At 40.2% G+C, this 141,543-nt stretch overlaps 5 protein-coding genes and 2 long non-coding RNA genes across 26 annotated transcripts in view; 4 read left to right on the top strand and 3 right to left on the bottom strand.

Annotated features, from left to right (window-relative positions):
• CCNC (cyclin C) overlaps positions 1 to 18,103 on the top strand; it is an 18,381-nt gene extending 278 nt beyond the window's left edge. Inside the window, exons 2-12 of one of the 3 annotated variants that reach the window (XM_037391868.1) lie at positions 597 to 703; positions 4,546 to 4,630; positions 4,874 to 4,943; positions 6,456 to 6,507; positions 9,333 to 9,388; positions 10,622 to 10,657; positions 12,427 to 12,518; positions 13,234 to 13,301; positions 13,585 to 13,664; positions 15,564 to 15,682; positions 16,345 to 18,103. In XM_037391868.1, coding sequence (XP_037247765.1) covers positions 597 to 703; positions 4,546 to 4,630; positions 4,874 to 4,943; positions 6,456 to 6,507; positions 9,333 to 9,388; positions 10,622 to 10,657; positions 12,427 to 12,518; positions 13,234 to 13,301; positions 13,585 to 13,664; positions 15,564 to 15,682; positions 16,345 to 16,399 — 820 coding nt within the window. In that variant the 3' untranslated portion in view covers positions 16,400 to 18,103. Of the gene's footprint in view, positions 1 to 596; positions 704 to 4,270; positions 4,631 to 4,873; positions 4,944 to 6,455; positions 6,508 to 9,332; positions 9,389 to 10,621; positions 10,658 to 12,426; positions 12,519 to 13,233; positions 13,302 to 13,584; positions 13,665 to 15,563; positions 15,683 to 16,344 lie in introns of those variants that run through there. The other 2 variants (XM_037391870.1, XM_037391871.1) reach the window with 2 other exon arrangements.
• A 2,982-nt stretch (positions 18,104 to 21,085) lies between these two features.
• TSTD3 (thiosulfate sulfurtransferase like domain containing 3) lies at positions 21,086 to 23,665 on the bottom strand. Of its 2 annotated transcripts, none has more exons than XM_037392741.1 (3): positions 23,215 to 23,665; positions 22,824 to 22,983; positions 21,086 to 21,507 (listed from the first exon to the last, which is right to left on the bottom strand). In XM_037392741.1, exons 1-3 carry the CDS (start codon positions 23,648 to 23,650, stop codon positions 21,444 to 21,446), a joined length of 660 nt encoding a protein of 219 aa, XP_037248638.1. In that variant the 5' UTR covers positions 23,651 to 23,665; the 3' UTR covers positions 21,086 to 21,443. The 2 variants fall into 2 exon arrangements, with proteins under 2 accessions (XP_037248638.1, XP_037248639.1); XM_037392742.1 differs by having other exon boundaries at positions 22,824 to 22,875.
• A 3,440-nt stretch (positions 23,666 to 27,105) lies between these two features.
• USP45 (ubiquitin specific peptidase 45) lies at positions 27,106 to 87,705 on the top strand. 15 transcript variants are annotated; one of them, XM_037390838.1, is made up of 20 exons: positions 27,106 to 27,228; positions 30,792 to 30,881; positions 32,897 to 32,954; positions 35,573 to 35,682; positions 37,806 to 37,975; positions 39,575 to 39,678; positions 40,181 to 40,281; positions 49,506 to 49,651; positions 50,931 to 51,026; positions 53,124 to 53,254; positions 67,681 to 67,768; positions 71,433 to 71,514; positions 72,474 to 72,580; positions 74,645 to 74,701; positions 79,642 to 79,782; positions 81,647 to 82,316; positions 83,984 to 84,081; positions 84,460 to 84,546; positions 85,009 to 85,162; positions 86,293 to 87,705. In XM_037390838.1, the coding sequence occupies exons 4-20, from the start codon at positions 35,583 to 35,585 to the stop codon at positions 86,424 to 86,426; spliced, it is 2,466 nt and encodes an 821-aa protein (XP_037246735.1). In that variant the 5' UTR covers positions 27,106 to 27,228; positions 30,792 to 30,881; positions 32,897 to 32,954; positions 35,573 to 35,582; the 3' UTR covers positions 86,427 to 87,705. The 15 variants fall into 15 exon arrangements, 12 of the variants coding, with proteins under 12 accessions (XP_037246735.1, XP_037246738.1, XP_037246739.1 ...); XM_037390846.1 differs by lacking the exon at positions 27,106 to 27,228 and adding an exon at positions 27,672 to 29,301 and having other exon boundaries at positions 72,489 to 72,580; XM_037390840.1 differs by lacking the exon at positions 27,106 to 27,228 and adding an exon at positions 29,800 to 30,278.
• A 5,867-nt stretch (positions 87,706 to 93,572) lies between these two features.
• PNISR (PNN interacting serine and arginine rich protein) lies at positions 93,573 to 122,037 on the top strand. Of its 2 annotated transcripts, none has more exons than XM_037390837.1 (12): positions 93,573 to 93,720; positions 106,494 to 106,612; positions 107,866 to 108,051; positions 111,044 to 111,267; positions 112,927 to 113,113; positions 113,385 to 113,572; positions 114,192 to 114,329; positions 115,378 to 115,477; positions 116,189 to 116,242; positions 117,537 to 117,707; positions 120,343 to 121,441; positions 121,689 to 122,037. In XM_037390837.1, exons 2-12 carry the CDS (start codon positions 106,525 to 106,527, stop codon positions 121,717 to 121,719), a joined length of 2,466 nt encoding a protein of 821 aa, XP_037246734.1. In that variant the 5' UTR covers positions 93,573 to 93,720; positions 106,494 to 106,524; the 3' UTR covers positions 121,720 to 122,037. The 2 variants fall into 2 exon arrangements, with proteins under 2 accessions (XP_037246734.1, XP_037246733.1); XM_037390836.1 differs by having other exon boundaries at positions 120,340 to 121,441.
• A 245-nt stretch (positions 122,038 to 122,282) lies between these two features.
• On the bottom strand, positions 122,283 to 127,222 carry LOC119149550. Its single transcript, XR_005104744.1, has 2 exons — positions 127,135 to 127,222; positions 122,283 to 125,945 (listed from the first exon to the last, which is right to left on the bottom strand). It is a non-coding gene; the product is annotated as an uncharacterized LOC119149550 (long non-coding RNA).
• Positions 126,437 to 133,386, top strand: COQ3 (coenzyme Q3, methyltransferase). 2 transcript variants are annotated; one of them, XM_037390851.1, is made up of 7 exons: positions 126,437 to 126,565; positions 127,594 to 127,705; positions 128,067 to 128,219; positions 128,371 to 128,470; positions 130,101 to 130,343; positions 131,501 to 131,660; positions 133,100 to 133,386. In XM_037390851.1, exons 1-7 carry the CDS (start codon positions 126,475 to 126,477, stop codon positions 133,294 to 133,296), a joined length of 1,056 nt encoding a protein of 351 aa, XP_037246748.1. In that variant the 5' UTR covers positions 126,437 to 126,474; the 3' UTR covers positions 133,297 to 133,386. The 2 variants fall into 2 exon arrangements, with proteins under 2 accessions (XP_037246748.1, XP_037246749.1); XM_037390852.1 differs by lacking the exon at positions 126,437 to 126,565 and adding an exon at positions 127,187 to 127,458.
• A 1,100-nt stretch (positions 133,387 to 134,486) lies between these two features.
• On the bottom strand, positions 134,487 to 138,576 carry LOC119149549. The gene is made up of 2 exons (XR_005104743.1): positions 135,808 to 138,576; positions 134,487 to 135,768 (listed from the first exon to the last, which is right to left on the bottom strand). It is a non-coding gene; the product is annotated as an uncharacterized LOC119149549 (long non-coding RNA).
• Positions 138,577 to 141,543: the final 2,967 nt, after the last annotated feature.

Genomic DNA, 141,543 nt, shown 5'->3' with positions numbered 1-141,543 from the left:
GCGCGGTGCTGGGCCGCGTCTCGCCGCGGCGGCGGGGCCTGCCCACCGCGGGGCCCCGGCGGGAGCCGGGCTGGAGGGCGAGAGCAGCCGGAGCCGCGCCGTTCTCCCGCTGCCGCCGTGCCCGCCGGCCTCGCCCCGCCGTGGCTTCGGAAGTGCTCGAGCGCGCCGGGAGCGGGCCGGTGGGCTCAGGCGGCCGGGTGCGGGCAGTGGCGGTCCCAGGGCTGTGCTGTGCCTATCCCCAGCGGTGGCAGCCGAGGCTGTGCTGCGTTAAGAGCCTTGGTGCTGAGGGCGTCGAGGCGCACGGGGGTGCCGGCGGCGGGCTCGGTGCAGCGGAGGCCCTGCTGGCGTGCGGCGGTGCCGCGGGCCTGCGCAGCTGCCGCGGTTCCTGCCAGCACAGGCCGGCCGCAGCCTCTGCCGGGTGCTGGTTTTTCAGATGTCTTAACTTCGAAAGCCCTAGTGAGCGCTGCTTGTGAAGCTTGTTATGTGGCTTGGTTAACGGTCATTAGCCCTTTAGCCCCCAGCCTTAGTCGGTGGCCTGTTTGTACAGGCGACTTTGTCTCATGTTGGCAAAGCTGTTGAAATTTTTTTCCCTTCAGTTTACAGTGGATTTTGGATAAACAAGATCTATTGAAGGAACGCCAGAAAGACTTGAAATTTCTGACTGAAGAAGAATATTGGAAACTACAGATATTTTTTACTAATGGTAAAACTGTTTTATTTTTATTTCTGCCACAGAATCTGTACAGTATCTGCCATGTTTAAATGCAAGGTTGAATTGCTTAGAGAATGTAATGTTTTCACGATGGTATTACATATACTTTCACAACCTGTTTTAACAATGAGCTGCAATATCAATAACATTGTCATCTATTAGTTGTGTTAACGCAATTTCAGGAGAACTTACAGACACGTTAGCAGTAGATACAACGTTTTAACCTGTGATGGAACAAAACGTAGTACATTTTCTTATCTTCAAGAAGTTCTTACCAAAAGGAGGAGAAGTGAGCAGAAACTGCTAAGCTAGCATATTAAAGGCTCAGTGTCAAGCACTGATACTCAGACTAGGTGGGCTCTTAGGCTGTGGTAAGTATTGGAGCTGACCTGTGCAGGCCCATTAAACTGCAAAGCTTGGAAACTTATCTGTGTTCAGTTACATTCTTTAAGACCTGCGCCACAGCCTGTGTCTTGCCTCGTGACTGATTCCTCAGCACCGGGTGGCTCTCAGATTGTCTACAAGTTTTTAATAGCTGTTGGCAGGCAGCCTGTTCTCCCAAAGAGTTTGGGGCTTGTCTGTGAAGTTATCCAAGACTTACTTGATCCTGCAAAGCATTTAACCATATGAATAGTTGCATTGGAGAGTATCAGTTTACGCAGGCACTTAAACTCTTTTCTGTGTAATTGTTCAGCATTTTAAAAAAATCTCCCTAAGCAAAAAGTATTGTTAGAGTAGTAATTTGTTTGCAGGCAGCTCTTTAAACAGTTTTCACAGCAGTCCTTTAAAGTACAGAATGCTTATTTTTTCAGCTGTCTGGCCAGACAGAGAAGTTAAATGACTTTCCCAAGGTCCCTGGAAGAATTTATGTCAGTGCTGGAATGATATCTGTGGAAGATCTTTATCCCAGCGTCTCCCTTAGCTTAGCTGTTTTTGTAATAACTGGATATGCTACACATGTGATTGCTGTGGATACACCTGTGTTATTGCTTATTTGGCACCAGGAAATCAAGCTAGCAATGATTTACCTATTTGATCAATTCCTGAAATTCCTTGAGTTTAAAACAAAGTGTCATAGTTCATAATGCAAAAAGAGAAGATGGGATTCTGATATTTCTAAATCTGTATTTGTATGCTAATTTTCGCTAGTGTTAATTTGAATTATGAAATAGGCTTTTTTAATAAATGTTCCACTTCAGTATTTTTCTTGAGTAAATAAGGATTTATAAAGTAGACAGGGTGGTTTCAGTTTGTGGTTCTCAGGCTTCTTTTCCTTGGCACTCCTTGTCTCCCCTGAAGGTACAGTGTGTGACATGTGGCAGCTGGAGAACAGCTCTGCCAGTATCACCCTTGTGTGTGTAAGGACGTGGCCTACCCTGGAGGAGAGAGTGCTGCTGGGCGTTCAGCCCTTCTGTAGCAAAGAGAGGCATCTTCATGGGGGGAGGACAGTCAGGTGGGACTGTGTACTGTACTGGTGGGAGCTTGGGCAGAGCTTGCCATGTTCAAACCCTTGGTACATGTTGTATCATCACCTGCCTCTGAAGAGGGACCCTGCTTTGAGTTTATAGAGCCTCCCTTTCTTTGCTCCTACCTTGTGCATTACCTGGGTAGGAATACAAGTCTCAGCCACAGCTTGTCACATTTAGCATGTGTCTGCCCAGGAGATGGTTGTTCCTTAAAGCAACCCAAAAATTGCCTGGAGAGAGGCCGTTTCCTGCTGCCTCCTCATTGGAAAACAAGTGCAGTAGATCACCAACTGGCTGTATGGCCACGTGCAACTACTTAGAATACTGTAGAGAAGGAAAACTATCATCTTCTAAAATAGTTCAAAAAAAGGAAATTGATGTTCATTTCTCTCTTTGGATCACCGAGTCTTAATAGAGTTTTTGATTAAAAAGTGCATTAATTGATTTCCCTTTGTAGTTTAGGGCAGAAGCTGTAATGTTTGTGTTACAGGCTACTCAAGATACCAGATTTGAAACAATTTTGATTTAAAAAAAAGCCACTGAAACCACTTTTTTTTGTAAACACAAGGAAATAAATAATGCAATAGTTATATTTTAATAACTAATTATATTTATTTATAAATGTATATTTTATATAGCAATTATTTATATTTATATTTTATATTTATTAATATTTATATAGTTTATTATTTATATAATTATAAATTTAATTGTATTTAATAATTATAAAATATTTAAAAATTAATTGCAAGTATTGGACTTTGTCCCAGCATATACAAGCTTCCATTTCATTAAGTCTCTCTAGGCTCTTGTCCATTTTTTTTCCCTAAACTGCACTTGATTTTTCTCTGACAGCAGATGGCCTAACTGTTCTGAAAATCCCATGGGAGTAAGAAACATATTTGGAGAATTCTGTTTAGCTTAATATTTGAATTTTTCTGATGCCCTAGTAGTAGGACAGCTTTGTAGCCACATAGTCAAATCAAAGGGAAAAATCCTTTCAAACCTCTCAAGGTATGTTGATAAATGTTTTAACATTTGTACAGACATTGCATACCAGGCTTAACCTCCTTTCTGGCAGTATTGCTTGTGCTACTGTCACTGGCAAACTAGTCTCAGTTTGCCATTCTTCTCTTCAGGAAAAGAGTGGTATGACATGGACAGGGACTAAATGTGGCTTTGGGTAATCATAGTGGGTGACAGATTAGTTATTTTTTCCTGTGGGAAACAAAAAAGTTACCAATCACCAGTGCTGTTCAGGGTGGTTTTCTCCTCCTGTGTTCAGCCCTTTCCTAGCCAACAATGTCCTTGATATTTGTGTGTTTTAAAATGCTGTGATGTTAATGAAAAGTGAGAGTAGGGTGTACCCTGACTGTTCCCAAGGGATACGGGATAAGAGTACAAGGAAAAAAATCTGGACTTGCTTGCTTAAGTAGAGAGTAGGAATTTAGCGATGCTTGATAACAGAATTGTTTGCTTTTCCCATTGGTGGTTGTTGTCTTGATCTTGCTGTGTGTATTTTAAATATATACTTAAGTGTATTTTAAATTATTGCTTTGGACATTTCTGGTGAGGGATGTGAAAAAGAAGAGGGAGTCTTCACACAGCTGAGCCTTGCTCAGAGTAATGGCCATGAAGAAGTATGGGAAAAATAACAAGTAACAACCTTATGTTTCACTGTGCCGTTCTCTGTATCCAACCCTTGCTCTTAATCCCAGCTTGATGCATCTAATTTGCTTGGCACCTTTCCTTTGCCTGGGAGGCCAAACAAGAGCTACCTGCACAGATGACACCAGGGTTGTTTCTTGGCCAGCTGGCAGAGGACCACTGTGATGGAGCAGCTGACTGCATCCTCTGGTCTCCCACCCCCTCTCCCTAGACTAAATATGTCATTTTTTTAACACCTGCTGTCTCTGCCAAATTTACTGACCATGTTTGTGTTGGCAGCTTTAGTTGCTTGAAAAAACCCCCATCCGATCTGCATGGCACTGAAAAGCCATGGGCTTATATTTTAAGTGTTTAATTTGTTTTGCTCAAAAATGGAATACCCAAGCTTTACCCTTCTGAGATTTGTGTTGTCATCTTCTTAAAGGTCATACTCACTTCGTACACAGTGAAGTCAAGTTATCTTTCCCTTTTTGAAGGTGTCCACGAGCTTCAGGATGCAGTGCTGCTGCTTCACTTGCAGGTCTGTAGGTTTGCAGCAACATGTTGCCTCACCAGAACAATGTACCTGAAGTCAGGGAGAAGACTGTGCTGCTGCTCCTTAGAATCTCCAGCACTAGTCATGCTTTGAGGTCCTTTGCTTTTTGGTGTCAGATTGTTGTAAAAACTCAACTCAAGCTTTTGTTAATTTTTTTTTTTAAGTTATCCAGGCTTTAGGTGAACATCTTAAATTAAGACAACAAGTTATTGCCACTGCTACAGTCTACTTCAAGAGATTCTATGCCAGGTAGGACTGTTTACTATGACGGTACAAGAATAAAACATTTGCTAGGCACATTTTGGTAGCCCTTTTAAAATGCAGTTCTGTCTTAAAAACAGTGCCACTTTTGTTTTCTGGATGGTGTAAAGCTTTTATGCTAATAAAGTTAACTTAAGCTTTGCGTTTTCAAAAGGAAGTGTGGTGCTCTTAATAGATTAATCGTTCTACATGTATGAAACAACATATTATAATTTTGTTATAACATTTCAGATATTCCCTAAAAAGTATAGATCCAGTATTAATGGCTCCTACGTGTGTGTTTTTGGCATCCAAAGTAGAGGTATGAAGTATTACAATTTTTTAATGTAAAATTATGTGATGTATGAGAGAGAGAGAAAACGTTTAGGACTTTTAAATTTTTTGTCATTCTTCATGGTTTGGGGGTTGAAACCTTCTCTTTTTTTTGTATAGATTTCTATAGCATTTAAGAAAAGGACATGGAGAAGGCCTTCAAACATGTTATTTAGTATTTGATCTTTCATTACTTTGTCTGAATTGCTAACCCTGAGGGGTGTCTGAAAATTGAAAAGGGTATTTTAAATAGCTGTTTCACTGTGATAGTGTTTACATATTTACATACACTATATCTTACATTGTGTAGTGTCTCCTTTCTGGTGTGTTTTTCCTTATCTATGTTTACTCAAACTTTAAAACATAATTTCAAATTTTTTCCTTATTATCCTTTTCCCTTTCATATAGTGAGGGATCCTCAGAGTTTACCACACTTTCATTACTTGAATTAAAAGTATGTTGTAGCTTATACACTGTCTTTGAGAAATTATAAGAAGGAACTGACCCATGAGGGATAGTGGTGAGAAGGCTCCACTCCTCCACTATTAGAAGTCCACTTTGACTGTGGACAAGGGTTAGCATCAGCTGGGTGCTGCTTTTAATCCTCTGTAATGCAAGAAGTTTTTCAGCTGTTTGAGAAGTGTCTGCATAATGGAAAAAAATCAAATTGGCCAATTTATGATATGTCAGCACTAATGAATTTTACAGGAGGAACTCAAATACCTAGTAGATGGTAGAAGCAGTCCTGCTAAACCAGTGTCTACATGTGATGCTGTTGTCTGTACAAATACTGTGATACCTTTCAGTGTTTGGAAGAGATGAAGGAAAGGAGAAAGATGCAGAATATTGGAGAAAGTCGTTTTTTTAATCAGCCTATTAATTATGCCTTTAAGAAAGTACAGACGTGGAGTGTATATATACAGATGCACCTTGTATTTTAGAACAAATACAAGTCTGTGCAGCCTTCCTTATGCTAAAGCTCCTGCAACTTTAGAGGGCAGATATAGCAATAATGATTCAGGTATGCACTTCTCTAAAAGAACACTATACAGGAAGTTTTCAGCTTGCTGACTGTCTCAGCAAAGGAGCTAAGGCTTCATGGAAACTAATAAAAAAAGGTAGTTAATGACAGATTTCTAAAGGCAGTTTTCTCTCCAAGTGGGTAAAGTAGTAACAACATGCCTTCTTGAAGCCCTCTTGTCTATTTTATATGTAGCTTGTTAGCTAACTGAGCTTTTGTGGCTTTAGTAGCTCTCATAAGTGTTAACTATTCCTCACAACTCAAACAACAAAGTAACTAATCAATGAAAAACTATTTACTGAAGAGTTTACCCTATTTAACTAAAAAAAAAAAAAGGAAAGAAAAAGGGGTGGGGGAAAAAAGAAAAGAAATGCTGCATAAATAAGCCCAGTTAGTAAGAAGCCATTATTTTAATGGGATAACAGTGCGAATATATGGTATTTCAGGTGGTTCACCTTATTTACCATTCTTTTTCTTCAGGAATTTGGTGTTGTTTCAAATACAAGGTTGATTTCTGCTGCTACTTCTGTATGTAAGTATCAGTGATTTTCACTATACTTAGTTAGGTATCTCTATAAGGAGATCAGACATTTTCTTTGTGAGTTTTTTTATTTGCTTGTTCTTAGAAGGTAGCTTTTTATCAAGTCATGGGGAGGTTTGCATGTTGACTGCTAGGGGCCAGTTAAAGCCATCTAGAATAAGTAACTTCCCTTTCTAAATACTGAAACAGAAGGGTCCTTTCTGTATTAGTATTGGTTTATCCTGGTTGGAACTTAGGCCAAGCATAAATAAAAACAAAGTAATAGAATTAAACTACTGAGGTTTATAAACAGTCTCTAGTAGTAAATTGAATTCTGAACTACTCAAAGGTGGAACTGGAAACTTAAGGGTTTATTTGTCTGTTTTATAAAAGGTATGGCTCCATGGAAGTACATGTTCTCAGAATTTTTGCTAGGCTATATAACTTCTTATTTTTTTAATCCTTTTTTCTGCCATCATAAAATCAGTCTTTGCACATGGTACTTATTTCTAAAAATACATTTAATAACCTATATATTGTTCACAAATAAATGCAATAAAATCACACTGTAGTTACTTTATTCTCAATCCCACTTGCCTTACATTTCCCAGTTCCCGTAACTTGCATCTCACCCATCATGGTCTTAAAGTGATAGCTTCCTTAACTGAATGCTATAATTTGACCCAGAAGGTCCAGCTGCTCTCAATAAGCAATTCCTGGCTGTGCTTTTCAAAATATAGGTCAGCGCTTTCAAAATCCCTCTTAGCCGTTGAGGGGACAGGTGACTGGCTGCATCTGTAGCCTCCACATGCAGTAAGTGTATCAGTCCATGGGCTGGCTGTATGACAGTTCCACCACCAGGAACTGAAACACATATTCAGTGCCAGCATGACCAATACCAGTACTGGATTTAACAATAACAGTTGCTATTTTTACATCAGTAGCATCTCAAAGCACAGATAAATGTGGCAGTTTTGATGCCTCAATGAAAAAGTTAGATGGATTTTGGTAAATATGCAGTAGCTGATTTTACTTGGGCTTCTAGTCCTGAGCTGTGCTGTTTCTGAAAATCATGAATCTTGGAATCCCACAGAAGATTTCCTGCACAATTCTTCCTTCAGACCTAGAAGCCCTGCTTAACCTGATAAGTACCCTGGATTTCATGGAAGTGGGGACAAAAAGACAACAGGCTTTTTTGTAGCTTTTGGGTCTTTTATTCTACTTGGCTTTACTTTACCAGGGTTGTTACAGTAGCACACAGCAGGTTTTTCTGGAGGTCTTCATACAAAAGGAAAAAAAAAAAAAGAGGCAAGGCAAGTAAAAGAAAGCTAACAAAAGGGGTAATAGCAAAATAGTGGCCAGTTGAAAAGATTTGTTTGCTTTTTGTTAGGTAGAAACATGAAATTAGTAACACATGCTTCTTTTGTAAGGAAAATAATCTCAGATTGGTTTCTGGCAACCTCTTCAAAAGCTTTTTGCTCTGTTTCCACAGCTTACTAAAAGGACAGCTCCATATGGTTGTGTCTGCAGCTTGTTTTGTGGGAAAAATATTTTGTTTCCATATCTTCCCCCTCAAAGTGGTTTATTTTTTTACTGTGTATCTTTTCAGTTTGTGTGCTTCTTAGGAAACCTGTTTTACTCATTCTTCTCTTTCTTGAAATAATTAAATTTTACAGCCAATTGCCTAGTCTTACTGTCCTACAGGAAATTTTCTAGCAAAGTCCACCATAGGTCTAACTGTTGAAGTCTTTAGTCCAGAGGGCCGATGCTATCTTTTCATCAAAGCAAACGGCTGACTTTCTGGAGGTAGTATCAGTTCATAGTATGCTTTCTGTCATTAATACAAGGAATATTGTCGACTTCCAGGGTGTTAAATATTACCTGTTTTCCTTGGGGGAAAAGGACTTAAAATAGATTTTTTAAAAGTTTCATTTGTACAAATCTCAAATTTGTATCTCAAGTGTACTTAAGTTTTTCTTTGCTCAGCATTCTAGTATGAGATCATTCTGATTTTTGCAATTTAATGTAATTCTTATCAGTGCGCTATTGGTACCTGTTTTCTGTGTAAAATGGATGAAGATAACTAGGTATCTAAATCAGTGATCATCACAAGCTAGAAAACAGAGGATGTATTTAACATTCTTTTGGAGGCAAGTGTCTTGAATCGTATGATATGCTTAGCTGTCTCAAAGAGAGAAACACCCTTGAAATGTCTGATAACCAGTGCCTAGGACATTATTGATCTGCACTGTGGTGAGCTGACTTCTTGCTTTGCATTTGAGCCTGTTTTTTGCATATCCAAAATCTTTACATGGTGGACATGCAAGATCTCTTGGCTGAGCTCCCTCACCCTGCCATTGATCTTGCTTTTTGAAGACTGCATTAGTGGTTTAAACTCTTGCATATTGAAGGATCAAGCATATGTAAAAAATCCCACTTGAAAAATCCAGTTAGATTTAGCATTGGAACTGAGATCCTGAAGAGATCACCACATTTGGGGTGACATCAGTAGCTTGATAGCTCTGTGAATGATAACTTGTGGGAAGTTAGGTACCCATAAGCTAGTTGCTTGTTAACCAGAAGATTTAATAGTGCCCAAAGCAGCAGACAGATGACTCTGGCAGAGTATCTGTGCAAATCTGGATTTCAGGTGTATTTTCCTTTCAGGATCTTGAATTTTATAACTTTTCTTTTTCAAATACAAACCTTTTGTACTGCAAGCGGTTGTGCAACGAAGTGGATTTTAAGAGCTATATACAGATGAATTAATAGAAATGGAAAGAAGTAAAAAGTATTAATTACATAATTTTTAACATACTGATTTCTCTTTACTGTAGTGAAAACTAGGTTTTCATATGCCTTTCCGAAGGAGTTTCCTTATAGGATGAACCATGTAAGTATGCCGTTTGAAATACAACTTGATCAAAGAAATTAAAAGACAAGTAATTGTTAGCGGGAAATTAAGATAAAAAATATTTTTCATACTCATATGTCAGGTTGCTGATAATTAGTTTGGATAGATTATTGGGAAAGTTAGTTTTAAAGTAATAAATCTTACATAATCTCCTTTCCTTAAATCATTGACAGGAATGCTATAAAGAGAAGTGACGTGACTGGGTGACTGAAATAATAATTTTTATATGGTATGATAGAAAAAGAGATTTAGCTTTTTTTGAATCTTCTTGTTTACAAATACATTGCTCCAGGGAAGGTAAATAGCCCTTGCACACATGAGCAGTTTTATTTTGCCTGTAAAATGTAATGGCCTTTTAAAAATAATTTTTATTTGTTATTTAAAATTTAGATTTACCAGTGGTTTGCAAGGCATTCTCAGTCACAATGCTGAGAAATGTAATTTTTCTTGAAACCAGTTTTGACCTGTGCTGTAGTGTTTGAAAGTTAAACAGATCTCATTATTTTTAGATTGACTGTGACAAATACTACTTTTTTGTTGATTTGCTTTTCACCCAATCTAGAAAGCCAAATGATACATCAGAATATAAAATATCTTAAGACCTTGCAATAAAACTGGGCTGCTGCTATTTTATAGATAAAGGCAAATGGAAATATATTTCAGAGTACTGCTTTCCTGTAGCCAAAGCGGTCCTGTCTTTTCCTTGATATCACTAGTACATCACTAGCTCTATGGAAAATGAGAGCTGATTTAGTTGTTACAATTGAACAGAATATTTCATATGAAATTAAATCTGAAAATATTTCAAAAGGCCATTTGGCATGTTAGTGGCCTGATAAAGAGGCTCTAATGCTACAAAAGAACTTCTCTATTGATGTTAAATGTTTATACACTAGGAACGATTTGCTGCTGCCAGGTGTTGAAATAAATCAGAGAAGTACTGTCTGTGAAGTAGTCTTTCATAGTAAACTTGATCCAAAATGTTTAAATGCATTGTTACTATGACTAGAGTTAAGTTATAATCGTGGTAAGGCAATGGCTAATAATAGTTTGATTTTTCTTTGGTCTTGTAGTTTCAGATGAAATGCATTTATCACTGTTGGAAATGTGTTGAGAATTCCTGTGCATTCATGATGTTAAACTGAATGCCAGTTAATTGTTTCTACTGTCTGAAACATGCTGCTTTTTAACTGTGATTTTACTTCTTTGCAGATACTAGAATGTGAATTCTATCTCTTAGAATTAATGGTAGGTGGTGGGTTTTTTTGTGGTTTACCCTTTTTTTTTTAAATACTGTTGCCTCAGTTTACTTTTTACTGATGAATAATATTGTGAATTTTGTACTATGAAATACACATTATGCTGCCTTGTTTTTTTTCCCACTCCAATTTTAGAATGATGTCCATGAAGGTCTAACATTTACATTTTCAGCAGAATGCCATAATTACTGTGCTATTATCTAGGCTGAGTGAGGGCATTCTCACCTCTTTGTGTTGAGGCTGGACTTAGCAACAGTAAGGAGGGCAGCCTGTGAGCGGTGGGGGCAGAGTGTGTACAGCTCTGCATCCTAGTGATTAGAGCGCTGCTGGGAATGGTAAAGCCTAAGTTCTCTTTCCGGGATGGCTTCTGTTTTTAAAAGAAAGGTAACTATATTTAAGTCTTGATGCAGAGACTAGGAAGTCAGTATCCTTATTTCCCCAGATGAGTGGCCTGTCAGGAGCATAAAGGGTTGTATTTTTCTATGGCCTCCTCTTCTTGCCTGGAAGAATCTGGAGCTATACATATACGTTACAGCTTCAGCAGAAGGTGTGGGTAGTATCCCACTCAGGCTAATGTATAACCTGGTAATTAGAGACATCTTCTAGGAAGTGAGATGTGGGTTTCAGTCCTGTGAGGAAGAAACCTGAGGGCCTCCCATTTCCTGAGGCGGTGCTGTAACTATTAGGCTGGTGGATGAAGGGAGCGCAATGTGACATTTTCTTCCAGCCACTTTCACAGAAAGAAGGTGTACCTGCTTTTTGTAAGGCTTGCTATCCCATTGCTGTGTTTTCTAGGGCAGTTGGAAGAATGCAACCCAGGCTTCTCAGGGGGCTTAGTGCCTAATTTATTCATAAGGGTTGGACTTGGATGGGTTAGGCACCCAGCTTGCTGTACTAGAGTAGTTCTGCTCAAGTGCCGAGAAAAGGAGAGAGAAACCAGGGAGGAGCCTAGTGAGTTAGGCAGCAACTAAGAAAGGATGTGTTTTGGGAACAGGACACAGAGGAGGTCGGATCCAGGGATTTTTTTGTCTGTGCCTACAGTTGTTATAACTCTTTTTTTAGATATCCCATTTAGATTTAGTCCTTGATACTGGTGCTGTACACGGCAGTAACTGTTGAGTTTTGTAGGCAGGAGTTTTATCACAAGTAACTGCATTTGCAAGAAGTTACATTTTGGGGATTAACTTACTTTTCCAGTATGCTATGCAATATATAGTATGGATAATAACTGTGTTGTGCTTCAGTGTTCAGCACATGTAACTTAATGCAGCTTTTCCCTTATAGTATCCATACAGTTGGCTGCTTTCAGCGAGGGTTATTCCTTCTTGTTTACACCAAGCTGGGCCTGAAAAGAGGGGATTTGAGAGCAGTGGACTTTTTTCTTTCTTTCCTTTTTTCCAAACCAGTGTCAATTATTTTGGCATGCTTTCTGTGTATGGTCTTTAGTGACAGACTGTTTTTTGGCAGTGTTTTGTATTTCCAAGTGGGAATTACGGGTTTGTAAGCAAATGAGGTTTCAGTGTGCTGCAGATGTGGCTTTCTCTCTCTCTTAGGGGAAGGACGTTGACAGACTGGCAACCATGCTATGTAATGGTATTCTGGAGAGAGCACTGTCCTCATTAGAGCAGGGTTAGGTGTTGGAAAGCTGCTTAAAAAAAATAATCAGTAATTGACTTGTGAACCAAATGTTTTTAATATGAACTGACAAAACATTCTGCATTGTAATCTTAACTTTTATCCCACTGACATTTTTCCTAGGACTGCTGTTTGATAGTATATCATCCTTATAGACCTTTGCTCCAATATGTGCAAGATATGGGCCAAGAAGACATGCTGCTACCTCTCGCATGGTAATGAAGACAGTGGTTAACAATAGTGCCTCCTTTCAGCAAGAAAGCAAGTGTTCTAACAGTTATGCTTCAAAGATGGTTAACCAAAAGTAGGCTTAGCCATATTTGAATACAAAAGGTGCCCTAGTTAGCCTGTGCAGGTATACGTCCCTGACTTAGCGTGTTCTGTCTTTAACCCTGTAATGAGTTTACTTTGCAATGGTCTATTTTTTATTTTTAGACTAGCTCTAATAGCACAAGTTTTTACACTACTGGTGACCATGAGTAGAAGTATTGTTTCTACAAACGTTGGCTTTCTGTTGTATCTTGTAGGAGGTGGAAGCAGTATGTAGGAGCTTTTTAGCTGTGTTAGCAGTCTTGAACTGTTTTTCAAATATGGAAAGACAGTAAAAATACTACTTTTATGCTTGCCCTTAACGTATTTGTGAAACATGGATTGTTATTTTATGGTATATGTTAACACCGTCTGCAGAAAGACATTTATGGTACTATAAAAGTGCTTCCAGATAAACTTCAGCTGTGACTACAAAGGAAAAAAATGAAAGGCTTTGAGAGATTTTCATAAGGGAAGAGATCTCTTCCCTTGCTGTTTTGCCCTGCAGCTTTACTGCCTCTACCATCTGGGAAACTGGCTATTTACAAATTGACTGCAGTTTTTGAAGTCATATAGTCTAAAGGTGAATAGGTCGATACTTACAAGTTCTTTTTTATACAGGAGGATAGTGAATGACACATATAGAACTGATCTTTGTCTGCTGTACCCTCCTTTCATGATAGCTCTAGGTAAGTAACACAAGTAATGTCTCTTGTCATCTTTAAATGAATGTATTCTGTGCACCGTCTTACCAACAAGCATTCCTTAGAGTGCCCTCATAAGGTGCTTCAATTTGTGTTTCATACAGTACTGACACAGTTGCCTTGAGACTTAAAAAGTCTTGAAGAAAAATCAGAATATTAATCCCAAGTTTTCTCTGTTGAGCTGTGTAGTGTTTATAAAAAATAGAATGTTTCTGACTGTATCAAGAGTGGATCTTTGTTCAACATCCATGTTACCTGATCTTTGCAGCTTGCCTACACGTAGCCTGTGTTGTCCAGCAGAAGGATGCAAGGCAATGGTTTGCTGAGCTATCTGTTGATATGGAAAAGGTACTCTTTAATTCCTGCCACCTCTTGTGGACTGATCAGAAGCGGTAGTCATGGGTATAGAACTACTGTCTTACATATCTGTGGTACTGATTTGAACTTCATTCAGTGATCATATGTTAGGTGCTGTTGAAATTAGGTAGATCTCTTGGGGAGGGAGACAATGTCAGGTCATTCAGTTATCACCCCGCCCTGAAAGTCAAGGGAGAACCATTGCATAACAGCACGGTGTTGCTGGTGCTGCCATTTTCAGATGGAAATATGAAACCAAATATCCTTTGCATTTTTTGCCAGAAAAAGAATTCCCAGGGTTTTTCATCATTCAAGATTGTCAGTATGAGTTTGACTTTTAAATTCTAGTGCATGTGATTTTCTGATTAGCCTTTCAGCATTGTGCCTACATACTGTTCTCATTTTCTCCCAATAAATGTGCATAGTATAGCAGAGTGTAAAACATTCTTGACACTTCCAGGATGACCAGAACCGTGACTTCAGTCAACATTAAACAGGGGGACGTCATGATCATTCAGTTGAGTTTCCTGCTATTGCAAATGCTATGTCAAATAATCCCTTTCATAGACTGATAAGGTTCTGAGGTGCAGTAATGTTCTTCATCTTCACTAGTTCCTTTTACTTTTTAGGATGATTTCTTTAACCTTTGTTTAGCTCCAGCAAGCAAGCCAAACTAGTACTTATATTCCTTATCACGGTGTTTCACTCTCCACGTATTTTTCAGTCTATCTTTTTTGAAACTGATTGGAATTAAATAGCACATTATGGATGAGATGTACCATTGCCCTCTGTGCCATCAGTGTGGCCCTTTGTACCACTGATGATATCCTGGCATCGTATTTGTATTCCAGGATTCATCTACAAATTTAAGCACAGTGTGGATGCAATGCTGCATCAAGACCTCTGTGTATTATGCTGCCATGCGTGTAAAAGCAGGCTGATAATAAATTGGCAGCAGAGGAGAATCAACCTGTATTTGACAGATAAGGTTACCATAAGCTTGATACTGAACATGTTTGAATGTTTACATGTCTTGGTTCTTATGCCAGCAGTACAATCTAAGCTTGATTTTTTTACAGTAATGCCATGGGCCTCTTAGCCAACTATGACTTTTTTTTCAAGGATATATATTGTTCTAGTACTTAATCAAGACCATGTATTAAAAAGAAGTCGTCTACTTTATTAATTTAGAGAATGATGAAACAAATTATGAACCAAACATTATCCACCTTTTATGTAGACTATTGCACTAGAAATTTAATTGAAAATTAAGGTAGTTGAGGTGCAGTAGACAGATGTCCAAACTTGTAGAAAATGCTTATGCTTATAGAAGTGGAAGAAGAAATGTCAACAATTACATTCTTATTATCATCAACAACAACAAGTGTTTAGACACTCCTAGGCTCTTTGTTTGTTGGGAGGAAAGAATTCAGACCAATGTTATGTGGTTTTCAACTGTTTTTTCCCTGCGCTGTGCCTCTGCCGTGTACAGAACATTGATAATCATCAGTTACTGTATTGGTAATCCATGGTCATCTAGCTGCAATTATGCTGCTGGGTGTCTGTATTTTCCCAGTAGCATAGTTATAAGCTGTGGCAGTAGTTGAAAATAAATAAATCAAAAGCTATTTAGCTTGCAGGGGAGGAGAAGTGGTATATACAGTTGAATGGGAAGGAAAGTATTCTGTTCAGGTTTCCATTCACAGTTAAATCAAAATAATAATGGAAATGGTTGATTGTGAGACCAGATTAAATGTGGGACAGCTCTGTCTGTAGTATGAAAACTGCTGCTTAATTTCAGTTCGGGGCATGTTTAATACTTAAACTGACTATGACAAAGATCAAATCACTGTTGTGTCTGACCTTCGAATCTCTTTTCTTTCTAATTAGATTTTAGAAATAATCAGGGTTATTCTGAAGCTGTATGAGCAGTGGAAGAACTTTGATGAGAGGAAAGAGATGGCTACTATTCTTAGTAAAATGCCTAAACCAAAACCACCTCCAAACAGGTACTGTATTTCCTTAATACATATGGAAAAACTGGACTACTAGCTTAACAATGAGTAAATGTTTAATTTGAGGTATAGTATATGTTTTTACAGTGCAGACCTTTCTATTACAGTCAGCCTGATTGTTAGGAGCTAGCAAGCAGCAGAACATTCATTGTTTTATGGAGACTGTTAATGTAATTAGAATGTGATCAATACAGCTTAGAAAATAGGAGCTGCAGTGTGGGGCTCCATGGCTGGGCCAGATTCGTTGGAACCAGGCCTGCTTGATGTTGTATTTAATTACTGTGGTTAAATGTCACTGGGAATCTGCGCATGCAAATTCCTTTGCACATGCTTATGTAATGTCAACTTTGAAATGTTGACTTCAGAAGTAGATTCAGCAGACAGCTGCATGGGGATATACTTAAATTTTTATCCAAATAGATACACTGAAGTTATTAATGCATTCTGAGAATAACTTTTGCATTTTTTATGAAAATGGGCAGAATATCTTAACCTATTTGTGTATATGTTGAAGTATTTTGCTTCAAAAGGTTTTTACTACTTTCAGAGTACCATATTTTTAATTAAAAAGAAAGATAAAAATGTAATATCATGCTTCTTTTTGAAGACATGTGGGTTTGCTTTTTATTTTATTTTATTTTTTTTCTTTCAAACAGTGAAGGAGAACAGGGTCCAAATGGTAGCCAGAACTCTAGTTATAGCCAATCTTAAGACATTCCAAAGAATTCCTTTATGGACCACTTTGACTCACTCAAGACATCCTGGGATCTTTCCTGTGTTCATGACATGGACAGAAGGTTTTAGTATCATCTGTGACAAAGAACTTGAAGAATAAATAGCTTGTGTCAAGCATTTTGAAAGCTTTTTCTCTAAAACCGCATCATTTTCTCTGACGCTGGAACAAATGTACTAAGATTTTTCAGTGTAAGGAATCAAATGTTAAACCAAGCTGAAAAAGATTAACACTATCCACTCAAAACAAATAGTTCAATATTGGTTTTGTTTCTTTGAGAAAATTGTAACTTGCCATTGAAGTGAACTATTTTTAAAGCGACAGAAACCTGAAGCCTAAGTGTAACTGTATTAGTGACTTGTGTTGTCTTCATTTTGTTTGTGACTGAAGGAAGATAGTGCACTCTATGTTAAATCTATTCATTACCTTGAGTTTTGCTGATTTTTAAAAAATGAATATGGATCTATAACATGTAACAGAGCAGTCTTTCAGAAACAAATCCTAGAAGAGCATTCAAAGAATATTGTTACAGTTTTAATGAAAGCTGCAGGAAAGAAACTCAGTTTCTTTTTTTGGATTAGAAAAATGCTGGTTTACTCAGTAGATGTATTTGGATAGTTTTGCCATGAAGCGTAATAGCCCAGCTTACCAGAAAAGTGCAATATGTACAGTGATTCTGCAGTTTTCCTAAAACATTTCAATTATTAGGAATTTAAAAACCCCAACATACTAGGATTTCTTTTTTTTTGAAAGTAAATGTACTGTATAGTACAATTGGAATATTTCAGTCAAGTACAAATCTGGATATGATTGCTAATTTTTATGGTGGATTTTTTTGTACAAGATATACACTGTTAGTCTGCCTTCACTGTTAGTGTGAATTTGTGTGGTTCATTAGAGAATCTATTTAAGAGGATCAAGCTTTTGGTGAGCTTCATGCTGGCTAGTTATTTTAATTGTGATGTTAAGAGCAACGCTGTAGAATAACTGAAATGGGATTCCTTGGTTAACTATGTGCTGGAGAAAATGAGATTCCTTCAACCAGAAGGCCATATCCTGTGTTTCTTACTCAGGCAGATACCCACTGAAGTCAGGAATTGGCCTAAATCACATTTCTTTATTTTTAGTAACTTTGTTTCAAATTAAGTTCTGTACAACTTCATTTTGAATGATAATGCTGACTTGCCCAAGTATAAAAATTGAATGATAAAAAAATAAAGTGCAGTAACATTTTTCAGCTTTTTTTTTTTTCTCTGAAGCAACACATTTCACTGGTCTGAAATACTGGAGGGAAAATCTTAAAACCCCTTGTTTTAAGATATGTCTTGGTTCCAAAAACTGACCCCTTATAAAAACCCAGTTTTTGCAAATACTTTGTAATTGTCTGGTCATTCAGTGAAATATAACTGAAGTGTATGTAGCCCATTAGGCTACTAGCATTTATTTCTGTTCAGGTTATTTTCATAAAACTGTAGGTAAACAAGCCCAATCCACTGTGGTGAGATAAAAGATATATATATACATTTTGGTCTTTGCTACTCTTGTTGCCATTTGATCCATACCTTTTTATAGACATTTGATTGTTGAAGTGGAATTCGGCTATTTGCCTTTGTTTCTTGAAGTCTAAAATGTGCTATTTGTAATGTGGACTCGGGGAGTAGAAATAAATCGATGCAACTTGACCACTGTGTGGAGTTCTTAAACAGGTGCTGTTCTTGAGGTAAAGATCAGTCTTCTCGCATATACCACATAATCTGCGAAGAAAGCTAATGTTTTGAAATTAGGGATTTCACACTATTAGTGAAGAATTCTGGGTGGAATGACTAAGTTTTCTTGCTGCTTAAGAGCCTTTGCAGACTTCACTTAACACCTAAATTACTTATTTGGTGTAAACCTTAGAGTTAAAATATCAGGCACTTCTTGATGGTAAATAGAAACATCTTAAGTCATTTCTCTACTGGGGAGGTGGGGATAGTTTTAGCAGCTCTGATTCCAGTGTAAACAGTGGAAGGCAATAAGCTACAAAGGAACTGGATTCAATGATGGGTTTTAAAAAGAAAAGATGTAAATTAGAACAACAGGAAATGGAACATAAGGTGAATTCAACAGCTTTGCTACCAACCAGAGAGAAAAAATACCTTTACTGTGCTTCATTTCAAGTGAAAGGAATGCATAAAAATGAGGTATCTCATTAGAAGAGAGCCAGCTGAAAGTTTTGATAGATTATATGGTTACAGGTGACAGTGGAGTGTCAAAGCAAACACTATGCCAAAAAGACTTAAGGAAAAATCTAAAAGGAAGCAAACTGAACTGCATCAGACAAGTTACTTAACTGAAAAAGCATCATTGGAAAAAAAGCAACCTTTATCCATGTAAGGAAGATACAGAGGAAGACACAGAAAGGATCATCAACTTTAACAAGCTACAAGTAGTTTGAGAAACACCTTGCAAAAAACTACCAAGACTAATAAAACCTAAATCTACCAAGACTAATAAAAATAATGAAAATAAAGAGGTATAATACACTGGCTTTCCTATTAAAAAAAAAATAAATCTGCAACTCTTCAGCTCAGAAGAGAAAACAGAGGTCTAGAAAAATCATCAGTGGTGTGAAGACCAAGGTGGCAACTGTTCATCACTTCTGACAGAAGCAGGAGCATCCAATGGAAATGATACATGGCAAGTTGAGAAGCAACAAAGGGAAAGACTTCTCACAACTTATTGTTAAACCCAATGCAGCTTGCTGTGACTGCTGGGAGTTTGTGTTGAAAATTTACAAATACCCAAATATACCAAGACATGCAAAGCCTGAAGGAAGTATCAAAGTAATCTGAGTTGTAAATGAGAGTAATCTGGGGATTGTGTCCCTACCTACTCACCCCGTTTTATGCTTTTCTTCAGATGTTTATTACCAGTTGCTGCCAAACAAAATAATGGGCTAGACAGACCTTGATGTGACGAAATGTAACTGTTGTTTGTTTTTTGTGGCTATGTGGTTTTAGATGTTCCAAACAAACTTTGGTGTAGCTACAAAAGGAAGCATTGGCCACTTCAGACTAAGTTGTGACTAAGTTTAGTTGATTAGGTCTCCTTGCTTTCTTCATCTAGATAGCGAAGTTTGGTGGCTTGGTCAATACAGCTAGGCATGATTAATTACACATTTAGCTAAATATTTTCAGTGCATCTCAAACTTTCTGTACGATCTGATCTTAATGATGTAGATCAAAAGGCATCATTAGTCCTGGTGAGGCCTGGCACAATGCAGCCAACAGCAGGCTTCAGTTGCCCCTTTGAGCATGTGCCCACAGCACTGTGAAACTGACCACCTAGCTCATATTAAACAGGCAAAATTAATAGATAATAGCATCTGGCTAAATGAAACGGCACTGTTGGCATCTGTTATTCTTCCTATTTCAGTCTGAAAAAGACCTTCAAGAGTAAGATAGCAAGAATTGTAGAGTAATTGATCACAGCAAGATAACATCCATACTCATCCTGCCATTTTAATTTCATCTTACTCCCACTAAGTCATCAGTTAAAATAAACTAGTGTTTTGGCAATGTCTAAATCACGGTTCTTAAATTGTTTGGGGTTTTTTGTATGGATTAGAAATAAAGTATACCAATAAGACCACCAAAAAGGCAATGATATTTTAAAGAAAAATGCCCTCGTTACTCACTATTATGGCAGTAACACTACAGGGTCTCTTAATTATTAGTGAAGATGAGAGAACAGAAACCTCTCTAAGATAGAATGTTGGGGTAGCACAGCTGGCTGTGGTAACTAGAGGAGTTGTCCTCTAGAAGCAAATGACTGCAGAGAGACTGTGGAACTTACTCAAAATAAAATGCTGGTAAGATTAGTTATTTCTCTGAATTTGAGAAGGTGTATGTTTTAGATCCTCTTCTCACCATACAGACTGCACTGTCAAATGGAAGAGCTGTAGGGTAAGTTCACGTTGCTTACAATACTGATTACAGCAGAAGGTGAAATTTTAATTCTTTTTTTCAAACGTCCTGTAGAGTCCTCAACTTCTGTGCTATGACTTAAATTTTCTCAGGGCCAAAGCAATTCACCTTTCTACTTCCCCTGAACTACTAACAGCATTAAAAAACAAAAAATCCTTAAAGTTATGACTATGCAGAATTATAGGTAGGGATGGGATGGGTTGGTTTGTTTTTTAACGTTTAAGACATGAAAATTAACGTGCATAAAAACAAGGCAGGGAGTTGGACACCTCAGGTTTTCCATCCTAAAATGGTTTGTAATAATAACTTCAAATATTGGCAGGTTGTCACTTGCTACTGAACTGCTGAGGGAACTGCTGACGACTGAATGCAATAGCATTTTGTGTTTAGAAACAGATCTACATATAGAGAAGGATATACTTTTAAAATAAGGAGTCACACAACATTTTCAATAGTGAGTATTCTATCATCAGGTCAGTTTCCCTTTTTATTTTCTGACCAGTAGTGAAGTTTTGGCCTTAAGGTCACACTGCACAAACCTAAAAATCTGTACTCTACTTGGACTCTTTGAAAACACTGCAACTGTTTTAAAACTTCAGTTACACATGAAGTATAATGAACAGTGCTCAGGGCAGTTATCCCAATTCTATTAGAATACCTGCAGTTTAACTATTCTAAAGAAACTACCCAACACAGTTATTTGGAAAAGAATAATTTTATTTGCCTTATCATCAATAGTTTAAACAGTCATAAACTACATCATACAAAAATCTTGGTATGCGTAATAAGCACTTAGGTTTTTCTTCATATACCTTCACCAAAAAACATAGCCCAAAGTAAACACTGAACAAATATTATGTCCCCTGTTCATGTTGTAGTCTTTACATATAATTTAAACCAAGCAATTGATATACATGGCTATTTGGAGGTGAATGTCCATTTACACAAGAAAACAGGAGTGAGCTAGCTGTATTCTGGAAGTGGAATGCACGTAGTTTGATTGCTAAAACCAACAAACCATCCTGAAGCCTTGATGGGGCAACAGTTGGGGCAGTCATTTTTTCTCTGGAGGTTCATGTTTTACCCAGTCCTGAAAGCCACCAGCATACTGCTGAACTCTGAAAATATGCAGAAGATACAATGTCAAGAAGGACTCTTCCTGAAAAAGATGCCTAAGAGGACATGGCAATAAACCCAAACCAAAACAAAAAAGAGAAAAAAAAACATGAAGAAATTCACTGCAATCAAATACACTTGCACCTAGGTTCAATGAGCTAGATTGACATTACTTGCACTCTAATACTGCCTGCTTCCATGCAGTGTGTTCTGCAAGCCTTTTTTTCCAAATTACACTGTGCTGGAGATCAAGCATCAAGCAAGTAGTAGCAGCCAGATCAATAAAACCCATTGCCACTTCTTTTTTTTTTTTTTTTAAATGGACTCAGTGTGTGGGAGATTTGCATGTTATTACGTCCAATACTTGAGATGTCATCAAATAAAGGCAGTGCACTGATCTTTACTTCCTTGCAAACCTACACACTCTATAGATCTGACATAAGCCTGCATAAAACTGGAAAACAAAAACCCACCGTGCAACACAATACTGGCTGCTTCAATTAGGCAGCATAAAAAACAGGTAATGGAAGATATTTTACACTTATTAAACCCACATATTTATAAAAAAAGAATGTGGTTCCATACTTTTGACTAGAATTGGCATGGATATTCCAGTTAATGAATTGCAGTTCAGTGAAAACATGTACAAACAACCAATTTTTAAAATCTTCTGCAGTCTTCAGGCCAGCAAGGCACCTCTCCTGGCACATGTGTAACAATTATGCCAACTAAACGCTGCTTTTGCTTTCACTCTGTCAATCTCATTGTCTTCTTAGCCACTGCCTTCATTGCTTTACTATGGGAAACAATCCAACATTTTACTTAAAGTGAAGGTGTACTTTGTCAACAGGGAACTGCACAGATAGAACTACAACTTAACAAAGGGTGTGGTTTCATCAACTATTTAATCTAAGATTGCACTTCTACCAAAGCAAGCAGTTCTCCACTTTTCCAGTCATCCTCTGTCTCAGGACTAGTGCTTATGAAGCTGTATAAAGAAACAACATCTTGGGGAGGGACCCCTAAGAAGCAGAAGGACCCTTCAGTGGCAGCACAGTCCTGCAGCGGATTGCGTCACCTGCGGCACACATGCAGAGCTGCTGAAGGGTTGTTTCACAGGGCAATACACCACACTTTGCTGAACACCCAATGGTGTCTTTCAATGTTCAGCAGAGACAAGAGGCAGTGTCTAATTCAAATACCAGTTTAGTTCATATCCCACACTTACAATTTTACCCTTGCCCGCAAGAAGCCAAGTATAAGTTCTGCTTCATGGGGGGAGGCTGCACTAATCCCATCCTTAACACACACGTCATACCTGCTGAAACCCAAAGACGTGGCAAAACCAAGTGCTTGTTTACTTCTTGTTCCTGCCAAACAGGAGAAAACCACAAGGTCTGTCTTGGTTGGCATTTTTTGATTGTACTGCTCCTTGAACTCCGCTGGGTCCATTTGTAGAGCTTCCACTAATTCACCCACTGGGAAATATAAGGGGTGGTGGGGGAAAGGAGGTCTTGTTTATTCTCCATTCACAGACAAGCTTACACCGTAAGGCTTCTAGTTCCTCTGGAGGAAAAGGTTAGCCTCGCAACACAGCAGCAGCGGCCTAGCAAAGCTCCTCCTTGCTCAGTCATGGCCACCTACCCACAGACTTGACCGCCAAGCCAAGGGAACACCCAACGCCTCCGTGTAGCAGGTTCATAACTTACGCGGTATGTTGATGGATGCTGGGATTTTTCCGGATCTGTCGATCTCCCACCTCTCCCGCACGTCGATGTGGAGGACGCCGGTCTTCTTCAAGTCTTTGAGCTCTTGGTAGGAAAGGCCGGGCGCCCCGCCGGTGCAGAGGCCGCGGCTGGTGGCATCCGCCGCGCCGGGACCAGACCAGGAGGCGCAGCCCGTGAGCCCGGCGCAGGCCCCCACTGTCCCCGCCCCTCGGGGAAGGCCATGGCCCCCTACGAGGTTTAGCACCTTCACACGGTGACTACCCCGGGCGCCGGCAAACCTCACCCCACCGCCCGCCCTCGGAGAGGCCCAGCCGCCCGCTCCGCTCCCCGCCTCACCGGGCGCCGCCGCCCGCCACCAGCCGCTCGCCGCCCGTAGGGCCCGCGCCGCCCGCCGCCAGCACCGGCCTCCGGCCGCCATCACCCGCCTCCGAAGATGGCGGCCGCCCCCGCCGGCGGGGGAGGAGACGGCGCCCCGGGCGGCACCGCCTTCTTCTCAGTGGCGGGGGCGCGGAGGCCTTCAACCGGCGCTGGCCCGGCCCGTGGCTGGGAGGGCGCCAGCGGCGTGGCCAGGGTGGGTTAAAAGCAATCCATTTTCCGGTTTGTTTTCCTTGCGAATCCCTCCGATTTCTGACAATTTATGACTCGATGTTGATGACACAGCCGAAGAGCTTAAGGCCGGGCACCGCCAGTGAGCCCCTGGGCTCAGGGCAGGCCTGGCTTTGGCCAGAGCCGCATGGAGCCAAGCGGCCCGGGCCCACCAGCCGCGGGCGAGCCGCTTCATGAGGCAGCCCCCAGTGCGGGTGTCAGTACAGCCAGCAACTGCCGCTGCCCTGGCACGGTCATTTTCACAACTCAGCCAAACTGTTAAGAAGCCTTGAAGTACCAACTGCTGGGAGGTTTGATCAGGGATAACTAATTTTGATACCATATCCATGCAACGCAACTAAAAAAACCCCAACCTTCAGTGTTACACCTAAGGAGAAAAGGTGATTTTAGCACTGGCCTGCATCGTTTTCACCCTTGCCATTCATTGCTCTCTTACAGCCACAGGAGCTGTGGTCCAAGGGCAGTACCAGCATCCCCAGTTTGGGTATGCTTTGGTTTTGAAAGCCACCAGTCTTCCAGCACCAGGGACTGACAGCCATGTTTCAAGTGGAGAAATGAGGGCTCAATGCATTTTAAATCATTCTGTATTTACTATATACCTTTGTAGATACATTGCCTTGCAGCAGTTCCAGTCTTTAAAGGCAGACATGCTGGATCTTTTCTCTTCATAAAAGATGCATTTTGATGAGTATGTTGTTGAATCTTTACTAATGAAGGTTTTCCTTCTCAAAACGAGAACAAAATATTTCTTGGTACTGTAAAGTGTGACAAATTGAACTTGGCACATATAACTGGTTCACTAGCTGCCCTTCTGCCAGCCTCTCCATATGGCCCCCTTGACAGGCATTTGCAAATTCTCTTTGAAGCAGTAAATCTATATATGAGTCAAAAGTTTTATGTGATTGCATTTTCAACAAGGTTTGGGTAGAATAGACTTCTAGAAATTCTCTTTACTAGGTATTTTATCTGTAGTAAAATAACAACCACAGTCTCCATTTATTGCATATATCACTATAAAGTGTGTGATGTGGAGTGTCAGGACACTTGCATAAAATGCATATTCACATGATGTTGCATTTTTATAAGTTATTTTACGGCTTTAATTTGTGCCTGGATCATACATACACACACACAAAGGGAGAACACACTAGCTTGCTTGCGGAAATAGGAATGACCTACTAGCTATCTTGTGAAAGGCAGAGTTTGAAGTCAGAGGAGATCAAGTTAGGCAAACTCCCCCAATCGGTGAAAGGGGGGAAAGCAGCACGTTTCAATTCTCTTGCCTTCATGGCCTGTCATCTAGCAGTCACTCAACCTTTCCTCAGCAGCTTTCTTAATTTCACCTCTTGGGACTCTCTCTCCATTTCTGCACAGCCTCCCTCGCTCATCGCCAGTGGCACGATTAACCCGCTGCATTACCCTTACACATTCTTTATCCTCATCTCACATTTCACTGAAGCCTTTGTTGATTGAAGAAATGGTTCTCAGACCTAGTTTTTCATCAGGTCTTACTGCCTTTCTGATATTTTTGTTACCACATCTTCTTTTTCTATCATCTGCCTCCCCTCCCAACTTTTCAGCCTTCCCACAGTACTTTTAATCATGCTCTACGACTTGTTTTTGGCTGTCCCTCTCTGCTTTCTCTTTTCTTCCTTTCATGCCTCTGATTGCTGATGCTCTTTGTGTTTCTTTCTTCTCTGCCATTGACCCTTCATTGTCTCTAATTACCAAACCCCAAACATGATTCTATCTCAGCTTTGGCTTTCTTTGGCTCTGCTTTTGCCTTGTTGAGTGCTTCTGGAGGAAAACTGGGGACCTGGCTGATTCCTGTGACATATCTGTTTTCCTAACATGCAACTCTAATTTATATCCCATTTTTCTCAACATGATGGGAAACTATGCATAAAGCCTGCTGTCCTTATTCTCTGCACAGAAGTCAAACCATTTCCTTTGGGAAAAATTTTGTCACATCTTTTCTACCTCCCTTGCTTGCCTTCCCCTTCTGCCAGTGCCCTGATGTTCTACCTTTTCCACATATTTCTAGTCTCCTCTCCTGTGCTAAATTAGCATATTTCCCTTCATGTTCACTTTTCCCTCCTTCTCTTTAACCTTTTAGTTACTACTCCTGCCGTGCAATAATTCTCTAATCTCTCCTGTGCAGAGAAGGAAGGACCCACCTCTTGATCCAGTTTGTTTCAGGTTGCTGTCCCATACTCTTTCACCCCTTCACATACAGACCCCACAAACATGGTGTTCACAACCCGTGTCTGGGCTCCTCTGTTACATAGTCTGCAGCCTGCCTGCCGATCTTTGTGCTCGGTTGTCACCACTGTCACTGAAGTGCCTAAAGAATTCTTCCTACCTAAATCAAATCCTGCTTAATCTGACAACCTCTTTCAACAATACCCTTCCTGACATCTTGCCTTTGCTTGGTCCAATGACTTCTACGTGCTTCTCTAACCATTCTTTCAGTCTGCTTGTCAGCAGATCCACTACAGGTTCTCCATCCTTGGTTTTTGAGGGGCAACACAGCAAACATCTCCTTTTTGCTCTATGGTTTACCACTGGATAAGCTTATTCCAATAAAACCATCTCTCAATCCTTAATTCAGATTTGCCTTCTGTCCAAATAAAGCCTCCCTTGCTGTTTAGCCACATGTTGAGTTTAATCTCCATCCCAGTTTCCACTAGCTCCTCATCCCTTTCACACTGGACCCCCTCTACTCTGCCAGTCCCTCGGCTGGGACAAGCACCTTTGGCTCTGACCTCCCTCCAGTCACTCCCCAGTGGCTGCCCTGAAACCCCAGGCAGGGCCCAGACCCCTGTGCACAGCCTCTAGGTACGACCATCCGCACCCCTGCGCACAGGCGAGCCTGCTGGCCTGCTCCCCTCGCCCACAAACCTACTGCGGTGTCCCCAGGTCTTTCAGCCAAACTCTGATGCGGAGGTGACCCCGTCACGTCCCCCTCCCTCCGCACCCCCTGCCCTTCTCTGCACTGAGTCCCCAGGGCGCCCCGCAGGCGGACCCGCCGCCACCTGTCGCCCCTCGGCGGGCCACGGCAAGCTCCCGCCCCGCCGCCCTTCCTACCGGGAAGACGCATTTCATCCCCGACCCGGCACCACCCCCCGGTGCCACCCGCCCTCCACGCTACCTGCCCCCAGCCGCCCCCCCCTTGCCAGCTCCTACGGCGCCGGGGACAGCCCGGCCGCCCGCCCGCCCGGGGCCTGCGGGGAGCCGTCCGGGCTGAGGCTGAGGCTGGGGCGGGGAGCGGCGCGGCGGGGCCGGGGGCGGGCCGCGCCGGGCGGAGCGGAGCGGAGCGGGACTGGCTAAGGCCCAGCTTCCTCTGCCGCTTCCTGCCGCCGCGCTCGCCTGCCTGCCGCCGGTCGCGCCGTGAGTGCGGGGCGCTCGGGGCGGGGAGGGGGGAGGCCGCCGGCACAGGCCGCGGGGCGCCGTGTCCGCGGCGGGCTCCCCCTGCGGAGCCCGGGGGGCCGTGGAGCCTCGGCGCTGACGCGCGCGGCCGAGGCCGGCGTGCCGGGCCGGGCCGGGCCGGGCCGATCTGCCCCGCCATGACGGGGGCCGGGCCCGCGGCCTGTGGAGCCGCGTCCCGGGGAGCGCAGCGCAGGTGCAGCCGGGCGGGGCGCGGGGAGGGGGCGCGACACTTGTGCCCGGCGGGGGGGGTGGGGTGTTTCTGCCTCGCCGTGTCCCCGGGCCGGGAGGGCCGCCCCCGCCGCTTCCCGGCGCTCCTTCCGCGACGTTCCGCACCGGTGGCCGAGCGCAGCCCGCGGGGACGCGGAGTGGGTAGGTGCCGGCCGGCCGCTTTCGGTCTAAAATAGGTTGGCCCTACCGTAACACGAGGGCAGCAGCACCGGGCTCTCGCCGTGACCCGCAGTTTCTCTGTCTATTAAGTCAGAGAGGGTCGGTAGCGTCGCCTTTGGTGGGGTTTAAACATAAGCTCTGATCACTTTGCATTAGGCAAGTTAGCAGGTGAACGCTGTTATGAAACGGTCTTGCTGCTCTGTGTCATGAGGCTGGCGTGGTTATTTTTGCCCCGCTCTGACAGCGTGGCATATGCTGGCCTGGTGATGCCACTGCCGGCCTGCTGCCACTGCTGCGTGGCCGCGTGAAGGCAGGCTGTGGGCTCCCCGTGCCAAGTGTTGCAGCAGGCGGTTCGTGTGGCTGCAGCGCTGGCACTCTGCTACCTGAACTTTTGTTTTCTGTGAATGCAGACTGGTATGTTCCTGGTGGTTAGACGACAGCCTGGTGACAGTCCTCTTGATTAATCAGAGAGGTGGTATCTTAGACCCCTGTCTGCAACTCTGCATATTGTATTTGAGTTAATGTTTTGATTCTCTGATTCCTGGATTGTCGTTCCACCTTTTGCTGTTGATGGTATTTTGCTTTAGGACTTCATCCAGCTCTTGCTATAGGTATGTTGCTACTTGTGCAGTTAAACAGAATGCGCAAGACAGCAAATTGAACACAGATACCGAAGAGTAAAGTAAGACATCAAGAACATAGAAGCAGATGGCAATAACTCCAGGTGGCGCACTGTATTCTTGTTGGTCATCTTTAGCTACAAGTATTTCCCAATTCCATTAAATAATCCTCTCATACTAGCATATATAGCAAGGTTGTGTTTAAAGGATTCTTTCCACTCTCATTTTCTAGCTTTTCAAATGGAAGCATAGTAGTGGAACGAACATGTGCCAGATTGGTAGCAGAGTATGCCTTTGTGAAATCGCTCTGCAGTTTGCTACGGTTGTAAATATTTTGTCAGCTTTCTTCATGAAATATTGAAGAACTGGTGCTCTGTAGTTTTGTTTCTGCGACGTTCACAGAAATGCAGCTAGTGTCTCATGGGTTCTGCTGTAAGCATCAATCGTAGATCAAGGACAAGTTGTTCCACTTTAGATGTATCACCAAAGCAAACTGGGGCAGTTTGTATGGAGGAAGAAAATGGAATGAAATGTTTTGTTCTGGGTGGCAAGACTTTGACTTTCAGAGAGCTCAGACTAGTCTTCTGTAGCCCTTGATGGTTTCATTTGTTCTGCCCCATTAATTAGCTGACTCCCACAACACCCTTCCAGAGGAGATGGGATGTTAAGTGCAGCCGTTGCCTTCCTTCATCTGTACCAACTTGGCCCTTTAGGCAGGGATGCAAGGTGAGTCTTAGCATAACGTATTATCTTGTGTGGGCCTGCTGTCTCACATGCTGTGCTGCAACCACAGTTCCTTTTTTTTTTTTTAGATTTGACACAATCAGTATTTCTCTGAAGTTCATCCTTTGCTCATGTTGCCCTTTATGTGGTCTTACGACAACTGGACCACTTTTTTCCAAGTTTTTGTCCACATGGTTATCCTGCCAAGATACTGTGAGTTCACTGGTTACTCTCCAGCTGTTCCAGTTGTTACACCCTCAGATTTTCTGTGGCGATGGCACTGTTGTATTGGTGTTCATATCATGTGAGTGCATAGTCTGTCAGCTCTGCCATCTGACTGCGTTTTCACTTGTGGGCCAACATCATTAGTTACAAGCCACAGCTCTTTTTATGGTGCTTATGTGTTTGGCTTTTTGAAGCATGGATTTGTAAGAAAATCCATGTTAATTTTTCCCTCTTGGTCTATTCATATTATTTTTAATTATATTTAAGGTGGAATAGAGAACATAAGCAAAAGTTGTTTGCTGTATGAGGTTGGGTATTGATGGGTATCCCTGATAATTTTCCGTAAGACCTTTGCTGTAAGATATTAGCAAAAATATGTCATCAAAATGCTGTTCCTTTTACCCACTCAGTCCTTTAATTTACTTTAGTCATGAGCCCAGTTACAGGGTCTTTTCATTCTTGTTTCTGGACACATCTGGTTTCTGTTCATCCTTAGAAGTAATTTTTCTGTGGCAAATGGGTTTCAGTAGGAAATCTGAAAACATGAATGCTGACAGGCCATATTTAGCATGGGTGGCTGGATGGAAGTATTAATTAAAGTGAGAAATGCTATGGGATTTTTACTGTCACTTGAAAAGTTGTATCTAGTGGTCTGAGGGCTCCGTCTCATCTTTGCGCAGAAAGTACATCAGTGTCTCACCCTTTTAGGACTGTAATATAATGTCAAGATTGGCGTTTGAGCTCCAGTGACGGTGTAGGATGTGTGATGTGCCTTTGGGCTAGGAAATCTTGGAGATGACACTTTCAGAATTTCAGATGACATTTTCCAGAGGAAGAAGTGTTGCTGCCACTACCAGTCAGCAGTTCTGGTCCTTTTACTGCTCTAGCAGGCAGCATGGGCTTGTTTGCCGCAAAGGTTTCGGTGGCTGTCAAGAGTGCTGAGCCTCCTGGCCCTCTGATGGGTGACACTGCCCGGTTGCTACACTGTGATGGATGCAGTTCTTGCTCTGATTGGGTGACATTTGATCTAGCGGCGAGCCAGCCAAAATGCCACAGGTAACGCTCGGAACAGACATCCAAAATATATTAAGTTGTAGCTTATATCAAAACATGTAGCAATTCTGCAGAGGATCTGGCATTACTGACCTGTGCAAGACTCTTCTTTCTGTACTCTTACAGTTTCATGGAAGCTCATAAAGACCCTTCATGGATGTGCTAATGGAGCATCTTGGCCTTTGCATTTAATCTGCACATCAGTGCTGTTCCTCAGCCCCTTGCTTTGGTGCTAGGCTGCTGTTGACAGCTGGACAGTTCTGTTAAATTAGTTGAAAGTGATAATTTTTCACTGTATTTAGTGCATGCTGTGACTTTTCAGTGTGATGCAGGGTTTTTTTTGCATTAGCAACATAAAATGGTATCATTTTAACTTGAACATAGGACTACAAATGGTGAGACAGCTGGAATTTAGAGTACTTCAGATGAATTGAGGGACTGAGGTTAATGTATTTGCCCCAGCTTCTTTGAATTCAGGTTCTCACTGATAAGTAATTAACAATATTATTTTCACAGTTAATGGGAGGTCCTACTGGGAGAGTCTTACCCGTATCCAAAATAGTGCCTGGAGACTACCTGTAGATTCACTTGACTATATTTCATGAGGTAAGGATGCTTACATGAGCTGGTGGTTATTACACCAATTTTTTCTTGTTTGCATTCTAGCAAAGCAACTGTAATCCTCCTAGTTAATCAAGAATCAGGAAAAATGTTGTGATAAGTATTACACAGATAAGAAAAAATACGTGGCATTTGCCTGAAAGAGCTGGCACCCTAGTTACAAGAGAAGGGCAAAAGTGGGTCTTGACAGATGGATACAGTGATGTGGTAGTAGCACAGCAGGTTATTTCTCTAATGTACTGATGATCTGGTTTGGGTTTCTAATAAGCATTGTAGCGAAGGCATCATGAGAAAACTCACTAAGGTGGCACATTTCAAAATTTAGCAAGTGAGCTGCACACATTGTAGGAGGAAGGACTGAGCCTCTAAGGAAGGAGTGCAAGATGATAAGATGGGGATAGGTTTTGGGGAGTCCAGACAGTGAAGATATAGCTTGCTTCTCCACCTCTCTTGCATAAAAATGCTGTGAAGAGGAATGACCTCTTTGGGGTTTTTTTGTGTGATGTGTTCCCCCCCCCAAAGAAAAGTGAATTCTAGTGCACACTAGCCTTGTATCTTTTATTGGTCCTAGCTCTATGGAGTTCCAGTAAAATAGAAATTTTTTAAAAATACCAATTATGTATTTTGGGAGCTACACCCATCTATTTTTAGTTTCTAAATATATACTTTATGAAGAGGGTGCATTTCTAAATATAGAAATATTAATGCTGTTAAATATAGACTGTTTCAGGTATACCTTACATTTAAAATAGTCTAGGCATAACTTAGATTTAACTTAAAAAATTTAGTGTGTTGATTTCTGGCATTTTGTCAAATTTGAAGCTTTTAAAATTAGGTAGGCAGATCATTCTGCTGCTTTTGAAGTGATTTGTTCTTTCTAGAAAGATTGAAGTGAGCAGTTATGAGGAGCTTTTGATCTTAATCAGCTTTTTGTAGGTAAACTGGCATTAGGAGTCTTAAGAAGCGAAAAAGTAAATAGAATAACAAGTGATGATGATTACACTTCAAACTCTTGTATGCTGAGGTCAGAGAATCTGAACATGTTTTGCAAGGACTAGTTCTTATTTTTGTATGAAATGATTGTTTAAAAAGAAGAGATTTAGCTCCTTATATTTTTATTTTTTTCCCTATGAAACTGTGTAATTTCTACTTGAAGATTTTTACTGTGTGCCAAATGGAGATCAGGGTGGAGCTAACATACCTACTGAACTCAGCTTTTTCTACCACAAAAATCAGGTTTTTTTTGTCAGATTCATTAGTCAAGTATTTGCACTGTGACTTGATTTTGTGTCTACAAAATGAAAAATTTCCCATTTAATTTGGTTTTCCATCACAAAAAGAAACTTCAAAGCAAGGATTCATGGAGACTGCTTTCTGCATAGGGAAAGAGAGAGCGTCACTCTGCAGTTGATGGCTGTAGTGACAAATTACTCACTGAACACATTCAAAAATTAGGAGAATGGGTTGGAAAGAGGCAAACCATGGGAATATTGCCATGGTTTTTAATCTCAAGTGTATTGAGTTCATTTTGTGCAAATAGTTTGTTTCTCCTCTGCCTGCTTGTTCTGAATGGCTTGTGCCCTATGGTCAACAGGAAGGTTCCTATTGATTTTCTCTCTTGCTTTTTTCTTAGCTGTATTTCATTCTTTCTTGGGTCTGTGTTTCTTCAGGGTTTTCATTCCAGTAAAATCTCAATCTTTTATTTCCCATAAACTGAAATATTTCTGAGAAGTAATTTCTGAAACACCTTAGATTTCTTCCTTGTTTATCTCAATTAAATATAATGATCCAATTCCTGGCATAAATGTTTCGATTTGAAATGTTGATCATGTTTTAAACTGTTATATGAGATCTTTTATTTGTAGTGTTTTCTGTGTCTGAATATATGGGAAAAATGCAGATAGTACTGCATATATACTGTGCTGCTTGCATTGTAGATGCATACAGAGTAGCTCATTGCTCTTACTCTTTGATCCCACTTCCATGCTTTTCAAAATCAGGCACAAACCCTGTCTGGTTAGGTCCTTGATACGCTGAGGCTTTTCCAAGAGCTCACAGGTCAGTAAACATTGTCTGATGGATGCCTGTCTGTGTGTGTTCATGAGAACTGATCAGTCTAATGGTCCATGTTACCTTTTGTTTTGGCTGCTCTTACTGAAATAAGACTCAAAAGTCTCTGTGTTGCTTGGTGGGTTCCCAAACCTGCAGTGTGAATGCCTGCTTCTCATCCCAGTCTTCATTTCAAATGCCATGTCAGTTATGTTGGGCTAGAAACACCATTTTTCAGTTGTTGCGGGTATCAGATGACACTGTCTTTTCCACGTGTCCTGAAGGACCTGAGAGAGTGGATTCAGTGGTGGGCTGTGTGTGCCCCGATCTGGATTGTATCACCTGGCCTGTGGGCCACAGGATTTCACAGGTGGTAAAGACTTCCTTGTATTTCAGCTGGTCAGGCCCATAATTGTTCTTCCATGAAGTTACCCAAGATCTTAAAATGTACTGATACAAACGTGACTTTCATTGGGGTGAAATCTGTGGTTTGGACAGTCTTACATAATCTGTCCAAAGAGATAAAAATTCTTGTGCTGAAATGAACTCGTAGATTGTTTATGTCAATGTTGAATAACCTAAACACAACTACGTTCCTTTAGGGAGGATGTTTTTGCTGTCTTTGCTATTGACTCTTTACATAATTTAGTTAAAAATCATGGGTTTTCTACAGAAGATGTATCAGCCTTACTATTTGATGAATGTCTTGATGAATCTTGTGCTCAGTTAAGCGGCACTGTGGCAAGCAGTGATAGGTAGTTTCACATGAAGCTTGGGTATATATGATAAGGTGCCAAGGCAGAAATGCACAGTTGAAGTTGTTTGGGTCTGAAGCACCTTGTCATGTTCTAGGGATGCCATAATGCAGGGATGTTGATGTCAAGGCGTGCTAACATTTGTTGAATATAAATAGTCAAGAGCTGGAATATTCAGATCTTACTGTATGAACATGACTTTGAACCTACAAAATCAGCAAAGCTGAATTCAGTGGCATTCACTTACATGTCTGAACATTTGAAGCTTTATACTCTTAAGTGCAGGAAATTTTGAAATCTGTGACTTAAGAACATAATGTTATTTAATATAGTGTAACCTGATTGCTATGTAAATGTACCATTCTGAAAAAAATGGAAGTGCATTTTGAAAGGTTGAGGAGATATGAAGCCATTGATGCAATGAAGCCATTGATGCAATGAAGCAGAGTAAAGGTTTCTTTCATACTATATAGAAATTTGACTTGTCCAAAGTAAATCTGTAATTGATACGTTCATGCAGAAAACCTCCAGCACTAACAGTGTGTGGCAGATGTAGAGATGTCTGTCCAGATATGTAGGAACCTGGAACTGGAGTTCGGAGGTATGGATTACCTGCTTCACTTCAGTGAAGGCTGTTCAGATACCAGTGATGGTGGTGCTCCAGTATTGATATTGACGACTGTTCTGCTGATCAGCTTAATGGATAAGAAAGGAGAGGAAATACAGAGTTCAATATAGAGGTCAATTTCCATGTCTCTCAGAGCTTCAGTAACACAAAGGTCTAAATGCATATGCAGAGAGGATTTAAAAACTTAGACAAACAGTCTAAACTTTGGCAAACTTATCTCTTCGATCTGCAGCAAGAATGTATCTTTTGCTGTTCTGAAATGTTGGACATTTTAGAGGTTTCCTATACATAAATGTGGATTCACAGTTGAAAACATCTGGTACTGGTAGCTCAGGCAACATTATTAAGCTGTTTGTGGTACACAACAAGATGTTATTTTTTTTCCTGAACAGAGTAGCTCACAGGGTTGCAATGTATGAATATTTGACTATCTTACATTCACGTGCTTCGTATGTGAAAACATTTTCTTTTTAATCAAGCACATTGTTAAAAGACAACCTGTAAACTAAACCTCAAAAGCTCTTTGTGTGATGCACAGCTATACTCCTTCAGTGAATTTGCATTTGGATGAAATCTCTGAGGATTTTTTTTTTTAAAGTTTAGTGGCAAATATTTATCCTTTGATTCTGTTCCTCATAGGACTCCTTGATTAGTGACCCAAATTTCCTATGAGAAACTTCATCCGTATGGATTCTCTGATGTTTAATAGAAGGGTCAGCTTGCATGCCAGTCTGTTCTCACTCATAAGAGAGGGCACTTTCATGAGATCATGAGATTTGGAAGACTTATTTTATTGAAGTGTTTGGAAATTGCTCAAAAGCTTTTGGGGAATGTGCAAGGGTAAGTGGTGACTAAAACCTTTCATAAGGGAGATATGTTAAGGAGGAAAAGCTTTTATTTTGATGAAGTTTTTCTGGTAAGGTATGGCTGGAGCTCTGGAGTATGTTACAAAGAAAATCTCAATATCTCAAATATTTTAACACCCCTACGTGGGAGTGTGTGTCCCCTGTAGCTACAGGTATACTACATATTATGAATTGTAACTAATTGATGTTGCAGCATTCCTAAGAGTTTATGCCTGACACATTCATGTTCCTTGTTACACAGGAACTGACATTAGTCAAAGCCTAAAACTGTGTTGGTGAGATTTGAATGTGTGATTTGATCTTGTGCTTTTAAGAGTTCAAACTGACTACATTTGATGAAGCATTTAGACAATAAAGCAACCTGTTTCTCTTTCCTAGTGAGTAACAGATGCGGGTGAAAGATCCATCAAGAGCCAACCCCGAGAAACCAAAGCGAAGCAAAAGGCCTAACAGGCCACAGGATGAGGACTCTTCAGACGATATTTCAGGTAAATACTTTAGGCGATGTCTAGCCCTGAGGTTGAGGGCTAACGACTTCCTTGATGACTGATGAAAACCACAAATCAGTGGTACCATGAAATACTTTCCTTGTTTGAATTTGTAACAGAAATATCCCCAGTCAAGTGTTTATGACATGATTGGTTGTTACACTATGTGACTGCCCTGAAGGGCTGGGCAGTTGGTTGATCTTCGATGACAACCTCTTCAGAGCAGGAGAATGGTCCTTGCCTGTGTGTGGAAGGTCAGACATGTAGCAGGAGGCTGCTTGGCTGAGTGGGAAGCTTCCAGCTGAGCTCAGAGGCAAAACGAAATGGCAGAGGGTGGGTGCAGGTTTGGGCTGCTCTTGCAGGGCCCCTGAGTGTGCAAGGATGGGATAAAGTAAGCCAGCCTCAGTTAGAACTGAATCTGATGAGGGGTGTGAAGAGTAAGATGGGCTTGTATGGATATTGTGACAGTAAAATGAAGGCTAAGCTAAGTGCAGACCTGCTGCTTGAGGTGGCAGGGGACCTGGGGACACAGGACAGGGGAAAAGGCTGAGGACTCAATCCTTTGCCTCTGCTTCCACATGTAAGCCCTGCACTCGGTCCTCCCTGGTCCCTGAGCCTAATGGCAGACTGGGGGATTTAAGCATTGTCCAGAGTAGAAGACTGAGAGCTGATAAGCAAGTAGCATGTGCACAAGTCCATAGGACCAGATGGGATGCATCTGAAGATACTGAGTGAGCTAGGTGATGTCATTGTGAGACTACACTCTGTCATCTTCATGACAACAAATGGAGGAGAGCAACTGATACGCTGGAGGCTAGGTCTGCTATTCAGAGTGACCTAGATGGGCTGGAGGAGTGAGCTGGCAGGAGCTTCTCAAGAGTTCAGTAATGGCAAGTGGAGAGTTTGGCATCTGGGCCAAAATAACTGTGTGCAATTACAGGGTGGGAATCAATGGCTTGAAAGCAGCTTTGCAGAAAAGGTCCTGGTGGTCCTAGTGCACATGCTGAATAAAAGTGTGGCTTGTGCCTACTGTATGCTGGACTGCATTAACTAGTGCACAGGGTGAGGTACGTGATTCTTTCCATCTTTTCAGCACTTGTGAGGCTTCATCTGGAGTACTGTGTTCAGTTGTGGGCTCCCTGTTGCAAGAAAGACATTGACTTGTCGGAGTGAGTCCAACAGCAGGTCACCACCTCCATGTTGTTAAGGAGATTGAGAACATGATGCATGAAGAGGGGCTGAAGGGAATGGATTTTCTTTAGCCAAAGGAGTGAGAGTATGGTTTCCTTCTTTGACTGCCCGATAGGTGGTTATAGAGAAGGCAGAGCCAGACTCTTCCAGGAGGTCCACAATGAAAGGACTAAAGGCAACAGACAAAAGTTAGGGCAAGGAAAATTTGGCTAGGTGTGAGGAAATTTACTTTATTTTCACCCTGAGCATGGTCAGACAGAAAGCTGATTTTCTAGTGAGTTGGTGAAACCTCTGTCCTTGGAGATATTCAATACTCAGCTGAACAAAGCCATCCCATCAGCAACCAGAACTAAATTTATATTTGGCCCAGTTTTGAATGAGGATTTGGACAAGATTGCCTTCAGAGGTTCCTTCAAACATAGGTTATTCTGTGCTATTATAGTGGAATTTATGTGAAAAATACGACAAAGAAGAAAGCTCATTGATATTCGTGTTCAGAATGGGCAGTTGTAGTAGGGGTGCATGGGTATTTGAAAATCTTTATGGATTGAAAAGGAGGTCAGCTGCCTGTAACGTTATAGGCAAAAATAGACTTACGTAGTATTTTACTGTGACAAAAAAAACAAACCAAAAAACCAAGGAAATTAATTTTGTAAAAAAGTAATCTTTGTACTTTTGTACAAAGTAGTTTATCTGTTTTTAAGAAGTAGTGTTTATTGACTTGAAAAGGATTTTCATTATAGAAAGACTGAAATAGATCCTTCGTAAAATTCAGTATATAGGGAGCAGCTAGCTGATTTTTTGTATTTTAGTTCTTTGCTATTTTTTCCTATTGCTGAATTCATTGAAGACTCTGCTTTTAGTGTACAGGTGCTCCCTTTCATGGGTATTATTTTTAATGTATGAAAGTGAGTATGTGTTGTTTTCTCTAGGCTTAACCTGCCAGCATGTGAGCCAAGCAGTGGATGTGCACCATGTGAAGAGAGCGGTAGCTCAGAGTGTCTGGTCAATATGCGCAGAATGTCTGAAGGAGAGGCGGATGAGTGATGGTGAGCCCGTGGCACCTTCAGACATATGGCTGTGTCTCAAATGTGGCTCTCAGGTGAGCATATACTGTACATTTACAGAGGTGGATCAGCCCTGATTTTCTAAAAGATATCACTGGTGTGTATCCTTCTCTGTTTGGTATCCCATTACCTTCAGTGAACAGTGTGACAGAGTGCTTAGTTGTGAGAGTTTATGCTTCAGCTTCTTCAGTGGAGTGGGATGTGGCTTTACATCTCGTTTTTGGTTAGTTTTATGTGTGATGGTGTGGTTTGGCATCGCAAGTAGCAAGTGAAGGTCCTGCCTTTTCTCTGTTCATCGGCATGCTCTTACCACTTACAGAGAATTGGCTTCAGGAACTGTGTGGTTGCAAATGCATCCATTCACCTGGCTCATCTGGCAGAGGATTCTGCAAATGCAAATTAATGAAAAAACAAATAAGTATATTGCAGAATCAACTTGTACTGTGGACGCTCAATTGCTAGATTTGATTGAAACCAGGGAGAAAGGACTGGGCTGGAGTGAGAGTGCTGCTTTTTGTGGCAGCTAGCCATTAGATTGGATCAGTTGTGATGTCAAATTGTGGCCTCAGAGTTTAAGATGACACAGGTCCTGACCCCAAGGGCTTGCACAGGTTTCTACCCTGTGAGTGAAGTAAAGCCTGATACAGAAGAAATCAAGTTACAGGCAGTGTTACACTTTATTCAGCTAGTAGTTGCCTAAACAAAGCATTTCACAATTTTGTTAGACTTTCAGTAGGTTTTAGTGTAGTAAGGACAGAAGCAAACTCCTACAAGTGTTATCTGAACAGATTTAATTTTGGAAAAAAACATGCTATTTGCAGGCTTCAGAAGATAGTTAAATAGATCTGAGGAGGACTCTCATGTCTTGTCTCTGAAAATTTATAGATAAGGAGGGCTTTTAAAACAAGTTAACTCTGTGTGCTTTTTCATGTTTTTGCTGTTAATAGCCTCCAAAGCTCATGCCTCATTTAGAGGCCAGTCCTGAATCTTCTAAGTCCCACTGTGTAGATACTGAAAAAATAGCAAATACTTTCTCTTGAAGTTGGTGTGCATAAATGGTGTGTTCTGAGTAGCTTTTTAGTACAAAACAATTTATGTACCTTTTGTGTTTGCTGTCTGGAAAGCATTTGGAAGTCTGGAGCAGTGGGTGTTACCTGTGCTGTCCTTTCCTTGATATTTTGTGGACCAAATATTCTACATATTCATTTCATTCACATCTTTTTAGAGAATTCTAACTTCTGTGAATGGCATAATTTTCTATTGATACCTATTCAATACTTATTCAAAAGCTAGGAATTGTTTCTGTTAAGTTAAACCAATAATTTTCTATACTTTTAACTGATTTTTTCCAAGTAGAAAAGATGAGATTTTGGTTTTGTGTTGTCATGGATTTTCCTTTATTAGTAAAAAGAAAATTTGTTCATTTAAAAAAAAAAGTTATTTGATATCTTTGTCACACTGGATTATAAAGAATGTTAAACCCTCTCAATCCTTGAGAATGCTAAATGAGTATTTAGGGCAATATAGCTTTACGTCTGATTTTGAAAAGTGAATCTTTTGTAGTTTATTTACTAATAATACACTCTTTTCATGCTTCCCTTTTTTCCCCTTTGTGTTGATGTGTCTGTTTTTAGGGATGTAGTAAAAACTCAGAAGGCCAACATTCTCTGAAACACTTCCAGACAGCACGCACAGAACCCCATTGCATTGTTATCAACCTCAGCACATGGATCATATGGTAAGAATGAGTGCGCAGGTGTTTGTGTATGCTTGTATATAAGGACTACTCATATCTTAAAGCAGTGTCCTCTCATGATAAAGAACGATTCTGAGAGATAAAATGAATACTTTATAGAGAGGAAGGGCAGGCTTTTTGGAGAGAAAATTACTTTGTCCTTAGGACTCTCACAGGGGTCACAGATCAGTACTAGGCTAGAAGTTTGAGTCCATTGTGCTCTGTGGAGAGTTGGCTGGAGCTTGTCCTTCCTGCTTGTTTCTGTATGATTATTTGCAGGACTATAGACTGAGATTTTTTAAGTCTCTAAGTATCACAGTGAATTGAGACTGATTTATCGAAGAGCATATATGAGATGAGAGAATTCAATTTTATTCCTCTTTTTAGTATGAAAAATTGAAACCTAGAGCTTAAGTAATTTGTACAAGGTTGTTTGAGAGGTTTGTTAGAGCTGGGAGGTGCATCCAGATATCCTGAATTCTAGTTCATTTCTTCTTTTGTTTAGGTGTTATGAATGTGATGAAGAGCTGTCAACACATTGCAACAAAAAGGTTTTGGCTCAGATAGTTGACTTTCTTCAAAAACATGGTTCCAGGGCTGAACCAAGTAAGTTTACACAAATAGTTTTATCTGGAGACATCTGTAATGTACTGTCTAAAAACAAACATTTCAGGTTTTGAGTCATGTTAAACATAAAATTGAAAAATTATGTATGGTGTGAGTATAATGCAATTTGTAATTGCACAATTACTTGGGCAAGTAATGTCTATCAAAACATAATGTCATTTCTTTTCTATAGTATGATTACATTTTAAAAATATTTTGGGCATTGTAGGACAGTTTCTTCAAATTTTGTCTTTAATGAAGAAAGTTTATTTTACAGAAGACGTTACCTTACATAAGATGCCATAGAAATTAATGCACAAAAGCTATATAGAAGCATAAGTAAATTGAATTTTCCTCAGATGGATGTGTCACACTTTACATTTTTCTGATTTAAATTTGTTTTCCACAGTAGTGAGATTTAAGTGGATTTTCTAGTTCTCTGTTGTTGGATGTAATGCTTTCTGTTAATTTATGTTACTGGGTTTTAATTGGTAGTATGCACATTTCTATTAATAGAAAATATTATTAAGTTATTTTCTTATGTTAGGAGCCTACTATATCTTCTCAATGTATGTAATAGTAGATAGAACTTGGTAACTGTGGCCCTCAGCTGTCTACTCGTGATAATGTTGATGATATTCATCCTTGCTGTAACACACTCGGCAGCATTTCTGGCTTGTGACTTAGAGAGTGCATTGGATTCCAGATTTTCTTGACAAAACACAGTTTAGGGTAAACTTCTAGAACAATTGGTTGCAGTTTTTAGCAGAGATAATCAACTACTTAGAGGTAAGTATGGAGAAGCATTGCCTTACTTGAATTAGACGTGGTATTCCTCAAGCTGCATGTGCATAAATTGGTTTTAAGAGGTGTTACATATTTTTTGAGGGGAAAAAAATGAAGGGTCGCTCGGAAATACAAGTTGTATGTTAAACTATTTAATTGTAATAAATTGGTAAATTGCTTCTTTTTGCTTAGAGTAATGAAAATACAGTATGTCATTCATTTCACTTTTGTTCACAGCTCACATTTATGTGTAGTAAATGGGTGTTGCAGCTTGCTTGTAGATGAAAATGCTGTAGTGTTTGTTTCAGTTAATTTAATGGAAACAATTTCATTCTGTTTGTGTATTGCTGGATAAGACTTTGCTATGACTCTGTGCTTCATAGTTTAGATTCTTAATTTGTGACATTTAAAAATATCTGGTTTTCAGAGTATAGCACTTACAAGTTTTCTGTGAAATATCTTAAATTAAGCAACTGAAATTCCAAACTAACTCAGGAAAAGTAAGCTTAAATTAGGCGCAGGATTTTTTAAAAATCAGATGTTTATAGCAGAGCAGGGCAGAATACACTGCTGCTGTGTATGTTTTTGTGTTTCATTTTGATTCTCTGTTTTGAAAATGCATATATGTCCTTTTAGTATTCACCTGATAAAGACTGGAAACTCTTTTCTATAACTGGAAACAAAATTGTACTGTTGAGGGCATGAACATTTTTTCTTCCCCCTCCCCCCTTTTTTTTTTCCTATTTTGTTTAAACCTGTTTTCCCTTCAGTTTCTGAAAACAGGTGTTGAAATGAAAAACTAGCTAGCTTCAGTTTGTGGTTGCACATTTTGTGGCAGCAGTGCACTGATTTGGCCCTGCTTGCTTTGGTGCCCTGGAAAAGGAGGTTCATGGCAGTGATGTAAAAGGTGGTTGGGTGCCAGTGGTGATGTCAGGTGAGCAGTGTTGTGGGCAGTGTGAGGGTCCTCCTGCAAAGCGGTGGGACGTGCAGGACAGTTTTACATTGATGACAGACTGAGGAGTCTGCTTTCCCAGCGTCTGGGACCGCGTGTTACCAGTCTGCGTGGTTATGCTTCCTCCTTCAAGTTCATGCATGTGCTTGGTTTTGAGTGTGTGGACAGTTGCGCTAGTGTCCTTCAAAGCTAGAGAAGTCATGCACAAGCCTTGCAGGGTGGCCGCCTCAGCAGCGAGAGGTCTGAGCGTACGGAGGTTGCTTCTGCAGGGCAGTCGTGTCTCCTGCTCCTTGCTGGGCAAGGGCTGAGGCTCATGTGCAAGCTTCACGCAAAAAGTGTGTGCATGTACTTCTGGTAATGTTTTAAAGGTGGAAGTCTGTGACCCTGTTCATGTGGCAGAGTATGGCTGCGCTGAGTGGTTTGGCTGCCGTTCTTTGAGAGCTCTGGGAACGTTGGCCCAAAGATAATTTGTTGGGTTTTCTTAAGTGGCAAGGAAAAAAGGAAAAAGCTGTTTGGCATGGTCTGTTGCTTTGGGCCAGGCTTCTCGCTGGAAGAGGCTGGGAAACAGCTGTGTGTTGATAAATAAGTGGTGTGAGAGGGAGTTCCCAACCAGAGTTGGCATTCCTCTTTCACTTTGATAAATGTAACTGCAGTGTCTTTTCTGTTTTATGTCAAATACTTGGGCTCACACACTTGCTGCTTCCCCTAAAGGAATGTAACTTAAGTAGGATTTTTTTCTTTTCTTTAAATTAGACTGCCTTTAAGGTTTTTAAAGTTTTTTAAAAAAATAAAATCAAAATGTAATTCATGCTGTTGTCCAGAACACAAAGGACATGAAGTCTAACAGTGAAAATCATCTCTACTATTGATAACCTAGGTTTTGAGTTTTAAAGTACAGCATTTTATTTCATGTTACAATGATATTTTCAATGTAACTGTCATCCTTTAAGTTATTAGTTGGTTTCGAATTTTTAAAAAATATTTTGTATATTCAGTATATACTTATTTTATTTATATGCATATATAAATATTATATATAAGAAGTATAAATAAGTATATACATATCATATTTATATTTTAAATATAAAATAATTTTAAATAAATGAAAATAACTTGTGAGAAACAATTAGTGTAAAACTGACAATTAATACTTTGTATTTCTCACTTAAAAATTTTGTCTTGTGCTTTTTTCCCTTTGCTTTTCTGTTTCTTTCTAAAAAAGCAGCCAAAGTGAAGATGCGTAGTTTTCATATCAGAATGTGGCACTGTAGCAACAATTCATCCTATGTCTGGATCTCTTTCTATTGTAACAACTGGTTGGCATGGTGCGTCATTAAAATTCAAATAGCATTGTGTAGAAATTTCTGCAGAAATGCATTATGAGCATGGATATAAGTTAGCAGATGAGGGCTGCTAGGGTTTTTTAAGTTCTTGAAAGTGCAGGAGTCATTTAAAGATAAAATAATCAGTTTAAACATGGAAGGGAGGGTTATATAGATTTCCTAATTAATGCATCTTGGAAAATAAACAAAAGCAAAATGCTTGTCATTTGGTACTAATGTGGTGGAATAGTGTGGCAGCAGGATCCCTGCTTTTCACTCGGTCTCTTATAAAGATTCAAGTTCACTTCAGCTGTAAAAATGTGCAAATTACATTACTACTACATGACTGACTTTTGTAATTACATTAAGCGATTGAGATAAATCCCAGTGCTGGGTTCCCAAAAGAATGCTTGCAGCTGTGTGATTTTCGCATCTGATCCTATGGTTTGTTGTACCCAGCAATGCCTGCTTTTTTTTTTTTTTCTTCTTTTCCTTTTTTTTTTTTTTTTTAAGAGGCGTCTGTGTGGTTAAGAGGTCATGTTGGGCACAAGATGGAAGAATAAAGCAAGATTGCTTTCTAGGGTATACCACCCAGAAATTTGCTTTGTGAAAAAGGTTAGCAGGCCATGATGATTTTCACAGAAAGGCAGGTGCAGTATTGTCTGTGTGGCACACTTGTGAACTTCACATGGACATAATGCACATGTAGTACACAGAAACCATGCTGAGACATTGCGATCTGCATGTCTGCTCATTTTCTGGAGAAAATAAATTGTTTTGCAGTCTTAAATGTGAATATTACACGTATTTTCCTTTATAAAATCCAAATTAGATATTGGTGGAGACATAAGATTGCATACTTAATTATTTTTTATAGAGCAGTTAAATTGGTTTGTGTGGCAATAGAATGGGAAGGAAGAATATTTATTCTCAGATTTTGTAGTTAAATTTATTGTTGGGAAGGTCAAGCAGGGGAATTGCTAGTAAGTTCAGCTGCCCAGATTTGCCAGTTAGAAACTTGATTTCTTTTTTAATGGACATAATTGATGTAAAATAGAGACTAAAAGATATGTAATTATACAGTACAAGTAATAGGTGTTAATTTGTATGGAAAAACAAATAGTATGATGAATAACTTTTCAGATTTGCATTTGTCTGTGGATATTAGCAGTTGACAAAAGATCACACTGTAAAAATGAATTGTGTTCTTTCATAACTGATTTTTCACTAAGTGTAGTTTGGAGCTTGAAATCATATCAGTCCCTTCTGTCTACTTAAAAGAAAATTAACTCGCAAAACAAAGCAGAGTGTGTTGATTCTCCAGATCTGAGATACACTTCAGAAAAAAGACATTTTTTTTGTTGGTTATAAATTTTCTTTCAAGTTTACTTACTTGTTAGGGGCTGCTGTTAATTATACATGTTGCAAAGAAATGAAAAGTGAATCATTGGCAAAAAATTTTTTAGACATTCTATCCTTTTTATCCATGAATTCTTCTCTTTCCTGTCCGCATACTTACTTCCTTGTGAAGTGTAGCGTAAGTCATCTGAGTGATGAGAATTGAAACTGGTGCTGGAATAGCTTGCTCTTTCACACTGTGCAGACATGTTTTTTTGGTTTATAATGTTCTGGCAGAATCAGAGAAATAAAATTGCAGTTTGTAGTCTTTTAATTTGGTGGGATTGTAACACTGCAAGAGAAATAGGGATTTTAAAACATAAAGCTAGTGACCATTTCAGAAGAGAACTGTGTTGTTTTTCTAAGGGGTAGATTCTTATTGTCATACAGTGTTGTAAAAAAATAAAAACTTTGTAAATAAAAAAGGAGTGCCAGACAATTTAGTAGCATTTCATAATACAGCATGATGAGAACTTGGTAAAAGAAAGGCAATCTATTAACCTTGCTTTTACTGGGAAGACCTTCAGCTGAATTACCAGAGTTGTGTTCAATGTAAAAGCCTTGACCTTAGAATAAAAGTACATGTTCTGGAACCCTCATTTTTAATTAAAAAAAAAAAAGTTGCATTGAAAAGATGAGCAAAAATGCTTCCTCCCCTGTCTGAAATAAAAATTGGTTGTAATTTATCTTTTTGCTTGCATACCATCTGCACCCCCCCGGCACAGCTCAGTTTCAGCAAGGGTGGTACAGAAGTCCATGTGCACTGCAAATGTTTGAAATACTGGCAAAACAATTTGATAGGGAACCTGTGGTAAGTTTTCTGAACGTCTTTTACAAGTGGATGTGTCAGCACCATGTGTGTTTGTACACCTGGTACAGTGACTTGCTCTGATTCATGGACTGTATCATGTCTATGTTAACATTTGGCTTAGGAATCTCAGTCATATACCTATCAGGCTGGTGCTGTGCAGCTGTGGGACAAAGTGATGTTCCCTGCCTCCAGAGAGCTTACAAGACAAGACTACAGGTGAGCAGAAGTAGGTAAAAAAATATGCTGAAGAGTGGCAAGAAAAGGGTGCATTGCAGGCAAGAGCTGTAGTGGAGGACCAGTCTCTGACCACTGTCCTCTCCTGTGAGTCTGGTGGAGAGGGGGTTTTCTGGCATGGAGGAGAGAGCAGAGTGATGTTGGGAAGCTTTGCCGAGCATGAAGGCTGTGCCTATGTGCAAATGCAGCTGTCAGAGAGCTTAAGGAGGGAGCAGTGGAGGTGGATGTCGTGGTGGGACCAGAGGCAGGCACTGACCTGGTGCCTAGGAAGAGGTGGTTAGTAGGGTGTGATGAGCTGGATGGAGAGCTGGACAGTGGGTCTTGCAGAGTGCACCAGCATGTTGTCTCTGCAGCCAGATACACTTTGTCAAGGGAAAAGAAGGTTGTGGTGATCGAGGCACAGCTTGGGTGAGAGTTTTCCCTGTGTGACTGGATTAGAAAGGCCACCTCTACAACAGAACTGCAGGAGTCTGAAGAGGCAGAGTCTGAATGGGTGAGCCCCAAAACAAGTTGCAGTCAGATGTGCTGTCCCCAGTGTGGAGGGACAGGCCTACTTGGGGCTGATACCAGTAGTGCCTGAGAAGGGCAGAGAGGTTGAGGGTCACCATATCAATGCTTTAAAAGAGGTAATGGTGAGCTATGGATAGAAACTGATCTATGACTTTAATTACTTTTATGCTTTTCACCCACCTTGCTGTCATTAACATTAACAAGGTCCTTTGTAACTGGTATTACTGCATGCAGACAGATGGCTTGGACTACTTGTTATCTCCTGTTTGGTCAAGAGCTGAAGGCCCTTGTGGGCAGCAGCAGATGACAGTCATTTCAGTGGAATCCTTCTGCTGGGGTCCTTGTTGTGTCTATACTGGCTTAAAAGTCACTTTTTGTATCCAAAAGCCCAGCTATTAAAATCTTGCAGGTTGCAAGATTAAGTCGGCGAGAGTCCATGAAACAGTGCAAATTCACTTTAAAAAATTACATATTAGCCTTTTGATTACTAACATGCTTGCAGCCTTGGGTTAATCTTGCAGAAGGACCCTCCGGTCCCAATCTGTAGAAGTATTAGCTATTGCAGTCATTACCAGCATCTTCTAATAAGACTGACCAACTCTTCACATGTCAACTAAACATTCAGCTTCAGGCCTGTCTGTCATTTATCACAGAGCTGGGGACACTGAGCAGCGTTAAATTAAAACTGCTGTCCCTCCTGTAGCTCTGTATATGTCCTTAAAAAATATCTGCATGGAGTGAGTGAGGCAGCAGATAACGTTTGGAATGGCAAAACAATACTTTCCTGTGAAGACTTTCATGGATACAAAACACCTAGTAAAATGTCATGTGGATTGTATGCGTAAAATTATTAAAAAATCAAGAGGCAGTAATTAAAACTTCCTGAATGAAAGGAGGTTCCTAGACTTGAGTAACAGCATGCAAGCCTTTTTTTAATTTACTGCTACTTCTCCTTATCCTTCTGCTGATTTTCAGCTTTGTGGCAGTTGGATGTCTTGTTCTCATTTATTGTGTTTTATAATTGCATATTCATCCAGCTCTTATTGCAAAGCTGGATGCTTTGGCTTTGTTTTCCCTCCCTTAAATAATTTATATGTAAGGTTCAGCAAATGGAACCTCGCTACTTGTGTGAAGCTGCCATTTAACCATGAAGTGAAATGCTTTTATCGAGTTTGCCCTGCAGATATGGTCCGCTGTGGCAGTGCTGTCCATATTTGGTGGCTGTGCAAGGAGAGCCAGGTGGTGCTGTAAAGCATAGCACAGTGAAGCGTGGACAGATCTAGGTTTGACATTTGTCATCCTGTACTGCTAAAGGGAAGAGAAAAATCTGCTTTTCCATATGCTTATGCTTTAATTTTTGCCTGCAGTTTTGTCCAGATGGCCTTGTGAACATTGTTTACTTTAAGATGCTGTCCCAGATGTTTTTGAATGCCGATGGATAAATGCAACAACTGTGGTATACTAATACACAAATTATTTACACAATTTTGGCTTCCCCCCCCCCCTTTTTTTTTTCCCCCCTCCTTTTTAACCATCTCTTCTCCACAGCACCACTCTGTGTGGCACACTTTTCTGAGGTGAAGAAGTCTCTATTTACATAATTAAATTTCTGAGAGTGAGCAGTGCCTTTGAGTTGCAGACAACTGAAGCTCCCTTTCTCCTGCTGCGGTTCATTTGGAGCTCTTGTGGGTGGGCAAGTCTCAGACACTGTAGCGTGCCCCTTGTAAGCCTGTCAATTAAAAGGTGTTGCTGCATGTAGCCCATAAAACAGTGATTGTTTCAGGGTGTGAGCAGCTCCCAAGCTGTTTGTCGTTTGTTGCATTCAAAACCACTTCGCTTTCTGAAGAAGAACTTGGTCTCTTACTTTGCCCTTGTACTGTCTTAATTTTCCACATGAGTGGAAAGGAGAGTATTTTAAAGCTGTGTAAGCAGTATTACTAAGAACATGTAAAAATGTTTTTAAACAGCAAAGCACCTTTAACTATGTTTTGACAAACTCGGATACAATTTGGAAAAATAATTATACCTTGATGGCACTACAGGGTGCAGACAGACTGCATCAAAGCTTGTTGCTAGATACAATAGATATTTTAATGACTTATTTTTTATTTAATTATATTTTTTCATCTTCTAAGCAAGAAGCTACCTAGGAGTGTACATAAAAGAACCTTTTGGCATGAGCGTTTCATTAATGTAAATAAGACTGTTAGCTATTTCTCAAGAACACTTTAATGAGACTTCAATGTGAAACTCATTAGAACAAATATATGAATTCATATGTCAAGGCAGAGATTGCAGCATCGCAGTTCTTGGCATCTATTAAGTCCATAACTCGTTTACATTGACATGCATTGTTAATCAATATTTAAGACACTGCAGATGTCAGTAGTGTTCATATTTAGTCCTGCAACCATGACAATATGAAAGTTGCTAGTAGAATTTGAGGCTAAATATTATTATCTCAAGTCTTCCCATTACCTCTAGGCTACAAGTTAATGACTGTCTAACTTTGCTGCCCCTTATCTATTTAAATAATAAGGGAAATAGGGAGATATGTGGATGTTATACTGGTAGCATATTCCATTGCAGTTTCATAAAATTTTTGTTGTTTGAAATTAAAACACTAGCATTGCATATATGTGGGTTGTGTTATCAATTCCTCAGGCTGTGACAAAGGGAGGTGGGTCAAGGAGCAAATGTGGTGTTAGGGAAAACTATTAACAGAAACTGTTGACTGGGTTGGATGAGGCAATTCAAACAGCACCGTAATTGAGAAAGACTTGCGGCACTCAGGTGGTAACTTTTGCTTATGTCTCATCAAATGCACCAAAAAGCAGTCCTTGTGTGGTGTTTCCAGTGTGTTGAACGACTGTATATCTTAACTGCCTGTTGTTAATAAACTAACAGAGCCTGTTTTACGTTATTTATTGCTTGGGTAATTGAAGAAGTTACAGTCTTATGGGACAGTGTGATTATTGTGGAAGGTTTGGTTGGGTATATGCACTTGTTGGGGGGATATTTTTTCCCCAGGGGTTTAACTGCTGATGGTTTGTTTTGTTTTGTTTTGTTTAAAAGATTGCGTAAAGCAGCTTAGAGTACCATCAAAGTATCTTTCTGCATATGTTAAAAATGATAAATGTAACCCATGGAAGGACTTGATTGATTAAACTGTGTAATTATATAGTAATATTAATCTGTAGTTTAATTACAGGTTCATCAAAAATCATACGACTCCGTGAAGAAAACAGTGAAACAAGTGAAATACTGAAAGGAAAAAGTTCTGCTAATGGTGCATCAGTTCCAGTTAAAGGAATAAATAATTTAGGAAATACATGCTTTTTTAATGCTGTCATGCAGGTAAGATGGAAAAATCATACAGCTTTCTTGTAATAGATTTCAGAAGTGATCTGTATAAACGGTGAACTTCAGAAGAGGTTCTGGCTGTTACCAGTTTTCATTCTGCTTTCTGAAGGACCTTTTCAAATTTTTTTTATTCCTTGCTATCCAAGCAATATTTCTTGTTATAACAAAAAAAGAATTCCTGGATCAGTAGCATTTTTCACAGTAATGAGACAAATGAAAATGTCAAGTGTTTTACACACTGCATATGTGTGTGGGTTGTACTCTAGCATATGGTTTTATTTGTAGTTCAGCATTAGGCAGTCATGAGTAATGCACAGTATTTACCATACTGGTGGGTGTGAAAAGTGGTACTTTATGCATAATGTAAATGTCTGCACAGTGCATTGTGATAATTTTAAGCCCCTGCAATGGGTGCAGTTATAAAAGTACTTATATTGATTACGTTGGGTTTTTTTTTCCTGACCAGAATAAGAGGAGTGAGCTATACTAATAGACTTTTATTGATGTTGAGTGTATAATTAATCCAACGTCCTCAAAAAAGGCAGCAGCCTTAGTGGGTTTTGTATTGGACTATCCTATTGCTTGTCAGTTGAGTGGAGACATCTGTATGTCTGCAGGCAGGAGTGAACAAAGGAGAGAAGACTGCTACAAAGATGTTCTGAAGTGGCACTCTTTACCTTGTGTTTATGGTGGTGATTACAAACCTCAGCAAAGAAATAGTAAATTTGTAAGGAGCAGAATTACTGCACATTGTCCTCTATCCATACTTGGGGCATTGTAGAAACCTAAGTGATCTGCAGTCAAAGTTAACCAAAAATAAAGAAACAAAGCTGAGATATGTTGAGTTGGTTTCTCTCTTAAATTCAGAGAGGTAATGCTTTTCAGTGTGCCAAAGCCTTTGTGCCTCTTGGGGCACAATGAGGGGGACTGCAGAGCTTAAAAGAAACAAATATTTCTGATACTAATGTGCTCACCATAAAAAAAAAAAACCCTCAACCCCGAACCTTGTTGTTCAACAAAACCAACAAAGTTATTACTAGGAAATTGTTTTGGAATTACAGAAACAGAAGTAGATAAAATTTTAGAAAGAGTGCGAGATCAATGATTTTGGCTCTTATAAGGATTATACCTGCTTTTTCTAGTGGTCTGATTTAAACCTCAGTTGTACATTATGAAATATATCTGGTTTTGTGTGTCCCTGAAGCTATAATTTGTAACTAAAGAAAAATGTATAGTTGAAAGGTCATCCTGTGTTTCTTGGTTTTTTTTTAAGAACTTGGCACAGACTCACGTACTAAATGAACTGATGTATGAGATGAAGGAGAAAGGAACAAAGCTAAAAATCTGTCATACTTCAGACTCCCAATTGGTGAGTATGAAGTGAGGAATACAAATCAGGGGAAATGGGGGAAGAAGCTGTAGGATGGAAAACTGCATCTCTGTTAAAGACACACTCTTACCATTCCATTTCTTTTGCCTTTTAATTGTTTAACTGGTTTATGATACCAGTGAACTCACTTTTTTTACAAAATTTAATTACTCAGCTCTGGAGGAGGAGTAGTAATCACTTCCTTTCACATTTTGTGACATTGACGTAGCAAATAATGCCTGACCTTGAGAAAGAGTGGCTGGATTATTTTTGTTTCCCATATCATTTTTTTCAGTACGAATGTGTGATACAGGAAATAGTATATTTGGTTCTAGAAAGTGTTCATGAAATACTTTATTCCAGTCTGTCCCAGCCCTTCATAGATAAGGCTTGTAAAATTTATTATGTGCTTTAAGGTCTAGAGGATTAAACTGAGAAAAGCAAAATTTCAGTGAGGACCACATTTCTTGTCCTCAAGCTCATTGCAGGCATATGGGAAAGAGACTGCTGTGGTTATTATCAAAATAATACTCTGCTGTTCCTGTTCATGTCTTAGAGACTTGGGTTTTCATAATATGTTGTTGGCAATAAAGATAATACCCTTGTCCCTCTGCTAGCTAAAGCGAGCAGTTTACAGAGGATGTTTTTTTCTTTTTCCTCTTTTTTTCTTTTTCTGCTGTTTCTGGGAGTTTCTGGTGGCAGTGAGGGTTGAGGGGTGGGATTCTGTTCCGGATACCTCTGAAATGAACATGATTTCTGTATCTTGCTGTTAGTGATGTTAGTAGCTTCTCCCAGCAAGAGCAGTGTGAAATTCACAGCATTGCTGTCTGTATTTCCTCCAGTGGCAGTTCTGAGCGGCAGCATGTTTCACCAAGTTATCCTGAGCCACAGCAGAGGTCTGGAGCTTGTTTGTGCTCAGAGGCTTAGAAAGCCAGTGGTACATTGGCTTACACTTGATGTGAAACTTGCACAACCATAAGGTTGAAAGATTTATTTTTTCCTTTAATGACAATGCTTGCAATATAAGTAAGATCTTTGGAGCAAAACCTGTGTTTTCTAGTTTTTGTATGTCAACACAAAATTAAAGGGCAGCAGTAGTCTAATAGTAATGTAGAAACTCCCAGTTTTCCACTTGGTAAAGGGCATTTTTCCACCTTCTGATAGTCTGTATAATGCAAATACTTCATATTTGTGTGTATCCATAGCGCTTATGTTTTGTGTGGATCTGCTTTCTGGATAAGGCAGCTTCTCTAACTGTTTGTCTGGCAGTTGTAATCTGTTTTTGCAAGAGTCGGGCCAGCTCGCAGGAAGCACTGTGGTCATTTATGGACCTGGAGCGTTAGGGAGGACTGGCGATCTTGTGTCTCTGTTGAGGCACACGTGGCATGTAAGCAGTGCAGGAATATCTCCTACTCGAAGACTGGCTTAGATGGCTGATGGCTGGCTCCTTCCAGCCCCAGGACCTGCTGTCCAGGGTGAATCTCACACCGGGAGGGGCTGTGTGGGATGCGCCTCGTGCCTGTCCCCCGCTGCCATGGCGGATCTGTGGGGTCTGCTGTTGGCTCCTGCTGTGAACCACGGCTGGTCGGCCTTCCCAGCGCCTGGCTCCTGGAGGAACAGCATATGTTCCAGTGGCTGTAGGAAGTGTGGAAACTTTGGTGTGTGGCTTTCCTAAGGTTAAGTAGACTGAGTGCCACTGAGCTCTGTCTGATGCTGGCCGACAGAGGAGGTCACCTGTGTTGTCTCTCCAACTGAATTTCAGTGCACGTGGTAGTAAGAGTAAAGCAGGTAATACAGGAGGTAGTCTGTTCTTGTGAGACAGACTGGCTCATTGGCATGCCTGTTTCCAAAACTGGTTACCAACCAATTTGCTTGACAGAAATAGTTTGGTTTTGCAACTATTACTGCTTAAATAATAAGTTTCCTTTTCAACTATTCCAATCATGTAGGTGACATCAACATTAAAAAACCCCAACAAACCAAATACTTTTAAGAATGAAAGTTATGTTGTTCTTTGTCATAAATGTACTAACTTGAAATAAGTCTTGTGTGTCATTAACTTTGAAATCTGATGTGCAATTTACCTTTGCTTTGAAGGATCCTTTGGTGGTAAACCTCTCCAGTCCAGGACCTTTGACTTCAGCAATGTTCTTGTTCCTTCACAGCATGAGGGAGGCTGGAAGAGGCCCTCTTTCTCCCAAAGTGCTGTTCAGCCAGCTTTGTCAAAAGTATGTATTGCCGGTATCTTTTACTTTATTTATTTTTAATTTCCAGTGATATGTTTCTCAGTGTGCCATGTCTGTTGCCTTTTCTGAGGTGCCATTAGATTTTTACTGGGCAGTCCAGAAAATGTCATCTTCATGTTTTAGAGTGGCAGGGCTCCTTCTTGTGCTCCAGGGTTGTGCCTGCTCTGCTCTTCATGAAATATATGGCCCAGTCCATAATCAATGACTTTCAGTGGGCTTTGAACAGAGTGTGAGGGGGCAGAAGAAGGCATGGTAAAACTGAAGGAAGTAGAATTACCTTTCAAGTTTTATTGTATATTAGCATAAAGCTGTGCTAATACTGCAAAGTTTATGTAGGTATTTTGAAAAAAAAATGGTAAGCTTTTAAATGGAAAACCTCTGCTATGATGTATGACCTTGGCATCAATTTCAGAATTAAAAAGAGTCTAACAAGTAAGTACTTGAAGCAATACTGAAATGGCATATGGCTCCAGATTGCAAAGAGCTTCCAAGCCCTAAAGAAAATCCTGTTTCTTGGTGTGGAAAATGTTTACAGTGGTGCTTTGTAGGTGCCTTCAATTATGATGCAAACAACCTTGGTTTTTAAAACACCTGTGGAAGACCTATTTAAAAGTTGATACAAATATTTAAATATTGACTTTACAAGTAAAAGGAGCTGTAGAAGCAGAGTAACTGAAGGATGATATAGCTGAATCTTACATTTAAAAATATTAATAATGCATGTTAATTTATTTGCTACAGTATTCTTGTATGGAATTTTAAGTAGAAGAAAAGTTGCAGCCTCCTACCATGGCATTCCAGGGCAACCTCACTGTGCAAGCATGGGTTTAAAATATGTTATAAAGAAACAAAAGCTTTTAAATTGTCCCTGCTCTAGTCTAATTCTGATAAAGAAATTGGTTATTAATTTTTCTTTATCCTCAAAATTCAAGTTCAGAAACGTGATATTATATTTTTTCTATTGCACTTTACTTCTTTTTGATTCTTTTGAGCTATAAAAGGAAATGTGTATTAAGTGTCATTATAGTGATTTTGAGTTAAACAGCAGTGTTCTTTGTTTAGTATTATCTACCTGGAAGAAAAATGTATAGGGAAGAAAAATACGTTTCCTCACTCTTACTCCTGTTTCAGGGCTGAGTCCAAAATGTGGTTATAAGAACAAAATTCGGATGACAAATAGAAGGGAAATGATCAAATAGGAGTAGTAGGGGTTTTTTTTCTCTGTAAGTATTAAGGATAGAAAGGAAAAGATGATGTAAAACATGTTTTAAAGACCACTTTAGTAAAATCATTGTAAAATAAAAAGGATGCAGTGCACTTCGGATGGCACTGTATTTTTGTAGTGATAGCTATTCGGTATCTGCTGTTGTGTGTGTGTGTTTGTATTTCTGTAGTCATCAAGTGATGGCTACACAATGACAGTTACCTAGATGTTCTTTTGTTTGTTGCTGTTTTTTGGTCTGTGAGATGGACATACGCTTCAACTACCAGCTAAAATTGAAACATGTTTTTCAGTAAACAGCAGACTTTTGCTGTTTAGACATGTATCTGCCAGCTTCTGCCATCTCTTGCTTTCATCCCTATGTCTTAACATTTGTTAGCCTTGCAGAACACAACTTAGATACAAATCCTTTACTAGCTCTTCTATCAAAACCAAAAGTCTCAGCCACATCCTGGTGTTCAGGGGCAGTAAGTGCCTGCATATGTATGATAGAATTTTTTGGTCTTTTGATTATTTTGTTATTGATGGTGACATAAGCAAGAGAGAAGAAAGGGAGAATTTTGGCAAATTAAGCAATCTGCAGTGGTGGAAGTAAGAGAATGGGAAATCTTTACCTTTGCAGACTGAATACGCTTACTATATATTAACTTAAACAATATGAATGGAGTGTTCTGTCATGCCATGGTAATAAAGCCTTTTTTCATTTTTTAAAGTTTGCATTCTCCTCTTTGAAAAAGCAGAAATGAAAAAGAGAGAATGGAAAGACGAACTTCTGGAGGGCACACTTCGGCCCGTTTAGGAGTGTGGGTGAGTGTGGGTGATGGAGTCAGGTCCCTTGGCAGGCAGTCCTAAAGAGCAAAGGAGTCCAGGAAGGCTGGACATCCTTCAGGAAGGAAATGCTAAAGGTGCAGGAGCAGGTGGTCCCCATGTACTAGAAGATGAGCTGGTGGGGAAGACGACCAGCCTGGCTGAACAGAGAGCTTTGGCTGGAACTCAGGAAAAAAGGAGAGTTTCTGACCCTTGGAAGAAGGGGCAGTGCACTCAGGAGGACTACAAGGGTGTCATGAGGTTATGCAGGGAGAAAATTAGTAGGGCCAGAGGCCAACTAGAACTTAGCCTGGCTACCACCGTAAAAGGCAACCAAAAATGTTTCTATAAATACATTAGCAACAGAAGGAGAGCCAAGTCCATCCTTTATTGGATGCAGGGGGAAACACAGTGAGACAAAGGCTGAGGAAAAGGCTGAGGTGCTGAATGCCACCTTTGCCTGAGTCTTTCATAGTAAGACCAGTTGTTCTCTGGGAACTCAGCCCGCTGAGGCAGAAGACAGGGCTGGGGAGCAGAATGAAGCCCCCATGATCCAAGGGGAAATGGTCAGTGACCTGCTACATCACTTAGACACACACAAGCCTATGGGGCCGGGTGGGATCCACCCGAGGGTGCTGAAGGGAGCTGGCAGAAGTGCTCACCAAGCCCCTTCCCATGATTTATCAGCAGTGCTGGCTAACCGGGGAGGTCCCAGTTGAATGGAAGTTAGCAAATGTGACACCCATCTACAAGAGGAGCTGGAAGCAGGATCCAGGGAACTACAGGGCTGTCAGCCTGACCTCGGTGCCAGGGCAGGTTATGGAGCAGGTCGTCCTCGGTGCCGTCATGTGGCACGTACAGGACAAGCAGTAGGTGATGCTGTCCAGCCAGCATGGGGTTATGAAAGGCAGGTCCTGCAAGACGAACCTGATCTCCTCCTGTGACAAGGTGACCTACTTGCTTAGTGGATGAAGGAAAGGCTGTGGGTGTTTTCTACCTGGACCTTAGCAAAGCCTTTGACACCATCTCCCACAGCATTCTCCTGGAGTAACTGGCTGCTCATGGCCTGGGCGGGTGTGCTGTTCTCTGGGTAGAATCCCGTCTGGCTGGCTGAGCCCAGAGAGTGGTGGTGAATGGAATTAGATGCAGTTGGTGGCCGGCCACAAGGGTGTTCCCCAGGGCTCAGTACTGGAGCCAGTTCGGCTTAATGTCCTTGTCAATGATCTGGATGAGGGGATTGAGTGCACCCTCAGTGAGTTTGAAGATGACACCAAGTTGGGGGGAGTGCTGATCTGCTGGAGGGCAGGAAGGCTCTGCAGAGGGATCTGGACAGGCTGGATTGATGGTCCGAGGCCAGTTGTATGAGGTCCAACCGGGCTCAGTGCCGGGTCCTGCCCATGGGTCACACCAGCCCCACACAGCGCTACAGGCTTGGGGAAGGGTGGCTGGGAAGCTGCCGGGGGGAAAGGACCTGGGGGTGCTGGTCAACACGCAGCTGAACATGAGCCAGCAGTGTGCCCAGGTGGCCGAGGGGGGCCAACAGCATCATGGCTTGTGTCAGACACAGTGTGGCCAGCAGGACCAGGGCAGTGACTGTCCCCCTGTACTGGGCACTGGTGAGGCTGCACCTTGAATCCTGGGTTCAGTTTGGGGCCCTTCACTTAGAGGTAGATGTAGAGGTGCTGGAGCGTGTCCAGAGAAGGGCAACGGAGCTGGTGAAGGGTCTGGAGCACAAGTCCTGTGAGGAGCAGCTGAGGGCACTGCGGTTGTTTAGCCTGGAGAAAAGAAGGCTGAGTGGGGACCTTGTTGGTCTCTACAGCTGCCTGAAAGGCAAGTGGGCAGGTGGGTGTCAGCCTCTTCTCCCAGATAACAAGTGATAGGGCAAGAGGAAACGGCTTCAAGTTGTGCCAGGGGAAGTTTATATTGGATATTAGGAAAAATTTCTTTGCCGAAAGGGTTGTCAAGCATTGGGACAGGCTGCCCAGGGAGGTGGTTGAATCACCATTTCTGGTGCTATTTAAATGATTTGTAGATGTGGCACTTAGGGACATGGTTTGGTGGTGGACTTGGCAGTACGAGGTTAATGGTTGGACTTTGTGAAAAGGTGTTTTCCAATGTAAATGAGTCTATGATTCTATGATTGCAGGAGTCCCAACTAGGAAATCTATGTTACTGCAGCATTCTCTGTAAACTGCTTTTTGAATCCTGCCAAGAAGTTGTGTTAGTAAAGTAATCTTAAATGAATATACTACTTGCCTTCACATGTATTAGCACAAACTCTTAACTTTAGACAGCATCTTTCCTAAAGAGATGGCAGGATGAATGTGTATAAGGGAGAACTACACTGGAAAAAATTGTTTGTATTTCAGAGAGATGTCAGAGAAAGACAGGTAACTGTGGGGGACAAAGGCATGGGGAAGGGCTTAGAATGTTTTGTTTTCATATATTTTATGTAAAAGTTTTCTGACTCCAGTTGCAATCTTATTTTTGTCTTTTTTAAAATTTTAAAATTAATTTTTTTTAAAATTAAATTTTAAATTCTTTCCCTTTCACAGATCTTGCTGTCTCATTACCACTCTAGAGTATATGATCATACCTTTCTTCAGTAAAGAACTTATGAAGCACATTGTGCAGATAGTATGGGATGTACTTGTTTGTGATGAGCTGGACTTAGTGACCCAGAAATTGTGTTCCCAGTCTTTACCATAAGATTATTTTGAACAGTTGCTTGTAGCTTGAGTAGTCATGCAGAATACAGACTTTTTGCTTCATACTTAGTGTAGTTACTTCCCAGTCCTACTCGGCTTCTTACAAATGTGAATGGTTGAAATGCTGAAGCTGTGAGCAGCTGATGGTATGCTGCTATTCTTTATATACTTAGATCTATCTACTTGTCAGGACTGTTACAGTGTGCTGCCTAGCCACAAAGTAACACAGCAATTTCCTAATAGTGTTTTTCTCATGTGTAGCAGAAGGCTGGTCCTTTAAAAATGATTGCTTTTCCCTGATGACACAATTGGATTATATATATAAAAATACACATAGATTTTGATTAAATTGGTATTGACGATTCTGGGTGGTTTTTTGTTTTTTAATCTTTTAACTGAATGGTGACATATTTTCATGTTGGATCAGTCTATGCAAGATATAGTAAGGGTAGTCGTATAATTTAACACCTGACACTTGCCCTCATTTGGAGTTCAGTACTGGAATAACACTTCCGAGTTTGATGTCCAGAGCTGCTTTTTTTAATGTCATTGTAGGACTTCAGGACTCCACCTGCTTCAGATGTTTTAGTATGCAAGAGTTTGAATGCTCACATTTGAAGTGGGTATCCTTAGTCAAAAATTGAAAAGTGCTCAGTAAAAAAGACCTAAGAAAGCAGGGAAGGAAGGAAGAGCTAGAAAGGAGTGTGTGTAGGCATGTAGGAATGCAGCTAGCTGTGGGCAAAGAGCCTGTAAAGAAAGGGAGCCAGGACTGCCTTGGTCAGCTGCAGCTCTGTCATGGTACTGGGTGGGATCCCAAAATCTGCAAGTGAGAAATTGCAAGTGGATACGTGTTTACTGCTCAAAAGCTGTAAGAGAACTGGGACACAGTTCTTTCAACTGTGAACTGCTGCTTTAAGAGTCTAGGGAGATCACAGTGTGAAGTTCATAGTCTTGTGTATGAAAGGGTATTTGTGGTACCCTTTTTTATTAAATAACAAAAGAAAAAATGATACTGAGTGTTAATTTTATCAAGTGGTGGGGTAGCCAGGTTGAAGAAGGGGAGAAGAAGAAAAGAAATGGATGAGTCTTTCTATAGCAACTGTTCAGCGTCTGGTACTAATTCATCCACTGTTAATTTTGTTAATGTTGCAGCTGTCAGATGTTTTGTGAGGACAGATTGTGAGCATAACTATGGGGCCCTTCTGTTGGTTTTCCACTATGCTGAATATCAGGACTGCAGACTTCTGACTTGTCTGAAGACATAGTGACTAATGCAATACTGATGTATTAAGAGGACAGAAATTTTATTTTCTTTATTTGTTATGATTGAATAATTTTATTGGTGGAAGAAGCCTTAGATTTGTGTAGCAAGTAAATATTGCAGCATATAAGTGATGAGTCCAGAAAGTAGTTACAGAATTTAGATGCTCAAACCTGCACCAAACAAGTATTTAGAGGGGCATTATATTGCTACATTAACATGCAGGAGAAAATACTTGCCTAACAAAGGTTTTATTGGTGGTCACAAAATATACATAGGTCTTCCTTCCTCAAGGAGTATTCATCCTTCCTTCTCAGGTGCAGAAGTCAAGACAGAGGTTGGGACTGACAGAACAGAGGTCATGTGCAGTTAGGACTATCGATTGCTTTTAGAGGGAAGCCTAAACAATGCTTGGAGCATTCTGCATTTATTACTTCTAAGAGGAAATGCTAAGGGAAACTGAGGTAATGTTGTACCAGATTTAGGGGGTGAAGGAAACAGGATTTTTCTTATTAATTAGGAGTCTTCCTGAGCTTTTAACTTTAAAATGATATTGCTGTGGAGAAAAATCTCTTTTTGGAAAAGATTTCCAGCTTGCTTATTTTTCCCATTTGGCTTTTACCATTTAAAGATAATAGCAGCAGAACACACAGCTGATGTTTCCTTGACCAATTGTGAAGAATTATTTGGGATCACTGTTGTGCCGCCATGTGCCTTGCTGCTGGTGCTGTGACATGTTCAGAAGCTCTGTGACAGAGGAGATTGAACCTTGTTCATGCAGCAGCAGTGGAGGGATTGTACATCTTTAGTTCAGTTAGCTTTGTTGGAGTTCCCTTAATTTTAGGAACAAATTAACAAGCTGGATGGGTGAGGTTTATGAGTGCAAAGTAGATTAATTGCATATATAAGTAGTGTGCATTGGCAGGCATCATTTGCACTTGCTCCTAAGTTTTTTGTTCATTTCATCCACTCAGGAGGAAAACCTGTACAACATTTGGGACAACCCAAGTATTTGCAATCTGTGTGGTATTGGTGAGCTATGTAAGCAATGCTTGTAGATACAATGAAGGAGAAAACCAATAATTTCATTAGGTACATTGGAGGTGTATCCTCAGTACCAATGTTCATGTTAACCAGAATAGCGTGTTACGAGGTAAAGCCAGGTTGGAGCTTTAGGGAGAGGTAACAAAAATAGGAAGCTTTCAGGTCAAGAGGGACATGAATATTGGGAGTTTAGGCAGGAGAGGACATGAAAAGGAGGCATGACAGCAAGAGAAGAAAATAAATGATAGAAGATAAATTAGCTGTGCTTATTTAACTGCCCTCATAAGAGTTCAAGGAGCTGTCTGTGAAACTGAAGGGCAACAGATTTACAGCCAGGGGAAAAAAAAAAAGTGTTTTTTTTTAAAACATATTATATAGAGTTGACCTGTAGAACTTTGCCATCACAGAGCACTATTAAAAATCTTAGCAAGACTTAAAGGAAGAAAGAAAAGTTAGATGTTCATATAAAGAGAAATCTTTTTTTATAGGGATGCAAGACTTCACGCCTAAAGGCCTTCACCTGGCTGCCAGCTAGTAGGAAGAAATTTCCCGAGACAGTTATTTCCATTACTTGTTAAAAAGACCTGTATTTTCCTCCTGATGGTCAAGTGGGAAATAGCTCTGCTGTGGCATGTCAGCTATTGTGTCGGTTCAGAGCTACTTCTAAGAAGTGCTTTTTGCTCAGGTACCAGGGTTCTGGTGCATCGTAAGAGAGTAATGTTTCCTCACTTATCTTCAGGGAGAAGGTGAGACAGGAAAAGATGGAATTAATCAGCCAGCACATCCAAACGAGAGCTAAGTGCTGTCTATCCATGCCATTGAGATAGGACAGGCATGTCTGGTGTTGTTATTTGTTAGTTACATGAGGGGGCAAGCCCATGTTTGGTTGGGTTTTTTCCTGCCAAGTACCTCGTGGTAGCAGAGCTCTTATGTCTGTGGGGCAGATATAGAATTTAGCTCTCTTTTCTGTATAGTGCTGCATATAACTTGGGATCACTAATGAGAGTGATTGCTTTAGGAAGAACAAAACTTTACATTCTAGCTGTTCTGTAATGGCAGTGAATACATATTCAATAATGTCACTTGGAAAGGTAAGTCCTGTGAATTGTGGTAGCTTTTATAGACTGGCCCTTTGCATGCTTTTTTGGAACTTTCATTGGTAACTGCTCAGTCTTGAGAGGTGAACATCTCCATCTGCAGATAAGCAAAATTTCTTCTCTTAGGGTAACCTTAAGTAAGCATTTTAGTTTGCTTCTCTATAGTGTACCGTAGTATTACAGGGCTTCCTCTGCATTTTGTACCACTGGAAAAAATCAAATAGTATGTTCTGTTTTCTGTTTTCAAGCACTTACTATTGTTCCTAAAGTTTTCCAAGGTATTAGGCTGCTTTCTGCTGAAAGGTGGTACTGATTGAAAGGATGGTTTTGGAGAGGATTTTTATTAGACAGTAAAGGTATGGCAGTTCTGTGCAGTATGATTGAATGACTGTAATTGTATCCCAGTTTTGCTTTTGAAGCAGCTTAATTTCCCTCAGATTAATATTATATAGGAATGAGAAGTATTAATATTTAGAGGACTGGGTTTTTTTTCCTTTTAAGAAGTACGGTATTGTGTAGGTTTTGTTATTAAAACATTGCAGGAAGCAGATCATAATGAAAAGTATTTCTTCAACTGACAGTCAAGCAATTATAACTGGTCTCCAGATGAGTAATGAGAGGCTAGATAAGTGTATGCATGTAGATGTCACAGTTGTCCTTCACCACTTATGGCCATTAGCAGGAGTTCAACCTGTTCTGTCATTATCCTGCTGACACTGTACAACAGGTTGTACTGCATTGGCACTGGCTTCCATATGTCAGCACATCTGTGAGCGGTCAACTCAACCAACCATCTTCAAGTCCCCCACTTTTGCCAAGGATCTTGCTTGAAGCATATTTTCAAGGAGACGAGAGCGCACATCTTTTAGTTGTCAGATTTCTGTGTATCAGCATGTTTTAATTCCTTTTTTTCCCCCTAATACTGGTATGTAAGTGTAGGAGTTTTCCAGTAAATGCATTGTTTGGTGTGAAATTCCCTCCCTCCCTCCCTCCCCTTTGTTTATGGTTTTTTTTTTGGTTTTCTATTGTGGTTTCCCCCCAAAAACAAATTCACTGATCTCAAATGTTTTTCCACAGAACATCAGATATTTAGAATTATACACAGCATTATATAGAATGCTATGTACATGAACGACAGATTAACCACATGTTAAGCAGTGTTAATAATGACATCATTTGTCAGTCCAAATAAATGACTTAAACCTTACACAGCATCTTTACAGGTCACTTTCTTTGCCACTTCACTTCTAAAGTGGTAGCTGTTACATTCCCATCATCCTTTTTGCCTTTAAAATTCAGGCATGTAGATGTGAGATTGGAAGAAGATATAGTACAAGCACAGAGAATCCTAAATAATCTTGCCCTTGTAGATTCATTATGTGCTAATAAAATGAAGACTTAAGAGAAACAAAAAGCTGCCATGGCTGAGTTAATTTTCCCCCCTTTTCATTTAAGCTAATAAACCTATGTGGAACATGAGTAAACTATTTTCCCTTTAAATATAACTTGTAAATTTCCATCTGAAATGATTACTGCTTGTTCATCAGTGAGAGGTTACACTGCAAACCATAAACAAGTTACGAAAGGTACGCGTGGGGCTTTTTTCTGATTTGTGTCGGAAGATCTAGCTCAGTGAGGTGTGCCTGCTATGAAAAAAACCTCCTGTAACAGTGATGGGTTTTTTGCTTGCTTCTTTCTCAAGTAATTATTGTTTTTCTTTTTTTACTATAATGTCTTTTGCAGTGGCGCTGCTTCTGTGGCAATAAAGAAAAATATAAAAATCCCTATTAGTACCAGGATCCAGGTTGTGTAAATGCAAGATTTTGTTTTCTTGCCTTACACTGGAGTTACTAATGTGCATATATTGGAGGAGACAGGTTGAATATTCTCATTGATTCTCACTCTCTCATGAAGACTAGAAATTTCTCATAAATAAAACTCATGATAATACCGTGGGTAGCTAATTAAGTTTCTCAGAATTGAACTAATTTCAGCATCTGGGTTAAAAAAAAAAAAAAAAAAAAAAAAGGATTCTTTCAGATTTCTGGCCATTCAATGAAAGAAACAATGACAAAACTGTTTTAGCAAATTAAAAAGTGAAATTGTACATGCATGTACACATGTGCATGCAGGTACATGTGTTATTTATTTTTTTAATGTATATTGAGTGTTTTATTGGATCAGTACTTTTCAGAATATATTTGGGTTTTACAATTAATTGGAAACAAAACATTTGTTATTAATAGAAGCAAAAATTCACATTTTAATAATATTAAACAAAATATTTAATTTTTAAGAGGCGAATTTGAAATGTGAATATTTTTTAGATTTTAAAATCGATTTTTGAGGTTGACCTGTGCATGCAAAAAAATTTTGACTTTAAAAAGAATGCTTTAAAAAAAAATCACCCACTCTGCTGATTCCAGATTTTCAGTAAGCCTCATAGAGCAGCACTGTTAAATCACTTTTAACTAGGGATGTTGTCAACTTTGTGTCAAAAAGTAGGTACAAATACAAATGTAAAAGTATCATATTTGTAAATGTGAATATGTTGTTTTGCATATGCAGGTCCAGATTTATTCCACTTAATTTTAGGCACTGACCTTAGAAGCCTTGTCACCTTAGATCCTTCTCCAGTTACATCCCAAAGCGCCTCCAGCGAGCAGTTCAAAACTGAGACCTTTGTGTTACTATCCTGCCTGTAGCCCAGGGCTGCTGTGCCTTAGCTTGGCAGCTTGACATCTTGCCCAGCTTTAAGTTCTACTGTTGTAAGCACGTTGCACGTCTGATGCATTTTCTGATCGCCTTTAATTTCTCCTGTCTGTGAGCACAAACTTCCAAGGTGAACCTGAGCAGCTTTAGTGTATAAGTGGGAAAGAAACTTCACCTTCAGGAACCCTAGAACAGCTGAGGAGCATGGCTGGGCAAGTAAGATCATTGTGCCTGGAGAAAATACTGATACATATTTACAGTTGGATGTACTGGTTAGCCAGAGCACACAGTGTGAGGTTGAAAATGAAAACTAGCTATTAAACTATGCGTTTAATCAAATGGGGTAAGTGTGTGTTTGGGTTTTTTGGCTGCTCTGCCAGTTTGATAAACTTCCTGCGTGAGCTCTGCTCAGCCAGTTGTCTCCTGTGCTAGATCTTGGAAAGAGGTGCACAGGGTTACACCTCCGTGTGCTCTTCTCAGTCTGCAGTGAGAGTCACAGCTGCCATTTGGTGGCATTACTGGAAATGCAAAAAAAACATCCTTTCAAATCCTATTTTAGATGAATTGGTCTAGGACTGTAATTGAAGATTTAAAGGGTAAGTTGCCTGGAAAGACAGGTATGGTTTGGCCAGTAAGTTACAGGTAATGTGAATAGAGATATGTTGATACTGAATATTTACGCAGTTTCACTTGGGGCTGCAGGAAGCTGGAGATTGAAATTGTTTAGGAGAAGCCTTCTAGCCATGGTTATCTTAGTAAGAATAACACCTTAAGGATCTGTCCATATATTCATAGGTGTATTTTTAATTTCTGTGTAATCTGTGCTGCAAAATACGGTATTTAAAGTATATTTAGATGCTGTCAGTAGTAAAGAAGGAGTCTGTGGTTTTTAAATAGCAGTGGTTGGGACTACTGAATGGCTGTTTTATGAACAGATGCAATGTCACCCCTGTGCAGTTGATTAAAACATCACTGGTGTAAATGGTAGTGTAGTTTGAAACAGATGTTTTTCCTGTTTTGGTTTGTGAGAGTCATACAGATGCTGCTGGTGGTCTAAAAAGATTAAAAAAGAATCACCTTTCCTGTGGAGCCCTTGGTTTTTGTTTGTCCTACATAGTAAAGCGCAAGGGTACAAACTTAGCCAGCATCAGTGTCCCTTCCATGTCCTTGGGCTGACTCACAAGCTGGCTCATCTCTGCTGGTGCTGTGGCCAGATACCATGGAGGACGACAGCTTGAAGGAGGGTGTAGTCTGAGAGAACAAGGGTGACACCAGATGTGTATTTGCTAAGGCATGTAGACCCTTTCCTTCGAGACTTTTAATTTATAGACAGGAAAGTTTGGAAGTATGCTGATTTTTTTTTAAATAAGTTGTTGCAGTCTTTGGCAATTTAGATGTCTGCTTAACCTGAGTAGCCAGTATGTATTATTCTTTAAGGCGGGCTTGTAGTATGGGAGTTTCAGGCAGTCATTTGCTATCACATATCCAAAAAGTAATGATGTTACTATTTATGCAGAAGCGGTATCTTTTCAGTTGCAGCCCTAATACTGTTTAGCTTGTGTGGATTTCATAAAACAAAAAAACCCTCCTTCATTCAACTTTATTGTAAAAAGGAGGACTGTGGCACACAGTTATACAAGAGGTACTTACCATTCACCTCACAAACAAAATCACAACTGGAGATCTACAGCCTTGTGCCTTTCTCCTGCAGGCCACGTCACATGCTCAGCCCGAGATGCTGTGCTGGTGTTGTGGGGATGGCAAGGGAAATCCCTGCAGGGGCTGTTGTGCAGGAGCAGTTCTGAGGGGCTTGGGGCTGGTTTATCTGCCTACCTGTGCTTACAGATGCAGTATGGGAATGAGGCTTTAAAAGCTTCTTCCAAGTGTTAGAAAGTTTGGATGGAATGGACCAAACTATTACCCATCTTCTAAACCTGATTAGCGCCAGAAAAGAGCATTGTATCTGGATTTTCTTTTTAATGCTGGTTATTCAGATTAGTAAAGTAAATGAATGTTGATAGGAAAAGTAGCAATATTAAATTACAGTAACATTGTAGATCATTTATGATCTTCATGGGTTGTCCAGGTAACTTGTTTTTGGTGCCCTCAGGTTATTGCAAAAAAGCTGAAATTTGTGATGTTTTTGTATTCAATGTGCACTGAGAGCAAATACTTGATATGTTTTGTTGTTGTGATGGGTAAGGAAGGTTCCACTAAATTAGTGGAGAAGACTTGTGAAATTTGAACCTCTGTCATCTCAGATTTCTTTGCTGTCAAAACCAGTTGGGAATACAATTCCCATAAACAGCTTTTGGGTGGCGGGTGGTGGAATCAGACAGTGCGTAGCCAATTTATGACCTGTCTTTGCGAACACAATAGTTTTTAGAATCTGGATTCAAATGTATTGTTGCAATTAAAACCACTGTAAAGAGATTATCTCATTGGTTTCAGGCTCTCTCCATTTTAGGTATGAAGCTACGTTTTGTTTGCTTCTGGTAATACTACATGTTTTAGTATGAATTTCAGTGTGAAGTATTGTAGTTAGACTGTAGAACAGGAGTTTGGTTGTGGATACTGTGTGAGTTGATAATTCATGATGCTAAAAGGTCTGTTTTTAAACTTCTGTGAAGCAACTCTGAAGAGTAACTCTTACCTAATAATGTAAGAGTGATTAACCTTTCCTACCCAGAAAAACCCAACCCCAAACCCTAACTTTTCTGATTAGAAATGCTCTTAGAATGGAGATCCCATGTTTAGAGCATTTATTGCCTATATATGTAATATTAATTGAAGAAATATAGCATAAATAAAAGTGAATACAGTGTAAATTACATATATCAGGATATCATAATTTTCTCTTAAGTTTTCTTAATAGCATTTAAAATTCATATGCTATGTGATATTTACCACCTTGCTCATTGACTTACTCATTGTTCAGTAAGATAAAGATTACTGGATTGATTGACTGTGGAGCCATTTGGAAGGGGTGATTATGCATACTTTTGTTTAAGAAGTTAAGAAATTCTCATTTGGATTCTGATGCACAGTTTTTGTTTGCTTGTTTTTTGAATAGCCTTGTGACTTCCATTTCAAGTTCGTGATTTTCCAGTTCAGATTATAGTGCTGTTTCTGGTTTACTGTATACAGACTGTTTTATGTACATTTGAGATTTCTCTTTGATAGAGAGAAGGGTGAGATAGCAAGGGAGGTTAAGCACTTTGAAAATCTTTTCTCCTCCATGACATTGGGAATAGCTGGTGATATAGAAGCACGAGTGTAGTCTGTCAGGACAGTGCTGCTATCATGGATGAAACTCTACTGGCAAAGCTATATTTTAGTCAAGCCATACCCAACAGGGTCAAAATGGTTCCCAGGTTAAAGTGCAGCCTGGTTGATGACATTGCTGCCACGTGAGGAGCAGCCTAAAACCCCACGAGGTCCAGCAGGGATTGTACCTATCTGTACTGCCAGCCAGCATCCAGCAAGAGTCTGCTGTAGACCCTGTCTCATTAAGACCCCCCCAAGGTAAATCTAAATTCCTTACTCTTCTTTCACAGGGCTCCTCGATTTAAGGGGTTCCAGCAACAGGACAGCCAGGAGCTTCTTCATTATCTGTTGGATGCGATGAGGATTGAAGAAACAAAGGTAACGTCTTTGTGCGTGTTTTTAAAAAACTTACTTGACTGTATGGAGAGCTGCCTAGTCATTGCATCAATGTTCTTCATGTTCTTAATGTTTTAGAGATATACTTAATGAAGTAAGAGTGGCTATTTTTGTTACCTTGAGAAAAATAATGACTTTTTTGAAAGACGTTTTAATGATGTTCATGTTGATATGTTAAAATTGCTGATTGGAATGAAAGTTTCAGTCAGCAATAGAAAGAGTATGGTAATTGGATCGTGGTAACTTTAGGAATCTGAATTGTTTGCCTTTATTTAAAAAAGAATAAAATGATCAAACAAAAGGACTTCCGAGGAGTCAAGAAGGTAGAAGTAGGACTTCTGATTTAGCTGACAAAGTGAATTTTAGAGCTTTGGGATGGAAATCAGCAGCTCCTAGCTGTGGGCCTGCCCACAATTTTCGTTGAAATCTAGTTCAACGGGAAAAAAAAAAGGACAAAAATAAAATCTTGCAAAGCTCTTGTATGTATCTCTTGAAAGTTTGAAGAACTACTTGCTTTATAAATAAGGTGCTGCTTTTCATTCCTTAAAATTTACAGCTAAGCCTGCAAAGTATATAGTTCATTATATTAAATATGCCCCTGTTTGTTTTTTTTTGTTTCTTTTCCTTCATTATTTCTGCCTCCTGCATTGTTGAATGCAAGAAAGAGTGTTTGCTTGCTTGAACTATTTTGACCATATCAGATCTCATCTGCCTGACCCTTCTGTCTTGGACCCTTCTTTTTCAGATGATATTTTGATAAATAGCTTTTTCTAAGTCTCCTCAAAAGGAGGGCCTTAAATCTCATACTGACCAGCATACTTCCTCTTCCCTCTCATTTAGTAATATGAATGCCATGATTCTGGGCTGAATTATCTTGCAGATAAGATACAAAGCTGTGTCTGAGCCTAGCCCTAGAGCACAGCTGAACAAATCCCCATCCTCCTAGATTATATTAATATATATTGGTCTTGTCAGCAGTATACTTGATCGTAAACAGAACTGAACCTACAGGGAGAAACAGCTAAACCTTGACACTGTTAGGCTTTCAAAATTGTGTTGAACAGGGCACAAACCAGAAGCAGCTAACTTCTGTTAGAAAAGAGTTACCATGTTTTTGCAGCAAGGGGAAAGTTTATTATTCTGTTTTGTTGGTTTTCATGTGTTAAAAGGTGGAAACTATATTTGCCTCACAAATGAGGATTCACTGAAAGCAGGATTATTACAGTTACTAAACTTCTTCTCTAGTAGGTGATTATGCTTTCTGCTCAAGTCAGTCTCCTGTATTTGTCTTTGCCTTTTGAATCTGTTATTATTAGAGAGCAGTGACAGCTACCGTAGCTACCGCAAAAGAGTAATGGAAGATGGTGAGAATTGTAAGTGACCTTTTGGGCAGTATTTCTGCTTTCCCCATCACCAGGCAGGGAGAAGTTGGTCCCATCCTGCCCTGCAATTACACCCTTCTGCTGCTCTAATGGTGCATTACTGCAGACAAGTCTTTATCCCCTCAGGCTGCTCCTCCGCCACAGACAGTACTAGTAAAAGCTTTGTCTCTCCTTTTTTTTTTTTTTGTTTTGTTTGTTTTGCTTTGTTTTTGTGATTATCCTGTGGTTTGGGCTTGTAGATGGTGTGCCAAAATGGCAAACGTCAAGCAGGTGGTGAGCGCTGGCTGCTGTGCCGGCCGGACACAGGCAGGAGCAGCCCCCATGGCCTCCCCACCACGTGGGCTCCGGCTGGGGACAGCCTGCAGCAGCATGTCTGCCACCAGAATCCTGTAGCAGGGGTTACAGCCACTAACCTTTCTCTTTCATGCCACGTTGAAACTTTATTCTCCCAAGAGGGAACAGCCCTGCTGAAAAGGCAGCCAGCTGCTTTGCCATCCACCTGCAAGAGAGCTGAACGTGGACATCCTTGCTCCCCTGTTCCTACCGGGATTAATTATTTTAAACCCTAAGAGTTTTGATGAGGAATACATATGACACATAACATGGTACTAGTTATAGTAACTAACAAAAAACCACAGTGCACCTTTGCTGCTTCTCTGTGTTTTTGTATCTTGTAGCCAACACCAGCATTGAACTTTTTCCTATCCCTGTGAAGGAAGTTAGAATGTGCATATGTACACAAGTGGATTTTTAAGATAAAAGCTTGTTGATACTGCAAGAAGGATGACATAGCTCTGCCGTTTCCAGCAATGTGGGCTGGAGATGGTTTCATACCAGGGCCTGAAGTGGCTGAACCCTGTTGCTAATTGATTAATGTCTGCTGCCATTGTCCGCAGCACCCTGCCCATTCAAAGGCTATGTCTTTCTTTGACCTAAATAAATGGTTCAACGGGCTAATCCCAACAAAAGGGTTGCTTATGGCCCTAAACCCATTTATGGTGCTCAACTTCATGAATTACCTATTGATTAGTCCTTTTAGTATATTGTTGGCTTTAAGATGAACAAAGCTGAGCTCTGGGCAGCAGGAGTTAATTCACAAGCTAGGTCACATACTCATAAGGTTGGAGTATGACTTGGTCTGATGGGTGCCTGAACTGGAAATCAAACCTCTAATGCTGTCTGTCATCCTGACACTTTTGTAATATATGGCTTGAAAGTGTACTTTGCTGCCTGCAAACAGGAGCTATTTATTATTATTTTCATGTTATGACGTAGGGTTTCACTTACTTGCAGAAAGTTTGGTATTGCCATTTGTCTCTAGACTGGTACTTTGCTCTAAGCGTGACTTCAGCAACACATTTAACTATAAATGCCATTTGCACAGTGACACGGGAGACTCAGACATGTTACTGGAGTTTGTGGATTAGAGAGCCAGTACCTTTGCCCGGAAAAAGGGAAGCCTGGGTCATGCACGCTACAGTGGTCCCCTGTGCCGTTCATCCTCCTGCTTCCCTCTGTGCTGCTTACCAGAGGTTGGGCTGAGCTGCCTTTTGTCCTGGCCCGTGCAGTTCTGCTGCCAGGGGACACCTCTCAGGAACACAGCATCTCCTCATCCCAGGGCAACTGAGAAATAGTTGTCTTGAGGTGCAGCTACAGCTCACCGGCATGAATTTGCTTCTTCCTGATTCTTCTCTCGAAAAATGTAGTTTTTACAGGGTTTTGAGCAAATGTGATGATATTTATATGGATTCATAAAAAGTTTTTTATCTCTCCTAAGGTTTTCTACCATAAGTCCAAAATGTGCAGTGTTAGAAAATAAATGTAAGTAATAAAAATACTGCCCAAATGGAGTCATTGAAACTGGCTATTGAAAGATATTAAAAAGCTGCCTTCAAGTATTTTGTATCCTAGTCAATCAGTAACAGTCCGTTCTTCAGTATATTCCACCCCCCAGCACCCCCCAACAGTGGAAGAAACAGATGGTATTTGTTCACTAAAAATCTCGTAGTTCTTGGTAACCTGTTGAGTGCTCTCCAGTGGCTCCCTTTTTAAGGGCAGGAAGTTTTTGGATGGTTATGTACTGAAAAGCTCATGTAGTTTTGACACTGCTAGTGAATAACAACAGTAGTTTTAAAATACTGTTAAAATACTGTTAAAATACTGTTATGCTTATTTGATGGAAATAAGAGTAGATAAAATATAATCATAGTTTTTAGAATGTTTACACTTAAAATACTTGCTGAATGTATTTTTTTTAATTATAGCGTATACAAACTGGTATCTTAAAAGCATTTAATAATCCAACTACTAAGACAGCAGATGAAGAAACTAGAAGAAGAGTCAAAGGTATGCAATGCTTTATTGAAAACTTTTAAAAATGCACAGGTTTTTAAATACCATTTCCTTCATAACTATTGCAACAGCAATCCCGATGTAGTTGAAAGACTTTTATTCTGTATTATTCTGGTGCCACCTAGTGTGTATCTAAAGTTCAGAGAGCTTAGTATTTGCTGATTTGCATCTTTGTATCCAGGATAAAGGATTCCACTGTATTTATAATGTCTCCTCTAATGATAGATAGAATTTAATTTTGTTTTCTAAAATAGCCTGCTGCATCTTCAGGTTTGTTGTATGGCCACAATTATTGTATCACTCAGAGAGGCCACTTCCCATAAATAAAACAGATTTGACTAATACTGCGAGCACTTTAAATATGATTACAAAGCCAAGATAGGAAGCTGTTTCAAAAGAAGGCATGTTTTTTCAAAACAAGAGGTTTTTAAATTTTTCTGTGTGTGTATGTTTATACAAAAGTTTTAATTTGGGGGATTTTGTTTTAATTAAAGTCTTAATAATGATTAAGCTCTTTTGAAAGTCACCCTTCCCAAATCTGCAACAGTTAAGTCATAGAGATGTATTAGAACAGGCTTTTGTCATGTTTTTTAGAGTTTTATAGTTTCAAAAACCATTCAGAAAGGGTGACAACCTGTCTGCTACCCTAGTGTCTATATCAAGGCAATACAATATTACTTATTCAAAAGAAAACTGAGATTTTATTTAAAAGGCTTCTTCTTGAGAGGTACAGTATTATTAGCTTGTTACAGTAGGTCGGGAAGGGAAAGATAAAAGGGAACCATCTCATTAAAATATTTTTGAATGTTGAGATAATACAGTATACGATGTATTAGTTATTGTGTTCAAAACATTTTGAATACATTTAAAAATTGTGCTTTCATAATATATCTTAGAATTTTGTTGTACTTACAGTGTGGCATTGGATCTGTTATTTTTCACATTTAAAAAAGGCAATGTTTTTTCAGCGTATGGAAGAGAGGGTGTGAAGATGAACTTCATAGATAGGATCTTTGTTGGTGAATTGACTAGCACTGTCATGTGTGAGGAATGTGAAAATGTAGGTATTCTGGAATTTGGTTTGATGTGGAATAGATCATATACTGGTTTGATTACATTGTCTTGAAAGTATAAAATTGTATTGCCAATTTTATACTTGTTTGTTTGTAAAAACAAGACTTTATTGAAAGTTTCTCATTTAGAATGATTTATTCCTTCTTTAAAGCATTATCCTCCCAAACCTAAGAAGAGGAGTCCTTTGAATTCCAAAAGGATTCAAGTACTGGGCTTGATTTTACATCTGACTTAAGGCTGGAGGTTCCAAATTCTATAATTATCTGTGTTATAGCCCAACTTTGTCTGATATTTTTAAAACATCTACCTATCTTAAAACAAATCCTCCTGTCTGCTTTTCTGGGATATGCCTGAAAATTGGGAATTACTTACTTTGAATTAGTGTGAGTGGGGAAATGCTAAAATGACTTCTTTTTTCACTGAAAGTATTTTTGATAATTAACATAACCCTAATGAACAGCATATTCCTTTCATAATTAATATTACTGACATTTCATCATAAATGCTTTCCATGATCCTTATAATTTTCTTTAACTTTGGAAGAGAAAAATCTTATTTGCATGACTTTTCTAACTGAATGTTACATTTCTGTTTGGTTTAAAACATTATATTTCATATTATAGAGATTAAGTAAGTCAATCAGTCTGAATAATTAAGCACAGTCCTGCAGTGCCAGGTAAACTTTCCTGTGTGTGATGTGCGGATTACACTTATGTGCTGCTGGTCTCAATGAAGAACTTTGACTATATAAAAAATAGAGGTTGTATGTATTTTGTGTGTCCCATTTATTTTTGCTGGATTTTTATATTCTGCCTGCACAGGACTTGGGACTTCGCTAGCTGTAAGCCTTTGAGGGAGAGTTTAGCATTCACTTTCCTTTGGCTGCATTGGCAAAGATATATTTGATTAAAGTTTGTTCACGCAGACTCACTCTTTAGAGGAACCCCTGTTTGAACATCACTCATCAGGCAGTCAGTCATAGTTACAATAGTTTTGCTCTCAAATAGTTTTTGATCTTTATTGCCTTACTGGAACCTAAACTGTGCCAAGTCCTTCACACAACAGGTAAAAATTAAGCCTACGGTCCATATCAAATGTTGCAGGTGGAAGATAGGGTCACAAATACAAGAGAAGGGCAACAGTGACAGTAAGTGAGGGCATGACTGTGTTTGGTAACTTACGTGCACAACATGATTCGTATTTTTTTTAAGGCCTTATTTTTCACAGCCTTTCCAGAGGTAAGATGAGTCAGTTTTGGAAGGAATTTGAGAATGGCAAGGGAGAGAGCTTAAGGAACAGGCTTGGATGAGATGGTCTAGTCATAAAGGCAGATGAAAAGTGCTGACAGAGAATGTTTTTAGGTGTGGTTTGGCAGATATTTCCAGTTTCAGCTTAGATTTTGTATGGCTTATAGATGGCAAATTAAAACTTAAAAGTACAGAAAAACAAGGTGGTTTTTGTTTTTCCAATCCCCTTTTGCCCAGCAATTGATTTTATTTTAACCATTACTAATATATGTTATGGGATGAAAAATTCTAATAAAGCTTTTGGTTGTAACCAGTAAGGCTGACTTAAACTTTTCTGAAAGCATCGGGTTAGAACCTGTCATCTGACTGTCATTAGCCAGTCCTTACTGCTTAGCAGTGTATGAGGTCAAACACCTGCACAGAAGTGTCCAGGAAACCCTAGAAGTTGGCTTTCTGCAGAACTGTACCATCTAGAAGGCCCACATGACTTAAAAATCCATCTGGAGCTCAGAGAAACTGAGCACCATACTGCTTCTAGGTCCAGTTCCTGCCCAGATGAACAGCCTTGCCCTTTGTGTCTGTATGGTGAAATTTTGCAGTGTTAAGGAAGAAAATCAGATCTAACTTAAAATACATTGAAAAAAAATGTTTGTGGGAAGTTCTTCATTGTAGTTTGTTACATCTTGTATCTAATTTGCTTTTTGTATAGTTTCTGATAATAATTTGATTTTAAAAAGGGAGCTATGTGATAAATTCCTATCATGTTCTTTGCATTGAATATGCATTTTCTCTTTTTCTTCAAGATTTCAACAGTAAAAGAACCTTTCATTGATCTTTCACTACCTATAATAGAGGAGAGGGTAAGAAACAGAATATGTAATAAATAACTACTGCTTCTAGTGGATTGTTTTTACATACCTTTATGGAAGTGCCAGGCTGCAGGGTGTGCCCTGCTCTCACACCATTACGGATGGCAGCGGGGAGCAGAGCTGTGGGAGGTACACCCAGGCAGAGGAACTCCTCCGCTTAGTGACGAAGCTCCGGGAGGAGGTGAGTAGATTGAGAAGTACTAGGGAGTGCGAGAGAGAGAGATGGACTACTGGAATTGCACCCTACCTTCCCTGGGACAGGCCTGACAGGCTGACAGGACCCATGGTAACCCAGGATTCTGTACCTGATCTCTGCCTGGCTAAACACAGTGACTAAAGGGATAGGGGGAATGGGGACAAGTTCCTGCTTGGTGCGGCAGGTGCATCCCCTCTGTGGCTAGCCCACCCTCCTGGGTGCCTGGGCATCCTAGAGCTGAGGATCGGCAAGAGGAACTGAACAATAACGAGGACTGTGGTTGCTCTAGTTTGGAGGTGTCACTGAGGTTAAGTCAGCCCGTCTTAAAGGGGGAAAAGGATCTTTGCACTGAAGTTAGCAGCGCTCATTGAAAGAGCTTTAAACTAGATTGAAGGGGGAAAGGGATAAAACCAGGCTTACTAGAGATAAGCCTGGGGACAGCACGCCAATGTTTGAGGGACACTGTGCTAGCAAGGTGATTCAGTCTGCCATCTCAGTGGAGTTAGGGAATGGAGATCCATGTGACAGCAAAGACGTAAGGGTTCTTGATGTGTTAGAAACTACATAACGGCCTGAGAATGCTCACACAGGAACTAGGGCTTCTCCCCCCAAGAAGGTGGCAGGATCAATAGCCCAACTGAAGTGCATCTACACTAATGCACACAGCATGGGCAACAAACAGGAGGAGCTGGAAGCTGTTGTGCAGCAGGAAAACTGTGATGTAGTTGCCATCATGGAAACATGGAGGGATGATTCACACAGCTGAGTGCTGTAACGGATGGCTGTGAACCCTTCAGAAGGGATAGGCAAGGAAGGAGAGTTGGCAGGGTAGCCCTGTGTGTTTAGGGAGTGTTTAGAGCTTAATGATGGTTTCAATAGGGTTGTGTTATGGGTAAGAATCAGTGGAAAGGCCAACAAGGCAGATATCATAGTGGGAGTCTGTTATAGACCACCCAATCAGAATGAAGAGACAGACAAAATATTCTGTAAGAAGCTGGGAAGTCTCACAGTGGCTAACCTTTGTTCTCATGGAGGACTTCAACTTACTAGATGTCTGCTAGAAATACAGTACAGCAGAGGGTCTAGGTGGTTCCTGGAGCGCATGGAAGACAACTTCCTGACACAGCTGGTGAGAGAGCCAACTAGGGAATGCACCCTGCTGGACCTGTTGTTTGTGAACAGAGAAAGATTTGTGGATGATGTGATGGTAGAAGGCCATTTGGGCATATTGATCATGAAATTACAGTTTTCAATTATTGGAGAAGAGAGGCGATCAGCACAACAGCTACCTTGTTCTTCTTGAGGGCAGACTTTGGCCTGTTTAGGAGTGTGGGTGACGGAGTCAGGTCCCTTGGCAGGCAGTCCTAAAAAGCAAAGGAGTCCAGGAAGGCTGGACATCCTTCAGGAAGGAAATGCTAAAGGTGCAGGAGCAGGTGGTCCCCATGTACTAGAAGATGAGCTGGTGGGGAAGACGACCAGCCTGGCTGAACAGAGAGCTTTGGCTGGAACTCAGGAAAAAAGGAGAGTTTCTGACCCTTGGAAGAAGGGGCAGTGCACTCAGGAGGACTACAAGGGTGTCATGAGGTTATGCAGGGAGAAAATTAGTAGGGCCAGAGGCCAACTAGAACTTAGCCTGGCTACCACCGTAAAAGGCAACCAAAAATGTTTCTATAAATACATTAGCAACAGAAGGAGAGCCAAGTCCATCCTTTATTGGATGCAGGGGGAAACACAGTGAGACAAAGGCTGAGGAAAAGGCTGAGGTGCTGAATGCCACCTTTGCCTGAGTCTTTCATAGTAAGACCAGTTGTTCTCTGGGAACTCAGCCCGCTGAGGCAGAAGACAGGGCTGGGGAGCAGAATGAAGCCCCCATGATCCAAGGGGAAATGGTCAGTGACCTGCTACATCACTTAGACACACATAAGCCTATGGGGCCGGGTGGGATCCACCCGAGGGTGCTGAAGGGAGCTGGCAGAAGTGCTCACCAAGCCCCTTCCCATGATTTATCAGCAGTGCTGGCTAACCGGGGAGGTCCCAGTTGAATGGAAGTTAGCAAATGTGACACCCATCTACAAGAGGAGCTGGAAGCAGGATCCAGGGAACTACAGGGCTGTCAGCCTGACCTCGGTGCCAGGGCAGGTTATGGAGCAGGTCGTCCTCGGTGCCGTCATGTGGCACGTACAGGACAAGCAGTAGGTGATGCTGTCCAGCCAGCATGGGGTTATGAAAGGCAGGTCCTGCAAGACGAACCTGATCTCCTCCTGTGACAAGGTGACCTACTTGCTTAGTGGATGAAGGAAAGGCTGTGGGTGTTTTCTACCTGGACCTTATTAAAGCCTTTGACACCATCTCCCACAGCATTCTCCTGGAGTAACTGGCTGCTCATGGCCTGGGTGGGTGTGCTGTTCTCTGGGTAGAATCCCGTCTGGCTGGCTGAGCCCAGAGAGTGGTGGTGAATGGAATTAGATGCAGTTGGTGGCCGGCCACAAGGGTGTTCCCCAGGGCTCAGTACTGGAGCCAGTTCGGCTTAATGTCCTTGTCAATGATCTGGATGAGGGGATTGAGTGCACCCTCAGTGAGTTTGAAGATGACACCAAGTTGGGGGGAGTGCTGATCTGCTGGAGGGCAGGAAGGCTCTGCAGAGGGATCTGGACAGGCTGGATTGATGGTCCGAGGCCAGTTGTATGAGGTCCAACCGGGCTCAGTGCCGGGTCCTGCCCATGGGTCACACCAGCCCCACACAGCGCTACAGGCTTGGGGAAGGGTGGCTGGGAAGCTGCCGGGGGGAAAGGACCTGGGGGTGCTGGTCAACACGCAGCTGAACATGAGCCAGCAGTGTGCCCAGGTGGCCGAGGGGGGCCAACAGCATCATGGCTTGTGTCAGACACAGTGTGGCCAGCAGGACCAGGGCAGTGACTGTCCCCCTGTACTGGGCACTGGTGAGGCTGCACCTTGAATCCTGGGTTCAGTTTGGGGCCCTTCACTTAGAGGTAGATGTAGAGGTGCTGGAGCGTGTCCAGAGAAGGGCAACGGAGCTGGTGAAGCGTCTGGAGCACAAGTCCTGTGAGGAGCAGCTGAGGGCACTGCGGTTGTTTAGCCTGGAGAAAAGAAGGCTGAGTGGGGACCTTGTTGGTCTCTACAGCTGCCTGAAAGGCAAGTGGGCAGGTGGGTGTCAGCCTCTTCTCCCAGATAACAAGTGATAGGGCAAGAGGAAACGGCTTCAAGTTGTGCCAGGGGAAGTTTATATTGGATATTAGGAAAAATTTCTTTGCCGAAAGGGTTGTCAAGCATTGGGACAGGCTGCCCAGGGAGGTGGTTGAATCACCATTTCTGGTGCTATTTAAATGATTTGTAGACGTGGCACTTAGGGACATGGTTTGGTGGTGGACTTGGCAGTGCTAGTTTAATGGTCGGACTCGATGATCTTAAAGGTATTTTCCAACCTAAATGACTCTTATGATTCTATGAAGATACTTATATATATACACACACAGTTTTCATTTGAAGTCTAAAAAATGTATGCTTGTCCATAAATACATGTACTGCCACACATCTGTTCATTATATGATTTTATTTATATATATATATAGGCATACAAGATCACAAGTGCATGTGTTTTAAATTAGTCTGAATCGGAATAAATGGCCATGGTAATTTACAGTATATGTCAGTCTGAGATGAGCTTAATTTAGTAGTAGGTTTAGTATATACTTAGATGAATAGATTGATTATAAACTTTTTTGAAGGTCAAGAAAATGACATTCTAGCTTATTGTTTTGAATCTGGAGAACCTGAGTCCCTTGGGCTGAAGTGACCTATGGGATAAGACAGTGTTAAAAACTGATAAGACTTTTAATATATATTTTTTCTGGCATTTTCAGCATTTCACAGAGTGCCTACATTAGCCGCTGAGGAACTGTGCTCCTTTGAAGGCATATGCTCTGGGTTTTGTGGGACTTGGTGTTTTCATTTGAGAGTAATGGGGGTGGGCTGGGAGTGGTTCTTCCCCCATCCTGCATCTGTTCCTGTATATTTAGGGAAGAGTATTCATTGTAATGCTTAATCCTGTATAAAATGTATTCTTCTCTAAACGCCAGTTTTTGCTCATAATTAATTCTTCATCTTTGTTGCTGCATTGAGTGCAGATGTCTGTGGGGCTTTTAAGAGCATTTTGAGTACCTGGGCCCCTGTGCTTGCTTCTTGGCAGACATGTGTAACATGGGAACTTCATGGGTTCTGTCAGAGAGAGGTCTGCTGGCTTCTAGCAATCGCTGCACTTACTCGAGGACGTGCATTGGTTGTCTCTTTCCTTTAGAGTCTAGATATGCTGCTGCCATTAACGTGATGGGGGATGTGCAGCAGCTCCTTCACCACGTCATAAGGTGGTAGGCTGCACCAGAGACTGACTCATGGGGAGCTATGTCCCCTTTGATAAATGCATGTGTTTATACAATACTAGAATAGATTATTTGGTATATGCTCTGTACAGGAATTTTGTATCATTCCTATTTCTTTTAGCTCTCAGTTGATCCTTCAAAGATGTTGACAGTGAGTTTATGATAAATAAAATTAGAAGGTAGTCTTATACCACAAATCAGGGACCAGTTAATTTGATTTATCTAAGTTACTGTTTTCTAAAGGAAAAAAAATCCACCTACATTCATCTTTTCTGTAGGCTGCAAAGCAATACAAAATTGGCATATTTCCTTTCCTAATTTCCTGTCTAATTTCTTAGGTTGCAAAACCTGTGCCTTTGGGAAGAACAGGTAAAGGTAAAACTGTACAAGAGGCAGATCTTGGTCAGTATAACTGTTCTATCACTACACTGAATAATCAACCCAAAATTGTCAAGAAACACGCTTTAACAAAAGATAAGGTAAGAACTTGAATACTTGCACTAACCAGTCATCTTGAGTTTATTCTGAAGTTTATAGGGTTACAGGTCTGGGAATTTTGACACCTATCAATGGGAATTTTTTTTGTGTACATACAGCTGACAGAGACTTGTTTTAAAATATTTAGGTCATTATTAGAAGTGTGAGAAATGACAGTCATTGGGAACCATTTAGTTTTAGTTACTGGGTTTCATTTGTAAGGAAAAAAAATCATCTGCAAGTTAGTTTCAGTTCATGTTTAGGAATCCTGTTTAAGAAAGGATTCAGGAATATTTTTTCTCTTTCACATGGACTTAATTTGGACTTAAGTTCTTGCTTAAAGTTTAAAACTGAGTGTGTGCTTGAGAATTCTTCATTAATTAAGTCTATGGTATATATTTAAGGGATATGCTCAACAAAGTTCAGTGTCGGAAAATTAGGCAGTTTTTGTAGTGCCTAGAATTTTGGTACCCATGACCTGGAGTGGGATCCAAAACAAAAACAGTCCAGAAACCCTCTCTACCAAACGAGAAGCTATGTAAAGGTAGTCAGTAGGAAACACTAAACCCAAGACCATGTCTGAAGTTACACCCTCACTGCTGCTTAGGCACGTATCAGGTGTGCAGAAAGGTATGCCCCTCGGCTAGGTTCCCCATTATGGAAGCAACCTGTGGAAATTAGTTTCTGTAGTTTGTTCTGTGAAAGCACCGATATGAGCTTAACTCATGCTGTGTGTCCCTTTGTTTGTTTAAAGATACTTTATTAATACCAGGAAGTGGAAGATACAAGTGCAGGGCTCCTGATGCAACGTGCCTGGACTATCAGGTTATGAGGTCATGGCAATTTTAGATTCTTGTACCTGGTATCTGACAAAGACCTACTGAAAGGGTCTCTATCCTGCTGGGGGCCATAAAACCTCTCCTGAATCAGGTCCTAACACACTAAATACATGCAAAGAAAAAATACAACAGAATAACCATGTAAAAAGACTGATAGGAGAAGAGACAGAAGTAGAAAAAGGACTTGTGGTAGAAACAAAGGGAAGGATGGAAAGAAGAAGGTACAGACGGTGATTGTTACAGAAGAAAAGGCCTAAAACTCAAACTGTTGAGGTGGAAGGAAGGATTCCCACTGGCATCAGTGGAATTTTGATCCAGCTCAGATAAAGGCAAAAAGCAAAGGGGAAGGAAAGTTGCTAATTTCTTTCGGAAAGCAGCCAAATGAAAGAAGGAAAAGAATCATGAACATTTATAAATCATCTAAAATTATCACAGCTTTGTTTCATTTGGTTTGTTTTGGTTTTTTTCTTTTAAGCTATAGTAGTAGTATTCTGTGGCAGCAGTTTTTTTTTCTTGCAATCTTGATAAAATGAAAAAAAAATCAACTTCAGATAATATACAAATTAGCAAACATACTACTAGGGATGCTTTATTTAATTTTAAGACAAGTGCCTACAAGGTGAGTTGAATATTCTTCTGGAGCTGCTCATCAGCTAAGGCCTGTGATGGGAGGCTAGGGGACTAGCTTAAACTTGAGGACCTTTCAGAAGCTTAAGTTAGATTAAGTGAAATGCCACTTCAAATGTGCCATCCACAGCTGTCATGAAGTGAATGTAATTAGTTGTGGGAGGTATTGATCTCACACTAAGTATAATGCTCTTAGCTGACTGGGGTATAGGTTTCTAATCCTAAATTGACTTAAAAAGATCTTAAGGAAATCAACTAATTTGAACACGTGAGAGCAGGAGAATATAAAACAATGGGTTTAATTTGCTTTCTGATTTTTTCATGTTTCAAAAGCTATGTTAGATCACAGATCTGTTTCTGTTTCCCCCCTAAATTACTGAAATAATGCCATAATTCACAGAATCAATTGAATCAGGAGAGACGGCTTGCCAGAAAAGCTTCCTTGAATGAAGAAGAAAGAAGTCCTGTTATCATGCAGGAAAAAAACAAAAAGCTTGAGCTGGAAGGTAGCTCTGGCATCCTGTACTCCAAAGACACAACTGCTGATTCTGCTATAAATGGAAGTCAGACAGATGGCAGCGAGAAGGAAGCCAGCCGCTCTGAAAGCAGTTTTGATGCAGACAGTGAAGCCTCAGAAAGTGAAAGTGCTCCTAAACAAACAGCTTTCAGCCCGTCCAGCAACATGTCTGGTTTGCATGTCAACCACATAAACGTTAACATGCCACACAACAAACCAAGTGACAGTAGTGAAGAGATGATTTCCACTTCCATATCCAAACTCTGCTTCTGTGATGCTATAAATGAAGATAAAAAATTGAGCTGTGGAGATTCAGCATTAGGTTTATCAAATAACTCCATGTTCTCAGTAGACAAATGCCCGCTATCCCAAAACCCTCAAAATGCTTTCCAGACACTTTCCCAAAGCTACATAACCAGCTCCAAGGAATGTTCTGTTCAGTCCTGCCTTTACCAGTTCACCTCTGTAGAGCTCCTAATGGGGAACAACAAGCTTTTATGTGAGAGCTGCACAGAAAGGAAACAGAAGTATCAGAAGAAAACCAACTCCACAGGTGAAGTGCTTTTATCTTGTCTGAACTTTATAAAATTGCCTCCCCAAACTTGTGCACGCGCTGTTCTTCCATGGCGCCAGTATGGGCTTTCCCCTTGTGGCTAAATAGAAAATGTCTCCCCAAGCAGAACTTGCTTCTGACAATTTAAAACTTCATCCTGCAAAGGCAGCAAGACTGAATTTTGTATTACAACATCATCGTTAGATGTAACTTAGAATTGCATCTTTTCTTTATTTTTTTCCAAGATAACTTAAAGATGACCATAAACTGAATAGGTGCATCGTTCAATATTAATCTTTGCTGCTGTTCCTGTTTTTGCAATCCTAGAAGCTTTGAAATAAATGGTGTAATACTCAGCTCTAGTAACTTACATTCTCAGGGAAGCAACGTAATGAAGTATGTGAGAGGGGCAAAAAAAGACACTTGTAATGAGGGGGGATGGGTAGGGACAGGGCACCTCACAAAGATTTGCGAGAACGGATACAAGAGAGCGAACTACCTTCTTGTGACAATATTTTTTCTCAATGTTTGTATAGCCCAAGCAGACCATTAGGGTTCACTGAGTAAGAAAAACAATTTAAATATAACGAAATATAAACTTTTAAAAAGGACTAGAGGATTTTTTTGATGTATAGTAATTCAGAAGGATGAAAAAGTTAAGCTCCTTTGATTATTTGTAAATAAAATATAAAGGGACGTCTTACAGTAACAAAAAAATGCCCATTTGCTGTGCATTTGTAGATATCTGGAGAGATACAAGTTAAGCATAAGTAAATTCAGGAAAATTAATTTAAACATAGTATTTTGTAATCATTCATTTATCATTATTGGCCTGACAGTAATATTTTGGTTCCATGGGCACATAAAAAATGGAAAAGGAAAACGAGTTTACAACTAATCATTATTTTTTCCTTCTGAAACAAAAGGTTGAAGTCACCTACTTTTACATTAAGTACTCCATTCTACCTCAAATGAAATATTTTCCTTTGCACATGTGTAAAACCAGTAAATCAGTTAGATTTTTTTCAGTGAAAAAAATGCTGGTGGCACATTCCCTTTTACCGTATAGCTAATCACTGAGCTACTTTTGGTAAGAGCCCTGTGTTCAATTCCCAGTGCACCATGTCCCAATCCTGTGTGCTCAAGCCAGCAGGTTATGAGGCATCCTGAAGCAGACACCCCTCCTCAGACCTTTGTCTTACATAAGCACAAAGTATGTAGTCATTCAGAAAGAACTGAAGAATAGTAAATTAATCTCTGTCTTAATGGTTAGGACATTAGCACAGATAGACCTGTGCTTTCCATTTTTTTGTTCCAGTGATCATTTATTTCAGGTGAAATGGTTTTAACAGGAAAGTTGGGTGCTATAATGACAGAAAATGTAGGTATGTCAGTGTGCAAGCTGACCTAGATAGCGTCTGTGCTTCCAACTTTTGATCTGAGTTGCAAAGGATGGGCTAAAATAACGCTCAGATTTGGCAGAATATGTTTATTAAAAACTAGAAAAATGAGAAAGTGTTTTTCTGTTACTCCACAAAGTTTCCCTAGCATATTATATAACATGTAAAAAATAATTGCAATATAGATATATTCTGTCAGATGTTTAAAAAATACTTAAATTCTGTGTGAGTGCCTTCACTTTACAAATTTTTTTAATATAAATACAGAAAAGAAGATGGAAGGTGTCTACACAAATGCTCGGAAACAGCTGCTTATTTCTTCGGTTCCTGCTATTCTTATTCTCCACCTGAAAAGATTCCACCAGGTAAAAGGCCAAAACCCTCTTGTAAATTCCTCTGCCCCACTGGTGGACAGGCAGTTCTTTAAGAGTCATTGTGCATACTGATATTTGCTTTTTATATTGGAGAACTGGTAGAACCACTATTTGAAATGTGCCTATGTTTTTTTGACTAATACCTTCAGTGTGCATTTAGCCATTCTGATGTATCCAGGGAAACCTCTTAAGTCTCCATCATGCTTATGTGTAGCAGACACTGTATTGAAAACATAACAAAGAATGTTTAAATCTGTTACAATCTTATTCTTTGTTTTCATTTATTTTAATAGTATAGTAATGCACCTTAGCTTTAAAAAGCTTCCTAGTAAAAGTATTTATTTTACAGTCTTGTCTTTTCTTTTGAAGGCTGGTTTGAGTCTACGGAAAGTGAATAGGCATGTGGATTTCCCGCTGATACTAGACTTAGCACCATTTTGTGCTGCATCTTGCAAGGTAGCCATTTCAAATCTTATTTTTAATAATACTTCAACAGCAGTTGTCCTGAGCTGAAGTTACACTGGATTGACGAAGATGATGCTGATGTTTATTATTACTTCCTCTCCTAGAGAAATTACAGAGTGATTTTTTCAAAGAGTATCCTGAGATCAGAATGTTAACTAATTGAAATTCCATTCATACAAAGAATATCATGGATGTCAACTAGTAATCATTAAGCTAATCAGTGCCCTGATGGTGTTAGCGTATCTAACAGCATTAAGGACAAGTATTGCTGCTTCCATGGTAACTAAATTCTATTAATAGACTATTAAGTATTTTTAATAGATGTATTTCACCATTGGAAATGCTGTAGATATCTGTTTGCTTCTGTTAAAGTAAACTGTTGATATGTAGTTAAGATATATGTACAATTGATAAAATAATTTACCTTTGTTTTCTGTGTTTCTGGGAATGCAGAATGTTACGGATGGTGCAAGAGTGCTGTATAGTCTTTATGGAATAGTGGAGCACAGTGGGTCAATGAGAGGTGGTCATTATGCGGCGTATGTGAAAGTCAGGACACCCTCCAAGAAATTATTAGAGCATATTTCTACTACTAAAAATGTTCTGGGTATGTACAAACAAAGCCTCCTTTCTCTGTGAGTAAAACCAAAAGTAACCCCTGGCTACAGCTCCTTACCCTTAAGAGGATTTATAGCAAATAATTGTTTTAGCTCATATTAGTTATTTTTAGGGCTCCATAAATAAATACTTTTTTTTTTTCTGTTACACCCAGTAAATTACCTACTTCTGTATTAACCCCACAGACCTGAATGAATAATGAAATTTTGGTTCAGTTATTAAACAGAGAATTGATGGAAAATTAGTCCTAGTCAAAATAGTATGCCAAGATATGAGTAGTTGTGCCCAGTAAAATGTAACTATTTGGCATATTGAATATTTGAAAATGTTCTAGTACAAGAGCTGAATCCATGACGGTTTAAATCTTCTATATAGTTGAGCATTTTATGTATTTTAGGACTGGAAAATTTTTAATTTAAAAAAGGTATCTGGAATATTCTGGTTTAATGTGAACAGCAATAAAATTTGTCATGGAGGGTGTGACGTTTGTGGTAGGGTTTCTGTTGGCATTTTAAGAACAGCACATTAGTTCTTATTAATATGTTTTGGATATGCAGAATGAAATAGTGAATGATTTGTAGAGGCAAGAATGTTGAGATGTCAAAGTAAGGTAAACATATTTACTGTTTCCCTTTATGGAGGGAGAACCAAGCTCTATCCTGTGTAACATCACTTTGCATTTGAAACTTACTTCCCAGAAGGACAATTTCTTCTATCATCTTTGAAATGGGAGTACCCCTCAGTCTTACGCTTCCCTTGCAGTGATTTCTTTTTGTGTTAATTTCACACTGGTCATCTTTTGACATATGACTTTTTTCAAGTTGTGTGCTAGTATAACTTACTGTTAGAACTCAGCAAGCTGTACTTGAAATGTCTTAAGCTTTTTAAAAAAATATGAAGAACACAATGGCGGTGTACATTTGTAAGTGTTGTCTTCCACCGGGTTCTCTTACAGTACTCTTTGACATGTAAATTTCAAACTACAAATACTGGATTGCACCTAAGTCATAAGTTATTCCTGTGGGTTAGAAGGTTCTCTTGCTTTTTTAAATATCCACTGTATTTGTTTGATGATGATGTGAAAGATGAGAAATAACTTGTTTTGCTTGTGCATTTCAGGTTTAAAAGAAGCCATGGGAGCATCAGGAGGACAGTGGGTGTATGTTAGTGATGCTCATGTTCAGATGGTTCCAGAATCAAGAGTACTAAATGCACAAGCGTATCTACTTTTTTATGAAAGAGTATTACTATAATTCTCAACAGTTTAATTTAAAAGATGGTAGTGGTTATTTAGTTTATTTTACTTAAAGCTGCAGTGGTAAGAGTACCTGTAAATATTGTGCCTTTATTTTGCAGAGAATTCATCATATGTTGACTCTGAAGTTCAGTCAAGCTGTTAAAAATATCTGAATGGCTCTTAAAGTACGCACTTTGCCAAACATTTAAAATTCCTGGATTCATTAAAATGCAGTACCATTAGAATGTAAGATGATGACCTGTCCTACTGAGGCCTATGGAAAGGTTTTGATATTAATAAAGATAAGCTTTCACCCATAGTTCTAAAATAGTTGAGAATAAAAATACTGGTAGCGTTAAGTGCCTGGATTTGCTGGTGTACAGTAACAATAGAAAGTATTTCAACTTTTTGTGATCTAGCCCAGATCCTTCCCATTGCTGGGTTGAATGTCAGCTGTTAAGATTTCTGCAAACAAGAACCTGTCAAATCATGTCACTTCGACATGTAGTAATTGGAAAGCACAGTGCTTCCAGAATGGAGTAACAGCTGTCTCTGTGTAATGCTGCAGTGCACTTTCCTGATAGAGCTGGGAATAGATTGGGAAAATGTGGCTTCTACAAAGTGACAGTGAACCCTGAGATAACCCAGTACCCTTTCAACTGTCTCTATCTGGCACTGGTATAGCAATGTACTCCTTGTTTCCTATAAATATATTCTTCATGTGCATATGTATATACATGTGTGTGTGTGTATATACGCACACCATAAACCCATCAATATATATTGTCATTTTACCTACTAGGAAAGAAAATTGCAAATGATTCTGTATTTAGTAAATTTTCAACCTCGTAATTATGACAATGTACAGCATATGAGCTTGTGTATGAATATGTATGAGGTTTAAGTGTAACTAGGTAACTGTTACTTTTGGTTCTGAATATGAATTTGTTTATCTGTCCTGTATACTTTTCTCACAGGAGTAATAAACTATAAATTATTTTTGCACTGTGTGTGTGAGTTGGACAGTAAATGATGACGTTTGCCCTCTGATATGTGTCTGGACATCCCTTTGTCATCAGCGGAGGACAGCAGGTGTCCTGCTGGCAGAACTTGTCTCTGTATCCTGTTTGACTGCCCTGTGTTGAGTTATTAATTCTTTTGGTAAATTCTCATTTCCATCCCAGAGAGTAATAGATACATTTTAAGGTCAAAATCTGATTACTACTTTGACGCTATATGGCAATTCATTTATTTAATAAGCAGTTACTTAAATAAAAATTACTTCTGTAATGTTCCATCCTGTCCAACTTGGTCTTTGGTAGAGGAAAGCTATGTTTATTTCTGCTTACCATTTTCATTTATGGAAATGTTTTTTGGCGAAAAAACATGCTGTCCCAATCTCTGCTATGTTTCTTCACACCTACTTGCACAACTTTCCTATTTGCTAGTTCTGTTTCAGAGCTGCATCCCACCTGCATTCACTCTTTTGCATAAAAAGTAGCAAAACCTGCCACAGTTGCATTTGCTCCAACTGCTGAGGTATATTTCATAGCCACATTACTTGTACATACTTGTGCAAGCACTAAGAATTGTTAGGCCATACAACTGACTGTCACAACACAGTGAGCCTCTGGTCACACTGAATTTTATTTTCCAAAGGAGAACTCCTATTTGGTCAAAATTATGCTTTGCATTTTGCCAAACAATCATTTTTTCACTCCACAGATTGAAATTGTCTCAGTGTACCCAAAAGTAGTAAAACTCAGAGAAACCAAGCAGTCAACTTTAGCCAAGCAAACACATCTTAATCTGAGTCTACACTAAGAAAGAAAGAAAATAAAATAATCATGTTTAGACTAGAATTGGTTAAAATATGTTAATTCTCTTTACCTCCTTATCTTCACATACCTTTCATCTCCCTACACACACCTCCCCCCTCTTTGTATATAGCTGATCAAAACTCAAAATTAATTCTGTGCAAGAGTCACAGCAAATACCAACCAAGTTTCACTTCTGTGATACACTTCTGCTAGGAGACCACAGATGGTGTCTATTTCATCCACCTTAAAGCAGACAGACTACATGAGGTCTGAAGTTCCTAGTTTTGCTGACTTCTGTGAAACTTGAACTTAAAATACCTTCATTAATCTTCTACTTTTTAGCCTAGAACTACCTCCCTAGAGTGCAAGACTAGGAGAGAACAGAACAAGGGTCTTAACTTGTTCTTATTTTTAGTGCTGTTTTCAGGAAACTCTTGAAGGGGTCTTCTCTTAGCTTTAACTGGAATTCAAATACAGGTTGTACCACTGCAGTCTTCCCAAGAGGACATTCTGACTAGGATGCCATGAAAGATGCTGGCAGGATCATTTCCTCATTAGCAGCCAGGGAAAATTTCCTTGCTATTAAAGTATATTATAGAACATGGAGAGAAAATGGTGTGAAAAAAAGCCAACACCTTTACCTGACATAGCCATCACTGTTGCTCCTCGATGAGGCTTCCTGAGTTAAATAAAAAGCAGTGTTAGCAGCAACTCCAGCAAGTTCAGAGTCAGGAATAGATATGAAAATGTTGTGGAGGGGAAACTCTCTAAAAATGAGGGCAACGAGTGAAATTAAAGCTTTAGAATGAAGAAATGATGACTAATGCAATGTCACAATTTTAGATGCAAGTCATGCTCAGTGTGTCCTTTAAGGCGTGGGGGCTGTGGGTGGGGCAAAATTTGGCTCCAAAGCAAGTGGTTGTATGTAAATATGCACACTTCAGATGTTATAGTAGCTTATCAGGAATTGCAAGAGATGGTCAGTGTTCCAGGAAAACAGGGGTGTACATCCTGTATTTGCTAAAATGTTAAGCATGATTCTAGAGGCTATTTGCAAACATAAGGAACTTGCAGTTTCCTGCAACTGCCAGATGTGTGTACACTACTGAAAAGCTGTATGTTTTCAGAATTTAACTGTAGGGCTCTGAAGTTAAGACTGTCCTTAAAATATCTTCTGTTACCAACCAAAAATCTTCTTAGACCTACAACATCTGCTCTTCATAGAGCTACCCCACACCATTGTGGTCCCACCCCAAGAAAGTGCTGTAGCCTGTTTCTTCACGTGCAATAGCTTAGAAATGGCTTTATTTTCACCCCACCCCTCTCTTCTTCTTACAAGGACACCACTGGTTTCATCAGCCTCATCTATTCTTTATGTTTCCAGGGTCTCCACAAGCCTCTGTGTCAATGTCTGTTCTTTCATTGATCCTTAAGCATGACATAATGTTTCCCAGTCCCATTGCTTGTGTTCCATCAACTAACAAAACTTCTACTGGAAGAGGTGCTGTAACTACAGTCTTGCTTCTCCACACAGACTACAATACAGGTATCCGAGAAAAGCTGTGACTCCTGAGCAGCAACCTGCCGACCCATCACAAGACAGTGCCTTTAAAACAATGAGAAAGCAAAGCAAATAGTTCCTCACTCCACAGTAAGTAAACCTCATTTATGAGAAGTACTTGATTTGCAGGGGGTTCCAGTTGTCCACATGCAAAAGTTTCCACAGAGCAGAGGCACCAACAGAGACAGCTGTATCAGCTAAGGAATTAGTCTGGATTGTAGTCCTTCTCCTCAAAAAGAACTCTGTTATCTGGATTTACATACAAGTTACACTAAATACTTCAAAAAGTGATGGGGAAAAGGTTTATTATACTATCTACACCAATACATGTACAGACATCATGTTTGTGTAAGTCTGTTCTCCTAAGAGGACTACAGCTATGCAGTGGTGAAGGGAGAACAAACAAACCTACCTTAACCTTCCCTGCCCAAAATGTACGTGCTGTAATCATCTTTGTTTAGAAAATGAAATCCATGCAGTCTGCCAAACCTTCCTCTATTCCCATCTGCACCCTCTGTGTGTATCAGTTAAGTGCTCTTGCTTATGGATTTCAAGTGGTACCAGGTGACAGTGGCTTATAAATTCATTAAAAGTCTGGAATGTCTTAACTTCGTCATTTGCTTCTCTTTGAACTTTTTTATGCTAACACAAATTGAATAATAAAAGGATCTGAAATTAACACATCTACGTTCTCAACCCATTATGAAAAGCTTATCTGAACATATTAGTAAAAAACTAAGCTTTGGAAAGTAACAATTTCTTGAGGAGAAAATTTCAGATATATTAAAATGGAAACAAAGAAAGAATTTGATTACAACAATTCTGTTAGCAAAATTAACAATTCCAATTTTAATTAAAAAGTGGCTTCATAGCAGCCCTGATTAAACAAAAATTTGATATTCCTCAGTTTTCATCAGCTGGAAACATTTTTGCTGTGCCCTGTACACATTTTTGCACCTGTAAAAAGATTTATATATCTACGTAAAAGAGATGCCACTAATTTTCTGTAGAACCGTTTCAGTCTAATTATTTTAGAATGGCTTAGTTTGGTTTCTGTACCTATTTACAGTGTCTTAGCATGTAATTTTGCTAGCTGTTTTAGCTGTTTGTACCTCTCCCATTGGCATATAAACTACAGAAACAGTGGGAAAGTGTTTATTCAGAATAATTCAAAATTATTTTTTTTGTAAACTTAGATTATATATTTTCAGACAGAACTGCACGTCAAAACACTTCCTTTACACAACAATATACAGAAATTCTTAAGTTATTTGTTATAATAAAACAATTGCAATGCATTGTAACTACTTCAAGACTACTTGGGATATATTACATTTATATGAAGTTATAAATACTTCTGTCTACATTGATATAAGTAACCCCCCCTATTTTTTAAGAGTAAAAACCTATTTTTTAAGTGTCAAGAACGTTTCTTACATCTATTGCAGCTTCCAGTATTTTTCTAGTTCAAAATATAAAGGTGCTAAAAGAAAACAAGAAAAGCATTTATTTTGAGTAGGTTTATGACTTCTTAACGCATACCTCATTGCTTTGCTAGGTTAGATTTTTGGTTTTAAGCTGTGTAACCTGGGGTTCATTACAGTGAACTCTAATGAAACCACCATGTCAATGGCTGCCATTCCCTGTTTAGCCATTTCACAAAGCTGAGTTCTGATTCTACTGTTACTTATGCATGGGGATAATTCCAAATATGTTCATATGTGCTTGCGCTTACACAAAAGCCAATTCAAGTAATCAAAAAACCTGTTGCCAAGTCCGAAATACTAGTGGGCAATAAATCAAGCATGTTAAAGTTTCATCTTGTTTTCATTCATTTACTTTTTTCATCTTTGAACTAATAGTCTAACTCTACCTTGCAGGTATTTAAATAATAGTTTTAGAATTTTACTACAGTACTGATAGATTGTACGCTTTATTTGTAGCTTTTAATTCCAAATATTACTAAGAAAACAGGGCCTTAAACACAAACTGTATTTAAAAAACAAGAGTCTGATCAGTTTTCCAATCTATCTTAGTTGCTTCAACAAGTTTCTCAGAATAACATTGCCATTTGTCTTCCATTATTTTCTTCTATTATTTTTGTCTTTTCATCTACATTATATATTATTTGACAAATGTATAAATAAAACATCCAACCATTTGGAAAACTATATTGTTTAAATACAAGCTGTATGTTGTATAATTGAGTTCACAGAGCTTCCATTTTCTTCCCAACTAAAAAGAGAGTATTTTTTCCTTTTATCTTTTGTCACTTCACTGCACTTGGAAGAGCTACCCAGAGATGAGTCCATATCCTTGAACACTTGAGCTACACCACTTGTTTTCCCTTGCCTTACACATATGCCATAGGTCATAGATTAAGAAAACAGTTTGCTCCCTTTACAAGAACCAAGTTCTGTAATTCTTTGACAAGACCAGGACCATCAGTGGGTCCCACTCACATCCCCAGTTTCGGTAGTAGCTTAAAGCTTGCGCATCCCAGGTTCCAGCTGTGTGTTGGTTGATGCTGGACAGACTTAAAAGTTCCACACCACTTCTCCGCACAGAAAGCATTCTCAGTCCAGTCATTCCTTGTGACACAAAAAGGGAAAAGTCTAGAACACTTCAGTTAACAGTAATAAGTAGCATAAGTGGCACCAATAAATCTTACAATGAAATCATTATGTGAAGTAAAGTTTCTTGAAGCTTTCAATTTTCTATAGATTTATAGAAGTTAATTTGTTCTGTTACTCCATGTGGGTATTAATATTACTTTATCCAGTGATCAAGAAGATGACGGATGTTTTAGGCATTCCCATCAGGTGAGGCTGAAGGCAGGGCGGGCAGTGATGACAGCCTCATGACAATCCCTTCCGCAAAAAGCCACGAAACCACCAAGCCCGTGCCCACAGACCCAACCCCAGTGTCGGTACGAGAGCTATTTACCAATGATGACTTTGGTTTATCTTCACACATAAAAAATATAATGATAAATTCAAGGTATACCTCATGACAACGTAAAAGTTAACTTGGCTATTCTGAACAAACTACTTAAAGCATTGTCCTGCTCCCCGAACGCTCCAGATATGCATACACTGACCTAACTTACACGACAATCTGCCGCTACGCAACATGTAAGTTACTTACATATTTTAAGGCAGCATCATTACCTAGACTTACATCCGCCTCACGAAGCAGCTTTACACACTTCTTCCCGCGGACTTCAGCCTCCGCGCCGCAGCCGCTGCTCCTGCCCTCTGACTCGCGGTCGCCCGCGGCGCTGGTGAGCTCCCTCGGCTGCCCCCGCGGTAACGCTCGCAGGGGGAAAGTGAATCCCAACTGCTTCCCACCGCTCCCGGCTGCGCTCCAGCCCCGCGGCGCGGCCGCCGTAAGGGCCCTCCGGTGCGCTGCGCCGGCAGGGGGGCGTGGGGCGAAGCAGGAGGGGGAGGGCCCTGCCGGCGGCACAAGGCTGCGGGGCGGCGCCCCAGCGCCCCTCAGCGGCGGCCGCTGGCAGGGCGGCGCTGCCGGCTGGGATCGCTCTCCCCGCGCAGGGGGAGGCTGGCAGCAGCGCGGCCCCGCCTGCCTCCCCCGCTACGGCTGCCATGGAGAGCGGCGAGCGACAGGAACTTGTGTGGCTGCCCGCAATAAAGATGGCGGCGACGCGGCGTTGCCCGCGGGCGGCCGCTTCCCGCCGAGGGAAGGGGGGAAGGGAGGCACCGCCCTCCTGCCCGCGTACCCTTAGCAAAGATGGTGGCGAGAGGCGTTCGCGTGTTGAAGGCAAGGGTCAGCACTGTGACGCGTTTAACTTCCGGGTGAGCGCCAGTAGGCGCCATATTGTCTTGTTCGTGAAGACGGGGAGCGAAAGAGGGGAGAAAGAGGCCGCCGAGCGGTAGCAACGGCGGCGCCTGCGGCGGGAGGCGGGGGAGAGTGTAAGTAGCGGGGCAGGCTGCGCTCGCCAGCGCTCCCGGGGGGCCGGCGGGCGTCGAGCTGACCCGATCTTCCCCTTCGCTCCTCCTCCTCCCCCAGCCGAGGCGAGTCGAACCGGGAGGCGTTGTGAGGGCGGCGTGGCGGCAGCTCCTGGCCGGGCGTGAGGAGCCGGCGGCGCCGCGCAGCAGCCAGCGGAAATCGCTGGCCTGGACGAAAAGGGACGACTCGAGCTCTTCGCCCTCCCTCCCCCGCCGCCCGGGTGCCCCACTGCGCATGCGCGGCGGGGGCGCGGGGGGACGAGTGGCGGCCGGCGCCGGGGAGCCCTCGGGACCCCGTCCCGCCCAGCGCGCATGCGCCGCCGCCTCGCTGGGGGTCCCTGGTGTCCGCCGGGGCCGGGTCCCGTTACCTGCCAGTGCGCATGCCCCGGGGCCGCGCGGGGGGCCCGGGGTCGCCGGGCGCCGCCTCTGCCGGGGGTGAAGCGGCCGCGGGTGCTGTTGGCTCTGCGGGGTGGCCGGGCAAGGCCCGGGAGGAGCGCACGTACGCAGCGCGCCGGCGGCGGGAGCGCGCAGCTGACCCCGGACTGCTGAAGGAGCGCTGCTCGTTGTAGGAAAGCAACGCCTCTTAATGCGCAGGGGAGAATGTCTACTTATTTAGCCAGTAACCTAGTTAGGAAGCAACACGTGCACCAGGATTTCGTAGTTGACTGTGGCTTCTGCAGATACAGTGTCTCTGTGGAATGTTTGTGCTGTTTCATGGATTTCCTGGCAATTCTCATGACTTTGTTCCACTGGAGGGCTCCAATGAACTGAAGTTAACAATATCATCACACGCAGTAACGTTTGTAAGATACCTGAACTTGGTTCTGCAGCTTGGCAAACACAGGGTGTTTCTAAATGGATGCTTAAACAGACAACGGGTTTGCAAGCCTTTTTCCATTAAGCATTTACCCACACAGACTCTCGGTACTTCTGTAGACAATCCCTCAAAGTTCAGTGTTGATCTAAACTTTGATGGGATGTGCTAGGCTTTACGTTTAAGGATGCGGCCACAAAAATGGTCGGTGGGCTGGAGCATCTCTCCTTGTGAAGACAGGCTGAGAGAGTTGGTATTATTCAGCCTGGAGAAGAGGAGGCCCCAGGGAGACCTTATTGCAGCCTTTCAATATATAAAAGAGGCTTATTAGAAAAATCGAAGCAGGCTTGTTACCAGGTCCTGTAGGAACAGGACAAGGGGCAACTGTTTATAAACTGAAAGAGGTTTTACACTTGGACATAAGGAAGAAATTTTTTTATGATAAGGGTGGTGGGACAGCGCAGTAGGTTTCCCCAAGAAATTGTGGATGCCTGAAGTGTTCAAGGCCAGGTTGGATAGGCCTTTGAGCAACTTGGTCTAGTGGTAGATGACCCTGCCTGTGGCAGGGGGGCTGGACTAGATGGTGTTGGAAGGTCCCTTCCAACCCTCAGCATTCTGTGTGCTATCCCAGCTGAAATTTGCCAAGTTTCTGAAACAAATTACTATACAGAGTATTCAGCCACCTTGATTGCCCATCATTTCTTCTCTTAGGGTTATACTTGTAAATGCTTATATGCAAACAATATTGAAAAGCGTGGGATACAGGGAGCAAGGGATGCTCTGAAGGATTTGTTTTAAGGCCAGGGGTAAGCCACATTTTAAAGATGAGGAATGGTAGTCTTCAAAGCATAAAGCATGTCTACCAGCAGACAATATTCAAGCATCTTTTTTACAAAGACAGGGTTACAAATAACACGCCAGTCCATCTGAAGTCCAACTGGAGTAAGAAGCCCCTTTTGAATTCTAAAGTCAGGCTCTGCTGAGGGATGGTGCCTTGGAGAGGTGACAGATGCTGCAGCTCCCCCCCTGATTGTAGAACACAATGGGAACTGGGAGCCTCAGCTTTGTCCAGGGACAAGTCACTAACATTACCGACAAATCAGTGGCAAATCAGAAGACCAGGCACTGATTTTTGTCTGAGGCAGCAGCGACCCTTGTGTGTCATCTCTGCTATTATGCCATTAAGAGACTTCCAGTGTTGTCTTTTGTCACATGTGCCATGCAAACTCCTGCTCTGAAAGAGTGGTTTATCCCCTTTGGGGCTCAGAGGTATTACAGGGCTTAAGAGTCCACAAATTTAGCATTCTGCAATTTTTTAGTGGACAACTCACCATATAACCTGTAGTGGTAGAGGGGAGTCTTGACCGTGTTTGGTTTACAGTTAGGTGCAGGATTATGGAAATACATTATGGAGACAGGAGTGTCCAGTCTCCCTTCTCATGACTGAAGTAATGATGATCATAAGTCTGCCTTTCGCAAGAAATAATACTGTGGGTAGGTTTTATTAAATGTTTTTACTTCCATCACTAGCTGATATCTCTTCCTTAAATGATAACTGTTTATCATTGGGGGTAGTATCTGCTCATGACCAGCAGGGAGTAGTTGTTTATTTAGTTATTGGTACGATTCCTTTTTTGTGCACAGCATGTTCATCAAGGAGGAAGTTGCAAATGGACAGTTCACTTCAGAAAAAAAATAATGCTGCATTACATGGCTAATTGAAAATTTCACATTGTGTCTTCTAGTGGAATGATTACATGCAAAAAATAATCAGACCAGACTCCCCCCCGCCCCCATCCCCCCAAATCCAGTAGAGTTTTGACTCAAACTGCCAAAATTACTATGATGTTTCTGTATAGTAAATATTTTAGCAGCAGTTTGGTGCTTTATTATACTCAAAGTATGTGTTTGGCCTTATGTCTTAGTAATATAAAAAAAAAAAGCAAATGATACCTGAGTTGCCAATATCTGGTCCTTTTGTTCTTTTGAAAGTGTTGGCTTCAGCTTGGTGGATATGTAGATTTAAGTTTAAAATAACAAACCTTGGAAGCTATACTGCTTGAATGACTCACTGAAGAAGTTTTCATAGTACCTTTTTTTTTTTTTTTAATTTGGCCTTTGTTCAGCCTGCTTCATTTTGGTGACACTGTAAATATTAGTCCGGCATGCTGAAGCGTTAACCAGGTTCTGGAAAACTTTGCAGATATCATACAAGCTGTTTTCTTCAGTTCTTTTTCTGGTTCTGTCTTTTGGATCTTGGTTACGTGTTTGGAAAGCCTGAGAAAGAATAATTCTCATGTTAAAAAATGCAGTGGAGTAATAAAGTTGACTTCCAGCATTCTACTAATATACAACTGTAAATGGCCTGGAAGGATTTTGCACATTTTTTGACTGGACATCTTGCTAACAGATCCCAGGAGGCACATTGGTGTAGCTTCTGGTTCTTGGGAAGAGAACAGATGCATGGTATCTGGGCATTAAATATCTGTACCAGCTTAGGGTGATGTCTCAAGTGATGCATAGAAAGAAGTGTTTTGCCAACTAAAAGTGGGATGGGTAAAAGACAGTAGCAGTCAAGATAGTTACTTTAACTGTTTTTACTGATTTTTTGCAAACTTGGCTCACCCGATAAATGTTTCATTTTCTAACCAGCAGCAGAGTATAATACAGTCCTAATTTTTTTTTTCTCCAATAAAGTGAAAGCTGGTATGTTTTAGTTTGAGTAATGGTATACATTTGTTCTGACTGAGTGAATGTGTGTCTGCAGCACTTATGTAGTGACTTCTAGCATTTGTTCCTACATGGGTGCATAGATTGCAGTGCTTTTCCATACTCCCAAATCTTTTCAGTTGCAGAGGTGTTCTGACTTACCTGGGTCTCCTACATTAACACCACCAACTGATGATTCTTGTGGTACTCTTCCTGCATTAAATTTTTCTTCTTGGTGGAAGAGGTCCTTTGGGTGTGCAAGGCCATTTTTCCTTTGCATGTTTCCTTTCAGTCACACCTGTTGTGTACAGATTCTTACAGTAAAGTATTCCTTATTCCAGTGACGCAGTCATGGAAGAAGTGCTCAGTTTACATTTCCTTACGGTTTGGAGTACATTGAGATAGATACTCTTGGAGTTTACACAGTGTGTCCTTTATTGACTTTGGACTCCAGCTCAGTTAGATGTCAGCAATACCATGGGTGAGCTGCGCTGTGTAATTCCTTGGGAGAAACCTGTGAACTGTTGGGGTTGTATCCCTAGGGGTTTTATCCCCCAGTCCTTCCAGCCTCATCAGTGAGGTCTATGCTACCATGACCCTGATGAAGCAATAGCATAGTGGGAGGAAGGCATGGGAGGAAACGGCTCTCAACACTGTTGAGCTTGAACTCTTGGTGGCATTGGTCTGATTCCTGTCTTTCTAACAACTGCTTTTGCTCCAGTTGTTGTGAATGTATGGTTAGATTAATGCTATTTGCAACTGAATGGTTTCACAAAATTCATCATGGGAATTCACCGTAAGCCTTAAGTCAGTGTGCTAAAACTTCATGGAGTCAATATCAGCTACCTGGAATGAAAGGAAAAAACCTTACATTAAAACAAGGTGCTTGCACAAAAGATCAGGAGATCAGGCTGTTCTTTTCAAGGACCTCTGCTTCTGAAACATCTCTATTTTCCTTTAGGTCCACCTCCATAGCCTAAACCTATATGGGACAGAGAAGCTCTGCCCACAGATTATGTGGTGCTTTTGAGATCCTTCTCAAGGTGTGACGTGGATGACTCCCTGCAGCCCAGGAATTCCACAAAGAGCATCAAACAGAGACTGATGTACCTTTGCTGCTTGTGTTGTCTTGACCTCATGCCAAAAGATTGCCTGGCTAGTGACACTGATTACTTAATATTAGTTTGTTTCAAAAGCAGTATTTGCAGTTTATTACAAACGAGGACTCCCTACCTCTTGGAGTCCTTCCCTCCAGCTGCTCTGTAGACCTAAAGATAGTCAAGAAGTCATGGCTGCAATGGCAGGTTATCTTAGAAGAGATGGAACATCTGTTTTTTTACCTAGATATCTGATCTATGAATGGAGTATTAAAAAGAGTGTGTTGTCTTTAAACACTGGGGCCCAAAGACTGGCTGTGTAAGGGTTCTGAAAGTATGCATGATGTCCTGCGATTTCAGCTTTGCTTATTTAGATAGTGGATACTTCTCTGCTAAAATGCAATGCCTGTTTGGAAGGCCTGCAAAACAAAATCTTTGGTTGCCATAAGAACTTCTGCAGCTGTGTATTAGAGCTCAGATTGCAAGTAGAACTTGTTGGGCCATCTCATGTAACATATGGACCTGCTGTTCAGGGATGATGAGTAACATCAGAAAGGTGATGCATCAGCCTCTGTTCTGCATCAGAAAGCACTTGTTTATTGGCTCTGGTTCTCTAGGCTCCAGAATCACCTGTCTAGTCTACCTGTCTACAAGGTTGAGTAAACCAGACTGCTAGATTGTGAGCTGGAGATCTGGTCAAATGATGATGTCAGATGTAGGAGGTCCTAACCTTGATCTGTTCAGCTTGACACAGCAGAAGACGCCTTTTACTTTCCTCCTTAGCGACAGCCCGAGTCTTAGGCTGTCTTCTGATTTCTTGGAGTTGAGGTAATCTTGCTTCTAACAAATAACCCTATTTAATTTCATCTTCCAAAGAATGCTTGTTTTTCATGGCCAAGTTATTTCACTTCCATGAATTTCCTGGGACAAGCCATTCAGAATCTCCAGATCTTTTCTTCTGCAAAAGCTGTTGATCTGTAAGGTATTTTGCATAGTTTGGATGTTGTGTGACATTCATACTGGGCAGAAGCATATTGTTGCAGTGGTGGAAGGTTCTTGGAAGGAGCAAGAAAGAGTCTGCTAGATGTACTCGTCTGGCCAACTAGGGATGGTGGGTAGTTGTCTTCCTCATGCTTTTCTGTAGCTGAGCTAGTTTCCTAAGTCTCAGTGCTTCTTGTCTTTGGGCCATCAGCATGATTTGGAGCAATTCAGATTATCTCTTAGCTCTATTTTATTTAGGGGCAGATTTTGCTTATCTTTCCAGGGGAAATTTCTTGGTATTTTTCAGTTCTGCTGCAGCCAGTGTCATAAGGTGTGTAAAGGGGATAGCATCTCCAGAGTGACAAGTGGGCTTTGTCTTTTGACATTGATAGGGCTGAGCCTCACTGCCTGAGACTGCTCCTCTCCATTGTTGAGAAGTGTGAGCATAGTTACCTCTGCACAAGCGCTGTTGAACTGGATAACAGATTTTATGAGCTTATGCTATGAAACTGCTGAGTTGGAGTTGTCTGAGGAATCTGACCGAGTCTGCTAGAGCTCAAGTTCTTTTGGTGGCCTTGTATAAAAAAATGGATCCATCTTTTACATCGGTGGACAACTAAGTACGGGGGCCTTCACCAAGTAGTGTGCCATTGGGAAATCATCAGGAAGCCATGCTCTACTTGACAGTGGCACTCCTGTTGGTGTGAAGGTCTGTAATTTGCTTCAAGGTAACTATGTTTTGTAGGGAGTACTAGGGGGCGTTTTTTAAAGGTGAGCGTATGAATTATCATTCAAAGCTCTGGTTACTGGTAAGTAGCTTCTATTTGTATCCTTTTCACCACGTGTGGTGTGTCTGGACACATCATACAACTGTATTGGAAGGTATCTTATTTTGCAGATAGGAAGGTTGAAAGAAATACCTTTTTTTCCTAAAAGAAGAGGTTAACACTGAGATATAATCTGTAGCTGAGATGCACATCACAGTTCAGGAGTGGAAAGGTGCCTTTTAAAATATCTGTTCTTTCTCTGTCTTAACCTAGTATTTTTTTGGGTAAATACTGAAGTATAGTAGAGAGTTTGACACCAGCTTTAAATTTTTTTGAGTGCTGTTGGCTGTCAGAGGTTGCTGTCTGCTGGGAAACAAGGTAAGTCCTATCTGTGCCACTATGTCAGCTTTTATTGACAGCAGGGGAGCTTTCACCAGCAGTCCTCTCAAAGGCGACACATTTTAGTACCAGTAACTTGCTACAATAAAACTTCAGCATATCCTGTCTTTGAATAAAGTTCAGTAGGTCCAGCCTTTGAATAGGAGTATCTTTTAGTTTTTTAAATACACAACAGAACATATTTCAGAACATATTTGCTCTTAAAAATAGCAAAATTTTGAAATGCCACAGTAACTTTTTATAATCTAAGTACATGTAACTGGAATTAAATGTGAATTGATGGGCAGTTTCCCTCATGTGATTGTATTTCAGTACAAAACAAAAAGAATCCTGAATTGGCTTCTGTTTCTTCACTGGTAAACAGATTTTTAATAGATTCAGGTTCCTGTTCTGTGATCTGACATCAGTGAACAGCTCTTGAAGCACCAATAAATGTTCTTTTGTTTATTTGTTTTTGCTAGAGAGAGAAAGCAGAAAGGCTATGTCCAGTTAAATTGGGGAGCAGAATAGCTAAGTAAAAGAACCTTAACCCATCGTCGTAAGGGATGGTAGTATCTGCATTCTCCTTTGCAGGCAGGTACCTGTAAAATGGATCTGTTCTTTGAATCTCTCTGCTTTTCAAAACCTCTTGTATGCACAGGTGACATCAGAACCAGAGTGTCTTAGTGTCTTCTCAGTTGATATACTCCTTCTGTTAGTGTCTTGCTAATGCATGAATTTAGTAGATTGTAGCTAGTGTTCATCTTCCTTCCCCACCCACCCTTCAGTGGAGAATAAAGCTTGTTTCACTGCGGTTTGGATGCTCTGTTGTGTATTTGGCCTTGTGTCACTAGCGGGAGGTAGGCTTAGAGCTGTCTATTGTGTTAGGTGAAGCCTCTTTCTTTGAGGTGATGCTGATTTGGGCACTTTGTAAGAAATTAAAACTTGTTTATAATAAATGTGGCAGCATCCTAAGTTAGTTTTGGCAATGCAGATTTTAATTAGGTGGGAGAGGACTTTGATTCTCTTTTTTCCATTATTACTACTTGATGTGTCTCAGGAAAATAATGTTTGCTTCTCATCACATATATTAGTACAAGACATTTCAGCTGTTTCAAGCTTTTTAAAGTTACTGATTTGGTGGGGGAGAGGCATTGTTTGTTGGTGTTGGGTTCAGTCCCCCCCCCCCAGTATTGGGGGTGAATCCCTTGCAATGAATTTAAAATTACTAACAGCAGGGTACATTTTCTTCATTGTGTTTTGTGAGTTCTTTTAGAAGTAGTTTGTGCCCTTTCTAGTTTATGGGACTGAGGTTCAAAAGTGTGATTTTGGTAACTCACATCTGGTTTGTTCATTATTGTGAGACTTTCCTCTGTTTCTATTTTTGGCATCTTTGAAATAGCATCAGTAGCAAAGGAAAATGTCAGGATGTCTGATGGGACAATATTGGGATTCTGTTGAAAAGTTCTTACATACTCTTCTCAGCAAAGTATCACAAGTGATACACAAAGTCATGTTACTTTTATGTAAAGAAGAGTAACATCAAATAGCTTACATGCATGACATTTAATACATGTGTCTGTATATAAGATTTATTTAGTTATCTTTCAGAATATAACTTAAAGAGCTAAAGCAAGTTTGCCTCTGAAACTTAAAAGTGGATGAAACCATTAAGCACTGCAGTGCTTAGCAAAACAATTTGTGAAGACAATAAACCACCTTTAAATGCATGTAGCCTCCTTGTAGTAAGTGAAATTTTATATCAAATACCTTTTTTGTGTTTACTTTATACCATTTAGTGAAGACTTGGAAAAAGTGCAGGAAACCCAAGCGGGGAGGGAAGTCTGTTTCACAGAAGGTAATGATGTCCTGCTGTTTCAGGTCACCATATAGATAGAGGCCTTACCTCTTGTGTGCACTGGCTCTGAGTAGTGCATATTAAAATATATCATTTAGTTTCCAATACTAAAAGAATCTGAATAAATGTGGTCTTCTCTTTTAGTCAGTGTATCTTGAGGTTAGTTTTATAAACATTTTAAGGTGCTAATTTTGTTCCTTCCATACCCCATTCCTGTTTCTGTCCAAAAAATCGCACAACAACAAAGATGAGTTGAAATAAATAGAAAATTAGAAATAGTTTTGGCCACTTTTCATATGATAATTAAAAAAGGGTGTTTGCATATACGGTTGCATGAAGGAAGTGATGTAGTTGTTTAAGTATTTGTGGAGTACATATTTCTGATTAGTAAAGTTTTTACACTGAATTTGGTAACAAATCTGTGTACTTGAAATCCAGCATGTTTTATAGTCGCCAGCCTATGAAAATCAACATTTCTTCAGGAAAACAGTGAAAGTACAAATGCAATACAGAATTTAAAGCTTTCAAATACAGTTCACAGACTGAAGTTAGCAGTTTCAAATGGCAGTGATTTTAAATCAGTCTGCTCTGGATGTCATAAATTGCGTTAATAAAATGTTGAGGTTCTTCAAGGTTTTACGCAGTTGTTGCTGTCTTGTCATACTTTTGTGCATCAAAATAGAAATCAACTCCATGTTTTGACCTCTTGCTTTGCACTTCCCAGCTGATTTCTCTCCCCAAAATAGCAATAATAAGGTGAAATAATCACTCTGGAGAAAATTGAAGACTCTAGGCCATATTATATTGCAGAGTCATGGATAAGCAGCTATGTATGCTAACAACGAAAACCTGACTGGGTTTTTTACTGTGGCCCTGAAGCCAGCTGGCGGTGAATGAAAGTCTCTGACCTTCCAAACCAGAATGGCCACGTCCTAACTGCCCACTGGGTGCCAGGTTTGTGCTGACACACAAAACATGCTTGGGAGCAGTCTGGAGGAGTGCTAGGTGGCTTGGGTTGCTGCTGCTCTCTAATGGGCAGATGGTGGAGTCCTTCGGCACCACTTCCCTTAGGAGTGCAGACTTGGCCTTGGTGTTCTAGGGCGTGATAACTTGCTGAAAGGGAAGCCAGGAGGGGAATGAATGCTGCTGCTGCTTAAATTGACTGCCTGTGAATTTAATTCTGTGTCCCTTGCTCACTTTTTCATATACCAATTGATACAGCAGCAGAATAATTTCTCTCCCCTACAAAAAGAGTTGAATTTATTTCTTTGAACATCTTGTAAAATAGTAAGGTAGTTGCTATGTTGGGGGCAGGTTATACAGAGGACATCTGGAGGCATTTGTTAGCTTAGACCTTCTTACACTCTGAACTAATGTTTCGCTTTGCCCACAGTGAGGATCAGGGCCTGAGAATAAAGAAAAGTCTAGAACACTAAACATCTTTTTCAGTGCAGAAACTGTGAGAAACAGATAATTGATAAGCATTTTAACAGGTACAAAAGTTTCTTATAAGATAATTGTGTGAGCTGAAACATGTAAAAATCTGTAATGTCCAAGAGTTTAGGACTGAGATATAGCCAGTCCAGTAAAAATAAATCTCATCTAATCCTATCAAGTAAAAACTGTGTGTAGGAGGTTCCAATTCAGTTGACTTTGTAGAGGTGCTCTTAATATTATTACACTTACAGAAATATCAATTTATCTTATGGAACTTGGAAAATTTGGGGGTTTGGGCATTCAGTTATATGCCCAAGTGTCACTTATATTATTGATGAAACAATTCAATCTTCTAAATCTTTTGCTGAGTTTATTTTAGTGAAATTTCACAAACTTCTTCCAAGGTATGATATATTTAGGTAAAAATTGCTACCATATTTTACTGAAATATATTTTTATTATTGCTAGTGTGATTTGACAGCTGGAAACGGAGTGGCACTGTGAGGCTGTGCAGCACTCTAAAGGCTAGTGGTTAACTTGAACTGCAGTTGTTAACAATATTGTTCTAAGATGTAAACAGGTTTGACAATTGAAAGAATTTGGATTCTGTATGGAAAGATGAATGGAGGCTAGGAAGAAACAGTTCCCTTTTTCTTACTTTAGGGTGAAAATGGTATGTGAGGTTAATTCTTCATGCTTAGTGTATGAAATATTTATATATGAATGCTTGGAGAGCTAGGTATGGCAGGGCCAGGTGAAACGTTGCATTAAGTGCATTATTAGCCACTCAGACTGAAGTGGTATAAGAAAGTTAATGTTCTAGGTAAAGATCAAAATGTAAAAAAAAAAAGCTCACTGACTTCAGTTACTATAGGTTTTGATATCATAAAGATATCATTGAAATGGACACACCACACACACACCACACCACACCCCTTAATTTGCAAGAAAAGATAGTGAAAATAGTGAAAAGTAGGTTTGGTCCAATACTCCCCCCTGTTACCAAAGTTGCTCTGGTCTTGTTTAAAGCCCCCCCCCAAGCTTTTGCAACTGAATTTTTCCAAGCCATGCATGTGTAATTTTTGTACTAGCTTGAATATAAGTGGTCTCAATCTCAAAATGAAGGTGATCTACATTTTTTCAGATGCATACTTCTGGCAAATCTTATTTTTCAAAATATGAGCTTGCATTCATCTCTGTGTGACCCAACACAGCATGATGTTATGTACGGCATTTTTTGTTGTGCATTTTTGTAGTGTGATGCTCTCTTCCTGTGCAGTCATGCAATTATTTGTATGAACGTATAAGCACTAAGCAGGAGATCCCTTTGCAAGCAGGATCCACTGTAATTGCTGCTCTTCCATCTACTGAAAGCCAGCTCTGTGTGGCTGCATGCGTCCTACTCGGAATGGTTAGGGTTGTGTTGCTGGCTGAGCCCCCGAGTGGCACTGGCTGCTTGGAGCTAGCTTCCTCTGAAGTGGACAGGCTGTGTTCATCTGTTCTGTATTGCACTTGGCTGTGAGCCACAACTAGGTCTTGTGGGCTGCTCCTGTGACCTCAGGGAATGAATTTTTCTCGTTTGGTGTTGTTTTTTTTTGGGGTGTCTGAAACAGCTTACATGGGTGACTTTTTTATGGCATAAAATCAAGGGTTATGTGTTGAGTGCTGTGAGGGTGTATCCAGTGAGAGTGGAAGGCCTCTTGAGAAGTTGTTAACAGGCTGGGTAGGACAGAGGGAGTCACGGTGCAGTCTTACCCATAATGGTGTTTGGGAACAGTTCCTGGAGTGAAGTGTTCCCAAAACTGTGCCCAGGCTTTGTCTTCAGATAAGCTGTTTGGAACAGTGTAGGTGGCCGCTCTCTGTTCCTCTGTCTGTAGCAGGTTAGGTGTACACAGGAGGTACAAATGACCGGAATCGGTATGCCATTATAGGCATACCTACCTGGTGGACTGCTGTGCCTCATCAAATTCTTGCAAAGCCGGTCCTGGAGCTTCATGTAAAAGCAGGCTGTGGAGCTCCCGTGCCGTCAGGTCCTAGGGCTGCTGCTGCCTGCTCTGTGAGGATATACAACATGGCACCAAAAAATGTTTCTTGCAATTCTAAAGGACCATGTGGTAAATGTGTAATTATGCGGAGATACTTTTTTCTTTCTTAGATTTGAAGGCATATGTTACCTAGAAATTACAATGAGCCTCTACAGTGCATAAAATGCATGTGGACACCATCTTGTACCTGTGCAGTTCTCCAGTGCAGTCATTAACAATGTTTTACCATTCAGTGATTTTCCTTTGTCTCGCTTCACAGCCTTGCATGGCACTTGTATAGAAAAATACACATTTTTCCCCTAAAATACAAGTCAAGGATATAAGTAATATCTTCTATATTTTTACTTACTTTAAATTGTATTTATTGACAGATGAGTTCTTGTCTTAGAAACTTGTGATATCTCTCCTTGAACGTCATTTTGTAGTTAATTTCCTTGCAAAAATACAGAGAAAGCATACTAGGCTTCTGAAATCTTACAGTAATATTTTCAGATATTACTCTAAAGGATGAACCATGTCCTCCAGCTTAAAATATTAAGCCAGCATTGCTTCAGCTTGCTTTGCAAGGCTTAACTATATCTGCAGTTATGTAAGTTTCAGTTATGTGATATTTCATGGGCATCTATTTAAACATACAACTATTATTTTTAGTTGAAATATAGACTATATAAAGACTTAAAAGATGTGGGATCAAGGTGGACAACCTTGGCAGCAATGGCCTTTGAACCAACAGCAGTGGATGCAGTCATTTCAGCACCAGCAAGACCCAAGTAAGTATATAGAAAGCTTTGTGGATTCTTTTTTTAATCTGTTGTCATTTGAATTTTTGTAACTTTGTTACAGAGCATGACTGACAGTTGGTTTTTTTTGTAGCTGCTCTCAAGATAATACATTTACGATGCTTTTCTGAACAGCTAGAAAGAATGGAAAACATATATTGATGTGTTTTGACATAGTTAATATTTAATATGCAAAATACAGGCAAGCAACCTGAGTTATCCTGGACGAATTATCAACATTTTACCAGACATACAGATCACTAGATACATTTAGACCTCATGTGGTTTTACAGAATCTATATCCCTGTCAGTTCTTTAGCCAAGCTGAGTCATTTATTTGTTTGAGAAAATCAGCTTTTTATTCAGTGCCTTGTGGCAGAAGTACTAATGCAGATGTATACACAGAAAAATTCTCACTGGAAGATTAGTATATTTGGGTTTTATGGCAGCAATGGTGATCCTGATCTCTTGTTTGGATTTTTTTTCCCCACCACAAAAAATGAAATATTTAAACAGTAGGACATAATATACTGTAAATTGAGAGTGAGGTGACAACAAAAGTATCAAGAGAAATACAGAAATGGATAAAGAGAGTGGAGGCATGTATTTAATATGCAGGCGGAGTCATCAGGCACACTGATTTTACATTGCTTTCTGTCACTTCAACTTCTGTAACTTCACTAGAAGAATTTATTGCCTGACTTGGCAATAAGCAGAAGACATACTAGTGTCCTCGTCTTGAGAGTGCAATTTATTTACTTACTGGTAGGAATGCTGGTAAAGAAAAAATGGGGGGAGAGAACTGGTAACATAAAACAGTATTCCAGAAATCAGGGGTTATACAAAGATTATACATTCCAAAATGTAGTTTCTGTGTATTTCTTACGCTTGAATCTTCATGAATTTAAGACTATATATATATTTCTTGCTGATACCAAAATTAGTTCGCTTATGAGAAAAGTGTATTACTACCGCCCATTCAGTGCTAATGTGAACCTAAAGTAATCTGCCTTATGGCATTTTGAACATATGCAGAGAAACTCTACTTCAGCAAGTATGCACACTGACATTTGCTTTCAGTTTGGTTTACTGTACACTGTGAATGAGTTTAAATGGTGCTCATGGTACTTGCTGAAGGTAAACGTTGGCTGTTTCTCTTGAGCAAAGAGACATGTAATTGAGAAACAGTGTTAAACTTCTGACATGTGAATATTAACCTTTTAAATTTCCTATGTTTATTTTAGGCCAGATTGACTGGGCTGCATTAGCTCAAGCATGGATTGCTCAGCGAGAAGCCTCAGGGCAACAGAGTGTAGTGGAACAACAAGGAATGATGCCAAATGGACAGGATATTTCAGGAATAGAGTCTGGTACAAACAACCATAATAATTTTCAGGGGGATCCCAACTTCAACAGAATGTGGCAGCCAGGTTTGTTTTCCTTCCTATTAATTCCTTTTTTTCATGTAATGATTTTTTTTTTTAAATCAGACACTTTTGGGTGTGAATATGCCCTGTCCCTCAGGTTTCAAGATGCAAAACTTCCAATAGCATCAATTAATTAACTGAATATCAGAGCTGCTACTTTCCCATCAGGTGTTACACAAAATGGGTAACAGTACAGGCACAGATGTCAGATAACACAACTCAGTAATCTCTATATAAAATAAATAACTTGGTTTTATAATATACATGCACAAAAGATTTGTCCTGCCCCTGAACGTTGTAGGAAGGTAAAGTGTGAATTGCAGTCATATATTTATTTCCCTGGATCTTATTTTTAAATCTTACATGTTTTATTGTTTATCCCACTGCACTAGGAACAACAGCACTGAAGGCAACAGGATGCCTCAGAATTAAAGAGCATCTGTTGCCCTCTCCTGAAGTGTAATACCTGCTTCTGGCATGATCTTGACATGTAGAATGAGTTCACAATGTAACTGGCAGATGCTGACTTTAGGTATCTTAAAATCATGAAAAAGATGAGCGAAATTCTGTGTGTAAAATAATGTTTTTGTTACATTTGACATACGTAGTATTTGCCCTTTTTTGCTTATGTATCTGATTGTCATCTGCATAAGTTTTCGGTTAGTGTCAGTTAAAGCTGGTGGAATGCTTTTTTTTTTGTATCGATTATTTTCAGCTCTTTGTAATGTCCTCAACAGTTCAGTTTCGGCTGAAAATTCATTTTCTTTCTAAGACTTCATATAAAATAAGCTGGGCAATAAGCATGGGGTAGAGATTGGGTATTTTTGGCTAAGAATTTTTCTGAAATGTTTGTTATGTCACCACACTATGTTTGAAATGTGTGAGCAAGGTGGTTAGTACGCCTGCATGCATGCCTTCTGTTATCTTGGTGAAGACAGCACTTCATGCTTGATTCTAGTTGTGATTGAAAGAATAACATCTCCAGTTTTCACTGTGACTATTCAGATGTAAGTGCAACGTTTAATAAAAGTAGGCTTTAAATGTCATTGGTGGTTCTTACATCTGCATAACAAAAGGGAGGTAGCCATCAGATTTCACTTGCCTGCACTGGGCTCTAAGTTATTTTAGCCACATGTAAGAATTTTTACTTTATATTTCACAGTACATAGAATGTATTCTAGCTGTATTTCTGTATAGTAAGTAGAGGTTTTCCACAGAAATACTGCATCGTTACTGGACAACTTTGTTTTTCTTATAATCCTGTGGTGATGAGTTCTTCCTCTTACACTTTTTTGTCTGTGAGGTGAACTAATATCATAAATGGTGGTTGTAGCAAGTCATCACAGAATGGTGAAAGTGAGGAAAACATTTTGCTGATATTTATAAATGTTTGGTGCCCAAGCTCACCTAGAAAATACAGAACAGGAAAACATCTTAGGTCTAGGAGTAAGAGTAATGTAACACCTTTTTGTTAACAAGAAACAATGTACCAATGCTTTTCGTTATCATTGGATATATTGGTCGAAGAATATGTTGTTTTCCCAGGTTTTGGGACACTAATAAAGACTGCTGATGCAGATAACAGCCTAGCTTCCTTTAATTTGGTCAGTGTCGTTCTCAATGTATAAAAGTAGTCACAGCAGATAAACTAAATCATAGCATGCATGGGTAGCCAAAGTTCTCTGTACATATCTACTCTGTTTCTACAGAGCTTCATCTTTCTCCATATCCTTCCAAGTTTCTTTTTGGATCCAAAAGTCCTTTATGCACCACTAATAAAAAGCAAAATGGCAATCTGAAAACCATGCCTGTAACTAGAAGACAATTAATTTTGAAGGGATTCATGTTCCACAAGTGAAAACAGCATCTGTTGTATGCAACTTGCAAGCTTTCAAGTCAGTTAACTTGAAGTAAACGGGGCTTTTAAATAGTGTCAAATGTTAACCCATTACAAACAATAACTCTTGTAAGCTGTACTTAAAGGATAAAGGATTCTGTACTTTAGAATATTTTAAGAGCATTGACTCTTGGAAAAAATTTGATTAATCAGCTAAACATGACCTAGGAGGAAGACAGTGAGAGCGAAATGAGTGATACAGTCTTTGAACATAGAGAAAAAAAAACCCACAACAATGCAGCACAAAAGCTATGTTAACCCTCTTTAGTTGCTATAGTAATGGATCCAATTATGATGCAGATGGTGGGAAGGATAGTAAAAACCAGAAAAATTGAAAGAATCATTAAGGGACTGGTTGGAAGGTAGGAATTAACCTCAGTGGTATTAATTTTGTTACTGGTGAGAGTTACAAGGTAGTTCTGTCACAGTTTATAAATACCTGTTTAGTAGACATAATTAATAGACTGATTTCCTATGAAGACAAAGCTTATGGCTACATCAGCTATTAATTAATTCCTTAAACACTTTTCACCCTTATAGCCAATTGTAACTTATGTTTGATGGCTTGTGACTGTAGCTTATGCTAGGACCTCTACTGGATATTGAAGAATCCAGGAAATCATCCATTTTCAAGACAGAAGATTTTGGAAAGCAAGTTTCAGTGGTTGTGCTGCTCACAAAACCATTTGCTTTCCATAGTAGGTCTTTTAAGTCTACTATGCAAAGGAATAAAATAGCTCATTACCTTGAAAGTTGAGAGGTAGGAGCAGTTCTTTAACAGTTTACACAATTTGTAACTGCTGTGGCGGATTCAATATCACTAGACATTTATAAAAAACAATTTACAGCATGTCTGTTTCTGTCCAGTTCTGTCCCATCCCCCCCCTATTTTAGGTCAGCTACAGCTATTTGTATTTCCTTCATTTAGTTGAAGAAATTATTGAGATAGTATAATACAATTTGTAGATTGATTCTTCATAATTTTATCATCTTTGTTGTTTTGAGGAACCTTGTGATAAATACAAGAACACTGAGTGATTGGTGGCTCCTGTAAATCATACTAACTTGGTATTGAATTGTATTCTAAATCCTAAACAGAATGGGGAATGCCTCACCAACCCCCTCACCCACCTCCAGATCAGCAGTGGATGGCTCCAACCCCAGGTCAAATGGAAATCGTTCCTCCATCTGAAGACAGCAACAGTCAGGACAGTGGGGAATTTGCTCCTGACAACAGGCATATATTTAACCAGAACAATCACAACTTTGGGGGACCTCCTGATAACTTTGCAATGGGGCCAGTGAACCAGTTTGACTATCAGGTGAAACATATTTGTTGCTTTAATATTGTAGACGCGCAGAGTCCCTTCCGTGGATGTGTTCCTCTAATATCATCTAGCGGCGACTTTCATTCTTCAGTTCTACAAACATCTACAGAATCTGTTATCTGCTAAGATACATTTTTGCCAAATACTTTACGGAAGAGACTTTAGAGTTTTCAATTCTGTTCTGAGGCTAAAGGGCTTTTTTTTCTATACTAGTAATTAGAAATGGCTGTTGTCTGCAATATTAAAATGGATCACTGTGTTCCAGTATATAACTTAACATTATGTAGTCTTGTGTTTATAAAAAAAAAAAGGAGGAAAAAAAGAAGTTCAGAAATAATACTTAAATACACTAGATAATGTACCATAGGGAACAGTCCTGTGTTTACAGGGAGATAGACTGGATGATCCATTGATCTTTTCCATATCTATCTACTGTGATTCTTCAAATAAACAATGGTATTTCTAAAAAATTCACATAATTTTTTTTCTTCATTCTAGCATATAAATTGCATAGCATAATAAATCTGTAGGTGGTTTTAGCACTAATAATAGCAGGGTGCATTGCACAAATCTTTAAACACAAAAAAGTTTGGGATCTTCCCCCTGTTTTTAATATTTTTCTTTCAAAACTCTTGATATAAATGACAAACTATACCTTTTAAAACACCTACCTCCTGTTCATAAACAAACCTGAGGGAAGACATGCAGAAATGTCTTCTATGTTCTGGCCTAGTTTTCTCTGTTATTAAATTCTCTTGATCAGCAGTATTGTTAGGAAGTGAACCAATTTTCAAATACACTAGTTTATAATTACTTTATTTACTGTTGTGGGATCAACTCTTAAAATTAATTTCTCTAAATGCTACGGAAAACTTGTTTTGCAGTGAATAACAGAGGGATGCTTGACCTGAAATTGTAGTGGAAGAGTGCTGTTAGCACTAGTGACTTAAGTAGTCAATAGAATATAAAAAAAAGTATTTGATGCCATAGCTTTCTTCCTAAACACTCTTAAATAGTTTTATTAGGTATTTCTGAGCAGCAAGTATTAAAACAAAAAACCCCTCGTGTATGCCTCAAGACTTCTGACTTCTGGATTGCATACAGCTTGCTCAGAACCCAGAGTCTGTAATAACCTTCCATATTTATGCATTTAATAGTTTATTTACTAGTAAAAGTACTAATAACATCTGTGAGTAATTACTGGAAAGTGCACAGTGCAAAATTACTTTTTAATAAAAGCTTGAACTTTTCATTTTTATCCTCATGTTGCAGTTAAAAGGAAAGACTGATAACATAGCTAGACTTTTAAACCTTCATTTTGTATACTGTTCATTTAACTGCATGCGCTGATGATAAGCTGGCAAGGAACTGCTGGAGATAGGTGATGATTATAGAAATTAATGTTTAGCACAATGTGAAAGGAGATTGGCTGAAGCTCTTTCAGCTTCATTAGTATCCCTGCTTAAATCTAAGTTTAGTCATTAAATATTTAAGGAAAATTGTTTCTTGGGGACCACAGAAAAAAAAATTGAGAGATCTCAGTAGCTTAGAAATTGTGGATTCCTACTTGCATGGATTTCTGTAGACCGACTTGCGCACATGCTGTATTTAGTGTTACCATGTGAAGAAAAATAAACTGCATTACTCTTTCAGCATGGGGCTGCTTTTGGTCCACCTCAAGGTGGATTTCATCCACCTTATTGGCAGCCAGGACCACCAGGGCCACCAGGTCCACCAGCACCTCCTGCACCTCCTCAAAATCGAAGGGAAAGACCCTCATTCAGAGACAGACAGCGTTCACCTATTGCGATGCCTGTGAAGCAGGAGCCTCCACAGATTGGTACATGTTAACCACTCCTTAATGAAAAAACATAAAAACTGTGTTTTAAAAATAATTGCAAAATTTGAAGATTTTTTTCATTGTTTTCTTCTAATATATAAAGTAAAAAAGAAGGGAAAGAAAAGCCATTATAAATGTTTTTCTCCCCACAATCAGATGTATGGCTTATTTGGATTGGAGTAGAGTGTTTGCTTCTTTTTTATGTTTTTTTTTAAATCTTTTTTGGAGAAGGTTTTTTCTTCTTACAAAACTATAAACTTTGCTTATGTAGATGCTGTGAAGCGTAGAACTTTGCCTGCCTGGATTCGTGAGGGCCTGGAAAAGATGGAACGAGAAAAACAGAAAAAATTGGAAAAAGAGAGGATGGAACAGCAACGTTCACAGATGTCTAAAAAAGAAAAAAAGGAAAGTGAGGCTGAAGAAGGGGATGGCCCACGGTTACCTCAGAAAAGTAAATTTGTAAGTAGAAGGGTTTGCTTTTGCTCAGGTTTGTATTTCTGTGAAGGTATCAACTTGTTTTGGTCTCTTCGAAAGAGAGGCTATTTGTTCCTGGTTATCTCTTTGTTTCTGTTGCTTAATGTAAGGTTAAGCTACTGCTTTGTTGATATTTACTTGGTGTTTTGAAATTAATGTCTGAGAGGTAAAAGTATATTATCTGATCTGTGGTAGCAAAGAAACAGTGATGAAATTGGGGTTTTTTCTTTTCTGCAATTAGGGAATGTGCATGATCTTTGAAGGTTTGAATCCTAAATCAGTAGCTGAACAAATTCAGATGCATGTATTTGCTAAATTGAGCCCATTAGGAAACCTTGTGCTGTCTTCACTTTAGCAGTTATCTCATTTGTTTGCAGTTCTAAGTACCTGTCTGGCAGTGAACTGACAACTATGTATTTTCCTCTCTTGTGTGGGTAGAGGGGTACCTGCATGTTTATTAGGAGGGGAGAAAAGAAAGGGTTTTATGGTAACTGTACTACAGATTCCAGTACAAAGTAAATGAAGTTGACTACCATAAATACCTTGACATCTAATGAGCTTGACACGTAAGTGTTTCCTGAAGTGTATGATGCTGTTCTTGTAGGACAGTGATGAGGAAGATGAAGATGCTGAAAACACAGAAGCTGTAAGTGTTGGGAAAATCAGTAGGAGTCCATCCCCGGCTCCCCAAGAGGAGCAGAGTGAACCAGAAATGACAGAAGAAGAAAAGGAGTATCAAATGGTATTAGTAATGTAGTTCTCACTAAGTATTTTGGTATTCTCTCTTTCGGTTCTAAGTATTTGCTCATATTTTTGGGACATAGTGAAGTAAAACACTTCTCCTCTGCCTGATACAGTCAATAGAGGTATATTACACATCATACAGTAAAGCAAAGTTAGAGTTGCATGTCTCTTTATAATGCTGTCTTTCTCATATAGACAAGGATACAGATTATATAACTCATATTTAGCACAATAGTAAAAGACTGTAATGACTGTAATCTTTACATTACTTAACTTGTCAAATTTCTGAAAACTTACAATGCTTAAATGCAGCCATCTGAAATCTATGCTTCAACCTCAGTTCCTGTGAAAGGGAATTTAAGAAGTTTTTTCTTGCAAGCAAGTGCTAGAAACCTAAGTCCTAAAGACTAGCAACAATTTCACTGTGTCTGCAGAAACCTTGTACTTTAAAATCACAGTTGTATGTTACTTATACAGCTGAAACCTTGTTATTGAAGACCCTGAATTCTAAAAAGTTCTGTGAATATATTTTTATAAAGCACATGGCCAGACTGAGAAGCTTGGAGGACTAGCTACCAACATTTCTATTTTTGTAGTAAATACATAATTATAATACCGTATATAAGTAACTTCTGATTATTTTTGCAGGATTGGGGTCAGTGAGACAGCATACCAGACAGAAATGTGCTCTTTATTTTTTGAAAGAATAAATGGGATCAGTCTAAGTACATTTCTGATTTACACACTCATTTGTTACATCATCTTGGACATTGGGATCAGTGTCCTGTATAGCTGTGTGTAATACACATGGTTACAGTTCACAGTCAAAATATCAACTCTTGAAAGTTTTGAAATCAGGTCAAATTTAAACAGTTTCAGACTTAATGTTTGTTTGAAGTCATGTTTGTTGAAAGAAGTCACTAAATAAAATGTTCTGGAGAGCACTTTCATAGCCATCAGAAGAAATGAACCTCCATGGATGTAATTTGAATGCAGCATTTATTAAAGAGGTTTTGGCCTTTACTTGTATGTACAATTTTCTTCAGATGATGCTGACAAAAACGCTGCTGACAGAGATTCTCTTAGATGTCACAAATGAAGAAATTTATTATGTGGCCAAAGATGTTCACCGTAAAGCAACTAAAGGTATGCGGGTTCTTTTTTTGTTTTTGTTTTGTTTCTTCTGTGAATATTCTATATTTGCATGTCTCTAGAACATTTAAACTCCATAGTTATTCCCCAAGAACAATTACAATATAATGCATCCAGCTTGGTAGAGTTAAAATCCAGTAATCATGTACTGTTGTCCTGTGCAGTGTATTGTGAGTTACTTCAGTTGTTCCATTTCTCTCATACAATTCATTTTAGTTAAAACGGTACTTGTGTGTCAATGGCTCTTGAGTTGTAGCTGTTTCTTAATGCTGTCATCTTTATCTCAAGTTCTTAGCTATTCAGCAGTGAAAAGAGATGAACTTTGAGTCCTCAATTAGTAATTATTTGCTTTCACTATTAACATGTATTGTACGTACTTAACAGATTTTTTTTTAACATAACTGAGTTAATCTAAATATGTAACTACTGAAACTTGGAAAATTATGTGCAGATGCTGTAACTTGGAAAGTGATTTATGAGTATATAGGTTTTTTTTCTGTTCACTATTAATTTGCAGTTAAATTCTAAATCTTCGTGGTCAGAAAATCTAGAAGTGGTTTTAAATGGATGATGCGTTTTTAATGTTTCTTCTCTCCCTCCAAAGAACAGCAATAGTAGTAGATTTAACAATACCATAGACTCATGACTATGAAATCGTGGCTATTTGTGTTAACATGTTGTTCCTGTTGTTGATGTGATACAAAGCTCCTGCAAAACAGCTGGCACAGTCCAGTGCACTGGCTTCCCTCACTGGACTCGGTAAGTATGTTCCTTATTTTTGAGAGGGCTTAAAGGGGGAGTTTCACTCTTGCCTTGCATTTCTAGAAATTGCATTTTGAAACTAGATCTTAATTGCCCAGGAGTTTGGGCCACTTTCCAATAACTTTATCATTATCAGCACCTTTGTTTGTTCCACAGGTGATACTACTGATATAAGTGGGATAGGTTTTGGAGTAAAGGACTGGTTAGCGTGAGTTAGTGTATGACAGTCTTGCCCTAATTTTGAAAATACATAAAAACTTTAGATAAATTTACTTTTCAAAGCATGACTGTTTCAGAAGCATACTACAGTCTTCAGAGAGAGGAGTACTGTGTTATATTTTTCTCCTATTTTGATCCATACAAACAAGAAGGGAAAGTTGATAGAAGAGTAACATGGAAGTCTATAAATAAAAGTATAATGTTTAGAATTATTATTTTATTGCAAAGCTACATAAGCACAGAGGCTCTCATATCATATATTACCAGAAAGAACACAGGAAAAAGGTTGAAATTCCAGTTTGAGACACAACAGCAAAAGATTTTTCCCAATATGCTTTTTATCATCTAAAGCATAATACAGTAGTCAGTGATCAGTTACATGTTTGTTACGTGGAATTCCAATGGATTAAATGGAACGTTATCATCACAAGTATTGACATGTTTTAAAACTAACTCAATAAAGATCCTAAGAATCGCAGACTGAAAGAAAGTAAAATATCTCCATGTCAGGTGTTTAAATTGACTTTATCTTTCTTATCAGTCCAGTAGTTATTGATATTTCTAGGGGAGAAGAAAGCCCATTTCTGTTACATCTCCGTACCTGTCAAAGTGCAGTGTTTTCTAAATCAATATAGAAAAACTGATATGGCATTCAGAAGTTCTGTAGCCTTGGACTACGGAAGCGGCTGAAGTCAATTCAGAGATGTCTTCTGGGAAAGGTCCCAGGAATTTTCTGTCCGTTGCTGATACAGAGGCAGGCACTGTTAACGATCTCCACAGGGAGCTTTTTGGCCCTTCCATACAATGGAAAAAGTACTGTGATCACAATGGTTGCTTGCCGAAAATAGACGACCTGTTCCAGAAGGAATAGAACCAGACAGTGAGTGTCATTGCAGATATGGGGGGCCTTGATCACACCATCCAAACAACATTGGCAATTACCAGAATTAAGTGACTTCTTCAGAGAAGAGGAAGTGAAGGAAGGGCAATGTTACTCTCCTCTTTGCCCTACAGAAATATTAAGAACAAAGCTTAATCTTTCCTCGTGATAGACTGGACTTTATGCACGCAGGTGGACTGGGTGGTTATGGATCAGGAGACAGTGAAGATGAGAGGAGTGACAGAGGCTCTGAATCATCTGATACTGATGATGAGGAATTACGACACAGAATCAGGCAAAAACAGGAAGCATTTTGGAGAAAAGAGAGAGAACAGCAACTACTACTAGAAAAACAGCTAGAAGGTAAATCATATCTTCTTACTGTGCTGCTGTATATGGAGTTTACTACTTAGTATATGTAAATTGGTGGGAGAGAAAATGCATTTTAAGCCACAAAATATGAAGCCAAATTGAGAAATAATGTACTTTTAATTAAAAGTTTTAACAAAAAAAGATGTTTGAGCTACTTGATCAAAATGGGGTTTGCTTTTTTTCCTAATAAGAACAAAATCCCTGTAGCGTTTTCCATAAACTGTTCTATTTCAGTGTTAAAAAAGCAGACATGGCACATACATATCTATATGCTGTAGATATTGTACTGTATAAATAATAGTATTGCTTTATAAAAATGCATGTTTGTGTGTAATAATTTTTTATAAATTACTAGTATCTCAGCTGTGACTGAGGGATGTCACCTTTCTGCACCAGACTGCCGTTTATATAAACCTGATTCCTTGGAGTTGTATACTTTTAAGTATATTTCATATTTAAGTATTTAAGTATTATTTCATATCATCTGAAAAACTTGCTTTTCTGTTACATAATCTTGAGCAGTGCACCTTTCAGAATGTGCAGTGAGAGGCTGCAGTTTCTTTGAACTCACTGTTCTCAGTTTTAGTTTAGGTTTGTTTCCATACGCTGCATCTTCATAACTGGGTTTTTATATCTAACACTGGGAAAAGATTACTGAACACAGTCAGTTCACACTTAGCCTCTGAGAAGGTGGCAGGCTTGATTTTAAAAAACCAAAAATAAATCTGTGATTTACTTCTGCATCTTCATACCAGGTAAGGCTTGTCCTTTTGTAGCAGTAATATAGGTCAAAAGGGTATCACAGTCAAGTCACCTTGCACTGCTGAAGGGCAGTCTAGATCAACAGATGAATACAATGGTGAGAAGTTGGGATCTAAGTTCATAAGCTGGAGGAGAAAGGAAGTACTATTACAATAGCATACTATTTTCTTATTTTAAGATGGATTGATTAAAAGGATGATTTCCTCCTTTTTATTTCAAAAGCTTAGAAATAAGACATATGGATCCCTTAACAAAAGGCTGAACTAGCTAAACTTTTGGTTCCCCTAATACTCCTGAGTATTTTAAGATTTATACATACAAGGATGGCCGTATGGGGAGTGACTAAATGGTGGCCTGTGATCTCTGTCTTCCTAGTGCAAGAAGCCAGATGTCCATCTGGGGACATCTCCATGGGGCTATTTACAGAAATACAAATCTGGAGTAAAGAAGCTGATTCTATACATGCAAAATACCAAAGAATACTAAATGTGGGGTCTCATTTGCAGTAGTGTTTAGGAAAGGCAGAAAATTACTAATATACAATACAGCATCTTCTAACATACACTGGCTTCTGCCTGTATTACCTAATAACTTAGGGACCAGATGGAACGATTTTCTGGGTTAGATTTGACCATCAGTTGCCATTTGGATCACTGTGTATTTCTGGATGCAGTTTTATTCCCTAAGTTAATTCAGAAACTGATGACCCACATCAAAAGGCCATTTTTTGACTAAAAATATTGTATGTCAGTTAGTTTTTCTGGGTTCAATTTAAAATGGGAAGGGGAGATGAATTTGGCCAATGATGCAAAGGATCCTAGGTTGAATAGAAATAAGTAGAACTTTAAGAAATTTGGTAACCTCTGGAAAATACTCTGGTGCTTTATTTTGCTGTATGAAAATCTTGGCCTGATACTCACTATGTTACTTTAAAGAAATGTATTTTATGTCTTCTGTTGTCTTCTTACCATGTTTGTAGTATTTGCTGACTACCAAGCTTACATATACTCTCAACTGACATCGACTTTTTGTTTTGTTAAGAGCTTCACCAGCTATCTCTATTAAATGCTGTGGTCTTAACTTCTGAGCTGAGTGTTAAGCAAAGAACTATCTATGAGTCTCTTTTTTTATACTACTCCTCACTTGCTTGGAATTAGTTTGCTATAAAACCTGTTAAGAAGAAGGAAAAATGTGAATTGCTTGTGCTGTTTAGCATTTAGGACTAATCTAAGTTATCTTTGAAAAATGCCATAAACCCAGTATTTCCTTACAAAAACCAAATGTGTCACTACAGCAGAAGGTACTACTCTTAAGAATTTTTGGGTAATGAGGCCTACAAAACATACAGAGTCAGTCAACATTATTCTGAGGGTGGGAAATACAACTTCTTCAGACCAGCCAGCGATTACTCAGACCTGGATGAACAGGGCTGGAAGGCAGGCAGGAAGCGTAGGTACTGCTAAAGGAGTGTTGTAGGAAGGAGAAGGGGAGAATTAGGTGTGTGGAAAGGGTGCAGGAGGAAAAAAGTATGTGTGTAGATGAATTCCGGTATTCTGGTGCTCCAGGATATTTGAGAAATTTGTCTTAAACCACTGAAAGATGAAATAACATCAAGGACTTCTAAAAGTGTCTGGGCTGTATACTTTTTCTAAACCTGGAGGACAAATTTTCTAGAATTATAAAAAAAGAAAAAAACAAGTTGTTTGGTAGGTGGTTGTTATGATGGCAGGCCATGTATTAATTACAAGTATTACAAAAGGTACTTGAAAATTTGGTTTTGCCAAAAGTAACAAGATGGAAATTGTTGGCATATTACTCCAAATTAATTGCGTTTTCCTTTTGTATACTTTTTTTTTCCTAGAAGAAAAGCTACAAAATGAAAAAGTTTCAAAAGAGATGAATGAATTTATCAACAAAGAACAAAACAGTAACTCAGCATCACAGGAGACAAAAGAAATTGAAGCAGATACAGGTCATGAAAAGAAAAGATCTCCAAATGCAATTATACTTGATGCAGAACTCAAAAAAGAGGGTAAAGAGAGGCTAGGAAGGAGTGGGTCAAGAAGCTCTAGCAGTGGTAGCACTAGCAGCAATAGCAGAAGCAGTAGCAGCAGCAGCACTGTATCTAGTTCATCCTATAGCACTAGCTCATGTAGTAGTCGCAGCTCTTCGCGTTCTTCCTCTCCTAAAAGGAAGAAGAGACACAGTCGCAGTAGGACGCCTTCACATAAAGTTAGGCGCAGTAGAAGCAGGAGTTACTCCCACAGAAATAGGAGAGAGAGGAGTAGGAGCAGGGAGAAAATGAGGGAAAGGAGACGATCTAGTAGAAATCACAGTGCTGAAAGAGGGGAGAGGCGAAGAAACCGGAGTCCTTCGAGAGAGAGAAGCTGGGATAGACGTAGAAGTAGTAGCCGTTCAAGAGACAGGCGAGCTAACCGTGCAAGCCGCAGCAGAAGCAGGGATAGGCGTAAAACTGAAGACCAACGTAGAAGCCCTACTGGAAATAGGCACAAACATAAAAGTGAGGGTAAAGATCAAGAAAGGAAGAAGGAGCAGGGCGGAGGTATAGATAAAGACAGAAAAAAAAACAGAGAAAGGGAGAGAGATCAGGAAAAAAGAAAAGAGAAGCCCAAAAAAGAGGAAAAAGAAAGTAAGGCTGGCAATCATGACGACAGTAGATTAAAGAGAAAAAGAGACAGCGAAAGAACTTTCTCTCGCAGTGATTCCATATGTGTGAAAATAATAAGACAGGATTCCAGACAAGAAAGCAAAAAAATTACTACCAAAGATAGCAAAAAACGGTCAGGCTCCGAATCTAGTGCAAGGAGTAGTTCTGAATCACCAGGAAGCAGTAAAGAAAAGAAGGCTAAGAAATCGAAGCATATTCGGTCATGCTCCATGGAGAAATCTCAAAGGTCTGGTAAGAAGGCAAGCCGCAAACACAAGTCTAAGTCACGATCAAGGTAGTATACTTTTTAAGTATTTTGTCTGACTTTTTTTTTTATTATTTTTTGATATTCATCTTCATGTGTACGACATATGATTTTTTTTAATAAAGTATGGTATTTATTAATTTTTTTGTCTTAGGCAAAAGTAACTTTGGAAAAATCTTTAAAAACTATTAATTACTAAGCCTAAAGTGTGTGTGGGTTTGGGGGTCTTCTCTTTTTTCCCCATTAACTTTTTCCTCCCTTTTCCTTTATTTTTCAGATCAATGACTCCTCTTCGTCGTAAACGCTGAGGAATTTATGGCACCAGTGCTATGACATTTAAAAATTCCATGAGTTATAAAAGGCTTGTCTCATTATAGAGGCACATTGTGGCTATGTAGGTGAAACCAGAATCCTTTTTTTAATCTGTAAATAGGTGTATTTTTTCCAAATGCTGCTCAGAATTAAATACCTAATAGGGTTTCTTTGTATTACATTTTTTCAAGAACGGTAGTGCTTATTAAGAATATAAAACAGGCCATTCTCTTTCAGCTGTAATGTTCTTAAAATTACTATTGAATGTACTGTGATGTCAATAAAGCTCTTTAGTTCATTTTTTTTGTTTAAAATTCTTGCACCTGAATTTTGTGTTAAATTGTAGAAAGTACTTTTTAAAAAAAAAAAGAAAAAGGCAGCTTTTTTTGGTATAGCAAATTTTTAAAAGTACTTGAAAAAGATTTTAACGTAAAACACTTGTCAATATATGTAATCCGTGAACATGATGAGATGAAGTGAGGGGGGTGTGTGGAAGAACAAAGCAAAGACACCTTACTTTTTCTTTAGATATATGTAATAGATTTTTAATATTTTTTTATTTGGACTAGCAAGTAATATATGCTGTGTGTGTAAAATATGGGTCACTGTAATACAAGCTATACTTAAACAGACTGAACCCCATTAGGAATATGTGCAACTAACTGATCTTGTGTGACAGTGTTAAGCTCTGGAACTATATTCCTCACCCAGTTTTAAGAGAGAACTTTCTGGATGTTCAGGTATATTACAGGAACAAGACTCAATATTTTAGATGTTTTTATGGAATATACTTACAGATGGCACTCAGTACACACATGAAAACTGACAATAGATTAACTTTACATTTTGGCACATGCATTAAATGTGTAGTAAACATAAAAGCTGGGGTTTTTGTTAGTGTTATGAGAATTGTGATTCCTGTAAAGCTAATACACTGTTAGACAGTGATGTAACAAAATTTTTGTTGTTACTATCACCATAAAGTGGAAGAGGTCACTGATTACCTCCTTCTTCCGGAAATGAACTACTGCTGTTAGTAACATGAGTGTGAAATAGTATTAGTTAAAAAACAACAACAAAAGAGCAGTATACACCCCTAGGCCAGTGACTATTACAGAAGAACATTAATTCAGGCAAAGATTGGAGATCTGTGCCTAGAAGGTCTGGTATGATACCAGTTGTGAAAAAGATAAAAGGCTTAACATCAAAGTAAGATCTGTTTGATGGCTGTATCTTCTAAGAAAAAAACGTACAGGCAACTTGCAAAGAATGTCTTCATGAACAGATTAATCCATTTAACTAAAATTAGAATTCATATATACAGCATTTTTGCCAGTGTAATTTTACTTTTTTTTTTCATAAATTAGATGCAGGGATAAACTGCTTCCATGCAAAGAATCACATTTTAAACTCCATGTTTATTAAGCAAGCTAATGGCTGGTGAATACATGCATGTTTATGAAAGCAGTGTTACAGATAACTAATTAGTTAATCAGTTATAAATAGCATAACTGCCTCACCAGGTAAGTCCTTACCCAGAGTAAGTAGTCATACCTGTGAGCAAAATAAGGCATAATTTGCAACATAAACTTTAACTTGCATGTGTATGGATATAAATAACTGTATTGAACCAATCTCAGTACACTATTGGCTCTTGGTAAAGTGAGGAATTTTTTTGAAAAACAGGTAGCAGAAGAGTTCAGCTGTCTTAGAGGGATGACTTTTTAGGGAAAGAAAGTAGAACTAAGTTTAAGAAAAGCTATTGAGGAATACAGTTTCCATGATGCATTTAATTTGATTTTTCAGTTCAGATTTTATATTCTCTAATAATAACAAAAGATTGTGTATGAAAAACTTTATATACTCTGCCAACACCTGGAATTCTGTCACTTCCTGTAAATATGAAAATTATTTTTTTGACACAGATGCACTTACATGGGTAGTGACTGTATGCCAATAAAACGAGCATACGATCTCTGTATTTAACTGTTTCAGAAATCTTACTAAACAGTATATTCAGCACACCAATAATTAAAAATATATGGGTACCATGTCAGCTTCACATACATTAGACTTCCTTGTGTTTTAGTAACTAATTATGAATGTTTTTAATGGTAAAGGCTAAAGTAACATCCAGTCCTTAATTCCATACATTGGAAGTAATCTTAAATTAGAACGTGCAAATATATACGGAAATGGGAATGTATCATCTTGGAAAAGTCTACACTGGGTTGTTGCTGTATTTTACATTTTACAATAAACTGCAAAAATATTTCAGTGCACTCTAGGAGAGCAAGGCATGCAATTTTGAATGTCATGCAGCAACATGACATTCAGAGGCAGTTCTCTTGAAAAAATTCTTTTAATTAATAAGGGATGGTGTGGAATCAAGTGAAAAATGGTTTCCATGCAAATGGTTTTGAAGATGAATAGAACAAAACCATTGTGAATATGTACCCCAAGGTACCTGTTAACGCTGCCTAAAAAGAGGAGCTGGCTGTAGCCATGGATAGGACAAAAAAAAGTGGTTGAATAAAATATTCTAACTTTAAGATTGAACAGCTACACACTTTATGAAATATGGCGTAATAACTTTTTTTTTTAAATATTTGTTGTTACTTGTGTCTTTGAGGCCCTGTCTTGTGGGAGAGGTTAGAGTCTAGGCTGCTGCTTTTAACTGTTGTTTTCCTAAAGCCTGTGTTCAGTAATAGAAAAACGAAATGGCCACCTGTAGTTTAAAACCAGCTTATCCTGTTAAGTAAAATACTTGCCAGTGTGCATGTATTTGTCACTAAATTTTTAAGTCACAAATATAAAAGTGATGGCAATATAAGGATTGGCTTGCTTTCTCCAGATTTTGCATTTGTTTTGCTAAATAAATGAAAAGTAATAGATGATGTTTCTAAGTAATATACAGAAGCACACTTTGAAGGAAGGCTTAGTTTTGTGTCTTAAGGAGGCCATGTGTCTTAGCATAAAGGATTTCTTTGAGCTGTTTTTTCAGTAGCTCTGAGGTGTTACTAATGACTCCTAAGTCTGCTACATAAACTTTACTGGATGGAAAGTAGGTAAGCAGAGAAGTGGTGCGCACACACACAAACAGGTTTGCTGAACATTTAATTGCTGCCGAGACAAGCTTTGAGACCTTTCAGTAGTCCTTATTTAGCTTTTATTTAAAAAAATAAAATTTCCAAACTTTTAACTACTAGGTGAATTACACTATATTTGCGGGAGACTTGTAAATGGGCAGTTTTGAAGCAGTGAGGGTTGTAGCATCAAGCAAGGTCAGTTAATAGCGAGTGGCATCGGTTAGAAGAGTGAGTCAAACCGTGACTGGTTATGCTACTCCAACCCTCCTACTGCCTTGAGCATGTTCTTGCTCCTGTCTTTGTGCAGGCTGCGGCTCTTGCCTGTGGATACCTGCATCTCCATGGCCGGGCAGGGAAGCCAGCTGCTGCAGTCATGCCCAGAAGGCATGGGTGTGTGCCGGCTGCTGCTTTCATGGCTCACCCAGCCTTGCTGCACAGTGCTTCCAGCCAGCCAGCTTTGGTTTTCATGGCACTGTCTCAGGAGACCTGCAGCTCAATGAAGTGCCGGAAGATGGTTCTTTTTAAAAACTGGGTTAATTCTTTACCATTTAAGCATGTAGCTCACCATGGGGATCTGAAAATGTGGAAGCCTGCCAAGGGGAAAGAGGAGGGGGAGAAGAGCTCCCCGTGTCAGCTCTGAACCACTGGGAGCTGCTTGCTGGGGCACAGGGGTTCAGGTCCTTCAGCTGAGCCTCGGTTCAGGGCCCTGGGCAGCAGTGCCTGGGCGAGGGAGCAGGGACGGCAGCCTTGTCCCTCCTGGGCCACAGCCTGGCCTCTGCCTGTAAACTGTGACACGGCGGCCTCTGCAACAGGCCACAGCAGCAGCAAACCGGCTTGGATGGGTTCCCAAGAGGAAGGACTTGGGAGTTTGGCTCCAGCCTGGCCACCTTGGGGGCCCCAAGAGCTCTGGTCTGTGCCACAGATGTGTAGCACCAGCTGTTGGGTGCCGCTTCCCTCCTGGGCCTCCCCTCTCCGGGAGCGAGAAGCCCCGCAGCTTGGGCCCTGCCCTGCCAGCCCAGTCCCTGCTCGGTAATAAAACGGCGTGAAAGCTGACAGGCAATCACGGCGTCACCCTGCAAGCCTCTGCTACTGGAGTGTTTTCTTGTTCCAAGATGTGCAAGGATCAGGTCCACCTGTAGGTGTAAAGGGGCATAAATTAAAATAACATTGCTGTCTTCGTTTTCAGCAGAGCTCCCAGTCGAGGCCACAGCGAGGGGCACCAGCCAAGTGGCAGGGCTGCCGGTGCCCGGCAGCCCCGGGGTGCCCAGCCTGCTGCGGCGGTGCGTTCCTGCTGGGGAGGGAGGGGTAAATCGGATGGGGATTTTGCTTGTGCCGCACCTTAAACTGGATTATTTTTTTTAAACAAGCTTGAATAAGCGCTTGCAACCGTCTGAGCACCGTTTTGTTCGGCTTCCCTTACATTTTATAAAATAAATAGTCATTAAATGTTAGTAGAAAATAATTATAGGTATCTACGAATAGGTTTTAGAAAATATTGTAAAAGGCGGCGTTGGGCTGCGGGCTAGGCCGGCCCGCGGCGCGGGGCGGAACCAACCTTCCCGGCGCGGCCCCCGGCGGCGGCCGGCACCGTGAGGCCGCCGCACGCCCGGCGCCGGGAGGGGGCGGGGCGAGCGGGGCGAGCGGGGCGCAGCGGCCGCGGCGATGTGGGGCGGCGGCGGCGGAGCGGCCCGCGCCTTCACCCGTGCCCTCGGGCGCACGCGGGCAGCGGCCGTGCCGCCGGGGGTTGCGGGCGGTGAGCAGGCAGGCGCGGGTGGGAGGGCCTCGGCGCGGCGCCGTGCCCCTGGGCGGCGGGGCCTGGCCGGCCCGCCTCGGCTCCGCGGCTGAGGCGGCCTAACGGGGCGTCGCTTTACAGGCCCCCTCGCAGCAGGGCCCCAGCCAGCCTCCCACCGGCTCCGACCTGACGGCTGCTTCTGGCGGCGTCCCCCGGCCTCGCCGGCCGGCCTGGGCTCGGCGTCCCGGCCGCGGCCTGCGCCCCGGCCCAGCGGCCGTGCGGCAGCGCTGGCGGGAGCGGCCTGCCCGGCGGCGCTCTGCTCCTGCGGTTGCGCCCGCCGGCCGGCGATGCCGAACCAGCCTCAGGGCGGCCCGGGGGACTCCCACCCACCGGGCAGGGCTCTCCCTGGGACGCACTCCCCCCGCGCTCCCCTTGCAGCCCTCGGCCCAGAGGTGTCTGCAGATCCGGCCGTCGGTCGCCGCGGCCCAGGCACACACATGGGCCGAGCCGCGCGTTGGCAGAGCGGCGGCGGGGGCACTGCCAGGCGCTGCCCGTGGGCTGTCTGCGCACCGGCCGTCAGGTTTCCTTACTTGCGTCTCCTCACCGGCTCATACCACGCACAGCGAGCGTGCAGCTCTGTGTTTCTTATTTCGATATGCAATGGAGCAGGAATCGGAGCCGTGTCGATGACCGCACGCGTGTGTCTGTGTGTGTGTGCGCGCGCCTGTGAGCAACTTGTGGTCAGAGTCAGCATTGCGGTGAAATTCTTGCTAACTGAAACATTTCAACTGCACAAGAAGTTCTTTTTCATTCAGGCTCTGAAAAATGTCATCATATGTAATCTGCAAAGCACTGGAGTGGTGAACTAGCACATGCTCTTTTATTTACTCCCCGTGCACTCCTTAAGTACGATAGTGAATAAATGCATAAGGATTTGGATGGTTAGTGTCACTAACCATCAATTAGTGTCTATAGAGTGGCATTATGAAACTGGGTTTTTCATAAAGGTGATGTTTTCTATTTGGTTGCCTTTCTTTTTATTTATGCAGGTGACCATGCTGCTCTGTCTATTCAGACAGGCCTCAGAGGTACCCTTCAGGACTACTGCTGTGAAATACAGCTGAAATCCAGTAGTACTCTGCCTGAAATGAAAAGCAGCATGTAAGTATTGTATCTAAAATAATCCTGCATGACAAGGACTATCATTTTCTGTAACAGTTTAATTTTACTTTGTGGCAGTGTCACATGAAGTAATTTTTAAGTTTCACAAAAATTTAAATGTTTGATGTGGTTTATTTTTGTTAATTACTTACTGCAGAATTAGAAGTATGTGGCCATCTGTTTTGGAAGATACATTGCACAAACTGTGTAAAATCTTTGTTACTAATCAAGTATAACTGAAGTCTCTAAAGGAACATGAGTTTTATCCTTTTTTTCATTTTCTGATGCAGAATTTGTTTTTCCCGTATTTCAGATGACATGAAATAGTGGTATTTCATGACATTCAGGTTTCATTTTTTAGGCTCACTGTGAAGAGACTTTTCTGCACTTCACACTCATCAGTGGATTCAAAGGAAATGAAAAAATTCCAGCACCTCGCACATAAGTGGTGGGATGAAGAAGGAGAATATTCAGCTCTTCATTCTATGAATGATATCAGAGTGCCATTTATTAGGTATGGTTTTGAAGACGGGCATTTTTTATATGTACTATTTCTGCATAACCTCAGAAAACATTGTAAAAGAAAAGCAGTTACCAGTACTTAAGATACTGCATCTATAAACCACCTTGTGTGTTTGCCCTTAATCACATCCCTTTTCTCTCAGAGATACTCTGTTGAACACTAGTAGTAATTATGATCTGGGAAGCCCACTTTCTGGAGTAAAGATTCTTGATGTTGGCTGTGGTGGTGGACTGCTAAGTGAGGTAAGAAACAGTGTGCTCTAGTATCTCTTGTTAGAAAGCATGCAAAGTATTTGAATTGCTTTACTATTACACTGCTTCATTTCTAATCCTCCAAGTAGGAGCTTTTCTCTTCTGTGATACATTAGTTGCTGAATGTTTTGGAGTGCAGTGCATTCTGAAAACGCCCTAGAATATTTTGTTAGCGTAGCGGTGGTGGTTTACAGAAAAGGAGGGAGCTGGTAATGAGAAATACTAAAATTCTGAGGTTCATCAGAAAAATAAGATTTCGAACATTGTAAAGAAATGGAGAGGGGAAGAACAATGGAAAAGTCTTCAAGTATTCCCTTCAAGTATTCCTCTGGGTAGTCATGGTATGACACCACTTTCTTTTTTTCTTTTCTTTTTTTTTTTTTTTTTTTTTTACTTCTGAGACTAGGCACAAATGCTTTAATCATGCCAGTCCTTGTTACCAAAAAACCTATTTTCTATTATAAACTTGTTAATTTCTTTGAATTGCTTATCTTAATTTTTTATATTGGGGATGGGGCAAATTCTTGCCTTTTCTTTGACCACTAGGAGAAGCATGGAATAATGTCAAACACCTGAGACATGCCTCCCCCCTGTCAGGAGAGATTTTTCCAGGTACAGGGGCTGATGTTACAGCTGCATCCTGAGGAGTGTGCACAAACTTGAGACTGAGAAGTAACTGCTTGTGGTGGAACCCTTTGCCCACACAGGCTCTGAGCAGTGCTCAATCCTATCGGTAGACCAGGGATGGTTTGTGAATTTAGGATTACAGATCTGGCTGAGTTACCCTGGGAACTTCATCAGCACCTGAAACTAGGTGTTACAAAAGGACCTGAATCTCTCCCTGTGTTCTTCTGTGTGTGTGGTCTTTTATTCTGGGCAAGATCCTGTAGCCTTGTGAGAGCCCACTCTCTGACAAGGCTGACACAAACCTGGTGTGCTGTGTCACCTTCTCAGGCTGAACAACTGGTGAATTTCAGGTTGGAATAACATACATGTGGTCATGTTCTGCAGCCTGTTTCAGTTTCAAAAGAGGTGATGGGTGAGGTGTTAACCTATGAGTAAGAAGACACTGGAGAAACCTGAGTGACAGCCAAGCCTGATGCTATCCTAGAAAACATCAGTGTTTAGTTCTCAGTAGTGTGAAAGTCCCAGAGATAATAATATATTAAGTAACCATTAAAAAGATATGAGGATTTACCATTACAGGTGGATGTTGAAGAAAGTAATGACAGTAATTAAATATGGCGTTGTTTCACCCCCCTTTGAGTGCTGTGTTGTTTTTCCCCCTTTGTTTTTCCTCTATTGGAGGGTAATAATGGAGGAAATCTTTATTTGATATAACAAAATAGATTCAGAACAATTTGTTCTAAAAGATAATTTAAATGTGTATATTCCAGTATTTGATTTTCTAAGCAAATTAACACCAACTCCTCTAAATCGAAGGTTTTCCTTGCTTTAATAAACATTTTAAAAAAACCTGCTGGATCAGAGCTCATAATTTACTGTTTGTCTTATTCTCCAATGGATGTTTTCTGCATCATGTGTATAACATTGCAAAGTTGCAGATGCCTTTAAGTAAATTGTTTTCATGCAGAGAATAAATTATACTCTGTATTATTAGCCTTTAGGTAGACTGGGAGCTTCAGTTACCGGAATTGATCCTCTGGAGGACAACATTAGAACAGCAGAGCAGCACAAGTCATTTGATCCGGTCCTGGCCAAGAGAATACAGTACAAGTTCAGTTCGCTGGAGGAGATTGTGGAAGAGTCTATGGAAACCTTTGATGTAATTGTAGCTTCTGAAGTAGTGGAGCATGTGGCTGACCTTGAAATGTTTATCAAGTGTTGCTCTCAGATGCTAAAGGTAAGAGAGCTTTTGCTGTCATTATTGGGAATATTTATTCTCTTTTATTATTAAGGCTTTCATTTGAAGCAATGTGAAAACACCTACATCTGCATTCATTTCTCCACCTTGAAGTCTGAACCATGCTTTGGTGGTGCCTTCCATTCTCTTCCATGATGCAAGTACATCTTCCCAACTTCAATAACTAAAGTTAGAGGAAGTTTATTTCCCCAACCCTGCCTTAGAATGGCATTACCTAGCATTGCAATGTTGCTTTGCATCAAGACCTTAGGAAATCTGGTTGTCTGATTCACCCAGGTGAGAGAAAACATGGCAGTGCTGCTGCTGCTGGACAGCTGTGGCTCAGACTGCATTGAAGCTGACTGTAATGATGTTATTGTCTCGCAAGGTTCTGTTGCAGCTCTAGCATCACATCAGATGTGCTCCTGGATTCCTTTTAAAGGGTCATAGTTATGCTTGGAGATCATAAAGCATTGTTTATTCCTCTTGATATTACTTCATTTGTAAAGAAGGATGGTAGGCCCAGTATACAAGCAGCAGCTTTCCATTAATCTCTTGATTTATCTTTCTGCTCATTAGAAGGAATATAGATTATTTGAATGGAATGCTTAACTAATTTACAGCCTGCTGGGGCCATAGAAATTATCCTTTATTTCTACCAAACGGGCTCTTAAGTACTTAGAATTCATTTCTGGCCTTGTTTTTCGAACCCATAATCACTAAAACAAGCATGGCATTCAGCAGTCTCAAAAAATTAGGCAGTATTGCACATTTTACTTTGGTTTTAATTAAAAAAGTGTTTCTTTTTACAACAGATACACCTTAGTACCTTTTATTTACCCATTTTCTGGGCAATGTTACATTATAAATTACTTTTGTTAGATGTTTTTTGGGCAAGGAAATGATTTTCAGACTGCCCAGGACCTTGATTATGTTGTCTTTTTGAGGACTACTGAGTCATACTGTTAGAACATTATATTCTTTATTGTGTTTAAATGGTATAGTTGTAAATACCTATCCTGGGATGAAATTAGTTCTTATTCTTGCAACATGTGGACTTGTAGATAGGCAAATGATGTGTTTTAGTGTGATTAAATTTACAGTTTTTTTAAAAAATTAAATATTCTTCTAACTGAACATTTTGATCTTTTAATTAGCCCGAAGGTTCTTTATTCATTACTACAATCAGTAAAACACAGTTGTCCTATGTCCTGGGAATTGTGGTTGCAGAAAAAATAATGGGCATTGTACCAGAAGGAACACATGAATGGGAGAAGTTTGTTCCTCCTGAAGAGCTGGAGCATCTCCTGGAATTGAGTAAGTTCCAGGCCAGGCCAGATGGTGGGAATGCAGAGTTATGCAAATGGTCCCTGTAGAAATGGCGAGGGGATAAGCTAGGTGGGGTGAGTTCTAGCAACAACACACAGCTTTTTCTGTGTGAGTTACCCATCATATATTACGAATATAATTTCTGGCTTAAAGACACTGCTGCTTACTAGATTTTGCATACAATAAATTAAGTGGAGCCCAAAGAATGCAGAGATGATTCAGACAAAATCACTGTTACAGCTGCCCTCCATTTGACAGCCTAAATGAAAATTCCAAGGTTTTTCATCCTGTTCGGTGACAGAATGTATGCTCTGAATGAGGTTCATACACAGTAGGTCAGGTTTGAGAAAATAAATATATTGGCGCTCCAGAGTTGCACTTCTGAGACTGCATTGTTTGTCATCTTTCCCTTGGGACAAGATGTTTTTATTTTTGGTTGCTGCTTCATGTTGTTTATTCATACTATGTTACTAAAAGATTTCTTTAAAAAATGTGAAGCCACAAATTCATTAATTCTTGAGAAACCATATGATACTGATTTGAAGAAATAATTAAATTGCCCTGGTTGATTGCTTTTAAAAGCAATCCTGAGCTAGGAATTTCGTAAGCTAGGAAGAGTTCTGTCCATTGTCCTCCTTCCATGCAGATGTTTTAAAACCCTCTCACTGAATATTTCACTTTGCTTTAGTTCACTGTAAAGAAGCTGAAGTATGAGTTGAGCTGTTCTCTTGGCAAGGTCTTTTCCTAACACTTTGCAGTGATGCCGTAAGGAACATGACTAATACCGGTTCACATGCTGGTGGTTCTTTCTGTTCCTCCTTCAAAAGAAGAAGCAGGTGCAGTGCAGTGATTTGTTTTGATAGGGTGTTTGTTTTCTGCCTTGTCACCTATCCTGCTGGGACACAGCAGAGCCATGCAGTGAACTGAGAGCTGCTCAGCAGGGAATGCTCAATCACTCTTTACTTGCACTGAGTCCTTGATGGCATTCTTCTGCCTCTTTCTTATATTTTTCCATTCCTAAGGGGAATCTGCAGAATCCTTCCAAAGATATGCTCAGATTCTGGTTTTGAAGCGTGTGATGTCAATCTGAAGAATGTCTGCACTGACAGAAAATGTTACCAGTCACCCAAGTGTGATGTTGTGAGGTTGGAGTTTCTAGCATACCACTTTGCAGTGGCTCACCATTTAGCATTAACAGTATGTGGCCTGGCACAGAGCTATTGCTGCTGCCATTAGCAGGACCCACTGTCACCGGTGATGCCTGTTGCCACTGCTTGTGGTGTCTGACAAAGGCTGGCTTGTGAAGCACTGCTCCGCAGCTCCGAGGAAGAAGTGTGTTTCAGACCTGCTGTTCTAAAGGGTTTGATGTTGCGGTGACTTACAATATTTAAGAACATTGGTTGCTTTATGGCTTCTTTCTTTTATAGATGGCTTTTCAGTCAAGACTGTGAATGGGATGTTGTATAATCCCCTCTCAGGGTCGTGGAGCTGGATGGAAAGCAGGAGTGTTAACTATGCATTGCACGCTGTGAAGTCTGGGGCTCAGGGACAGTCGAGCCCAACAGATGCCCTGTCAGAGATGGGAAGTGAACAGCGCTCAGCCACAGCTGGCACTGCCCTGTGACTGTCGGCGATGTGTGGTGATGGACTGTCTCCAGGAACAGAAAAGAAGGTTTTACCCAGATGGACATAATAAAAGCTTTTGTAACAACAAGCTTGCTGTTTGCATTAGTAACGGTTATGCTATTTTAGGCCAGATATTTCAGGGCAGTCTCAGAAAAAAAAGTGCCCATTATCTCAAGAATCTTTTAAGATTGAAATGAGCAAAGCTTTTAAAGAGTAAGTACTTAAGTACTTTTATAAGAAAGTAGTTTCAAGTTGTTGGACAGGGAAATGCAAATTACTGTGTCAGTAGCTTGGAGGAAGCTCTTGTATGTGATGACACTTTCAGTCCTACCAAGAAAACTCAGATCTCCGTAGGATAATAGCTTGAATGTAGAATGAGGTAAAAACCATGACGATGTATGGTAAATAAAATGCCTTAGGTATTTAAGTTACTCAACTCAGTTAAAATACGTGCAACACGTAAGAACCACAGACACTTGCTTCCTGGCTTTTGCTGGCTTCATCCTGTCTTTAGTAGCTATATATGCATTTCCCTCTGAAATCAGCCCATCTTAAAAGGTGCTCAACAAAATGTGCTCTACTGGTTTTCTTCGCTGCAGGCCAATCTACTATTATGAGTGGTTAGACTTGATCTTAAAGGTAGTTTCCAGTCTAAACAGTTCTATGATTCTATATTATGCCTTTCCCCCCAAGAGGAAGAAACAAAAAGAGCAGCAAACCTTTTCTGTTGGGTCATGCTATTTCTACAGCTGATGTGAGCTAATTGTGCAGTGGAAGAAGAGTCTCCCAGACCAGAGTGCCTCAGCTGTCAGAAGCCTCTTCACCATAAAGGCACTTGTATCTGTGCCTATTATTTCAACTTTCTCCCTCTGCCCAAATAAAGGAAAGTTAAGCTGCAGGTAAAATTTTACTAAGCAACCAGAGCTCTATGCTAGAACAATGATACGTTAGCAGTCTGTCCTAGACTGAAGTGCCATACCTGATCAGTCTTAAAGTCCTAGTGCCAGGGTAAGGAAAATTGTTTATTTACAGTGAAAAAGAACTTTCTAAATAAAATGTCATGTGTGTCTTTCTGTGGCTTTATCTCTTTCCTTCCTCTCATCTTTTGGCTTTATGTATAGGTAGAGGGGTGGCCTGGCAGTGTTTGCAGGGATGAAAATTAAACTTTGGTTTTTTTCCCTTTTTTTTTTTTCCTTTTTGTTGTGTGTTTATCCTGCTGTAGACGTTTGGTGGGCTAAATTACCGTTTTACACATTTACATTCTTGCTGCTTTGCTGTATCTGTGTGTTGCCTTGAGATCCAAGTTCCATGATGGATCTGATGATGCCCAAAAGAATGTAGTTAATTTGTAATGGAAATAATAGTAATTCGTAGGTATTAGGACTAAAAGGTATTACCTAATGTGATCATTTCTATGACAGTAAATTCTGCTTTATAATATTTTTTTGAGCTATTAGCTTGGCTTTAAGAAGAAAATGTCTTCATGTGAAGTGTTCAGTGATGGAGAAGCCACTGTATCACTAAGTTGTTCCAAAAGTTCATGAGTTGAAGCAGTCTAACAGATCCTAGCCAGTGATGTCTCAGTGTCTTCATTTTTTAGGTTAAGGACCTCTCTATCCGCTGTAGGTTTGAGTTAAGTCAGCCCTTAATTTTCTCTCAGGTAAACGGGCAGAGATTGTCTCTACAGTTATTACCACCCCAGTGTAATATTTTGTCCTGGTTTCAGCTGGGATACAGTTAATTTTCTTCTTAGTACCTAGTGCTGTTCATATAAAATGTTGTGGTAAGCATCCTTTCTGAAGATGACAATGGAAATGGATGCAGCGTTTCAGTAATGGCTTCACTAATGCTGTCTGCAGGAGGAATACGTAATTCTCTTTCTGCCTGATGTTGTTCTTCATGGGAGTCTCTGCTCCATTGGTCATGCATGCAATGTGGTGCATAGTGTTCAGGAGAGGAATGACACTGGGAAAAATGTGGAACCAGAGCAGATAATCAGCAGGTTTTGTTATTGTGTTTGGGCATGTTAAACCATCAGGCTTGACTAAGTTCCCCTAACAAAGTTACCACCTTCAATCTTAAGTTATTACAGCTGTATGACTGTTTGTTCCAAATTTTGCCAACAGTGGATTGAGAGAAACCGTATCTGAATAGCACTGACACCTGGACAGATTCCTGGGATAGTCCACTAGAAACATCCCCTGAGGGTCACAGTCCCCCCTTCACCTATGTTTTGATACCTGTCAAGTGAAATAAACCTCATGCAGACAAAACTGGGATAGAACAGCTGGTTTTTGTTTACGTTAAAAGCCCTAAATCCAGATACTTGTGTTGTTATTCTGGCTTTCTCATCCTTTCCTTTCTTCCTGCTTGCTTGCAGTTTAATGAAAAACTGTGAGCCGCCTAGGGAAGGGACTGGTTTTTTCACTACCATTTCTATTGTGCTTAGCACAAAAATCCTTTGATGCTGCTTGAGTTCTCTGCCCAGGCTTGCAAGAGGGATACATACCTAATCAACAATGACTGACATTTAAGCAACAAGCACATGGTTGTCCAAGGATAGCTCTGCTTTTGACAAAAACCTTATTGCAAGCACCTGACCACCTGCTCCTACACATGTATAGGAGCCCTGTCAATCTGGGAGAGTTTAGTGACTGATGTGAGGACTACTTGAGCAGGTCCTTTTACCCATGGCATGTCTTCAGATGTCCTGATGTGCTCCGTCCTCAAGTCTGTAGCCCTCAGTTTTTCTTTCCTGGTGAAGTATCCTAACTCTTCTGGCTGTATTTCATCCCTCTGCTTAGAACAACTGCCTTTCAAGCTAGAAAGTAAATGATTGCGCTAGAGAGAATTATAGTGAGATAACAAACACCGCAAGAATATCCTACACCTTGTTTTTTAGATATTTTTTTTAAAGCCTTGCATTATTCATAAATGTGCATCTGTGGCACAGTGTAATCAAATTCAGCATGGTGCACTGAATACATACTACGTATTTGTGCTGCAGGAACTTAAAATATGTGCATAGGAAACCAGTCCAGACTTCACACTTCTCTTAACCCAGTTGCTGTGGAAGTTTAATAGGTGCTAGTGAAATGAACAGAATTTAAGTCAAATAAATTTGCAGATCTTTTGGCTTTCCTGTTGCAGCTTGTTCCTGAGTATGGAGCCATAACTTTGGTGCTTACAGGAATAGTGGTGGTAGGAGGTATGAAAAGTAATGTTACAGCACCAGGCACGCACCTGGGACTGGGGGTGAGGCAAGAGATGATTCTTGCCTTGAGACTGGGAAAAAGTTATATTTGAGGCTTGCTTTTTTTCAGCCTCAGTTTATTTATGGTTGTAGACCCTTGACTCTCCTGTTCCCAGCCATTTGTTTCTGCAACACAACAAACCAGAGCAAGGAGCTGATCTGGCTAAAAAAAACCCCACAGACCAAACGATGTTCTGGGTGGTCTCAGCTGTTCAGCTCTATTGTGGCTCATTATGTTGTCTCATCTCTCCTCTATGGCTCCACATGGTCCCAGTCCCAGCCTTTTGCTGAGACTGATGCTTGTCTGAGTTGTGAACGTTTGGGGTTTTTTTTCCTTCTTTCCCCATGGGATGCTGCTGGTGGTTGTGCCATTCAGGGAGCTGAATTTTCCCATGGTGGAGGACTAGGTAAGCAGTGGGAGCACATGGCCAGGGAGAAGGTGGGGCAGAAAAGCCCCTTGAGAGGCAGTAGGCTTTTAGGTTGTTGTTTCTATTGCGGAACAGCACTTTCAGATAATAATTGAAACATTAATTGTACTCAAGCCCAATTGAGTAGTATGAGAACCTCAGTGGAGATTTGCATTTAATCTCTTTTAAGTAAAACCAGAATTTAACATTTCCATGATGTCCTGTTACACTATCTCGTTGCCCATTGTTCCTTGATGGTCCAGTGACATTTCATGGCTGTTTTTGAAGGACTTTAAAAACTATTGTACTTAGTTTTCCACAAACACCCTGTGTCAGGTTCCTAAGGAATTGAAAAAAGGAGGGAGAAAGTAGTGGTAAAGGAAATGTGTAATGGCTGTGAGTAGAGGTAAGAATAAAGACTATCTTGTATAAAATTTTTCTGAAAATGGCTTCTCATTTGTTGAAATCTCAGCTTTAATTTAAAAAAAGCAGCTTATTTTCCACACACTTTTAAGAAATGCCTGAAAAGAATAATTGCATGCAGTCTGGTGGTTCTGAAGTCAAAAGGCTCAGCTTCTGTAATTAGCCAGCCTTGTGAAGCAGACTGGAGGATGAAAAGTGGGACAGACCATGAGTCATCATGTGACTGTTGATACTGTAGTTGCAGGGTTTAGAGAGGCACCCAGGAGTACCTTGCAATGGGGGACAACATAGAAAAGCCAGAAATTGTAGAAGGAAGAAGAGTGATACCTGTAAGATAAATATGATTCTGATAGAGGTAAGAAATGTGAAGCAAAGGTATAGAGAGCAATTGCATTCAAGTGTGTCTTTGAAGAGGAACTACTGATGGTTGGGAGAGTGGCTCTGTGTCAGACTGAAGTGTAACAGTACAGGTATTCACAGCCTCCCACTTGCTTTTGCATGTTAACCTCCAGTGCCCCATTCCGAACACCTACACCCTCGGTGAATTCCTGGGAAGGAAAGGTGGGCTCCTCTCACTTCAAACTGAGTGCTGGTTTGCTTAACTACTAAGTTGCTGCCAGCTCCCTCATTCATGGTGCTCCCCATGTTTGTGTAGAGGATCTTGTACCCTGCTGCATGCAGATGTATTCCCACTATACTTCTTTGCATTTAATTCCCTTTTATCAGGAGCCTAAGCTAGAGCAAAACTTCTTCACTGTCTATTCCAAGATGCCCACAGGTATGAACAACTTGTATCCTAAAACTGCAACACCATTGACCTGAGTCAGTTTATTTAATAACATTACTAACATTATCTTGTTAAAGGGAAAATGCAGAACCCCAAATGCATACTTTCTCTTTCCCATCACTTCCCCTTTGAAGTCCTCGCACTGCTGGACAGCACTGCTTCTCCCATACTGCCTCTGCCGGGCTTTGCTGAGCCTGTGAGGGAGTATCACCCTTCAGTACCTCTAAAGTGGAGTTTGCAGGTTTATTCGGTTCTGTGCTGTCTCAGAATAAATTTCTATTTTTCCACCTCAGGGTGAATTTTGTGGCATTGTCTCCTACTTCATGATGAGTGACCAAGCAATAGTTCTTTTTATGTAATGCACTGTCTTGCCATCATAACTACAACCTCTCCCCAGCCCCTTTGCCAATGGAAAGTAGAACGCTGCTTTTAGAACCCTTTCAAAATAATTTCATTCTGCTTAGACTGAACAGTACTATAAATTTGAATAAAAATAACATTATTTTCAGATTATGTTTTTATGATAAAAATCAGCCTGTTCCTCCAGCCTATAGGACAAAATTCTACTCAAAGTTTGTGCTAACAGTAATTTTATTTGTATTGACACACATCTCGTTGAAGCAATATAAAATGATGTCATGTTTTGTTCTAGCTAGAAGGGCTGGGATTTCACCTAGGCTGTAAAATCACCTGACATGTCTTGACTTACACATGCATTAATTGCACAGCCACCTCCCAATGCATTAGGAGTTCAGGATATATAGTTTGATCTGCATTTTACTGTGCTTTTATTCCCTCATGGAGTCACTCCAGCAATATAATCAATATTCACTTTTTCTAAAATAATTTTTTTTCGGCTTAAAAGGGTTGTGAAGACCATTAGTGTTCCATTAATAAATCTGAAACTTCTGTTGCATCCTCATGAGATGTGTTAACTTAAAAAAAACAACAACCCTGAAACAACTTGGAGATTGAACTGCTAATACTGCCTTGTACAGTAGTTGTATTATAAAAAGACACAGAAAAAAATGTGGTGTTTATTTTACTGAATTAGAAGAAGCACCTACAACCTGAAGACATATCAAAAGGAAAGTAAACAAAACATAAAAAACATAAAAAAAACCCAACAAAACCCCCCAAAATAAAAAGGAGACACCAGAAGAATGCATCCAACTGGAATAAATAATGGTCAAAGTTAGCAGATGTAGTTTGAACACCCTCTGATGAAGCTTAGCCCCAGCACTGAAACTTGGGGTTTAATTCCCAGCTGTGCCTTCCGGCTGTTGCAGAAGCGGCAGCTCAGTGCCTCACCTCCCTTGACCCACCTTGAAGTTGCGCTTTACAAAACTAACAGGACCTTGCTACCCCAGAGCCCTGGGGGATCTGCCCTTTAAGGGGGCTCCCTGTCCTGCTCCCCAGCTGTAACTGAGGAGGTCCTGACCTGGATGGGCACATCACCAGCCACCGAGTACCTGCAGGAACACAGCACTGGGTCTCTGCCACACCCCGGGATGTTCAAAACCAGTAAACCCCAATGTTGTTCTTTCTAAACAAAGCAGTACCAGATTTCCTTTCAAAGAGGGGTGTCCTCCTGTTCATTACCCCTCTCACCACTCCTCCCAATCCTAATAGTGAGACCATCTAACTTCTTGATGGTGCAAAGCTTTTGAACACTGAGGTTGTTTCCTGATGATGGGCTTGCCTGGAGGCCTCTGCTATGCATTTCTTGGTACACCATCGTAAGAAAAGTCCTGCTGAAGCTGCCAACAAAAAGGCATCAGCTAAGGAGGAATGCATGTGTGGATGATGAGATCTGGCTCACCCTGCATTTCAGCATGGCTGCTGACAAAGTACTCTGGAAACACCTTGTTTTTTTCCTTCTCCAGAGGAAGCGTGAGACCCTAGATGAACCTAGATGCCAGAGTTTCTGAAACTGTAGTCAGATGAGATGATGTCCCATGAATGGATGAGAAAGGGAATAAGCTACGTGGGTTCAAGGACTTCATGGCAGGTAATGGAAGAAACTTCAAATGGCCTGTCCAGGCAGGACAGCATTCCCATGCATGTCGTGCAGCATCTCTCCCTTATTGAATCTTATCTGCAGATAAGAAAAAAACCACTTCTGTCTACAGGACTACTTGATAAGCACCTTTTTCCAGAATCCAATTTACAATAAACCAAAATCCTGCTGTCAGCTATGGTGTTCAACGGTTTGCCTTCTCAGAGGATGCAGGCTATCGGCTCTGCCACTGTCCTTCCCCTCCCTCTACTTCCAGAGCTCTCGGGAGATGAAAGCACAGCCTTGGCCTCAGGGACACAGCCTCTGGTAGGGTTCTCCTGCCACTGCCTTCAGCTGGGAGTTGATTTGCAGACAAATGTGTCACACTGGAATGATCTCCTCCACATTTTGTGGTCCTGTTTCCCTGGACTGACAGGGTTTGTGCTCGCTAATGGTACATTGCTCCATTTTTCAGGGTCTGCAGCAGCTAGCACTTTTATCTGTCATTACCACCTTAGGCTACTTGCTAGCTAATCTAGGACAGATGCATTAAACAACTCATTTTCCTACAAAAAACAACACTTCTTACTTAACGGGGTAAAATCTGAAGACTGTGTATAATCTTTTGAAAAGAGTAAATACAGTAAAGGAAATCTGCATAAGGAAATCTGCAAAAACTTCATGCATCTCTATGATTTATCAAACATGAACTGAGATGCTAAGCATGTCACAGCAATATGTACTGCAAATCTTACTTCTTCTGTGGATGCTGTAAATGGGAGAGCACTTAAGAACAGACAAAGCTGGGAGCCACTGCATTGCAATCTGTAACTGGTTCCCAAGACTATTGTGCTACTGGGAAAGTTTTACATGAATGATCTGACTATAAAAGGCTGTAACTGCCCCCATGACATTATGAGGGTTGTTAGTTGTCCAAAAAGCTTGTAAAAATGTGTAATAAAATTAAAAAAACCCTAAAGAATTGTGAGACTGTAGGTCTGTCAACCGAGTTGCACAGAGCTATACTCAGTTGCCAGTCTGAGTACTGCAACCTGCAGAAAGCAGGTCTTATGCAAAGCTTTTTTTCCTTTTTTTTTGGGGGGGGGGGGGGGCAAAAGCAAGGAGCCCTGAGTTATTTACATCATTTGGGGCAGCCTCAGAGCATGTGTCACCTCAGAAAGTGGCTTTGTTTACCATAAAGCGCGAGGTAAACCCTGGGAAACTGCTGGAACTGCATTTAATGTGGACTTAGATATAGGTATTTATGTATAGCACAGAAGTAGTTTAGATTCTGGATGTTTTGCATTTCCTATGTATTTGTATATTTGTATGTCATTAAAGTTATTAACCTCTTTTCTAAATTCAAACCAAAACAC

Source organism: Falco rusticolus, chromosome 6, assembly GCF_015220075.1.
Source record: "Falco rusticolus isolate bFalRus1 chromosome 6, bFalRus1.pri, whole genome shotgun sequence".
NCBI lineage: Eukaryota > Metazoa > Chordata > Aves > Falconiformes > Falconidae > Falco > Falco rusticolus.
This window is presented reverse-complemented; position numbering and strand designations above follow the sequence as displayed.

What these genes read in the sequence shown, in the direction of transcription:
- TSTD3 (XM_037392741.1), bottom strand. Translation starts at nt 23,650, where the DNA reads ATGGCGGCCGGAGGCCGGTGCTGGCGGCGGGCGGCGCGGGCCCTACGG. An exon ending in AGCATCCATCAACATACCGC is followed by an intron (nt 22,984 to 23,214) that starts GTAAGTTATGAA and finishes TATATTTCCCAG; the next exon opens with TGGGTGAATTAGTGGAAGCT. An exon ending in ACGTCTTTGGGTTTCAGCAG is followed by an intron (nt 21,508 to 22,823) that starts GTATGACGTGTG and finishes GCATATTTTCAG; the next exon opens with AGTTCAGCAGTATGCTGGTG.
- USP45 (XM_037390841.1), top strand. Translation starts at nt 35,583, where the DNA reads ATGCGGGTGAAAGATCCATCAAGAGCCAACCCCGAGAAACCAAAGCGA. An exon ending in TGTGTGAGGAATGTGAAAAT is followed by an intron (nt 72,581 to 74,644) that starts GTAGGTATTCTG and finishes TTTTTCTTCAAG; the next exon opens with ATTTCAACAGTAAAAGAACC. An exon ending in TTTGTGCTGCATCTTGCAAG is followed by an intron (nt 84,547 to 85,008) that starts GTAGCCATTTCA and finishes CTGGGAATGCAG; the next exon opens with AATGTTACGGATGGTGCAAG.
- PNISR (XM_037390836.1), top strand. Translation starts at nt 106,525, where the DNA reads ATGTGGGATCAAGGTGGACAACCTTGGCAGCAATGGCCTTTGAACCAA. An exon ending in TGAACCAGTTTGACTATCAG is followed by an intron (nt 111,268 to 112,926) that starts GTGAAACATATT and finishes TTACTCTTTCAG; the next exon opens with CATGGGGCTGCTTTTGGTCC. An exon ending in GGCTTCCCTCACTGGACTCG is followed by an intron (nt 116,243 to 117,536) that starts GTAAGTATGTTC and finishes TTATGCACGCAG; the next exon opens with GTGGACTGGGTGGTTATGGA.
- COQ3 (XM_037390851.1), top strand. Translation starts at nt 126,475, where the DNA reads ATGTGGGGCGGCGGCGGCGGAGCGGCCCGCGCCTTCACCCGTGCCCTC. An exon ending in GCCGCCGGGGGTTGCGGGCG is followed by an intron (nt 126,566 to 127,593) that starts GTGAGCAGGCAG and finishes TTATTTATGCAG; the next exon opens with GTGACCATGCTGCTCTGTCT. An exon ending in ATCAGAGTGCCATTTATTAG is followed by an intron (nt 128,220 to 128,370) that starts GTATGGTTTTGA and finishes CTTTTCTCTCAG; the next exon opens with AGATACTCTGTTGAACACTA.